Consider the following 103,184-nt stretch of genomic DNA (forward strand, 5'->3'; position numbering starts at 1 on the left):
TTTTATGTTTATATGCTGCGGACGTGTCATGCACATGTATGTACGCATTATGCAGGATTATCTTGAAATAAATTCCCGCAATATTTTACTTTTGTACCTAACCCTTTACATCGTTCTTTTTTTTTTTTTTTTTTTTTTTTTTTTTGTACATTTTAAACCACTGCGATCGATAGAAATACACTTTTGGGCGGAGCAAACTACACGCGTGATCCTCTCACTGATAACTAGAGTGACAGCTACGTCATTTACTACATGCGTTTGATGTAAACGCCCATTCGGCGACCTTTTCTGAAATTGGCAGTAACAACAGAAACATTCCTTTATACATCGTAATTACACAGAAAACAAAGTTGTATCGGCTTTACATCCGCCATGTTGGCACTGAGTTAGGGTCGCTGAACAGAGTTAAGATTATCCGGGTACATGGCGTCGATTTAGGATAGAAATCTCAGAGTGCTAACATCTGTCTGTTTTATTTTCCGGAGCTCAATTTTGATACTGACCACACTGCTTTCATATCTTGGTATCAGGAAATCAAAATTTGTCCAAATTTATAAGCAGTTAAGAAAGCTCAATTACAACAAAATACAGTTGTTTTTATTCTTTTCTCACCAAATTATGTCACCGTATGTTGTATGTGGATTCATGCGAATTCAAAACTCGCGCGAAAACAATCACGTAGTGCGAATCCTTGATATCAACATATAGCGGGATAAAAGCGACGCGCACCTACCTATTAAAGTATCATTTCATTACGTCCCGCGGATAACTGTGTCGCAAGTAGAATTCAATCACGTTATCCGACGTCATATGTATGACGTAAGAAGTCATGCAAACAAAATGGCGTCAAATAGCTCTGTCTAGTTTTATGTTCAATTCTGCTGAGATATGATTTACACAATTCACATGTTCATATTGGCACTATGTTCATTTGGTAAGAAGTTATTTATTCCCTGTAGTCACAGAGTAATGTGTATCGCGTGACTCATCTGGGGTGGACTGTTTGTTTATAGTCTCCAACGCTTGAACACATGGGCAGTTAAAATGTTATTAATTTCACATTTGAGGGTTTGGACGGTATGTAGCTGTAGAATACTGCAATTCCAGAAGTTTATTCGCTATTCGCTATTGTTTCAAGATAGATCTAGATAGATGTATCAATTATTCGTTATCCGCTATCGTTTCTTGAACAGTTGATTCTAGAACAGTTAATAATTATTCGTCATCTAAGTGTTGTCATTCAACAACAACAACAACAACAACATTTATTCAGCAATTAAGGTAGTTCTGCACGTTCGGACAGAATATTTTTCTATACAACGTAGAACTTGATTTAGATCTAGTCCAACACGTAACGTAATTATCACTTTCATTTCATTTCAGTCTTATATTACGTCCAACACAGTCACGTCTGAAATCAGGCGTAATCATTAGTGATTAATATACGTAGGGTAAAATGGGGTAACTGGGACAATGGGGAAACTGGGACACTTTACACTTTTCAGTAAATTGGGGTAAATATTGGTTACGTTCCCTAAATAAGATCATATGTTGAAAAAGGTCATTCAGTGTTAAAGCCTAATATGACAAAACTTTTCTGCCGATGGATTATAAAATATTTTAAAAATCGATTTTCTTAGACATATGTTGAGAGTATTACTAATTGAATAAAAATAAGAAAACATAAAATTACACGCTGTAAATAATTATGCCTATTTTTTCAGATGGTGCATTAAAATATTCTCGTTATGTTCCTGTCTAGTGAAACGCACAGTAGAAATAGTCGTCTGACTTTATAGATGTATTTGCTTATATGTGGTCGGTATATCAATAAGATCTTAAAGATATTTAATTTCGGTACCGTAACGGCTTGATCATAAATGTGACGTCAATTTTGACGCAAGAAGCTGGTTCACGTATACACAAAATATCGCATTTAACTTGTTTGAAATATTGAAGCGTATTATGTATCATTGCAAATCAAGGAAATGGCATTATTTTTTTAAATTCTATAAAAAAAGTATAATGATTTTGTTTTATTGACTTTCATTTTGAATAATAAAGTGGCCTGTCACGAACCGTTGCGTTGACGTCAGACAACGACGTTATAAAACAGGTGCTTGTTTGTGAAATATGGAATGTCCAAAATATTTATATTAGTATGTGTTGATACCTTCAGTTATGGGAAGAGTTGCAAAACTGTAGGTATCACATTACTATTTCATACAATGGGATTTGTTTTTGAGAAATTACAACACACTTTATTTTTGAACGTTCCTTTTCAAAAGTGTCCCACTTACCCTAATGTATTGGGGCAAGTTGGACACTGTCGTTAAGAACAAAGTTCTCCATGATTTTATTTTTGAACGAACTGGATGCTGGAAGAAAATGGGGATATGCTCCAATGGACAGTACATAAAATGTTGTACATAACTGGACATAACCACTATAAATTGTCAACTTTTAATCTTCTTCCACAAATGAAATGAAAATAGGAAAGAAAGTCTAGTAATGACGAAACTCTGATATTTTGTAAGTATACCACTAGTTCACAGGCGTGGTCATAATATATATTAGCTTAACTCTGGTGCAACTACTGAATTTTCTACCCGATACCAAGTTTACATGATCTAAGTCACTGTTTAGTCACATACGTTTATTTGAAGGGAGATCGTTCCGTGAACCTCTCCCACTCATTCCGCGTAAAATCTGGTGAGTTTAGAATTTTTGATAGTCTAATAGGCTAATATTGATATTTCTTTCATGTTTAAAGAAACTGTCGGCAAATCTTATATTAATAAGTAGTATTTATACTAGGTGAAGCGCAGGAACCAACTGACAGTCAAGCCAACATAGTAGTTCTTTTAGTTAATTACTCCTTTAAAAGATGACGTTGTGTCAAATATTCAGGCTAAAGCAAACACCAAATATTGGCCAGACAACACATTTTAGGTACAGTTGCCAATAGTTTCCGAGAGCGTATGCCCATGTGTCTGTCTAGATCTCCTTAACCCTGCCTTCATTCCCTTCACATTTCATCCCCTCCTCCCCGAGTCTTCCTGTATGCAAAAAGCTAGTTAATGTCCTTATTTCTTTGTGAAAAAAGACACACATTTTAATTGTCCCGTTAATGTTTGATAAAATCTATGTTTTAATACTGTTTAAAATTTTGATCAGTTTCAAGTGTAAAAATCACATATATAAGTACATAATGGATTATGTCAAGTTTATGTTTAATTCATACATAGTTATTTACACTTATAACATTTTTCTATTTTAAACGATTTATATAATAAGCATATATTGAAACAAATAATGACATAAGTTAGGCAAAACTTGGACATATTGATTTCTTTATGCGTCCTTGTTTTACAAAACAGTCATAAATTGTAATTAATACGGAGCTATATTTTCACTTTAGAATTCGTTTTTGATCTGTGGACATGAATGGTTTCATTTGTCATAAATGCGACTGTAATATACATAAATTCTAATAAAACTAAAATGTCCCAAGTTACCCCAACTGGGTGGGGTAACTTGGGACACTTGACCAATGTTTAATTAATTTATAGTTAATCACAGGTTATCAGGTATTTGTAAAAGTTTATATTCGTCATATATTATATAGGTTGCGCATACTAAATTATCAATACATCAAGTATATATTTTGTCTTTCTAAAATATTACTCAACAGTGATTCTTTAAGTGTCCCAGTTACCCCATTTTACCCTACATAGATTATAGTTAAGCTTCACTGTATGAATCAAAGCCTTGAGATGTCTGGTGGTTGCGGGTTTTGCTAGAGTTATTTTCATTTTAAATGCCAATCTATAAATATACAAGTATAAGAAACAAATACTAATGTGCCTCATATCTAAGATAAACTCTGCCTGTCCTTACATGAACAGCTGGAAGTCAGTGATGTAACCATGGGCTGGAATACCTAATCACTGACAGATCTTATATAATCTAAATGGCCAATGTGAATGGATAGAGGATGAATAAGAACTGCTTGATCATTGATAATTCATCCGCATTGTTCATGAATGGGACTACTTTGTGTGGCACGTGAACAAATTCCTTTGGATGTGATTTAGAATCAAATAAAGATGCTACATGATTGTCAGAAATACACTTAACTTTGGTAGCGGGATAAACCCGCAACCAAAAACGAAAGGAATATCTAAATTTGCTGTAGGTAATACATTTATCTCGTGAACAGAAACGTTATTTGACATGTTCTGCATAAAAAAACTACAGAAAAACCGCTATTAAATATGTGCAGGAACATAGATTCTACAGCATTTAGCACACTCGGACGATTGTTAACCAAACTTTATTCCGGGTGTTCATGAAGGACAAGCACATGAGAATCAATATGAATAGATCTCTCCCAAGATCTGTTTTGTTTAAAATTGTTGTAATTTAAGTTTAGATCGTAGTTTAAGTTTAGATCGTAGTAAATATACGTAATTGATATTGTGCTAATACACTTAGATTTAGCCTGAGACATCTTGCTCCCCATTTTCTTCAAACCGGTACCTGACGGTAAATGAAATGCGCCAATAGTGACGTAATAAAGCTACGATAACAAATCGATAATGTAGGCCAGTGGGTGACCTTCTTCAGGTACTGCGAAGTGCTCATGACATGACATGACACATGACAAGCACAAGAACAAATTTGCTATTCAGAAATATTTTCTTTTTCTTTTCGCCATTAAATCATCATTATACGGTGTTAATGTTACGCGCATATAGCCAATCTGCGCATTTGGTAAATCGCGCAGCGCAAATAACCAATTTGTTATCTGCGCAACGATTTGTAAATCGGGCAACCTTATATATTTCTTATATGCGCAGGGTAACTGTCTTGCGCGTTTGGTAAATGAGTCTGCGCTTTTAACATATGGATGATATCTCCCGATAAAATTGAATATCATTAGAGGGTTAGATTTGTAGGCCTATATAAAACTGTTTAATTTTAAAACTGACGGTGATCTGGCACGCGTAAAGATGTGAATTGACTGTGCTTTATTTGTAAAGAACAAGAAAAACTTTTTTTTAAGTAAATGAGCGTATTTATGCGGTAATTTCAATGAGATGCTCACGTCCCTGGTAGTTTATGGACTTAAAATTTCTGTTGACGACGGTATTAAGAGTCATTTGTCATAGGTGTTAAAAAAACTTTAAAATGATACAAAATATCCAAAGTATATTTAATAACACAAGTTTTTTTTATTTATTTTTTTAAACTTTTAAACGCCGTAGCCTGTGCGGGATGTCGATCCAGCGCTAATATCAAATCCTGAAATGACACCGATATTTCAAATATGTATTGATCATTACTTACAGATCGTATTGATATTTTTTAATGTTTTGTAGTACAAAAGAGTAATTTTCGCCAGAACGTGAACGGATTTTTGTTGCTGCGCAAGATGTGTCCTGCGCTAATAGAAAATCCGGAAATTACTCTGATAATATGAATAACTGCCATAAACCGTGCTAACTTTTACATTGTTTAACAATTACAGACTGATATTGCAAATCTTGGTTTTAAAAATGTGTCATAAATTTATTTCAACATCAGTAAATTCATGGAAGTCGGTCACCAGGTTTCACATGCGTGAAGGTGTGATTTCCTTCGGATAGCCACATCGTCCTCTCTATTCATTTCATAACCGATTCGATCACACGCAGTCATTTTATACCGGATATAGGACATAAAGAAGACTTACATAAAAGACTGAATTGCCACGCACTTACCACAATTCACTATATCGCTTTTTTTCATCATACCAACGCATATCTCTTGACATGGCCAATATTAAAAATAAAACAAAAATAAGCAGAATTAAAAGACGATTCTTACAGATCTTTTATACTTACATCATTTTTAATGTTTTATAGTGAGACAGATAGAATAACTAATAAGTTTCGTCAAAATGTGAACGAAATTTTGCATTTTGTAGGTACGCAAGATGTGTGTCCTGCGTTAATAGAACTCTGAAAATTACTCCAATAACTTGAATATCTTTTTTAAACCATTTTAACCTTTACTTCGTTTTTCGATTACAATCTAAAAATGTAGTTTTTGAAAATCTGAATATAATGTTTCATCGTAGCCTGCGCGGGATGTTGTTCCTGCGTTAATAGCAAATTCTGAACTGACGCCGATATTTCAAACATATTTCAATTCTAAAGGATGTTATTTATGTAACTTCATAAAAAATGTTTTCGGAGTAGAGAAAAATAGAGAGAATCCTGATTTCCGTCATAACGAGAACGAAATATTACATTTGTTATCTGCGCAAGATGTGTTTGCCCTGCGCTAGTAAAAAAAAATCTGGAAATAATCCTGATAACTTGGATATCTTTCATAAACCATGCTAACTTTATCATTGTTTTGTGATTACAAGCTGAAATTGTAGCTTTTGATAAATGAAAAGTTTGCTATTAGCGCAGGGCCGACCTCCCACGCAAGTTACAGGTGTAACATTATTGATCCATTTAGAAAAATTATAGTTCTAGTTTGTAATCGTAAATCAAAGTAAAAGTTAATATGATTTATAAAAGATGTTCAAGCTATTAGAGTAATGTCCAGATTTATTATTAGCGCAGACACACATCTTGCGCAGATAAAAAATGTAATATTTCGTTCTCGTTATGACAGAAATCACCCTTTTTCTAATCATTTTCTTGACAGTATTCATTTGAAAGTTACATAAATAGTATGTTTTATGAATGAAATATATTTGAAATATAGTGTAATTTCAAACTTTGCTATTAGCGCAGGACCGACCTCCCACGCAAGTTACAGGTGTAACATTACAGATCCACTTAGATTTGTAAAAAAAACTACAGTTTTAGTCTGTAATCGTAAATCAAAGTAAAAGTTAATATGATTTATAAAAGATATTCAAGTTATCAGAGTAATTTCTTGATTTATTATTAGCGCAGACACACATCTTGCGCAGATAAAAAATGTAATATTTCGTTCTCGTTATGACAAAAATCACTCTTTTTATATTCATTTTTTTACAGTATTCATTTGAAAGTTACATAAATAGTATGTTTTATGAATGAAATATATTTGAAATACAGTGTAATTTCAAACTTTGCTATTAGCGCAGGACCGACCTCCCACGCAAGTTACAAGTGCAACATTATAGATCCATTTAGATTTTTGAAAAAAAAACTATAGTTTTAGTCTGTAATCGTAAATCTAAGTAAAAGTTAATATGATTTATAAAAGATATTAAAGTTATCAGAGTAATTTCCAGATTTTCATTTAGCGCAGGGCACCGAACACATATCTTGTGCAGCTACAAAATATAAAATTTCGTTTACGTTTTGATGAAAATTAGGCCTACTCTTTATTCAATCGATTTTGTACTATAAAATAATAATACTAATACTACTACTACTACTAATAATATAGATAAGATCTGTAAGAAATTTCTTTTAATTCTGTGACTTTTTTATTTTTATCTTTTATCTTAGACATGTTGAGAGATATGCTCCCGTTGGTAAAAAGAATATTATTGTGAAGTAGAAAATGATAAAAATAGCCTAAAACATACCAGAGGACGACGTGTGCAAGCTGGAGGAAATCACACCTTCACGCATGTTTGGGTTTTATTGCATCTTGTATAAGATCGGAGGTATTGAAACCTGGTGACCGACTGTCGTGAATTTACTGATGTAGAAACAAATTTATGACACATAATTTAAGTACCAAGATATTCAGCATTTTTTGACATCTATATCTATTAATAAATTGACCAACTGCATGATTTATCAAACACGAAATGCAAATTTCTGATATATAAAGTTAAATTTGTTATTTGCGCTGCGCATTTGGTAAATCGCGCAGGGTAAATTCATCCTGCGCAACAATTGGTAAATCGTTGCGCATATAACCAACGTACAAAAATTTGTTATATGCGCTGCGCGTTTGGTAAATAGCGCAGATTGGTTATTTGCGCTCAACATCAATCCATAACGGATACCTCATAGCGCATTTTACCGTGCCCGCTACCTCGGAGCGTAGGCACCGGAGCCTCGCAACTAAAAAACAAGCGGGAACCACAGACGTAGTTAACAAAAGCTTGCTTTGTTTCACAATAAATGTTCGGGAGTGTGCCTTCACGGAACTTGCTATATATATTTCTTAAAAAACATGGCTAAAAATGAAACTTTAACAATTCAATTTCATAAAATAGTGAAAACAACTGACAGGTGTAAGCTGGAGTGGCCGAGAACACGCAGATTTCTCAACATTATTTCGATACATGTCACGTTTTTGTCAAGCTAATTGGTGCTGACACCTTCCCGGTATACATACTTGTATGTATTATCTAACTTATACATAAAACTCATTGAACAGTGTTTATTGTAAGGAATGTTCTTGTAATATCTTTTTAATTAACAGTTCTAGTAAACTTCTGTCTTTAAAACAAAACAAGTTTCTTTCATCTAAGCAATTTTTTTTATTAACTTCAAGAATTTTTAAGTCTAATGTTGAATTAAGTGCTTTAATGTAGCATGAAAATGATGTGAATTAATTGACAGTTTAAAAAGGAAAAATTACATAAGCTCCCCTAATGATTACATGTATATTCCTTTCTTTATTTATTTCATATCGTGTTTCAAACACATGCAGTTATAGTATACACCTCATGGTCTTGATGGCAAACAGTGGCATTCTCCATGCCGGGTAGTGAAGAATGGTGGAGAAATATCCATGGCAAATAGTGGCATTTAGAGAAAAACAGTGGCATATTTTACACTGATTGCCACAACAGTTAAGGTGGCAAATAGTGGAAAATTTAAGTGGCAAATGGTGAAATACGTTCCAATACTCCACTGATAGTGGCATTCAATGAAAAACAATGGCAGTTTTTACATCGATATGTGACAGTGGCAAACAGTGAAAAACTTTAATGGTAAATAGTGAAAAATGTTCCAATACTCCACTGATACTGGCATTTAATGTAAAATGGTGGAAAATTTTGACTGGCCTTTCCAACCTCTATTTTTTCAATGTTTTCCATCAGTTTCCACTCAAAGAGGCTTGTTCCAATACTCCACTGTTTTCCAATGATTTTTCAGTGGAAAATGGTGGCAAATTTACAGAAGGGTGCATATACTTGACTATCAGGTGGGGGAAGAAATTGACCGGTCAGTTCTTTCCCCCCTAGCCAGTACTTGACCTGTCGGGTCTTTCCCCACTTGCATATACTTGACCTATCAGGTGGGGGAAGAAATTGACTAGTCAGTTCTTTCCCCCCCTAGTATATACTTGACCTATCAGGTGGGGGAAAAAATTGACCTGTCAGTTTTTTCTCCCCTAGCATTTATACTTGAACTGTCAGGTGGGGGAAGAAATTGACTAGTCAGTTATTTCCCCCAAAGCCAGTACTTGACCTGTCGAATGGGGAGAAGAAATTAGCATTTCTAATATAGGAGGGGGAAGAAATTGACTAGTCAGTTCTTTCCCCCCCCCCCCCTTGCATATACTTGACCTATCAGGTGGGGGAAGAAATTGACCGGTCAGTTCTTTCCCCCCTAGCCAGTACTTGCTCTGTAAGGTGGGGGAAGAAATTGACCAGTCAGTTCTTGACCTGTCGGGTCTGGAAATGAAATTGACCAGTCAGTTCTTTTTCCCCTAGCCAGTACTTGACCTGTCAAGTGGTGAAATGAAATTGACCAGTCAGTTCTTTCCCCCCTAGCCAGTACTTGCTTTGTTAGGTGGGGGAAGAAATTGACCAGTCAGTTCTTTTCCCCCTAGCCATTACTTGCTCTGTTAGGTGGGGGAAGAAATCGACTTGTCAGTTCTTTCCCCCACCTAACAGAGCAAGTACTGGCTTAGGAGGGGAAAGAACTGACCAGTCAATTTCTTCCCCCACCTGACAGGTCAAGTACTGGCTGGAGGGAAAGAACTGAACAGTCAATTTCTTCCCCCACCTGACAGGTCAAGTTTTGGCTAGGGGGGAAAGAACTGACTGGTCAATTTCTTGCCCCCACCCGACAGGTCAAGAACTGGCTAGGGGGGAAGAACTGACTGGTCAATTTCTTCCCCCACCTGACAAAGCAAGAACTGGCTAGGGGGGAAAGAAATAACTGTTGAAATTCATTTCCCAGCCCGAAAGGTCAAGTACTGGCTAGGGGGGAAAGAACTGACTGGTTATTTCCCCCCCCCCCTGACAGGTCAAGTACTTGCTGGGGGGAAAGTACTGACTGGTCAATTTCTTGCCCCCACCCGACAGGTCAAGAACTGGCTAGGGGGGAAGAACTGACTGGTCAATTTCTTCCCCCACCTGACAAAGCAAGAACTGGCTAGGGGGGAAAGAAATAACTGTTCAAATTCATTTCCCAGCCCGAAAGGTCAAGTACTGGCTAGGGGGGAAAGAACTGACTGGTTATTTCCCCCCCCCCCTGACAGGTCAAGTACTTGCTGGGGGGAAAGTACTGACTGGTCAATTTCTTCCCCCACCTGACAAAGCAAGTACTGGCTAGCGGGGGAAGAACTGACCGGTCAAATTCTTCTTCCCACCTGAAAGGTCAAGTACTGGCTAGGGGGGAAAGAACTGACCAGACATTTTCTTCACCCACCTAACAGAGCAAGTACTGGCTAGAGGGGGGAAGAAATTGACCAGTCAGTTCTTTCTGGCAAGTCCTGCCTAGAGGGGAAAGAACTAGGGATGGGAACGAATATTCGGATATTCGAAAATCGGCCGAATATTCGAATATGAAAATCAAATTCGAATATTCTTAAATTAGTGTATATTAAGTATAGTTTATTTGGAATATTTCAGAATAAAACCGTTTGTTCTGTCGTGTTTGTTTATCGTATAACAAAAGATGTCCAATTAACAATAAAAAGGCTATGCATAATTGGCAGGGGCTACCGTTACGGATTAACAGTTTGCAACAGGTGTAAATGTGATACATTTCAAAAATGGTCCAATAAACAAGAAAATTGCAATGCATAATTGACAAAGAGGGGTCATTGATACGGATTAACAGTTTGCACCAGGCGTAAATGTGATATGTTTTTATCTTTTGTTCCTTTTATATTGGCGCCTGTTTTATTTAACAAATTTTAGATATTTTTTTTTTCAAAAACAATACCAAACTTGTAGATATGGCGATCTATTTGCAAAATTTTGTTTAACATTTCATACCGTCCATTGAAACGGTTTTCATCCACAATGCCCAGGCAATCGGCCGTATTTGAAATAAATTTTGAAGTAATTTATAATAAAATCAAGAAATAATATATGATCATGTTAAGTTTGTCGGCTTTTTACTCGCCGACTGAAAATTTTCAAAATGGCGGCGGTAATACAACAGCGCGTTACGTGCTTGAATTGGACGACCTGCTCTTTTTAGATAACGTTGCGACTGTCTAAATTTTAATCGATTTGAATGTTTCTTCTAAAAATCTGAATTACTTAAATATGTTTATGATTGTACTCACAGAGTCGTGAAATAAAACACTAGGATCGGCGGGTCTAACTAGGTATGGTCGGGTTACCCAAAACAAACATTTTTAGGCCTTATTACGTACGATGATTTACGTTTTAAACAGCGGAATATATTGTGTATATGCCAATCAATTAATAAAGATTTAAAAATTCCATTAAAACATGCCAAATATTCGAATATATTCGAATATGGCAAACCGAATATTCAAATATTGATTTCAGTATTCGTTCCCATCCCTAGAAAGAACTGACCAGTAAATTACTTCCCACACCTGACAGGTCGAGTATATGATAGGGGAGAAAGAACTGACCGGTCAATTTCTTCTTCCCACCTGAAAGGTCAAGTTCTGGCTAGGGGGGAAAGAACTGACCAGTCAATTTCTTCCCCCACCTGACAGGTCAAGTATATGACAGGGGGAAAGAACTGACTGGTCAGTTTCTTCTTCCCACCTGAAAGGTCAAGTTCTGGCTAGGGGGGAAAGAACTGACTGGCAAATTTCTTCCCCCACCTGACAGGTCAAGTACTGGCTAGGGGGGAAAGAAGTGACTAGTCAATTTCTTCCCCCACCTGAGAGGTCAAGCACTGGCTAGGGGGGAAAAAACTGACTGGTCAATTTCTTACCCCCACCCGACAGGTCAAGAACTGGCTAGGGGGGAAAGACCTGATTGGTCAATTTCTTTCCCCACCTGACAAAGCAAGTACTGGCTAGCATGGAAAGAACTGACTTGTCAATTTCTTCCCCCACCTGACAGGTCAAGTACTGACCAGGGGGAAAATAACTAACTTGTCTATTTTTTCTCCCTCCTGGCAGGTCAAGTACTGGCTAGGGGGGAAAGAACTGACTGGTCAAATTCATTTCCCCACCCAACAGGTCAAGTACTGGCTAGGGGTTGGGGGGGGGAAAGAACTGACTGGTTAATTTCTTCGCCCACCTAACAGAGCAAATACTGGCTAGAGGGGGAAGAAACGGTCAGTTCTTTGTAGCAAGTACTGGCTAGGGGGGAAAGAACTGACCAGTCAATTCCTTCCCCCACCTAACAGAGCAAGTACAGGCTAGAGGGGAAAGAACTGACCAGTCAATTTCTTCCCACTTAACAGAGCAAGTACTGGCTAGGGGGGAAAGAACTGACTGGTCAATTTCTTCCCCCACCTGACAAAGCAAGTACATGTACTGGCTAGGGGGGAAAGAACTGACTAATCAATTTCATTTTCTTACTCGACAGGTCAAGTATTGGCTAGGGGGGAAAGAACTGACCAGTCAATTTCTTCCCCCACCTAACAGAGCAAGTACAGGCTAGGGGGAAAAGAACTGACTAGTCAATTTACTTCCCCCACCTTACTGGTCAAGTACTGGCTATGTGGGAAAAGAACTGACCAGCAGTAATTTCCTTACCTTAGAAGAAATTGAAACAGGAAAAAGTCAAATAAAAAAATACAACAGAAATTAAAATAAGTTCATTTAAAAACATTTCTTTAATTTACACAAAATATGAAACATATTTCTTATTTTATATGCAATTTAAATGAAAACTGACTATCGGAAAAACAGGCTAGTTAAGAATAACCAAGAATAACCAGTTCCAATTCACTAACAGGGGAAATAATTGACTAGCCAGAAAAATTGATGAGGGGGAAAAAATTGACTAGTTAGTTTTTCCCCCCATTAGAATGATCAAGAGTAACCAGTTGCAATAGGGGGAAAGAATTGACCAGTCAGTTTCTTCCCCGGGGAAAAAACTGACTAATCAATTCTTTCCCTCGGGGAAGAAACTAACTAGACTGTTACTAAACTGACTGTTACACCGGCATATTTAATTGGCCCAAAAATTGGAGTTTTTTTGTATTCAATCATCGTTTCTATAGAAACAATATTCAAAGTACCTAAGGCAAAGTCAATACTTGTTCCAACATGTAATGACTGCATATACTTTACACAAAACCTATGTGATCATTCTAGCTTTAGAATGTCTGTTCAAGACATATATTATTCCAGAGTTCACATCCATACAAACTCTTGGGTATAAGAATTGCATTATATTGTTCTAGAAGAGAGGGGATTCAGCCCATGTGGGTGTACACCGCTATTGCATATACTTAAAAATGTTCCTCCGAGTTTATTACATGCATCTTCAATACATCTTTTTGCGGATAAAAAAGGGTCACATTTTATTCCTAGATGAACATAATTTTCTTCCACGTTCACATGATTGTCGCCAAGCATAAATTGTCTACTTCTTAAACTGGGTCTGCTTTTGTTAAAAACTATTACGGAACATTTGTTAGCATTATACTGGAAACGCCAACGGTTTGCGTAGGAATTGCACATATCCATCATAGACTTCAGACCAATCGGCGAGAAAGAGACTAAAACCATGTTGTCTGCTACAGTGGGCGAACCCAAATCAACATACAGAAACCGAATCCGCTGTTCTGTAACTCATTGATAAGTCCATTTATATACGCCAGATACAGTTATAGGACAAGGGGTAGCTGGAGAATCAATTTTGATTTGGAACTTTCAGGCTTGTTGCCTTGTCAGCATGATGTCCCATTAAGAATCAGATAATGTGAAGTAATGGCACTGACCAATAGCACACTCCCATGTTCTATAAATAGAACATACAGTAGTTATACCATAATGCAATGCGCGCATTGCGGACAAGGGAGCGTTTTCTATATATGACGAATCATTAACTATCTCAGTAAACTTCGAAGGGAATTAAAAAAGTAACATGCCACCTGTATAAAATTGTCGCACGTGTTAACAGAATAAATAAAAGAGATGAAAAAATAACTAATTAAAGAAATATATTGGAAATGTAAGGAATATACCTAATATACAGACATAAAATTTTAACAAGGCGATTCAAAACGGGCCGACTAAGCAAAAAAGAAGAGCACTGTTTAAAAGCATGTTGCATGCACATTACCCCCATATTCTGCAATAATACTATTAAAATTTTGCATCAGAAGAACGGTCTACAGTCTTAATAAAAATATAATATTTTCGAATGCGACACACCGAAGGGCACTTGTGGTTAAAACTTTTAATGCTAAATCATTTTGATTCATGACGTTCAAAGAATGTATCAGTACAATTAAAATCATAACTACAATAACTACATGTATTTCATTTTAAACAACTGATTCACGCAACACAAGACACAAACTTGATGATGATCCCGGATGTCAGCTGTGGTCAGTGTCCGTCAAACATTTCCTTATTAAAATACATATTTGCATAGTTTGGTAGAAAATAATGGGGTTGCATTAGATTAGCAACATGTTTTATTATATAACATTTAAATATTACTACCAAAAGTCAGATATCTACATGTCACACTAAGTGGTCATTTGTAATAAAACACATTACATATGATTATCACAGAGGTGTTAATTGTTTCAACGAATAACTAGATATGTGGCAGAAAATAACAATGTGTATGACAGTTTACTTTAAAATATACATGTTGTTCATCATATTTCGAAATTTCAATAAATTTAAATTATGCGATCATAAGATTTCCTTTTACATTCACAAGTGGATCTTTTAAATTTATAAACACTTATGAAAGGTTTTTTTTACAAAAATATAGATATATTATCTACTTTTAATGTATATGACGGTAACCAAGAAGAACAACTTTGATTTTTTCTGTTCTCTAAATACATTTTTGTTTTAGATATTAACGCTTTCTATTTGGCATTAATACATTTTTTCTCAAGTTGTTTTATTTTTTTCTAAATATCCTTTTTTAAAACTGAAAGTGTCACAGAATGAACAGAATAACATAATAACATCATCCATTCATTAACATCGTCCTTTCATACATTGAAGAAAAAGTGGTATGTTATTTCTAACATGAATATAAAAAAAATAGTTTCTCGGCTAGTTTATTGAAATTAAAAGTGGAAAAAATCATTTGTTTGCGATGTGTAGGCTAGAAACCTGATTAAAAATAACGAATAAAATGCAAAATCTATGATTTACTTATGCTATTGTACAATCAATGAATCACTGATTGTTTGTCCGCAAATTGAGTCCTGTGCTATTTTTAGATAGCAGACCTTATCGGTGACGTCACAGATCCTTACATACAGGAGTGTGCTATTTGATAAGCTTGGAATCTGTTCTAATGGTGGTTTGAGAATTTTAGAACATGTTTAGGCCAGAGTTTTTTTATCTTTCGTTTTACGGGAGATTTTTGAAAAATGAGCAGGGGGAGGAGGGAAAAAAAATAAAAATAAAAAGCTTGAAAGTGCGCATCTCGGAAAAAAATAAAAATAAAATAGAATTTTTTAAGATTTTTTTTATTTTGATGAACTTTCGATTCAAGTTTTGTTTACTTGTGTTTGTGTCCAGTATTTAATATTGTGATGTATTGTTACGTTTTAAGACTATAAAAGCCATTTATACAGGATGAACATTGAATAAAATTTTCATGCATGCTTGTGAATAAACTGCTTCAGGCACTGTAACTCACACTGGCAAGTCTTTAAAATTCAGAAAGCTTGTTTTACTCATTTAAGTGGAAGACAAAAATTATTTTATCTGTTACAACAGCTACAGTAGATTTCAGTGACAGCAAGTAGCGACTAAACACATCTGGTATAAAGTGGCTTAGTAGTGTAGTAGTTTTGGTGGTTTGGTTTGCTTGCATCTTCTGCTGTGTAACCTCTGCTTTTTATACATAATATTTACTTATTGTATCTTTCACCAATATCATCTTTAACAAGCTAACTTTACAGTTTATGCCAGCTCATAATATACTGGATTTTATCAGCAAAATAAAGTATTTAATAACTTTGAATAACAGTCACAGTGCAGAGGGCAAGATTTTTTTTTCAGTGATGAAAAACGAAAGATAATCTAGCAAAAAGTAATCTGAAAATTTACCTTATTTAACTCTGTAATTTGCACCTTTTTATAATACACTTAGTTCAAGTACTGAAGTTGCTTCTGTAATCTGCACCTTTTTATACTACACTAAGTCAAGTACTGAAGTTGCATCACTTTTTGTTAAAATATTGTCTCCAATAAAAAGTATTCTTTATTATTCTTTATACACTTATGAATTCTATTGAAGTTACAAAAGAAATGGACCATCTGTCTGAGATTTTGCCAACACTACCAGCTGCTTTATGCCAGACAGTCCCAAGCCTGTGTAAAGTGTGAGGGGTCACCATTGAAATAGAAATGTAAAAAAATCTGCTGTTACAAACATTTATTTGTTCTGCAAACAACTAATGTTTTGAATAAAATTTAATGTCAAAGCACCTTTGATATTGTATTACCTTTCTATGGCAAACTTGTAAGTTGAATCTATTGAAAACAAAATGTGAGTAAGACAATCTTTAGACAATTTAATACTTTTAATACTGTCACTTTTATGAAAGGAGTATTATGTACAATAGTATTATTTCCCGAAAAAATATATATTTTGAAAAGTGTCTAAAAAATTTGGACACAATCCTCGTCCATCCACCCGTGTAGAAAGAGAGAAAAAAAACGTTAAAGATTATCGGTTACCGTAACTATTCAGTGATAAACTAAATAATGTTGACCTTGTTTTCATGATCGATTTACACCCCCTCTAAGAGCTAAAAGAAGTGTGTCAGTATCTTGACATCTGAAGCGGAGATCAAAGCGGTATTTTTGCTCGAGATTGTCATGGCATTACGTCATGTTTTCGCGCCATGTGACATATCACTGTCTGATCGTACCGCATCGGTTCTTAAAATTGCTGAGAAATAGAAATCAATAAAAAAATTCTTCTTTAATTTGTTATCAAAAGCGAATGTGCTATATCCCGTATAAAAGGTAAATGTCTCAAACGATAGTTACTATAGTGGATATCCTACCTCTGTGACCTATTTGCCCTCAAGGAATTTACATTATTGTTTGACAAGAAAAACTTTTAAATTGTTGGTCAAAAAATACATGTACAAAGATTCATTTAAAACTTATTAAAAACCGCAGTGACATCACATTGCTTTATTTCAAAATCGCATTTCTACTTACGTTCACGAGGTCACGTAACCTATTCTGCCGCACTAACAGAAATCTGTTTGCCAAAAATCGTCTTACTCCATGTATTCTAATCGCAGCCGCTTTTTCATTATTTAAGATTTTTTTATTCTGTTTTTTGTACTTTCTGGTTAAAAGTCTGAATTTTAAGCCCATAGTATTCATCATTTATTTACTTTTAGAAAGAAATAAGTAACTAAGATCGCGCTGTTTGAATTTTTACAAATGATTATATGAAAATTCGACCGTTTTTATAGAATTTTGCCTACATTTCTGTCGATATCTTATTAAAATCATTATAGAATTCAAAAAGTATTATTTCTCAAGGGGTGTTGAAAACTTGATGCGAAAATATTAAAAAATGAATGCACTACGCACGGTTTTTGTGTACGTGTCGATGTAAATTAGATGTTACGATAGGTCACACGTGCTTGTGGAATGGAAAATTACCGGCATGACGTTTTGATATCTTTACGATTCGCGGGTAAATTCCAGTCAATCCAGGTAGCGACTGAACCATCTCAAAGTTTGTTGACGTTTTGTAGATGTAATTTCTGAATTTTGGTAAAGTAAGGACGTAAAAAAAACCACTCGCCCGATCGGCCGAGTACACAGCGAGGTCCACTCGTCCTACTCAGACTTAACTCGCCAATGCGAGCAGGCGAGTGGAATTTTACACCCTGTTAATGCCGATAAATGTACGGCAAAACACGATATTTTGCACGCGTTAAACTCCCTTCCTGTGAAATTACGTCCAGGTGAAAATACACTAATTTTATTTTCTTTGGGGCTGTAAACAACCGACCGGCGGAAAAAATAAAATAAAACTCGGGAAAATGAATTTTAATTTTATTCCACTTTTGCAATATTTAGGACCGGCGCTCCCGTAAAACGAAAAATAAAAAAACTCTGGCCTTAATGATTGTAAAACTTTAGTCAATGTTAAATTCTATGTCTCACAACAAGAATGAACCGTGATAACTCAATATATAGTTGTTTTATTTTGAGATGTGTTTTATTAAAAATCTTTATTGAAACTGTTTTACATAATGAAATTAAGAATAAACAATGTAATCATTTTATATTGTAACGTGTGATAAAATATAATCTACATTGTGAATGGCAATGTTTTATAATACTATAATATGAATGCAACTTTGAATCAAAAGACCTAAAGCTTGAAATTTATAATTCATGGGTGTAGTTAGGCTAAAATAGAATTGTAGGCCACTGTCCAAGGAGGGTATGGCATGCCTCCACAGAAAATGTTCACATCATAGATGCAGAATGTTGCTTTTTGGTTTATATCTGGACTTTTATGTTTTTCTTTTTTCAAAATGAAGTGTAGACCTGGGATAGCTATTGTACAATTAGAATGTACACCAGTGTCAAAGCTGTAGCTGGACCATAATGGAAGTATAAGTCACTGTTCTAAGGGTGATGGGGGGATGTTTCCCCAGACAAAAATACATTCTAGATAAAACATGATGCATTTTAGCGAAATTCATAATTCAGGGGCGTTGCTAGTCTAAAATGGAAGTATATGCCACTGTCCTGGGGGTTCTTGGGCATGCTCCCCCGTAAAAATTCCACAAATTAGATGCAAAATGGTGTATTTTAGCAAGGCCAAAATGGAAGTGTAGGCCACTGTCCTAGTGGGGTTGCGCAGCGGGGGGGGGGGGGGGGGGGGGGGGGGGGGGGGGGGGGGTCAGGAAAAATTACACATTATAGATGCAAATTGGTGCGTTTTTGGTGTATATCTGGACCTTTAAGCTTTTTCATAAAGTGTAGGCCCGGGGGAACTACTGTACCTTATAGAAAGTACACCAGTGTCAAGTCACCAGGGTAGCAGGGCCAAAATGGAAGTGTAAGCCACTGTTTTAGGGTGTTTAGTGGGGGAGGGGGCAGTCATGCTCCCCCGGAAAATTTTTACATTCTAAATGCAAAATATGGTGCTTTCTGGCAAAATTCATAATTCATAGGCGTAGCTAGGCCAAAATGGAAGTGTAAGCCACTGTACTAGGAGGGTTTGGGAGCATGCTCCCTGTAGAATTCTTACATTATAGATACAAAATTGTGCATGTTTTGGTGTATATCAGGACGTTAAAATTTTTTCTTATGAAGTGTAGGTTGTAGGTTGGTGGGGGGCGGGGGACAATTGTTTTAGGAGTTAGGGGCCATGCTCCCCTGGAAAATTTTTACATTCTTAGTTAATTTCTAAATGCAAAATGGTGCATTTTGGCGCATCTTGTAACCTTTCCGGTGTTTAATTTGTCGATGCTGCAAACTAAAACACTGGAAAGGAAAGGGAATGCATGGCCAGTGTATAATATTGATATATTTTTCGCACTGCCTCTTTTCAAAATTAAATACGCCAATGTTTATTTAGTACACATATATATTTCCCCTTTTTTCTATAAAACTGCTTGTACATTTAGTGAAGAAATATCATAAGTACTTTAATATTCAATTTATATTTTTAACATTATATACAATAAGTAAATATTTAAAGGTCTTTCGAATTTACTTACAGAATATTACTTTTTGTTAACTCTACCTGACAATAATTCATAATACCTATGCTCTTAAGTCAGTGATTACGATCTTAAGTCAAAATGCCTGAGAGACCTTCAGTCAGATTGTCTGACCTTTATTCAGAATAACTGGGACTAATAATTTCAGAATGCCTATGCCCTTAAGTTAAAATGACTGCGATCACAAGTCAGAATGACTGTGACCTTTATTCAGAATGTCTTTGAATCAAATTCAGAATGCCTATGCCCTTAAGTCAAAATGACTGCAATCACAAGTCAGAATAACTGTGACCTTTATTCAGAGTGACTTTGAATCAAGTTCGGAATGCCTATGCCCTTGAGTCAAAATGACTGCGATCACAAGTCAGAATAACTGTGACGTTTATTCAGAATGATTTTGAATCAAGTAACTACAATGATAGTGACATTAATTCAGAATTAATCCAGAATGACTAATGCAGTTTAATGCAGAAAGCCTACCATAACTCAGAATGACTTTCATGGATGACTGATAAAAATGAGACTAATTTTCAGTGCAAAGAATAACTCTTCTGTGAAGTTTGGTAAATAAAAGTCTGTCGACCATACAATGACAAAGTGTGTATCAGTTGTCCGTCTAATATTTTGCTTTCAGTGCAAAGAATAACTCTCAGCTAAGTGTAGTAAATGATATTTACCTCCACAAACATGTAAATTCAAAGGAATGATTCAGGAAATCAGACACTGAACTTGTTGAAAAAGAGCTGTGTGATTTTCATTAATTCATTCATTAATTTATAGTATCTAAAATATTTTCTCGACACCTGTTTAATACTATAGTTTCAAATAACTTCATCACAACAGAAGTCAGGGTTATGGCTCGGTAGTTATTAGGATTGTCTTTCCGTTAGTTGGAGCCTTTAATTCCCGATTGTAGAATGTTCAGGGATTTCCATGGAAAAGTACATGGAATTATTCCATGGAGTATTGGAACAGATTTCCATGGAATAAATCCAGAGTTCAATGGAAAATTTGTCGGTTAATGTTACTGGAAATATTCCCTAGTATCCCTGGAAATAGTCCCTAGTATCCCTGGAAATATTCCCTGGTACACCTGTAAATATTCCCTAGCATCCCTGGAAATATTCCATAGTATCACTGGAAATATTCCCTAGTATCCCTGGAAATATTCCATAGTATCCCTGGAAATATTCCCTAGTATCCCTGGAAATATTCCATAGTATCACTGGAAATATTCCCTGGTATCCCTGGAAATATTCTCTGATACACCCAAGTTTCTTACTGAAAAATTATGTTGTTAGTAGCTCAGTCAGAAAAAAAAAGATTTCTAATGATTAATTTCTTGGTTCAAACTCTGACATGTGCACAATTTTTATGGAGTCTCAGGTCTGTCTGTGATATCATTTCATCCTGTAGCATTGTCATTGAAGCAGTCAAATTTCTCTGACCACATAAATTCATATACATATGTGTTGAGGACTAGCCTGGGAATCCAGTCTGACAATTTCTAACCTTTTATTTACCAGCAAATTGACAATACAAGTTGATAATATCAGAAATCGATGAATGCCAATTAACACTAATTAGCGCAAATTAAGTAGCATCTTTAATGCATAAGTATTAGGTATGATTTCTTCTGACAAAGCACAAATATTATCAACGGCTTCCCAGGCTAGTTGAGGACATACTTCTTATAAAACTTTATATGTGCACTCTTTTTATCTGAAAGGTAAAATTATAACATTTAAAATGTAATTAAGTCGGTGGTTCAAAGTGATTTAAGTACTAATTACCTAAATTATGTACTGAAAATTGTCATCAAGTATTAAATTAACTGTTGCTAGAGAAGCATAATCATCTATCATTCACACATACCTCAACAAAAATTACCTGTAACCAGATGAAAGTTTATGCGACTGAGATGAATAAAGTTTTTCTAAGCTTTTTCTAGTCCTGTGACATATTATAGGTTTAAATTACATTTGAAATTAGAAAGTATAATGTTTTTACCTCAGGTGTCCCTCTAAAAGCATTTTAGAGTGTTAAGTTAAACAATATTTAGCCCCATTCCATGTGCCTCTAACAACATGAACAAAGCACTTCCTGTTTACATTCAAGTTTTTGGTATTCATTAGCAATTTTTTTCAGTACAATAAGTTACTGATGTGAATATCTAGAATGTTATGAAAATAAATACATATACAATACAAGAGTGAATTTGACCATCTTTTAGCTCACAGAATTTGCAAAGATCACAGGAAAACAAACAGAAAAATTGGAGCATATGTACTTCTATGGATAACGACTGAGGCGCCAGTAAAGGCCTGAGAAATTTAGGTGCTTGTCAACACTGAACGTAACAAAGAAATATAGGAAAACAAGACAGATACAGAACAGTCAAAGTGCTAATATTTTCCTTAATAAAAGAAATGAACGTATTCAATCTATCTGTAAAGTAGAATAAAATGTAATACATTCTCGCCAATCTGCACCAACTTCAACTAAATCTGCATGTAAGCGAAAATGAGGATGTATTGCTTCTGCAGAGTATTATAGGTGTAACATTATACCATTCTTGGGTTCTGTGAACAACAAGTTGTGTTGATCTTATGTTTCTGTCGGGCCTTCTCCAGCAAAATGTACACCCTCCCATGTTTTGAATTTCGTAAAATTCCGGCTAATTTGGTAACGATCATACACCGTGAAATTGTAGGATTTTGAAAAATGCTTCGAATTCCTATTTCATCTACTTGTTTTCATAAAAGACATATTTGACTCGAAATAATATTTTATACATATCTCAACAACACGAATCTGTTATACACCGCTTATATATTAATGGCGCAATATGGAACGCTAGGGCTGCCTTATTTATGCAGTTTGTGTAATGTTTTTACACAAAATCATTAAACAGTATGTTATAGTTATGTCATGATGAGTATCAATGCCTTTGATATATCTTTTGACACTTTCCCTATATGTTTTCAGAATTTAACTATGTTATAACATACAGTCAATATAAGTAGCCGTTATGTCAATATGTGTGATAATTATGCCTTCACTATATGATACGATACTTTCCTTATGCCTTTAACCCTTATCAGAATTTCATTATGTTAAATTATAGCAAAGGATCATTATATGTGATGGTAATGCCATGATTTAATAATACCTTCGACATATGAAATGATACTACCTTCCATCTTATTAGATTTTTATTATGTTACAGCATTCAATCATTATATGTGATGACTATGTCATGACACGTGATAATACCTTCGATATATTATATAATACTTCCCTTATATCTTATTAGAATTTCATTATGATATAGCAAACAATCATTATGTGTGACGGTTCTGTCATGTACATGTGATGATTCCTTCAATATATTACATGGTATTTCCCTCCTATTTTATCATGATTTAATTATGTTATAACACACAGGCAATATGTATAGCCATTATTTCATGATGTGTGATAATACCTTCTATATAATTTATGACATAACACTTTCCTTACGTTTTACAAAAATTTCATTATGTTATAGTAATCAAACATTATTAATTTTATTATGTGATGTTTATGTCGGGATATGTTATAATACATTCGATATATGATATAATTCTTCCCTTATATCTACTACGATTTCATTATGTTATAGTAAACAATCATTAAATGTGATGGTTATGTCATGACATGACGTCTTGTATTAATACCTTCTATATATCATATGATATTTCCAGTATATCTTATCAGAATCCATTTATGTTATAACATACAATCAATATATTAATTGTCGATGGTATTATAACACATCATGACATAATGATCGTTTGATATAATATAATGAAATTCTGATAAGACATAAGGAAAGTATCATATCATATAGTGAAGATATTATTACACATCTTGACAAAACAGCTACATATATTTACTGTATGTTATAACGTAAATAAATTCTTAAAAGATATAAAGAAAGTGTCAAAACATAATATTGATAGTACTGCCAAACGCCATGACATAAAAATAACATATAATGATTGTATGTAATAACGTTACACAAAATACGCAATTAAGGCAGCCCTGGCATTCCATTATACGCAAATAAGGCAGCCCTGGCATTCCATAGCGCTACATATAACCTTATCGTATTGTTTCGATAGTTCATTGCTAACATAACCATTTGTATAATGATTGATAATTATTCGTTATTCACACTATCGTTTCTAGCGCAGTTAAGTGTTTGTGACCTAAGTACAGCATCGCCTATACAGATATCCGATGCTGCTATCAATAAAACATTATCAAAAAAGCTTCTTTCTCGGAGACGAGGCTTAATACCAAAATCAAGAAGACGCGGTGATACTTATTCGCAACTGCTTCAGACAGCTAACTCAAAGAAACTTTGGAACCAAATTATACAAAAACATAAATTAGCTACTGAAAAACGATCGCTAGCTGATATACCAAGTACAAGAAGGACTTCAACAAGAAATAACAACCAGGACTCACAAAAGTTTCCCACACACGGTAGAAAAAATGACAGCTGGTCACAATCAAATGCTGGAGCAAAATCGAGTCTACGGCGACGTCGAAGGTGGGATTACGACGAGAATTACGACTGGGAAAATGGAGGAAAAGACTATGTTATTCCGGTAATTAAGTATTTATAGATATATAGATATCTACAATGGATAATTATCGAATTGTGAATGAGTGGCTGAGTAAGTGAGGGAGAGAGGGAGGGAGCGAGTGATTGTTTATTATAGTGACATGTGTAATTAGTTTTACAAAACTACGTCATTCAAATACATACAAAATACACCCGGCCCAATGGGCCTATTTTAAATTTACAATTATCATACAATTTACATGACATCACAAATGTATAGAAATATATATAATGTAGCATGAGCTCTGTCTTCAAAATTAAATATATAAAAGTGCTGTAATATGTTTCTTAAAACTTGAAATTGATATTTACGTAATAATATGGTTATCAATTTATGGGAGTCAATTTATCTAGATATAAACTTGGAAGCCTTATTGACAACGTACTTAGCAACTGTGCAAGGTTTGTTCTTATAAATCAAATTTATCACTTGTTTGATGTCGTGGGAGTGGATTAAAGAGAAAATTATATAAATTTAATAATACACTAGTGTAATAAAGCTTTGACGTTGACATCGTTTATTTATAGAAGACTTTGGTCTATAAAAGGTAAAGAAAGAAGAAATTTTGCGTGTGCAGACACTCTTCTGATTTTTTTGTCTCTGTATAATAGAAATATTGTCCTACCTGTCTGTTTTTATTATATTTTCTAACTCCAAAAAGGAGCCATAATTCATGCAAAAAGCAGGATTGAATTATGTTTCTTGCTGTACAGAGTCAACTTTTGATGGTGAACAAGTGTTGCAAGTTTTAAAGCAATAGCTTTGATAGTTTAGGAAAAAAGCTATCAAGCTGACCTAAACACAAAACTTAACCAAGAAATTTGATTTTCAAAGTTCAAAAGGGGCCATTATTCTTGCAAAAAGCAATGTAGAGTTATGGTACTTGCTGTGCAGATTCAGCTTTTAATGGCGAATAACTGCTCCAAGTGTTAAAGCAATAGTTTTGGCTGTTTAGGAGAAAAGTTGACCTAAATGCAAAACTTAACCAAGAAATCTCATATTTTCTAAGTCCTAAAGGGGCCATAATTCTTGCAAAAAGCAGGATGGAATTATGTTTTTTGCTGTACAGAGTCAGCTAATGATGCAATTACAAAAGCATCGCCTTGCGGGTGCAGACACTTCTGATTTTTTTTGTCTCTTTATAATAGAAATATTGTCCTACCCGTGTGTTTTTATGATATTTTCCAACTCCAAAAGGGGCCATAATTCTTGCAAAAAGCAGGATGGAATTAAAAAAAATTTCTGTACAGAGTCAGCTTTTAATGGTGAACAAGTGTTGCAAGTTTTAAAGCAATAGCTTTGATAGTTTAGGAAAAAAGCTGACCCAGCTAAACACAAAACTTAATCAAGAAATTTGATTTGCTAAGTCCAAAAGGGGCCATAATTCTTGCAAAAAGCAATGTAGAGTTACAGTACTTGATGTGCAGAGTCAGCTTTTAATTAGCGAATAACTGCTCCAAGTTTTAAAGCAATAGCTTTGGCCATTTCGGAGAAAAGTTGACCTAAACACAAAACTTAACCAAGAAATCTGATATTCTCTAAGTCCTATAGGGGCCATAATTCTTGCAAAAAGCAGGATGGAGTTATATTTCTTGCTATATAGAGTAAGCTTTTGATGGTTAACAAGTGTTGCAAGTTTTAAAGCAATAGCTTTGACCGTTAAGGAGAAAAATTGACCTAAACTCAAAACTTAACCACAAAATCTGATATTTTCTAAGTCCAAAAGGGGCCATAATTCTTGCAAAAAGTAAGATGAAGTTATGTATTTTTGCTGTACAGAGTCAGCTAATGATGGTAAACAAGAGTTGCAAGTTTTAAAGCAATAGCTTTGATAGTTTAGGAGAAAAGCTGACCTAAACATAAAACTTAACCAGACAATGCCAACGCCGACCCCGATCAATTTATGACAAGAACTCTTTTTTTCCCCAAAAATCAGATGGCCTAAAAGGAATATTACATTAATTTTGTGTCTTTCCACATTGAATTTATTAAACTCAATGAATAAAATTCATAAAATACTCTGCAGAGCCTCACATTTTATTGTTTTATTCAACTCATTTAATAAATTCGATATGGAAAGACACTCGTGTAACATCCTCTATGTAAGTATTATCATACCACTATTACAATTGGTTTAGAAGCTAAGTTCACGAGGGCAAAACCGAAAAAACTACTAACCACGTTTTCCCGAAATATTGGGACTTAAGGTAGTTCTGTGCGTTTGGATCAAAATTTTTTCTACAATGTAGAATTTGATGAAACTCTGATTTTACAAAACTTCAGAATATACTTAGAAAATTCAGCAAATAAAAAAGATAAAGTCGTGTGCTTGATTTTTTGCTACACTGATCTGAAAAATGTTGACCTCGTGCAATATTTCATAATGGGAGTCTATGGGAAAATCGTAACTTTCATAACATTTTTGAGAATAGAAATTTTTTCTACAATGTAGATTTTGATGAAACTTCTCACAGTTGTAAATAAACACATGACCTATAATATGGTGAAATAAAATTTATAGGTCCATATGCTTATTTTTGAGATATTTGACCACGATTAAAGTGTACTGGACATTTCACAGTGATTTTAAAACATTATTTTGAATTATTAACGTGTCAGACGTTTTAATACCATATTTTGACATAAGAAATATAGTAATAGTGCCATTGTAATAAATTTACTCAAGGGTTGCCATTTATTCATAAAATGAATTTCATTTCCATATGCCGAATCCAGGCTTTATTCTACTTTTTCCGGATAAATGACGTACATTACGCCATCACTTCCAGTTTATCAAACGTGCAGAACTACCTTAATATCATTCTTATACACAGACTCATCATGTCAGGTTACATTTGGTGGCTATGTGGTTAAACTTAGATCATACTTATAGATACTTACCCTCTCTTTACACTTGGGAAACAATCTGTTTATAGAGTGATGGTTTTAGCAGTTTATCACATAACAACAGAAGTTATTAGTAACGAACAACATCTTGACAAAAACAATGTTTTACCTAGGTATGTTAAGTTTAAACACTGGTACATTGTTGAAAAAGCATCAAAACAAAGACATATAACAGCTTTTTAAAAATGGTGAGTTTTTAAAGGTGCTGAACTGTCCAGAATTCAATAATATATGAGTAACCTGACAATGGTTTTGTAGAATAATATACATGTTTATATGTTGTTTAATTTTCAAGTAAAACAATGCTTTCCTTCTATGATTTGGTGATGTGCAAACTTTTTTCTCCGAAACATTTACTTAGGACCTAACTCTTAAAATATTGCGTGAACACCGTTTGTCAATCCTAATTTTGTCTATGTTATATCAGTGCAATAGAAAAGTAAGCTATCTGTGTTAATTCACAGTGTATAGACTCTCTGTACGCCCAACCGGAAGTCGCCAAAAACTAGGCGTTCAGAAATCAAAACACAAATTTTTGCTGTTGCGGATGGCTTGGATTTTCATTGTTTATTTCGTTAATATCGCATAAAGTAAGTGTACTTTTAATCTACGTATTGTTTAAGAGCTACTGTTTACGTAGATACCAAACACGCATATTAAAATTATTAATATACTTCATTTCAAGTCAAATCACGTGTGGGTATTTGTTCGATTTTGTAATGAAACTATCAATTCTTTGAAATACATGTATTTTGAGCTTTTGCAAAGAATTGAAACCTTTGCTACTTCGTAGATAAATATCTTACGCATCAATAAATACTAGCATGGCTCTATGGTAACGAATGCGCTATTAGGAAAATTTGTGAGACATAGTATGCCGATTACACTGTCCCACTAGTCGATACATTACTGGCCCACTAATCGCAATTTCTAAAATCCGGACTGAACGCTTAGTCGAAAAACTGTACGCCTAGTCAAAACTTCTTTTCATTCATATATTTCAATAATTTGACTTTGTTTTATGATAACCAACAGTTAAAAAGTAATAGTTATAATTTAGTTTCGATTTCGTAACAGTCACGGACCAGTTTATATGTTATTACTGCAGTTTCGAATCCACTTTTCGTAAAAGTTAGTGTTTATCAGTAAGTAATTATCAAATTAACTTAGTTAGCGCGGCATAGCCGTGCGACTAATTCAATTTGGTAAATGCGTACTAATAAACTCTAACCTGCATAGTGTTTGAAATTATTTTTTGTAATAATGACTAGATTCTTTACACATAAATCACTAACACATCATTCATATAATCGTTACGTGGTACAACTCAGTGTTTGATCCATTTCCAGCATCTCAGACTTGTTCGGACTTTACCTCGGGAACTTTATCATCATTCACAGAAGAAACAGCTGCCGTCTGCGCGGTTATTGGTAATTTCTGTTTATTTTAATATCCGGCTCCAAACCACCGCTGATATCAGTCAAAATCAAGCAGATTGAAGCTAATATCCTGTAATTTTTCTTTTGCATTAATTTAATAATTATTGCAGTAATCGCTACAGAACAAACTGAAAATGACCTGGCTCCTAATGTTTAAATCAGTTGTTCTACACGTATAACTAACCACCGTCTTGGAAGATAGATGAGCGGACTCGTTTTGGACACTTTGATTGTACAAAGTTTTCATGTAGACAGCGCATTTGTCTGTTGGCGGAGCTTAAATTCAAAAAATAATTTCAAGTACAACACCTTGAGTGACCTTCACCTTGGGTATAATGGGCAGTCCCTGCATAAAAAGGCTTTGTTTGTACAATGTTTATGTGAAGTTACAGTAAGGTATAAGCAAAAGTAAAAAAAAATTGTGACAGAAAAAAAGGTTGCCGAAAAACTTAACTTTAACCGAAGCCGGAGCGAGTAGAATAGCACCGCTATTCCCCGAATAGTCGAGCTAAAAATACAAAGAAAAAAACGAAACAAAGTGTCCTGTCTAGTTGAGCGGAATAAGTATATATTTTTCTCGTATCTTAACGGAAACTCGTATACAGATTCTATTTCTTGTTCAAGACAAGGACATCGTTGGTGAAACAGACCAATAAATACTGTTTCACTGTCGCAAGTAAAATACAATACAAAACTTATATTTATAAATTCAATAAGTACAGTATATAGAGCCTACAAGCCCAAACACGTCGTCATTTCTTTATTGGATAGGCGTACAGTGTTTTGGCGAATAGTGGAACAGTTTTATATAAAGTTTTGCGACTAGGCGGTCAGTGCATAATTCAGATGCATGTTGAATTAAACAATATTTAAACTATTCAGGATTGTAAATTCATATTTGTAGGTATAAACTCATTTGCATGGATTTAAAATTTAACATTCAGAAGCGGTTCTGACACGTATTTCACTCGCAGTTCCTAAATAATGGGCATTTTTAGCCTGAATGCATCGTTTTCTGCTTTGACCTGCTGGGTTTTGGGTGAAAATATGTTTTAATTTCATGTGTTAATGTCTATTTAACGGCAGTTTGTTGCAGAGACATTTATCATACATTGAAAAATATATACAACAAGAATATTTATTTCAAATAGCCAAAGAAAAACATAAAAATACTCACTACCGACAGCTTCCAAAAATTTGAAAAACGAAAGTGAACGCCTAGTTATTGGCGACTTCCGTTTGGGCGTACAGAGAGTCTATACACTGTGTAATTGCTATGCAGGATAATGCGGTCATGCATCTTAGTTCTGAAATTCATTTCTTTGATTTTCTAATATTTCTAGATATTTTCCCCATACTTTGACGCATACATACCGATAGCAGAGATTGTTCTCTTTCCAGCAGTAGCTTTTTCAACATAATTATTGTACCCTGTGAAATTCTGTGGATTTAGATTTTTGTTTTTTTAAATCGCATTTTTTGACAAATTTCACCAAAAAAAAATGTCACACTTTCCCCAGGGCATGAACTGATAGTTTTCTATTTAGACTGCTGAACGATGTAGTAATTATGCATTTTTTTTTCATGCCAACAGGTAAAAAGTGTATGGTTTGCATGAGGTACTAGGTCAATAGTCACTTAAAGGTGGATAATCAGATTTTGGCTAAGTAACGGATTTGTTTTAAACTTTAACATCTGATCATTTACACTCATTTATGTTCAGTTAGCGCTTAATACAAGTTAGGTTTTCACTGGAGATATTTTTAATAATTGGTTTTCCTATTGCAGCTGCCCAACCAAGATCGAGTTATCATAAGTATAAATGTGATAAACATACTTTACCTAAGAAAATGTGTACCTAACCAATATATTGTATTATATTCGTAAAATAATTGCATTAACAATTACATATATAGATTGAATTCATTAGAAATGCAAGTTTGAAAATTATTATTACCTCCCTTTGCCTATCTTGGTTGCGCAACCAAGATAGAATGGAAAAAAATGAAATTCAGAAGCTACATGCATTTTAAAACCCACCTTTTGATTCAGATTGTTAAATATTTGGTATATCTATCCAATGCGAATGTAAAACTCGGAATTACCGTATATGGAAATAAAAAGAAATACCAAGCATTTTAAATATTTTCATATTAAAGGGGAGTAATTACAAATATTTATGAAAATCAATAAAGTACACATTTCTAACAGGGATCTAACTCTAAGTAATGGGTATTTTTGTTTTTTAAATAAATCTCTAACAGAATATACAAAAAGTAAAAGATGTCACTAAATTTTGCTTAAATGTGATTGACCACCTTTAGCCAACAATAAAGTCTAAGTGGAGTTGTCTTCATTTTTTCCAAATATTTTACCTATTTTTCCAACTTGATTAATTCTTTTTCAGAAAATGATATTTTAATCATTTTTAGCTCACCTGAGCATGAAGTGCTCAAGGTGAGCTTTTGTGATCGCCCTGTGTCCGTCATCAATAGTTTGACTGTTAACACTCTAGAGGTCACAATTTTGGCCCAATCTTAATGAAACTTGGTCAGAATGTTACTCTCAATAAAATCTTGGAAGAATTTGATATTGGGTCATCTGGGGTCAAAAACTAGGTCATCAGGTCAAATCAAAGGAAAAGCTTGTTAACATTCTTGAGGCCACATTTTTGATAATATCTATATGAAACTTGGTCAGAATGTCAACCTTGATGATCTTTAGGTCAAGTTCGAATCTTGGTCATCTGGGGTAAAAAAACTAGGTCACCAGGCCAAATCAAAGGCAAAGCTAGTTAACATTCTCTAGAGAGGCCACATTTTTGACAATATCTATATGAAACTTGGTCAGAATGTTAATCTTGATGATCTTTAGGTCAAGTTCAAATCCGGGTCAGGTGGGGTCAAAAACAGGCCACCAGGTCAAATCAAAGGAAAAGCTTGTTAACACTCTAGAGGCCATATTTATGACTGTATCTTATGAAACTTGGTTTCTGAACAATTTATGAAACTTGGTCAGAATGTCAACCTTGATGATCTTTAGGTCAAGTTCGAATCTTGGTCATCTGGGGTAAAAAAACTAGGTCACCAGGCCAAATCAAAGGCAAAGCTAGTTAACATTCTCTAGAGAGGCCACATTTTTGACAATATCTCTATGAAACTTGGTCAGAATGTTAATCTTGATGATTTTTAGGTCAAGTTCAAATCTGGGTCAGGTGGGGTCAAAAACTAGGCCACCAGGTCAAATCAAAGGAATAGCGAGTTAACACTCTAACCATATCTTAATGAAACTTGGTCAGAATGTTGATCTTAATGATATTTAGGTCAAGTTTAAATCTGGGTCAAGTGGGGTCAGAAGCTAGGTCACCAGGTCAAATCAAAGGAAAAGCTTGTTTACACTCTAGAAGCCACGTTTATGACTGTATCTTCATGAAACTTGGTCAGAATGTTAACCTTGATGATCTTTAGGTCAAGTTTGAATCTAGGTCATGTGGAATGTGACCTACTGACCTACTTTTTTGTTTTTTAAGATACAGCCTTGAAATTTGGATGACATGTACAGTTTTGCACACCGATATTAAAACCGACTTTCAGTGACCATGAATGTGACCTACTGACCTACCTTCTTGGCTTTTTTTAGATACAGCCTTGAAATTTGGATGACATTGTACAGTTTAGCAAACCGATTTTAAAACTGAATTTCAGTGACCATGAATGTGACCCACAGACCTACTTTCTTGTTTTTTTAAGATTCAGACTTGAAATTTGGATGACATGTACAGTTTAGCACATCAATCTTAAAACTGACTTTCAGTGACCATGAATGTGACCTTCTTTCTTGTTTTTTTGGATACAGCCTGGAAATTTGGATGACATGTACAGTCTTGCATACTGATCTTAAAACTGACTTTCAGTGACCATAAATATGACCTACTGACCTACTTTCTTAATATTTTAGCATCAGTTTGACATTTGAAAACATGTAGCTCATATTACTCAGGTGAGCGATCCAGGGTGATCATGACCCTCTTGTTTTTCAGACTGTGTACTTTGATACAGTTAAGGTGGAATGCGCCTAATTTGAAGTTTTTTGGTTCCGTTTCGAAATTGTGTTTAATGTAAAATTCAGTATATTCCTCATATAATGCGTATTTTACATTTTTAGCTCACCTGTCTCATAGTGACAAGGAGAGCTTTGTGATCAGCCTTCGTCCGTCGTCAGTCCGTCCGTGCATCTCGTGCGTCAACAATTTCTTGTCTGCACGATAGTGGTTTCATTTATGATTTTATTTTAACCAAACTTGCACACAACTTGTATCACCATAAGAGCTCGGTTCCTTTCTTGAACTGGCCAGACCCCTTTACAGGTTCCAGAGTTATGGCCCCTGAAAGGGTCAAAATTAGCTATTTTGACCTTGTCTGCACAATAGCAGCTTTATTTATAATTTGATTTTTACCAAACTGGCACACAACTTGTATCACCATAAGATCTTGGTTCCTTTCTTGAACTGGTCAGATTCCATTATGGGTTCCAGAGTTATGGCCCCTGAAAGGGCCAGAATTAGCTATTTTGGCCTTGTTTGCACAATAGCAGCTTCATTTATGATTTAATTTAACCAAACTTGCACAAAACTTGTGTCACCATAAGATCTCGGTTCCTTTCTTGAACTGGCCAGATCCCATAATGGGTTCCAGAGTTATGGCCCCTGAAAGGGCCAAAATTAGCTATTTGACCTTGTCTGCACAATAGCAGCTTCATTTATGATTTGATTTTAACCAGACTTGCACAAAACTTGTATCACTACAAGATCTTGTTTACTTTCTTGAACTGGCCAGATTCTTGATGGGTTCCAGAGTTATGGCCCCTTAAAGGTCCAAAATTGGCTATTTTGACTTTTGCAGCCATATAGAGATTTCATTTATGGTTTTATTTGATACAAACTTCCAAAATATCTTCAACAACAATAAATCTTGGATTCCATGACAAATCAGATCCATTCGTAGGTTCCAGAGTTATTTTATATCTGATTACCTCCCCTGATTGTAATCAAAATGGATTTATATCAGTAAGTACTAATAGGACTTATTTGAAATTTCATTATTGTCATGAGTTGGACTGAGCCAATGAGGGTAGATAACTATGGACTGATTTTATGTCAAATTACCTCCCTTTATTTCAAATCAAAATGGGTATATCTCCGTAACTAATGAAGATACTGATCTGAAATTTCATTTATGTCAACAGATTTAATTGGCAGATTTTCTTAACTTACAATCATTTTTTTAAAAATTAATTCCCTTTTACCTTACTATAAATAGCTTGTTTTTAGTAACTTTTTTATTATTGGCCGTAGGGAAAAACCGAGACCACTTTTCTGTGATACAACATGGATGGTACCTCCAATTTTTAGGTGTATTTTGACATATCTGTACCGTGTAAGAATTTTTTTTTTTTTTGGTTTAATTTCTTCCCTTAGTTGTTCCTGTCCTTTGGACTTAGATATTTAATCTGAGGACCTTCTTGTCCTCAAGTGCAATGATAACAGGTGAGTGATATAGGGCCATCATGGCCCTCTTGTTGATATTTCTGTAACTTTTTTCTCTACAGACATTCAAACACGACCATTGACGTCCATTTTTGATGATTCATGATTTCACATCCGTCAGACTGTTTTCTTAAATCGTTCTTTTCAGTCAACAAGTATCGATTTGCTTGTTTTTCATCATAATTTCATTTAAAAATGTCTTTGAAATGGTGTATAATTTGTGGAGATCATTTTAACGTTGAAGTCGGTATTTATGTTAAAGTGACGTCAGAGCAACAAATATGACATTTAGTTTTGAATAAAAAGTTTGCGTTAATCTTGTCTCATGTAAAACCCAAACGATAGAATTTGACAAAAATCTAACATGATCATGAAAACTTTATTTTCTGTCGATTGAAGGAATAAAATTATGGGGTCACCGAATTCATTTTCGCGTAAAAGTACGTCACGCTACCCCTACCCCCCCAAACCACAAGATAGCACAATTGAGTAGTTTTCCATGTATCTCCTCCTTTTAGGGTAAACTCTACTATTTTATTTTTCCTAGTAAAATTAAATCAATATAACCTTTAAAACTTTGATACATTAGCGAAATAATTTCTGTGTAGAACTCAGATTTTAATGTTTAGAGTATATTTGATATAATATTAAGAGAATGCGACAAAATCAGCACCCTGTTACCCTTTGCGCTGAATTACATTACTCTACTCCTACCCCAGATAAAAAAATGCGTAATTCAATGGATTTTCTGATTCTCATGATCAAGACAAACTCATTTTTAACCTATTTAAGTAGAATTTGATTAAAAGAGGCCTTTACAACTATTAATGATTTCATTCAACATTACAAGTGAAATGATTTATCTGGCAAGTTAATAATAATACATGAAAACTCATGTATCAATGCACATTACATTGTTAACATTTACAAAAATAAATTTAAAAAAACCGGACAGAATATAGTGAAAATCCTTTATTTGAATTATCTCAACCTTTTAATTTTAACAAGCACCTGTATAGAATTCCATCACATGCCGCTATTTCCGTGACATATTATCTATGCGTAAAAAATTGTTACATAAAGAATTTTATACATCTAATAGAACTGGGGCAAACAAATATAGGCCTACATTATAAATATATGCCATAAATATCTTATTAGTTAATATAGGTGTCTTCTTAATGAAGCAGATTCGAACAACAACCAATCTTCAGAAAATAATATTAGGGTAAACAGAACCTGGCCAACCTTGGCACAGTATGAAAAGAGTAAAATGTAGGTGAAAATGAGAAATATTCATTTTAACATAACACATAACTCGGAAAAAAGTGCTTACACAACTTTTTAAAATTTAGAAAGCCTTTATGTAATTATAACATCATGTTTGAGTAAACATTACTTTATCTAACTTTATTTAAAATTTTACATTTTGGAAATATTTCGATTGTTTGGAGAGTAGTCGAGCACCCCGATTTCGAACAAAGTGCATCCTCCTGAATAACTGCAGGAAAACAGCATATTTGTTGTACGGAGGCTGTTGCTCTGAAAAGGTTAATTTATTTAGCAACTTGGCTAGATAGAAACACCATCCTTTGCAAAGAGGTTTTAGCTCTCCGGAGATGTGTGTACAAATGTTATCCTTGTATTCATAAACACATAATAGAAACATAATTATTCCATACATAATAGTGTTTCCTAATATTAGAAACAAGAAATACGAGTAAAGAAAACATTCCGTGACATAAAAAAGAAAATGTTTTTTTCTGTTTTTTTTTTTCTGGTTTAGTTCTGTTTTTCTACGTTACTGCGGGCAGTTAACCTAATCAGTGTTCCTGCATTCTGTATTCTCAACAAATAACTTCTATCTTCACCACATAAATCAGAGGTGGAGGACAAATGATTTCGGACACGTGCCTTCTATCAAATCGTCACGACCTACCCGGGGACCGAACTCGCGGTCCATAGATTTGCGCTCCTACTGAGCTAAGCGGATGGGGTAAAAAAAAGAAAGAAAGAAAACAGCGGTTATGACTGACACTCGCTGTAACTCAACGAAGCCTCTCTTATATCATGAATACTGAACTTGTAGAAGTTACGATTTATTTCAAAGAGCGTCTGTGGTATAAAATTTCAAAATAATGAAAAATTAACTCTGACCCGTAAAACCAAATTCCGCCATCAAATTACCTGAACGTATGCGTGGAGCGGGTAATTAACCGGGCAAACCCATGGCAACTTATCTTATTGTCAGATGTTACTAGGGTGCCCTTACAGAAGCAAGCCTCTGTGGCGTACATGCTGCGTATTTGCTGTGTATATGCCGCGAACACAGTAGTACGCCAGAGGAGTACATTTTACATACAGCGCATGCCGCGTACTATTTCGACGAGTACACAGCATGTATGCAGGAGGTCACTAGTACACTTCAAGTACGCAGCACAGACTCTGAAAATTTAAGGAGTACACTGCATGTACGCAGGAGGGACTTGTACAAGAAAATAGTACACTGCATGTATACCGCAGATACTTTGAAATTTGTGCAGTACACTTCATATATGCGGGAAAGACTTGTACAATTTCTTTTGGCATTTATACTTAGGTTTTTTTTTATAAGTTAAAGTCTGAAGTAAACTTCATATACGCGGGAGGGACTTGTTCATTTTCTTTTGGTGTTAATACTTTGAATTCTTTTAGGTAAAAGTCTGAAGTACACTTCATGCAGGAAAGATTTTTACATTTTTTTTTTTTTTTTTTGGAAGCAAGAACTTGATTTCCGAGTAACTTTTATCTTAATAGCATAGAATAGTTCAGATTACCGGTATTCTGAACAATGAAAATTTGCCAAACTATTTGCAATGTTCATTTTGTGAAGCTTACATCTTAGTGATTTCTGAGCTGCACCTTTGCATGCAGTGTAAAAATATATTCTTTTTCATTTTGAATTAATCCTGGAGCTTTCTAACTTGGATAATTGAAAAGCCTTATTTGAACTTTGTTGCATTACATTTTGTAATACATGAAATAATTACCAAGATAATGCCTCAACAGTGCCCGAATGAGAAGAATTAATAGCTCTCACTGTTATTTGAATACACTTAAGCAAAACACCATTCTATCATGTTTTATAAAGGCTTTAATGCTCGTTATGTTAACTCATTAAGGCCTCACCAAATTAAAAAGTTGTTCATCGGATTTGCTGCTCGTATATTTTCAGAACGTTTTTGGCTAATTGCGCTCACCCCATTGGAAAAAGTCAATCCAAAATATTTTGGTGCGCTACTTTTTACGGACGTAAAAGTGTATAAATGCTTATATAATTCCAGCCCTAGATTGTTCTCAGATGGATTTTAATCAAAATAAATACATACTATGCACACATCGTCTATAATAAATCATAACACTTATATTTAGTTGCATAAAAGTTGTTTCCCCTTGATGCAGTTATGCCATTTTCTTCAAATGTACCAAATTACATGCTACAAAAATTGATTTATTTCATTGAAAAGTGGATGAAGAAAGCATACTAATTTATTTGATAGCATCAATCTACATTATTTTGGTAAGGGTAAATACTTATTGATGCATGTCACTTATCTTTTTTCTGTTTTTTTTCTGTCCAAATGATCAGCATTTGCATTGATCAGGTCGGATATCCGGGCACTTCAGCGATTACGTTGCGTAGCAACAAGAGCGAGGTGAAAGTAGACGCCATTTTGTAAAGAGAAAGCATTGTGTGTATCATGGTTGTTCATTGTTTTTATTAATTTAAAGTGATTGAATGGAAAAATAAAAAGATACCAAAAATTTATAGCGTTGCAGGATGCATCAATAATCATTTCAGAGAGAAAAACCTTCCATTCTTGAAGTTTCCTGACGAGAAATTGAACAATAAATGGAGCCGTGCATGCGGCAGAAAAAATCCTAAAGTATCTGAATGGATACCAACTGCAAAGTGTGTTTAAATTTGCAGTCAGCACCTTGTGACTTAATCTTTTAGTTACAGGCTGTTTGTTATATTTATTTGCTTCTTATGTCTTTGTTAAATAGTCGGCAAATAGCTTATTACTAATGCTAATGTTATATTGTTAAAACATCCGACTCAAAATAAAGATTCTTGTATCTTGTATCTTGTATCCTTAGTTTTTATTACAGGCAAAAAAGTATAAAATGTATTTTTATAGCTCTTTGTTACAGGCCATAAAATTTAATTCATGCCGTAATAATCGCGAGAAATCCGATCCCCTTTCAGTTTCAGGGCGTGAAAATAAATTGTGCGAGTGGGTGTGTCTCCATTGCAGTCGTTCTGTAGATGGCCTCCAATAATAACACCTTAGTATTTTTTTTTTCGTAAACCTTTTTGCCTTAAATTTTTTAATAGATATTGTTATTGTTTATTAATATTATTTTTTTACTTTTACTTTCATTTTTGGCAAAATTACTTCTAAACATTCCCTGTAAACTCTGGCCTAATCTGGACTGGTGAAATGTGTTTCAAGATAATAATTGTAAATGGTTGATTCATCAACACCTTCAATATAGGATTTAATTAGCAGGTGTCATAACAAAACCTACAATCAACCTGAAAAATGTGTGATGAATAATGGAGAAAGGGTTATTTTAATAACTTCTCCAGCAACATTTCATATGATAAAACAATACAATTGTGTAGGTTAAATAAATTTTCTTTCTTATAAATTCTTTTTTTTTTCAATGTGACAATGTGCTTCCGAGGGATCTACTTTTCAGATAAGACATTCGCAGCATTACGTACATGTTGGAGCATGCTAGCCTATATTATAAAATAAATGCAGGTAAACTACATTTTTGTATCAGTGTTATATCATTCAGTTTACACATGCAGATCCAGTTATAATAAGGCGAATTCATATTTTAATTCATACAAAAATTACAATTTCTAATTCTCAGTGATCTTCATGTGAGAATAAAAACTCTCAGCATTTTACAACTTATTGTACTGGTCATTTCTTTTTAAATATTTGAAATTAATTTCATACTTGTTAGCTTAGAAAATAACGCGTTTTGTAGTTCATCACTTATTATTTATTTACTGTTATAAGTGTAGATCTTTTGCAATGCCATAAATTGCATTAAGTTGCAAAAATCATAAGTCACAGGGATCACTATGGAAACGAGCAGTTAGTATGTGGTAGGTTGTTAAAAGCCAGTTCTGACCAGATCTTGGATGCCCATCACTAATCAAAGAGACTGATTTCCTGTTCCTATCCCTTTGATGTACGTACACTATGCCTCCAGGGACTTATGTTAATTGGAAGAGTGGCAGGTGGATGCACTTTTTTGTTATTTGCATAACAGAGATTAATGACACCATAGTAATAAACCCACTATTTACATAAAACAGAATTTATGTAATCAATTCATTCTTTATGTAAAATAGAGTTCCAAAATATTTCATTCAAATGGAATCTAACTTTTTTTCAAGGGGCAATATTTTAGAATAGCGTTATATACAAAAATAAAATAAAAAAAATAAATAAATATGAATGTCAAATCCATTTCTATAATTTTCACACTATATGTACATGTATAGATATCACTTACATATTATTCAAATGGAATCTTGACATCCGTCGAAGGGCCGAACTTAGAGTTATTTTGTAAGAATGTAAGTTTGTAAGTGGCAAGATTTGAAAAAGATGAAATTTTATCTTAGATAATGGAAGTAGGGGATCATACAGGGAAGATCGGAGATTTTAAGCGATAAAAGGGGCTGAGTTCCCAGCCGTTTCCTACTTGAAATTATTTAGTAAGATTGTAATTTTGTAAGTGACGAAATTTATAAAGATGAAATTTTTATCATAGATCATAAAACAAGGGGTCTGCGATAGTGAGAGATGAAAGGGAGTAGGTGCCCTGCATTTCCTTAGTTAGACATATTTTGTAATAATGTAATTTTGTAAGTAGCGAAATTTGAAAGATATGAAATTTTATCTTGGATCATAGAAGTAGGGGAACATACAGTGAAGATCGGAGATAGTAAGAGATGAAAGGAGCTAAGTCCCCGGCTTCTTCGTACTTGGAATCATATTGTAAGAATGTAATTTTGTAAGTGGCGAAATTAAAAAAAATATGAAATTTTATCTTAGATCATAGAAGTAGCTGAACATAGGGGAAGGTCGGAGATAGTTATAGATGAAATGAGCTAAGTCCCTTGCCTTTTCGTACTTAGAATTATTTTGTAAGAATGTAATTTTCCGGCATTGTGGCACTCAGAATTGTTTTATAAGTATCGACCATTGCTCACACTAGGAGAAGATAAAAACAGGGAGATTCAATGTGGTTCGTGTCTCCATTTGTCTCCATCGTATGTATAGACAGACTTAAAATGCTATGCAGATTCAGACTCGTGACAGATGGGCTTTTACAACTAGCCATTATTATTTCTAATTTTAATGTCCATTGTAAGTAATTCTTACAACATGTGCGCTTCTGTCGAACTGGACAGAAAATGAGAGATATCTATCTATTTTATTGAAAAACAACATCGCTGAAGGGACGAAAAACTGACATATACACAACAGATGTCACTTCTATCATACTGGTATTGACACGCTAATAAATCAATAATTTCCAGTAAAACTAAAAAAACCTTTCTGGAATATATTATAAATGGACAAGGAATAATAAAAATTATGAAATAAAAAAGGATTATGATCTACTTTATTGGAAAACAACATCGCGACCCGTACCGCTAGTTTAATCGCTACGGGTTGCTACGTGATACTTTCACCTTGCTGTATCTTGGATTTATCGGTTGCTAGGAAGTGACGTCACGCCGACCTGATCAATACGAAAGTTGGTGGGGTAAGGAATTTACATTATCACAGCAGTTTCGCCACAAGAGTACACAGCATGTATGCAGCAGGAGTACACAGCATGTACGCCGCAGGACTCAGGCCAGGAGTACACAGCATGTACGCAGCAGGACTCTGGCCAGGAGTACACAGCATGTACGCCCCAGGAGTACACAGCATGTACGCCGCAGGGGTAGTACACCGCAGGCTCATTTGCATGTGAAAAGTGTATGTGCCGCGTACATGCTGCGTACTATTTCCCGCATACTAAATTCCTCCAGCGTACATCCTGTGTACTATGTAGTCCACAGCATGTACGCAGCAAGTAGTACGCGGCAGAGCTCATTTGCATGTCAAAAGTGTACTACAAACGTACTATTGGTGTATGTGCGGTGTATATTCTGCGTACTATTTAAAGCCCTTACACATCATGTACGCATCATATACGCTGTATGTATGCAGCAAGAGTACGCAGCAGGCCTTTTTCTTCTGTAAGGGTGGTGAAGTAAGAAATGAAATAGTAAAAATGTAAGAGCTTGGGATGTGTGTGCGTGCATGCGTGCGTGCGTGTGTGAGTACTTGGGAGGGTTAGGGGTAATATTAAGAAAAACAATATACAAACAACCTTTACTCCCTTGGAGGGGCGGTTGAGTCAAGGGTCATACGTCTAAAATCTCAAACTTTAGATATTTGAATCTATTCTGTATAATATTGATCGTTATTGATGATATTGTACAATAATGATGCTTTCTGTTTGTGTTTCAAGTGTGAAAACTTCAAACAGTAAGCACAATTGCATATTATGTAAATATTCTTCATGTTAGCAGTGTTTTACAACGGAAAACATGTTTATTGGTACTTTGAATAAGAAAAATATGAAAAAATAAGCTTTATCACATAGAAAGTATATTTAAAGCAACTTTAAAAAATAACATTATCAGTATTTTAAGCAAAGTTGTCGTATTGGCGTATGTTATGCATTCTGCATTAAAACCATTTCGCAATAAAGTCACCAGTTTTACAGTTATAAAGACCTCTTTTGAAAGGAAAGCTCTCTTTCTCAGGTTCCATGATTCGTTTCATGCCTGTAGTGAACAACTGATGAATGGGAATGTAAAATACTAAGATTTGAAAAGAGGTATATCAGAAAAACAGCCAAACTAAGCTATGTTGTTATTTGGGGGTAGGGGTAGCGTAACGTAATTTTACGCGAAAATGAATTCGGTGACCCCATAATTTTTTTCCTTCAATCGACAGAAAATAAAGTTTTTATGATCATGTTAGTTTTTTGTCAAATTCTATCGTTTGGGTTTTACATGAGACAAGATTAACGCAAACTTTTATTCAAAACTAAACGTCATATTTGCCGTTCTGACGTCACTTTAACGTTAATATCGACTTCAACGTTAAAATGATCTCCACAAATTATACACCATTTCAAAGACATGTTTAAATGAAAATATGATGAGAAACAAGCAAATCGATACTTGTTGACTGAACAGAACGATTTAAAAAAACAGTCTGACGGATGTGAAATCATGAATCATCAAAAATGGACGTAAATGGTTGTGTTTGAAGGTTCGTAGAGGAAAAAATTACAGAAATATCAAAAAAGTAAAATACGCATTCTATGAGGAATATGCTGAATTTTATATTAAACAACATTTTGAAACGGAACCTAACAACTTCAGATTAGGCGCATTCCACCTTAACTACACATTGTCTAAAATAGGTAATGCCAACTTGGTTTGAATTTTAGTTCCACTGCCTACTTGGTATTGGGGCATCAAGTAATTTTTAAAAATAACAAAACAACAAAATATAACAACATCATCTGTAACACAGATTTCCTTTCTGAAGCAACATCAATCAATGTATTCTTGAGCGAGATTAGATTAGATTTAAATTGTCATTGTATTCCTTGTGTACATTTAATGCCATTAGGTTATTCAAGCGATCTTGTGTCACTGTCGACCTCAAGTAGGTTTTGATTCTGTGGAGACTACTTTTTATACGCCCGTTCGAAAAACGGGACGTATTATGGGAACGCCCCTGGCGGGCGGGCGGCGTCCACAGACTTTGTCCGGAGCATATCTTCTACATGCATGAAGGGATTTTGATGAAACTTGGCACAGTTGTTCACCATCATGAGACGGAGTGTCATGCACAAAAACCAGGTCCCTAGGTCTAAGGTCAAGGTCACACTTAGAGGTCAAAGGTCAAATTCAAGGATGACTTTGTCCGGAGCATATCTTCTTCATGCATGGAGGGATTTTGATGAAAATTGGCACAATTGTTCATCATCATGAGACGGAGTGTCATGCGCAAGAACCAGGTCCCTAGCTCTAAGGTCAAGGTCACACTTAGAGGTCAAAGGATACAAGAAAGAAAACTTTGTCCGGAGCATATCTTCTTCATGCATGGAGGGATTTTGATATAACTTGGCACAAATATTCATCACCATGAGGCGGAGTGTCATGCGCAAGAACCAGGTCCCTGGGTCTAAGGTCAAGGTCACACTTAGAGGTCAAAGGATACAAGAATGAAAACCTTGTCCGGAGCATTTCTTCTTCATGCATAGAGGGATTTTGATATAACTTTGCACAAATGTTCCCCACCACGAGGTGGAGTGTCATGCGCAAGAACCAGGTCCCTAGGTCAAAGGTCAAGGTCACACTTAGAGGCCAAAGGTCAGATACAAGAATGACTTTGTCCGAAGCATTTCTTCTTCATGCATGGAGGGATTTTGATGTAACTTGGCACAATCATACACCATCATGAGACATAGTGTCATGCGCAATTCCCTTCTTTAGAATTACTTCCCTTTGTTGTTACTATAAATAGCTTATATTGTAACTTTTTCATTACTAGTCGTAGGGAAAAATCGAGACCACTTTTCTATAGTACAACATGCATACTACATCCAATTATGAGGTGTGTTTTGACTAATCTCTACCTGGTAAAGATTTTTGTGTGGACTTAAAATTTTTTTTGGGATTTTTTTTTTTTTTTTTTTTTTTTTTTTTTAAGATTATCTTCCCTTAGTTGTTACTATAAATAACTTATATTGTAACTTTTTAGCTCACCTGTCACAAAGTGACAAGGTGAGCTTTTGTGATCGCGCGGCGCCCATCCGTGCGTCCGTAAACTTTTGCTTGTGACCTCTCTAGAGGTCACATTTTTCATGGGATCTTTATGAAAATTGGTCAGAATGTTCACCTTGATGATATCTAGGTCAAGTTCGAAACTTGGTCACGTGCCTTCAAAAACTAGGTCAGTAGGTCTAAAAATAGAAAAACCTTGTGACCTCTCTAGAGGCCATATATTTCACAAGATCTTCATGAAAATTGGTCAGAATGTTCACCTTGATGATATCTAGGTCAAGTTCGAAACTGGGTCACGTGGGGTCAAAAACTAGGTCAGTAGGTCTAAAAATAGAAAAACCTTGTGACCTCTCTAGAGGCCATATTTTTCACGAGATCTTCATGAATATTGGTCAGAATGTTCACCTTGATGATATCTAGGTCAAGTTCGAAACTGGGTCACGTGGGGTCAAAAACTAGGTCAGTAGGTCTAAAAATAGAAAAACCTTGTGACCTCTCTAGAGGCCATATTTCTCTATGGATCTTCATGAAAATTGGTGAGACTGTTCAGCTTGATGATATCTAGGTCAGGTTCGTAACTGGGTCATGTGCCGTCAAAAACTATGTCAGTAGGTCGAAAAATAGAAAAACCTTGTGACCTCTCTAGAGGCCATATTTTTCATGAGATCTTCATGAAAATTGGTGAGAATGTTCACCTTGATGATATCTAGGTCAAGTTTAAAAGTGGGTCACGTGCCTTCGAAAACTAGGTCATTAGGTCAAATAATAGAAAAACCTTGTGACCTCTCTAGAGGCCATATTTTTCAATGGATCTTCATGAAAATTGGTCAGAATTTTTTATCTTGATGATATCTAGGTCACATGTGCTGAAAAACTAGGTCACTTTGTCAAATAATAGAAATAACGACGTCATACTCAGTTCAACACTGGGTCATGTGGGGATAGGTGAGCGATTCAGGACCATCATGGTCCTCTTGTTTATAATTGACCGTAGGGAAAAAACAAGACCACTTTTCTGTGGTACAACATGGATGTTACTTTCAAATTTTAGGTGTATTTTAAGGTATCTCTACCTGGTAAGGAGCTTTTTTGTGGACTTAGAAAAACAAATGACTTACAATGATTACTAAACAACCACAAAATTAAAATTCCATTTGCAAATACAGGTGCTAGAGTAAAGAAATTTGCTGTGATGGGCATATATTGTGACATTCTGGCACTCTTGTTTGTATCATTGGTAGCAGGCATAACCAATTTTTGGTCACATTGAGGCATCATCTTAAAGAAACTTGTAATACATCGTGCACCATTTTATCACTTTTAAAATTATTTTGGTTCAAGTTGTATCCATGTCAAACTCTGACTCAAAGTTCGGCTTTGTGACGCATTTCAACAGTAGCGATGCAGATTGTCATAGCGCTCAAAAGCTCTTTTTTCACAAAGTGGCGGTAATTTTTTTTTTCAACGGTAAATAAAATTTATGCAATAAATGTTTTTGAAGTTGGAAAACTAGAAGTTAGTCAAATAGTTAACATTCATTACTTACATGCAAACGTGACAAACAAACAGACGGACGGACAAACAAATAAACAAAAGGACAATCTGGACATTATATGTACCCGTACCATCCACCAGATGCCTGAATAAAATGAATTAAATATTAATTCACAGTATTTCATCTACGTCAATGTTAACATGTAAAAGCTGAATGCACCGATCATGTATTCAATACGGTCAGTCGCGGCATCGTTCTCGTTACTCATTTGGATAATACTTTAAACCAAGATGTTAAAAGGGACATGAAATTGCATTCAATAAATTGTCACAAATGCCACAAAGCCTTTTTATCATTAGGTGGTGGCTCTGTCTGAGCAATTTCTCACATCTTCATTTTAAGAAAAGTAAAACTTTAAAAATCTGACTAAATATTAAATGAATTTAATTGAAAATCATTGTTTTAGTATTGTCAACATTTATCATCAATAAAATAGCAATTTGTGATTTTTTTCCTTTCTCTATTCTCAGCAAGTTACTTCTGGCAAGACAGGTTTTTAACAGATGGAAACACAGAAACAAGTATCAGGTTAAGTGCATCTTCCATAAAAAATGTGCTGACATTTCATTTTCTTTCAATGTTTTTAATGGGACGTCATTCGTTGTATCATTCTTATCCTTTCCTTAACATCATGTTAATTTGTTGTTGTAAATGTACAAATAATTACGTAATGCCCTCTTTGGAATAGATATGTTTAAACTATAATTATAACATGATAACCGTTGGTTGCGCGACGCGAACAGACTATTTCGCAATCGTTGTGAGGTAAATGAACTCAGATTAGATTTAATTTGTGTGTGTCATTTTACAATCATAAAATAAAAGACAATGCACGTCTAAGTCTCAATGATGCAGAATAAAATAAACAATTTCTGTCGCCACGAGTCTTTCATGCTTTAAGATTTTTCTTGTGCCAGATTTCCGGGACTAGAATCTGAGACAGCTTGTTAACACTGAACTCAATTTCTTTACCAGAAGCAATTAAATGTAGCTTAAAAAACATACATCTTTGTGTCAAACATCGTGTGTGCGACATCCTTCAATCATTCCACCATTTTCAGGAGAAACAAAAACTTTGTGTCTCTATCATTTGGGAAATTATGAAATTATTATATAACGATATGCATGTACGGGGTTCAGATGGGTCATCATCTATTAATCGAATGAGTCTTAACAGCAGAAAACTTTGCCGGCCATGAAAAACAATAAACATATCATACATGCCATAGGTAATTAGCCGAAAACATATCTCCAAAGGTACCCGCTTGGTTAGAATTTTGTGTACAAATCTGTCGATGTGGACGAAAATAAATCAAAATGATGCATTTATTTACTATATATGTAGATTTATTTGGGCGTGCAGACGCCCAAATATTTGATATTGGGGCGTCCATGTGAGGGCTGGTCGTAAAGTAGTTACGCCCATGGTGCTTTAATTTATATTAAGTTACTGTACAATTAAACTTCAGATTTTATTTAGTGACTTTGCAGTTAAAAAACCAGGTAACATTTAGTTACTGTGCAGTTAAACTTCAGATTTTATTTAATGGCTGTGAAGTTAAAGTTCAAATTTTAATGGTAATTTAGTGGATGCATCATATGTAACACGATAGCCTAAATAAATCTGAATTTCGTCATGAAGAATTGGTCCTATTTGAACATGGAAGCATGTAATAAACAGAAAATTTGTTGATCTTCACAAATTTGCATAAAATAAAAAGAATTTTTGTTTGTTTGCAGTGTGATATCGAAATATCTCCTATGGGGACAATCAAAATCCCCTGTACTGAAAAAAGGCAGGGTGTTACAAAATCCCCTTCACACTTTTGAAGGGGTACATATCAAAATCCCTTCTGTGAAAGTAGCAGGGGTATCATAATCCCCTTCATGAAAATGTCAGGGCTATCAAAATCCCCTCTTTCAAATCAAAGTTGGGGGTAATATCCCTTGTTTCTAGACAGAGATAATTGAAATGGGCTATGATGCTTTTGTCTGATGTTAACAAATATTTGTAACAGTTTCACATGTTTGTAGACATGATTATTTTATCCCCTCCCCACCCCCGTTTTTGAGAAGAATTAGTAAAAGTTTAGAGACCCCTTGACTTTGAAGTTGTTTTGGGGTGTTTTTTTCATTTATAACTCTAAAATTGAAGTACATTGTAGTTGAATCATTCAAGTACCTAGGAGTTCATCTCTTCAAAAATGGCAACTGGAATCGAACACAAAAAAAAAAGAGTCCCACAATGCGCATCCTTTTCACTTCATAATTTATTCACAGTTTACAACCAGTAAATTTCCCTATAAGTCATAAGATAAAATTATTCGATTCACTGGTCGCTGCAGTCCTTAACTATGGGGCCGAGGTATGGGGATACAAAGAGGGCCAGGCTATCGGAATTATACACTCTAAATTTTGTAGAAACTATTATGTGTTAAAAGTTCCACTAACTTAGATGCACTCTATGGAGAATTTGGTAGAACCCCTATGTTTGTTAGAAGAAAATTATTGATGGTCAAATACTGGTTAAAATTAAATAGCCAGTCTTTCCTATTTAAAACATATAACATGCTTAAAATAGATGTAGATAACAACTCCATGATTGTATTGTATAATAAAAACAGTTGCGCATACCAGATAAAAATTATAATTGATGAATGTGGATTATCTTACTTATGGAAAAACCAGTATAATGTGTTAATAGATTATAAGCAATTAAAACAAAGAATTCTAGATATATATTACCAAAGCTGGTATTCATGTATCAGTAATTCAGGACGTTTGAGTACATAAGTACATATTGCCTATTTAAACACTGACCCGTTTTCTTTTGAAAAACACCTGGAATTCATTAAAGAGAATAACTTTAGAATAGCTTTGACGAAATTCAGAACTTCTTCACATGACTTATCTATAGAGCATGGAAAGTACCAAAATCAACCTCGAAATCAAAGAATATGTAACAATTATTGTATTCAGGTATGATTGAGTCTCAGTATCATTTTCTTCACATATGTCCAAAATGCAGCACTCTCAGAATCAAGTATTTAAAACGATATTATTATATGTGGCCAAATATTCAAAAATTCACAAATCTTATGTCGGAAAAATCCAGAATAATGATAAGAAATTTAACCAAATTTATCTATTTCGCCAATTTGTTAAGAATGTAAATTTAGTGTTAATTGGTGCTAATTGGCTGACATACCTTAATTGCAATTTAATGTCATCTTTAAATTATCAGTATAGATTAAATACATGAAAGAATTATTTACCTATAAATTAACAGTTTCATATTTTGATAATCATTATTATACCCCTACCAATTATATAGGGTATATAGGAGTCAGTTTTGTCGTGTCGCGTCACGTCCCGTCGCGTCCCGAAATCTATTATCTCAGTTATTACTAAATGGATTTGATTCAAACTTAAAATAGATGTTCTACCTTATCACCCACATCATGTGACACAAGGTGCATAACTCTGACACCAAGTTTTCGTGAATTATGTCCCCTTTTACTTAGAATTTAAGGTTAATTTTGTTGTATTTTCGCTATATCTCAGTTATTACTAAATGGATTTGATTCAAACTCAAAATAGTTGTTCAACCTCATCACCCACATCATGTGACATAAGGTGCTTAACTCTGACGTCAATTTTAAATGAATTATGTCCCCTTTTTACTTTAAATTTAAGGTTGATTTTGATGTATTTTCAATATATCTCAGTTATTACAAAATGAATTTGATTAAAACTTAAAGTAGATGTTCCACCTCATCACCCACATCATGTGACACAAGGTGCATAACTCTGACACCAATTTTTCATGAATTATGCCCCTTTTTACTTAGAATTTAAGGTTGATTTTGATGTATATTCACTTTATCTCAGTTACTACTAAATGGATTTGATTTAAACTTAAAATAGATGTTCCACCTCATCACCCACATCATGTGACACAAGGTGCATAACTCTGACACCAATTTTTCTTGAATTCTGTCCCCTTTTACTTAGAATTTAAGGTTAATTTTGATGTATTTTCACTATATCTCATTCTGATTGGCTTAGAGCCAGAGGGAAGTAACCTTTTCTTAACTTTTGTACTGACTTTCTTCCCCTTAAAGTCCAGGAATTAGTCTATTTTTAGAAATCCTATTTTTAGATTTTCAATATTATTGGTATTTTTCTAACTTTTTTATTATCAGTCCTATCCTATGTAAAAAGTAAATACATTTTTCTGTGGTAACATGGGTCGGTAAGACACTTTTTTGTATTCACTTTTAGTGTATCTCTAATATTAGAGATTTTTTATATTTACCTCATCCCTCATCCAGGGCACATAATTATACTAGTATTACTTATATGTGGAAGCCTAGGATGAAGTACTCCAAAGACGAGTAAACTTCTTTCTAAGTATTAAGCTTTTTTGACAATTTTATATTATTCTAAGTATCTTTAAGATTACTTATGGTTGCCATTCTTCTGTGACAAGACCGTATGGTGGCGGTATGAGTCACTCCTGTGACAGTTCTAGTTTACACAATTTGCCCTTTGATAATACTACAATCATGTAGAAGTGTTTAGTTGGTACTTATTTGTCAATAAATTTTGTTGTTTATTTAATTAATTTGGAAAACTCTGATAATAACTTTAATAAATAGTAAATAAATAGGTAAATAAGTAACGACTTTATTTAGCAAGGCTACACATTGGTTGTCCCCATCTACCAGGTGAGCCATATAAACATATACACATACATTTTATCATTTATATAACAGGAGTATAAATAAAATGGAAATATTAATTTGTTATACAAAGTTTTGTGAAAACACATAGATAAAATATTTATAATTAAAGACAGAATAAGAGAAAGGCATTATTTAGTTTGTTTTATATGTTTTTTCACTTCCACCATAACAGTTACTCTAAATTCCAATTTGTTGGATATAAAATAGTTGTGTTGTACTGCTTATCTTTAATATAATAGTTAGTCCATTGGTTATTATCTTGTATGAAAATAGGAACCACACAATTAAATATTAGCTTGAAAGTTATCCTTGTCAATATTTTCTGCAGTAGAGGGGATTTCAATCAAGAGGATTTTGATAGCCCTGAAACTTTCATGAAGGGGATTATGATACCCCTGCTATTTTCACAGAGGTGATTATGATACCCACTGCAAAAGAATGAAGGGGATTTTGTAACATCCTATCTTTTTTCAATGATGGGGATTATGATCAAGGGGATTTTGATATACACTCTCATATAAGATGTCTTTGATGTAACATACTTTAATACCCTTCAGTCATAAATGCCATAAAAAGAACGCACTCGGATTAATATATCATGTGGTGGGGCTGTTTTGTAAATCAAAAATAAACATTTCACGTGATATCTAATATTTTAAAATTGTTTGAATATACTTTAGAACTTTATGGACAATTTTCCTTTTAGAACAATGTAAATTTAGATATAAAAAATCTAAATTGGTAAGATCTGGATCAAATCAAGGACTTTAATTACATACGGAAGGAAAATACGTAATATAAATCTCTAATTTTTATCTCTTAATATTGTTTACATGCTGGATCATTTTCATATCACAAATGTATTGTGCCCAGAAGACATTATATAACCTTTAATTGATAGAAAAATTATGATAAACTTGAATTCCGCAAAAAATAGAACATCGTCTAACAACAGATAAAGGATGTAAGTGTAAAACACTCCTCCTCACTACCCATCCCCTCTCTATTAAATCTGACCACTGCATTCACCATCCCAACCACTTTGATATTGTTGAATAAAAACTTTAAAATTTAAAGAATCAATGAACAATCCAAGCAAGCAATTCCAGCAGCACAGAACCATATGTAAAGACGAACCAGGGATGTTCTCCGCAGACAATGAACAAATAATCACTGTAACGTATATTTACGGAATATTGAAAAACAATAACTAGATTTCTTTAAAGCTTTATTTCAAAGTTAGATGACATTCTGGCAACATTCCAATTTTTCACTATATTTAGTAATGGATGTTACTATATTTAGAAACAGTCGTCATACACGACGGCATACTAGTGTACCTTTATTAGTTATGAAATTTGTATATTTATTATCCTGATGAAGACTATTAATTAGTCAAAACTAGCAGATCATACATTAAAATTGTTAATATTTTATCCGTGTTTGACGTGTTGTCTCTCTTCCTGGTATTTATTATTATTTAAAAAAATTACAATTTTAAGACGATAATTATCTTATTGAATATGGAATGAATTGATCCCCATTTTGTTATTGATAACGGGATATGCTACAAAATCAAAGGCTGGACTTTGTCTGTGTTTGTTAAATCAAAGAGCTATAAATAAAATGTATTTTATACTTCTTCAGTTAAATTTAGAATGGGGGACTCTCTGTTTGTTAAATCAAAGAGCTATAAATAAAATGTATTTTATACTTCTTCAGTTAAATTTAGAATAGGGGACTTTATATTGTATGGTTAGGGGAAGGGTACATCAGTTGGAATTATTGAAAAAAAAAATGGAAATCCATACTTCAACTTCAACTTCTCTTAATTGAAAGTTTTATTTTCCATTTCGACTTTTAATCATATTATTAGTATCATGTAAGCTGATTGCGTCAGATAGTAAGTTATGTGAGATCATCGTTAGGAAATCAAACACAAGCTTTTTCAATTCATGGAAAATATCATTTCTTTCCATTTTTCTTAGCTTTAATTTGTCGAGATGAAAGATCAAAATTGCTGAAAAATAATTTATTGCTTGTTCATTATTGAGCAAGGCAGCTGTGGGTTTGCAAAGATCTACAATGTCATATATTTTCCTTTGTCTTGCAGTGGTAATTTACTATAAAACAGACTCATTATTGATTGAATAGATTGAAATGCAATATAACTTTAACGCAGTTTATAATGTGTGGTCATGTCTTTTTGCCTTACGTAGAGTACGCATGCGTGAACATTTACTCCCATTGTTAAGGAAATAGCTATCTGTAAAAACATCTATATTTCGATATCACACTGCAAACAAACAAATATCCTCTATAGATCAATGACTGTGCAGTTAAACTTCAGATTATATTTAGTGGCCTTGCAGTTAAAGTTCAAATTATATGTTAAACTTCAGATTGTATAAGTGGTTCATAGCCAATTTCGCCACATGATTCTCATATGAAATGATTACCATATGCAATTCATATGAATTTCTTATGATAATCATATCATTATATGATCATATGCTTTTCATATGTAATCTTTCATATGAAGGTTTTCATTTGTTTCTCATATGAAACAATTAACATATGAAAAGTATATAAATTATTGTTCATAATTATGAGGACCATGTGTTTTTCATATGAAAATCATATACATATTTATTGTATTATGAAAACAAAATGACAGAGGCTAGGATGGTCTGTGTAGCATACACCTTCGGGAACTGTTCATAACTACATGTGATTTTGTACATTTTCAGCCTATTTTAGATAAAATGGCCTAACATCAAAAGCATCGAAATGATTGTTAATCAATGTTTAAGAATATTATGCAGAGCGGATAATTTGCAGCAAGGGCAGATTTGGGACATCTCCATCATATTTAAACTTCAATCTAATGAGTTTAAGGTGTGATTTTTAGCCCCTTTGTAATGTTCCCTTTTCAATTAAGACTTTATATTTCAATAGTTAAATTCGGACAATCAATAAAATGTACAAACAGGCAATGTGGTTGGTGCGTAAGAATGATTTTGGCAATTGTCCAGCTAACTTAGATTATTTTAACGTTTTGGCTTGGACGTTTTGGCCAGGCAAATTTTCTGGATAGGATGTTTTGGCCAAAAACAAACTGTGATTCCATACATAACATGCAAAATATAGTCTATGGATTATTCTATTTTTATTTGTAAGATTATTTTTTTTTAAATGATCGAAAACAAACTATATATCAAATTCTTATATGATTTTCTCTGTTAAAACACTCTTACACTAGAATGACATCACGTTAACATGCGGTGACGTCAATGTTTTTGTTGTGACCAAGGAAGAGCGCTACTATATTTTATCTACTGTTTTAGATTAAGGGCATATTAGAATGGAAATAATTTATACCAAAACCATATTTTTACACTATTTATACACTCTGGTGGTAATACGCAGTACAAATAATTTCACTTGGGCTGTGCCCTCGTGAAATTATTACTGTATTACTCGTAAAATTTTTAAACAACTTTTACCATGCCGTATTTATAAATTTTGTATAAAGTAGAGACAAATTTCAAAGTGATGGCCACTATCCAAAACGTTTGCAGAGAATTCATTATACCATTAATTTTGATAAAAGAAACATCAAACTATTGGTAAACAATTATAAAACACAAAGTAAAACTGTCAATATCATTTTTTCTAGGGTGCCTCAAGTAAACGGATTTAATGAGACAGATTTCTAACTCCAACATTGAAAAATTAAGGTCGAATCCTGCGGGTCTGTTTTGAATTTTGCTCATTTCATTCAAAAATAACTCTGGGGCAGAAGTAAAACCTACATTTCTTCCACAATATGTAATCTAAAGAGTGAAGGCAAAATAGAGAACTTTTGCCACATGTAACTCAGTATTTTTAAAGATGTCTAAATCTACCCCTTCTGTTTCAGAGGTAAATTCACTTTGAACAGCAAGAAATCATTTATCAAATGAAAATTTTCCACTTTTGTACAATAAATCAATAATGAGTCTTGAAAGAAGTAAAAAAAAAAATTACTAGAAAATAAGGGAAAAAAAATTTGGTCCCAATGGGGCTTGAGCCTACGCATCCCTGAAAATTGCCTAAATAAGTTTCTGATTATTTTATTATTGTGTTTGATCAACAATATTTTTCTTTACATAGAAATGCCTGCGTTCTAGTCGTCCGGTTACTGGACGGCTAGCAAATCCTCAGGGGATTTTCTAGTCGTCCGGTAATTGATTTCTTAATGAATAAGTAATGATTTTATACAGTTTTAAATGTTATTTACTTAAAATATCAATACTTATCTGATTTTTCAGTCGATTAAATGCAAGAGATCGTGTTTGTTTACAAATCCGTTGATATTCTATTTTTAGAAATGATAAAACATTGATCGCCAACCGTCCATATGATATTTTGTAAAAAGTGATGTTTTTTCAAACAGCCTAAACTTTAATTTTTAAAACACAAACTTCTATATATTTTTTTGAAGAATGGAAAGCTTAAAAAAAGGCAATGCATTCATTAATTTTGACTATGATTATTTCAAATTAAAATGGATTAATTATGAACGCTTAACTACTGTTTTTCTAAAAGTTTTGAACATCACGCTAATAAGATGTCATTTAAAACAGTAATTCATTAAAAAATATTTGAATACTAAAATATGAAAATTGAAAGTTCTTCAAAACTGTTTTAATTTTGAGAATTCAGTGAAAAAGTTATTAAAATTTAAAAATTCCGATCCCATAAAAGCCTCAAGATAAACAGATTTTAATAAGTGACGTCACGTCAATTTCACCATTATTGAGGTCGGCAAACTTCCATTTTATCAGCTGAATAATGCAGTTATTTATCGTAACTGTTTATTGTATGTATTTACACAAACTTTTGTTTACAGATAAGTATCGATATCTCAAGTAAATAACATTAAAACTATATAAAATTGTGTCTTATTCATTAGGAAATCAATTACCGGACGACTAGAAAGTCCCCTGAGGATTTGCTAGCCGTCCGGTAACCGGACGACTAGAACGCAACCTTGGCGTCCGGTTACCGGACGGCTAAACACTTCCAAAAAAAAATCCTAGTAAAACTTTAATGTTATTAATTATTCATTAATTTAAAATAAATTAGTACATTGTTTCCCCTTCTCACTAATTGATACACTTGAAAGGTAAGATGACTCTCCAATAAACAATGACCCTTGTTTATTGGAACCATACTGTGATGGTCATTAGCCCCCAACTGTGCTGGTGAAGACAGAAATCTCTTGGCCCACTGCCAAAATCTATATTAGTGACTGTGCAATCAGACTTACGGTATATTATCATTTAGTGGCCTTGCAGTTAAACTTAAAATTATATTAGTGACTGTGCAGTTGAACTTCAAATTAAATAAGTGACTGTGCAGTTAAACTTCAGATTATATTAAGTTGCTGTGCAGTTAAAGTTAAAATTATATCAGTGACAGTGCAGTTAAAACTTCAAATTATATCAGTGGATGAAAAGTTACCACAGCCAAATGATGTAATGTAAGAACTGCCAAATGAAAACTGACCACACCTGAAAGACGGTAAATCTTTTAAAGGCCTAGATTCACTACTATATAAGTGTCCCCCCCCAAAATCCAATATACAACTCCCATCTTATCTGCTGCTTATCAGCGATTATGTAATAGCAACTGATTAGAGGGCAATTAGCACAGCAGGGACCCCAACTAGACCATGAAGATGTGTGCAGTGGAGTTGAAAGAAATTAGTTTTTCTTCAGTAAATGTGGAATGATAATAATAATAATTATTATTTTAATATTATGTAGATGATAATAACTATTATTTTAATGTTATTATGATAATGATAATAATAATAATAGAAATAATCATAATCATAATTATTATTATTTTATTATAATTATTATTATTATATTACCATTATTATTATTATATCATAATTATTAATATTATTATTATATTACATATAGGATGATAATAGATACAGTAATAATGAAAATAATGATAATAAAACACAAGTATAGTAAAACTTCCTGAGTTCTTTGTGCTGAAAAACAATATTTCTTATTTGGAAATTGATTTTCATGTATTCATGTAATCAACATTATCTGAATATAGAATTATTGTGTTCCATCTATACTCAATTTTCATTTTCAGTATGCCGCCAAAAGGGACATTTTTCATGATTTTCTTTGTAACTTTGAAATGCACATTCTGTTTTTAATTTAGACAAATGTTATTTACAGTATTCTGCAAGCTTTAGATGAGTGAAAGTCACATTTTTCAGAAATATCACAATTCTCCAGACAGGATTTGAAAAAATAAAAACTTGCATGTTTCTTTAAGTAAGTTTCTCATTATTTCAATATTGAGAAAATAAGTTTCTGATTTCTTATTAGTGTGTTTGATCAAGAAATATTTTTCTTTACATAGAAATGCCAAAGGAAAAACTAGTATAACTTTAAAAGTTATCAATTATTCTTTAATTCAAAATAAATTACATTGTTTCCCCTTCTCACTAATAGATACACTTGTAAGGTAGGCTGACTCTCCAATAAACAATTACCCTTGTTTATTGGAGCCATACTGTGATGGTCATTAACCCCCAACTGTGTTGGTGAAGACAAAAATCCCTTGGCCCACTGCCAAAATCTAGGCCTTTAAGTCCTGTTTAGCATTCCATAAGAAGGCCTACTTAAATTTGTTAATTTTTTCAATACAGAAAATAAGTATGTATTTCAATTTTAGGGTGATGAGCCAAGGAAGGAAACAAAGTTCGAAAAATTTGCCAAAAGTTGGCAGAAACATGCACTAAAAGTAATATTTCTGTTTTCATTCGTCTGCATGCTTTGCTGTTGTTGCCTGGCTATATGCAAGAAATTCTGCAGTAAGGTTTGTGAGACAGTCTGCTGGCATCTGAGAGATTATAGGGAAATGTGCTTGAACAGGGATCCATGTAAGTGAACTAGAGACAGTACACATTTACTGAATGGCTTACCCCGATCAATAGTTAAAACTAACTTGGCAGAGGTCCAAAAGCTAATGATTTTGAATACTGACTGGCAAGCCATTCATTAAGTGTTTAAATCAAATGACATACATAAATTTGAAACATTTGTTCATACTTTAAAAAGAGAAAATGTTCTCAACTGTAAAACTGGTCAATAACACAAGCTATTGACCGGCGATTTCTTTAAAAAGATATCACACTTATGGTCTAAGAAGTTGACTTAATGTCAGTTCCAAAGCAAGAATGTCGGTAAAACATTTAGTTTCCGATTAATAGTTAAAGAATGTTGGAGCATGAAGCTGTCATACTTCATACAATAAATGTGATCAGTTCATGACTCTTCTAACGGTTGAGTTAGGTTTAAAAGGCAAAAAATAACTTATGAGACGTCTAAGCATTCCTAAGTCAATTCACCAGATGTGTTACTTTCCATATCATGTGTTTAACACTGTTAAAACACAGCAACATATTGACCTCACATTAGAGTAACTGCCTGCCGTTACGTACCCTGTAACTGGTTATTTCTGTGGGTAGGTAATTTCTGCGATATTTTGCGGGTCTCTTCCAGCCACAAAAAATAAATTTGCAAATATTTTGTAGTTTCGTATATCAGATTGCCCTGTTTGTCACCTCTTTTTTACCTGTGTACTTTAAATTTCTTAATCAATACACGTATCCTGTTAGTAGTGTGTCTTCTTGGGGATGAACTGGACAATGAAGTACAAACCTAGGTTGAAATGCTTCGTCGACCAGGATCAGTCATAAACACTAGTATTTGTATTGGTATTGCTGAAGGAATTGTTATGGCAAATGCTAAATCTTTGTTGGAAAAGAATGGAGGACATATCACCTTAAAAAAGAGTTGGGCTCAGTCGTTAATGGGTCGTCTCAACCTGGTGGTGAAATACATTTGTATTCAAAATGAAGATCTTAAATGTGTTTTAGGGTATTGTGCAGTAACTGTTGAACTGAGTGCATGTACATTATCGTAATACATGTAATACATGGTATTTTAACATGTGTGTTTTTAGCCCACCATCATCAGATGGTGGGCTATTTAAATCACTGCGTCCATGGTCCGTCGTCCTTCCGTCCGGTAACAATTTCTCGTTATCGCATCTCAGAAACTACCAGGGGGATTTTGACCAAACTTTGTCAGAATGATGCATTGGTACCCTAGTTGTGTCCCCCTGAAAATCAGACAGGTTCAACAATTTTTTAGTGAGTTATGGCCCTTTGTTTATTTCTATAATTTACATAGATTTATATAGGGAAAAATTTTGAAAATCTTCTTGTCCAAAACCACAGAGCCTAGGGCTTTGATATTTGGTATGAAGCATCATCTAGTGGTCCTCTACCAAGATGATTCAAATTATTTCCCTGGGGTCAAATATGGCCCCGCCCCCGGGGTCATATGGTTTATATAGACTTATATAGGGAAAAACTTTGAAAAACCTCTTGTTCAAAACCACAGGGCCTAGGGCTTTGATATTTTGTATGTGACATCATCTAGTGGTCTTCTACTAAGATTGTTCAAATTATCCACCTAGGGTAAAGTATGGCCCGCCCCGGGGGTCACATGGTTTACATAGACATATAGGGAAAAACTTTGAAAATCTTCTTGTCCAAACCACAAAGCCTAGGGCTTTGGCATTTGTAATGTAGCATCATCTAGTGGTTCTCTACCAAGTTTGTTTAAACTGTCCCCCTAGGGTCAAATATGGCCCTGCCCTGGGGGTCACATGGTTCATATAGACTTATATAGGGAAAAGCTTTTAAAATCTTCTTGTCAATAACCTATAACATTCAAATTTGGACCACATGTATGGTTTTGAGTGGCAAGATGAACCTTGACATGAGTTGACCTTGATTTTGACCTAGTGACCTACTTTCACATTTCTGTAGCTACAGCCTTCAAATTTGGACCACATGCATAGTTTTGTGCACTGAAAAAAACTTTGACCTTGACATTGACCTAGTGACCTTCTTTCACATTTTTGAAGGTACAGGCTTCAAATTTGGACCACATGCATAGTTTCAAGTTCCGAAATGAAATTTGACCTTGATTTTGACCTAGTGACCTACTTTCACATTTCTGAAGCTACAGCCTTCAAATTTGGACCACATGCATAGTTTTGTATACCGAAACAAACTTTGACCTTTACATTGACCTAGTGACCTACTTTCACATTTTTGAAGGTACAGGCTTCAAATTTGGACAACATGCATAGTTCTGTGTTCTGAAATAAAATTTGACCTTGATTTTGACCTAGTAACCTACTTTCACATTTCTGAAGCTACAGCCTTCAAATTTGGACCACTTGCATAGTTTTGTGTACCGAAATGAACTTTGACCTTAAGATTGACCTAGTGACCTACTTTCACATTTCGGTAGCTACAGGCTTCAAATTTAAACCACATGCATAGGATTGTGTACCGAAACAAACTTTGACCTTGATATTGACCTAGTGACCTACTTTCACATTTTTGAAGGTACAGGCTTTAAATTTGGACAACATGCATAGATTTGTGTTCTGAAGTGGAATTTGACCTTGATTTTGACCTAGTGATCTACTTTCACATTTCTCAAGCTACAGCCTTCAAATTTGGACCACTTGCATAGTTTTATGTACCGAAATAAACTTTGACCTTAAGATTGACCTAGTGACCTACTTTCAAATTTCTCATACTTCAGCCTTCAAACTTGATGCACATGCATAGTTTTGTGTACAAAGAACTTTGTCCTTGAAATTGATCTAGTGACCTACTTTCACATCTTTCAAATTTGGACAACATGCACAGTGCTGTGTATGGAAATGAAATTTGACCTTGAGCTAGTCAGTAAGTCTTGAAATTTGGAACACTCAAAAATGGCACATTGGTGGGCGCCAAGATCACTCTGTGATCTCTTGTTAACTCTATTTTATGCATGAATAAATCTTAAACCTTGTAACTTGTATTCACTATACAGAGCCATGTCCCAAACATTAAAGCAACTCTCCATGGATAAACGCAGAAATTAAATTAACCTCTCTACAGAAATCCGCAGAAATTAAAATCGCGGAAATTAGTATACCCGTTTTCATGCCCAAAATGCAAATATTTGCACCCCCAGAAATAACCAGTTATACGGTAACTGAAATACTGTTGAAAAACGATATGAAACCAAAAACAAAATTCAAGACACTTAGTATATTGATACAGGACCACGATAAAATTATGTACATCCTTTTATTTTGTTGTTACAAACCCCGATGGTTTAAAGTGCCCCCATTAAACAAAAGTGGGAATGGACCTTATAATGATACCAAAGACCAGGTAGTTTGATGAAGATCCTTCTGGCGGTTCATGAGAAGAGTCTTTTAATGAATACTATTTCTTATTTTGGCTCTAGCAGCCCCTAAAAGGGGCCAAGTACCCCAATTTAAACAAAAATGGGAGAGGACCTTATAATAATATTATTATAAGGTCCTCTATATATGCTACAGAAAAAGTTTGATGAAGATCCTTCGAGCACTTCATGAGAAGAACTCATTTAAAAGTATTTCTAATTTTGGCTCAAGCGGCCCCTCAAAGGGGCAAAGTGCCCCCCCATTGGAACAAATTTGGGAGAGGACTTTATAAAAATCAATAGGTATTTTTATTTTATCCAATTTAGTATGCCTTTTTATCTGTCAGTCTGTCTGGCCATCAGTAAAAAGCATGGAACCTGTAATGACTAGACAACACTACACAATGTTTTATGAGCCTGATGTATACATTGAAGGCAATATTAATATACCCATTTGTTCGCCTCAGTCACAAGCATACCCTCCAAAGTACAAGAGATTCGATAACGAAACCTGCATGGCTTATAGACAACAGACAAATTGGCTAGTATGCAGGTTTTTGTACCCCCCTACAACAAAGTTGTAAGGGGGGGTATACTGGTTTCAGGTTGTCTGTCTGTCTGTCTGTCCGTCTGTCTGTCCGTAGACGCAATCTTGTGCGCACCATCTCTCCTTATCCCCTTGACAGAATTTAATGAAACTTCACACAAGTGATCAGTACCAACAGTAGTTGTGCATGGGGCATGTTAGGTTCTTTTAGAAAAAGAATTTGCAGAGTTATGGGACTTTGTTTTTTTGTTACTATACTATATACATAGACACAATCTTGTGCGCACCATCTCTCCTCATTCCCTGGACACAATTTAATGAAACTTCACACAAGTGATCAGTACCAACAGTAGTTGTGCATGGGGCATGTTAGGTTCTTTTAGAAAAAAAATTTGCAGAGTTATGGAACTTTGTTTTTTTGTTACTATAATATATACATAGACACAATCTTGTGCGCACCATCTCTCCTCATCCCCTTGACACAATTCAATGAAACTTCACACAAGTGATCAGTAACAACAGTAGTTGTGCATGGGGCATGTTAGGTTCTTTCAGAAAAAAAAATTCCAGAGTTATGGGACTTTGTTTTTTTGTTACTATACTATAGACATAGACACAATCTTGTGCACACCATCTCTCCTCATCCCCTTGACACAATTTAATGAAACTTCACACAACTGATCAGTAACAACAGTAGTTGTGCATGGGGCATGTTAGGTTCTTTCAGCGACAAAAATTGCAGAGTTATGGGACTTTATTTCTTGTTAACATACTATGTACATACAGTCTTCATATGCAATCTTGTGCGTGCCTAATCTACCAAACCCTTGCACACAATTTAATGAAACTTCACACAAGTGATCAGTACCAACCCTAGTTGTGCATGGGGCATGTTACATTCTTTTAGATAAATATTCTGCATAGTTATGGGACTTTGTTTTTTGTTACTATACTGTATACATACAGTCTATATACATACAGTCCACATAATTATGCAGTCAAATTGCAATGTACTGTGTCAGTGCATGCGGGGGGTACATTCATCACCTTTAGTGATAGCTCTAGTTTTACTTGGTAAAGTTTTTAATATATTGCTATACCATGTAATCTAAATTCTTGAATAAAAATTAAGTTGTCAAAATTTAATGTCCTGAATGACGTTCTCCACTTCTGACTCATCCAAACTCATGAACTCTGTTTTGATATTTCCAGCCTATCGTAAGGCCCGCAAGTTTGCTGACGACTATGGGATAGAGCTTGACTATGACATGTACACTAAAATAAAGAAAAATTATGAGGAGGGTTTTCAGCGTGGAGGTCATGACGAGTACAGAGACCTGTCTGGGAGATAAAACAATAATAACATGTATTGGAGTTTTCTTGATGGAGGAACTTTGGCATTCAACAACGATAACTGCTTTGTCAAAACAAAAATACAGAGAAAAAGTGACAATACCCTGTATAGCAGAAATCCAGTTTTGGTCTGGTTGTATGCAATTAAAACCGGTGTTTACAAATATTTCTGTGATAATTTATACCATTAAAACTTTTGTCAGTAATAATTTCAAATGTATGTCTAAAAGTATGAAGGCCAGCTGTAACTTAAATTACCGGTAGTAGTTCTATGTCCCATGATAACTTATGTTTACAAACATGACTATAAAATATATATATTAAAATGGAACATTATAAGGGAATTCAACATTTTTCTAACATGTTAAAATCTAAATATTTCTAGTTTTAGTCCCAATTAAGAATAAGCTCAGAGGTAAAGCATAACTGTCCATGTTAGACAGATCTTTTGCTATGTGGGTTCGAAACTCAGAATGAAAGTTATATTTTTATTTCATTTTTGCATAAAAATTTTAGATTTCTTCATGTGCTCTGTGACAACACAACAGAGAAATATCTAAAGCCGATCGATATGGCAGATGAGAAAGGTTTAGCATCATATCAAAGATGATATTAATTAAATGCATATGCACTTAAGGATGTACGAGCGTTTTTTCAGGATATCCGCCATTTTGAAAAATGTTTCTTCGAATTTTGCTTTTCTAACAAAAGTTTTGCCAAAAAATAATGATGTATAATTAAAATATGGCTAATAATGTACCATTTAACCAAACAGATTCTACTTTTTGCGAAAACAAATTTTTCGACCTTATTTTTGGCTGGCATTTGCCTAAAATTGACGTAAAATTTACAATGGGGTAGGGGTAGGTGATTTCAAATATCAACTAAAGTAGATCAGTTTTGGTTTTGATATTTTCCTGAATGATACATATAATAATAAGCTACAATTGAGATAAAAGTTTTAAAGATAGCACTTTATAGTATCTAGAAAATATAAATTAGAACCAAAAATATCAAAATTCACCAGTTTTTAACAGTTTTTTCTTAATAAATCTCTTAGATGCATGGTGACCCCAACTTTTTTTCTTTCCAATATGAAGCAATTTTGTGTGTCATTAAAGCTGCAAAACATTTTGAAAATCTTAGTAATAGCGTCAGAATTTTTTTTGTAGATACAAATACTTTTTCTTCCATTGAAAATAAAGTGGGTGGGGTAATTATGTCAACATGTAAAAATGAAAGAGATTTATTAGTGACATTAATTTTATGCTTACATAATACTGACATCACCTTGTTTTCATATTAACCTGTAAGACCCGAAATCCCTATAATATTAAGTGAGATATTATATGTTTTATAAAGTACCACCATTTTTTCAGTTTTACAAAATTTCAGAAATGCTTAAACAGTAGGTGAAGGAAATGCCCTATAAAATTAAAACGAGTTTGGTGACCTATGTTTTTTCTTCTCTTGTTTGTCTTGGAAACTAAAGTTCTTTAAGCTCACAGTGTATGAAACAATTCTTAACGTTAGAAAAAATTCTCTCCTACATCCTTAAAGGGAATTCCTATAGTTTTTTATGTGCATCTTTCTGCGCAGCCGATACTTTCTATGGAAAAAGTGAAGTGAACTTAACATTTGTTGAAACATGTGATAGACAATCTTAAATATGAGGAATCTTGTATAAATAAGTTTTATCAGTAATCAAATGTTGATACTGTTTTATGCTGTATTGACATGTATCATGCCTGACATATCATGCATCTTGCCATTAAATGATTAATATTTTGTGGCTGTGTTTTGACAAAGCATTTTAGTACAAAGACAGTATTGTTCATATAATGTTAGACAATCAACTTTGTATTGATAATTTAAGACAATATCTCCTTTCAAATCATTTAGTATTCAATTATAGAAAGGATTAAGAAGTTTTTTAACTTCTATAGCAGATATAATCAATTTGGTTGAAATAATGAAATTCAGGCCATTTTTTCGTCTCAACACTCACCGGGTGTTGTATTCAAGCGGTCTTAACATACAATTTAGCCTAATGACACATACCTTTTTGGCCATTTTTATGTTCACAATACAATTATCTATATATACAAAAGGAAAACAGAAAAAATAAAACATTTTTTTTTCAAAATTTAAAAAAATATTCTTTACTATATTTTTCATTGAAAAAAGTTCACAAAAGTGAAGATGAAACAGTTTTTTTTTATCCCCCGACGAAAGTCGGAGGGATATAGTTTTGGCGTTGTCCGTCCGTCCGTCTTTCCGTCCGTCCATCCGTCCTTCCATCCGTCCGTCCGGAGCCATATCTAGGAAATGGTTGGGAATATTTATTTAAAACTTCATATACGTGTTCACCACTATGAGTTCTTGTGGCCCGTCAAGTTTCAGTCAGATTGCCCAAGTAACACCAGAGTTATGGCCCTTAGAAGTTTCTAGTGTTAACTATATAGGGTACTATAAATATGGCAATTTCTGCATCATAACTTTTGATATATTTGACCTTGAACTATGAAACTTTAACAGAATTTAGAGCACTATAATGTGGTTGTGCACACACAATTTCGTATGGATTTCTTTTGTAACTGCAGCGTTATTGCCCTTTAATTGTCTAAAAATCCACATATTTGTACATAACAAACTTGCCATTTGGCAGAATTACATTAAATTTCTTTCATTCTTTTCTGTGAACATTTATTATAAACATGTGAAGTTGCGCACCCACACCTGGTCGCCCACTTGTCTTGGTCACCGAGGTGATCCCGGGGTCAAAATTGAACCCGCCCCAGGGGTCACTTGATTTTACATAGGAAAATCTTATAAAATCTTCTGTTCAAAAACCAGAAGCCCTAGAGCTTAGATATTTGACTTGTAGCATTGCCTAGTGGACCTCTACTAAAGTTGTTCAAATCATGACCCCGGGGTCAAAATTGACCCCGCCCCATGGGTCACTTGATTTTACATAGGAAAATCTTCAAAAAATGTCTAAAAATAAACCAAAATAAACCAGAAGGCCTAGAGCTTAGATATTTCACATGTAGCATTGCCTAGTAGACCTCTACAAAATTTGTTCAAATCATGACCCCCAGGGTCAAAATGACCCCGCCCCATGGGGTTACTTCATTGTACATAGAAAAATCTTCAAAATTTTCTAAAAATAAACCAGAAGGCCTAGAGCTTAGATATTTCACATGTAGCATTGCCTAGTGGACCTCTACAAAATTTATTCAAATCATGACCCCTGGGGTCAAAGTTGACCCCACTCCAGGGGTCACTTGATTTTACTTAGGAAAATCATTTAAAATTTTTTTAAAATAAACCAGAAGGCCTAGAGCTTAGATATTTCACATGTAGCATTGCCTAGTGGACCTCTACAAAATTTGTTCAAATCATGACCCCTGGGGTCAAAATTGACCCCACTCCAGGGGTCACTTAATTTTACTTAGGAAAATCATTAAAAATTTTCTTAAAATAAACCAGAAGGCCTAGAGCTTAGATATTTCACATGTAGCATTGCCTAGTGGACCTCTACAAAATTTGTTCAAATCATGACCCCTGGGGTCAAAATTGACCCCACTCCAGGGGTCACTTGATTTTACTTAGGAAAATCATTAAAAATTTTCTTAAAATAAACCAGAAGGCCTAGAGCTTAGATATTTCACATGTAGCATTGCCTAGTGGACCTCTACAAAATTTGTTCAAATCATGACCCCTGGGTCAAAATTGACCCCGCTCCAGGGGTCACTTGATTTTACATAGGAAAATCTTCAAAAAATCTCTAAAAATAAACTAGAAGGCCTAGATCTTAGATATTTGACATGTAGCATTGCCTAGTAGACTTCTACAAAATTTGTTCAAATCATGACCCCCGGGGTCAAATTGACCCCGCCCCATGGGGTTACTTGATTGTACATAGAAAAATCTTCAAAATTTTCTAAAAATAAACCAGAAGGCCTAGAGCTTAGATATTTGACTTGTAGCATTGCCTAGTGGACCTCTACAAAACTGGTTCAAATCTTGACCCAGCCCCAGGGGTTACTTGATTGTACATAGGGAAATCTTTATAAATTTGCTAAAAATAAAGCAGAAGGCCTAGATCTTAGATATTTGATATGTAACATTCCCTAGTAGACTTCTACAAACTTTGTTCAAATCATGACCCCCAGGGTAAAATTGGCCCCGCCCCAGGGGTTACTTGATTGTACATAGAAAAATCTTCAAAATTTTCTAAAAATAAACCAGAAGGCCTAGAGCTTAGATATTTGACATGTAGCATTGCCTAGTGGACCTCTACAAAATTGGTTCAAATCTTGACCCCCCAGGGTCAAATTGACCCAGCCCCAGGGGTTACTTGATTGTACATAGGGAAATCTTCATAAATTTGCTAAAAATAAACCAGAAGGCCTATTTCTTAGATATTTGATATGTAACATTTCCTAGTAGACTTCTACAAACTTTGTTCAAATCATGAACCCTGGGGTAAAATTGGCCCCGCCCCAGAGGTTACTTGATTGTACATCGGAAAATCTTCAAAATTTTCTAAAAATAACCCAGAAGGCCTAGAGCTTAGATATTTGACATGTAGCATTGCCTAGTGGACCTCTACAAAATTGGTTCAAATCTTGACCCCCCAGGGTCAAATTGACCCAGCCCCAGGGGTTACTTGATTGTACATAGGAAAATCTTCATAAATTTGCGAAAAATAAACCAGAAGGCCTAGATCTTAGATATTTGATATGTAACATTTCCTAGTAATCTTCTACAAACTTTGTTCAGATCATGACCCCCGGGGTAAAATTGGCCCCGCCCCAGGGGTTACTTGATTGTACATCGGAAAATCTTCCAAAAAATTTCTAAAAATCATCAGTTTGACATTAGAAACATGTAGCTTATATTACTCTGGTGAGCGATCCAGGGTCATCATGACCCTCTTGTTTTTCATTTTTAATTTTCCATCAATATTTATAATCAACATGTGAAATTTTGTTTCCTCTCCCGTTCCCCGTTCCCCCGCACCCCCACACCCTTAAAAAATAAATATATATACATATATATATATTTCCATTCCTTTTTATGCCCCCGAAGGGAGGCATATAGTTTTTGAACCGTCTGTCCGTCTGTCAGTCTGTCGGTCTGTCAGTCTGTCCGCAATTTTCGTGTCCGGTCCATATCTTTGTCATCAATGGATGGATTTTCAAATAACTTGGCATGAATGTGTACCACAGTAAGACAATGTGTCGCACGCAAGACCCAGGTCCGTAGCTCAAAGGTCAAGGTCACACTGACTTTAAAGGTCATTTTTCATATAGTGCATTCCTGTCCGGTCCATATCTTTGTCATCGATGGATGGATTTTCAAATAACTTGGCATGAATGTGTACCACAGTAAGACGACATGTCGCACGCAAGACCCAGTTTCGTAGCTCAAAGATCAAGGTCACACTTAGACGTTAAAGGTCATATTTCATGATAGTGCATTGATGGGCGTGTCCGGTCCATATCTTTGTCATTCATGCATGGATTTTAAAATCATTGGGCATGAATGTGTACCACAGTAAGACAACGTGTCGCGCGCAAGACCCAGGTCCGTAGCTCAAAGGTCCTAAACTCTAACATCGGCCATAACTATTCATTCAAAGTGCCATCGGGGGCATGTGTCATCCTATGGAGACAGCTCTTGTTTTTTTTTTTTTTTTAATGTTCAAACCTTCAACATGTTAAGTTGTGACTGCACAAGCCTTGCCCTCAGTCATGTTCAAGATATCTTACCAGTGTTCTCATAAGGACATCTGTTTTTTTAAGTTCAAATGTACATGTTAAACAACAACACCTGTTGCCAAACCACTCAAAGACAATATTCCGTTCCAATTAAACTTCAAGCTCATATTTCAATTAACTGCATTCAATTTTAAAAGCTAAGCTTGTTACAGTAAGCATATCCCATTCAAAATAAATTCTTTAGTCAGGATCAAAGTATCATACATTTATTATGTACTCTTTAATTAAACATTTGTTTTCTGTTAAATTGATTTTGACTAATGAAATTATTTGCTTCTTGTTAACATCCTTAACTTTTTGCCGGATATATTTTTTTGCCATTCCTCACCACAAACCCTTTCGGCGGGGGATACCAATTCATCGAATTTGCTTGTTTCATTTGTATCTATCATTGTATTGATATTGTATTTAAGAAATAATAAATCTGTTCCTATATTTTATCAGTTAATAAAATATGGGCAGGAGTTTGGATGCGTAATAATTAAATCACGAGTGCATAGCCAGGTGATTTAATTATTCGCATTCAAACGACTGCCCATGTTTTATTAATTGATAAAATTATTGGAACATATTTATTATTTCGATTCTAACAACGCAAATAATTCGCATTTTACAGTACTATATTTTCAGCGTAATACGTCATTCGGGTCATATGCTGTTACAATTTACCCCCTATGGTTAGAAAGAGTTGCATAGCCAATGGAACGTATAGATATTTGTTTTTTTGTATCAGAATTTTGAGAAGTATTTATGATTTAGTAATCTAACAGCTCGCAAACTAATTATGAAGAGAATCATCAAATTAGGCGAGTTGACCCTGTGTTACAAGTTACGAGCTTAACTTTATATGACGTCACATCATTATGACGTCATACTTTATGTCATACATTTATGACGTCACCGCTGAATCTTTATTAAGCTAATTGAATTCGCTTGTAGAGATCGAAACGTGTTTTACTGTCCTACACATAAGTCAGTATGACATTTTATCATATTTATGTTTTTGAGATGCTGTTTTCAACCGTTTGGCCCTGAAATAATTTGTATGTAATGGAACTGAAGTAGAATATCTTATGCCACAATCATAGGGGGTGAAATGTAACAGCCAACCATATTTTATCGTAGATTCATGTTTTGCTATATGTTTATATACCAATTGCTGCAGATCGTGTTAGAATACATAATATTATATGACTATGATATGAAATAAATATATAAACCTTAATTATTGTGTTGTCTTGTTCCATGTTTTCGTTGGTACCAGTATTTATATAAAAAAAAGCAGAAAATTATGAAAATGTTGAAAAATCGCTAGCAGTTTCAGCAACAGAGTGGCACCTTTGAACAATAATGGTATTATGAACAGTGACAGCAAAGTTAAAGCTGAAGTACTTAACAATCAGTTTACATCAGTTTTTACGTCGGAAGATACAAACAACATTCCAAGCATTGACAATCAGTTTTGTGAAATTCCATCTATTTCAGTAAATAGAAAAGGTATTAAACAACTGAAAGAAATTAACATTCATAAGGCTACAGGACCAGACAATGTCTCAGGAGTATTTTTGAAAAGTGTCTGTGAAGAAGTTGTAGACATTCTTGTGTTCATTTTTCAAATTTGGTTAGATACTGGTAAACTTCCAGAAGCATGGAAAGAAGCTTTTATTACGCCTCTTTTCAAAAAAGGTGATAGAAGCAAACCATCCAATTATCGTCCTGTGTCCCTGACATCTATAACTTATGTTGTAAATTGCTTGAACATGTAATACACAGTCATATAATTTCACACTTAGACAGTATTTTGAGTGAAGCACAGCATGGATTCCGCAAATGAAGATCATGCGAGTCACAACTCATTATCACGATACAGGATTTAGCAGATGCGTTAGATAATGGAGGTCAAGTTGATGCTGTATTACTAGACTTTAGCAAAGCATTCGACAAGGTGCCACACCAACGTCTACTGGCCAAACTACATAATTATGGTATGTATACATGGAAACTTGCATCAATGGAACGCTGATTTCCTCATGGGACGTTACCAGTCAGTCATACTTGAAGGGCAACATTCTTCCCGAAGTCCTGTTACATCAGGGGTTCCACAAGGCACAGTCCTTGGCCCTCTATTATTTCTTGTGTATATAAATGTTATGCCAGACTGTGTTTTTTCTATAGCACGCCTTTTGCACACGATTGTCTATTATATAGAGTAATAAGGTCAGCAGAAGATGCCACTATTCTACAGAAAGATCTTGATAATCTTCAAATAAGGGAAAATTAAATTTAATGGCTTATAGAATTTAACCCGGACAAGTGTGAGGTTATTCGAATTACTAAGAAAAGAAAACCATTAATCTCTACATACAACATCCATGGAAAAACCTTAGCTACAGTAGATACAGCAAAGTATTTGGGAGTTAACATCTCTTCTGATCTTTCCTGGAACAAACACATAGACATTACTACCAGAAAAGCTAACAACACCTTGGCATTCCTAAGAAGAAACACCTATAGTTGTCCTCCTGCAGTGAAAGAATGATGCTATAAATCATTAGTTAGACCAATAACGGAATACGCCTCCTCTGTATGGGATCCATATACACAGACTAACATCAACAAGGTCAAACAGGTGCAAAGAAGAGCAGCAGGATATGTTACAGGGGATTATAGACGTACCAGCAGTGTTACAGCCATGCTTGAATGTTTATCCTGGCCAAGTCTCAAAGAACGTCGCGAGACCAGTAAAACAATTATACTCTAAAAAGTAGTGTATCAACTTATTGCTGTTCCATCAGTTCCATATCTAATCAGGACAAATACCACGTCAACAAGAAGTCACAGCATGTGCTTCATTGTCCCGCATTCAAGACTTCTACTTCACAAGGGCTCCTTCTTCCAAAGTGCAATACGGCTATGGAACAGTCTTCCAGAGTCAGTAGTAGCAGCCAGTACCATCGAGGACTTTAGTCTGGGCTGCTATTATCATCACTAAATTAATCTTAGAACTGTTTTTACTTTTAATTGTAAAAAGGACATTTTAAATTCACTTGCTGCCCTTGGCAACACATGCATGTAGAGTCACAATTCCGAGAATACTCATCTTGAGGTTTGGAGTTCAACTGAAGAAGAACAACAACAACAATGGGTGTGTTTAAAACAATTTATCACAAAAACAAGCTTGGTGACCCATTTTTTTTATTTGTTCATTGTTTTCATAATCGGCACAAAATTTCCTATCAGATAAATTATGTGAATTTGAAAAAAAATCTATGAAATACTTTAAAAAACTATAGGAATTCTCTTTAAGGCATAAAAAAAAAAATGTTTGTTTCAGGTATTCCGGCCTACCCTAAATTTTTGCCCGACCCGAAATGTTTCTACGGCCTTGGAAAATATTTTTTTCAACTTTTTAACAAAAAATTGCAAAACTGCACTTTTTATGCTTTAAACATGGCCAGTGATGTTAGAAATCAACTTGCTGATGCTCTAAAGGCATAACCCCCTTATTGTATTCATTTTTTGACACAAAAATAATTTCCGAAAAGTCTCCCTTAATAAAAAAAAAAAAATCCTAAAAAAAAAAAAAAAAAGTTTCCAACCTACCTACCCTAATCTTTTTGAGCATGTTACCGGAAACAAAGAATTTTTTTTTTTGCCTAAGCGAATAATGAACATACTATTATGTTATATAAAGACATAATGCAAATACAAACCATCATAGAAAGGAACAAAAATGAAAATGAAAAGGGGAAAAACAAAAACAAAAATCTGAGAAAAAAATCTCATGAGGATTTGAACTCACAAAACGATTTGCTTATGGCATCGCCACAGTCACAACTCAGTATCAGTTCATATTTTCAGGCCGAGTATTTTTCTCTTGAAAATTGCACTAAAGCCTTAACAGCTGGTCAAATTATCATCAACATAAGAAGCATATGATGATTGATAGTACATATGCTGCTTGTAAAATGTTTGAGTCTCGTTTAGACCGAAAGTTTACCCCAAAATATTGAAATTTTATGTGCAGTCAAACTCCAATATCAAAAATATTACAAAGAAAAAATTTAGTTAATTTCATAGTACAATATGTATACTGCAAACTCTTGTGGATTTTTGTCGAAATTGTTCCTGGTTATTGCATTAGACACAAAAAGACAACCCCATGTAAATTTAATTTAAAATGTTGTTTGTACATGCATTACTGACCACAGGTAGCCAGGTAAACCTATACATAATCCTATAATATCACCTGTTTATATACATGTAAATTATGTGTGAACAGATAACACAAATTGGATAAATTGATGGTGTTGGGATTTTTGTGTATAATTCAGTAATCAGGTAAAATTTCAAAATAATTTCTGAAGACTTTATTCTTCACGGTCTGCTTTACAATTGGCTGTAATTATCTTTGAAATGTATAGAATATATATTGAGTTTGACTGCACGTAAAATAGCAAAATTTTGTCATAGAAAAAAATCGAATAAAGGCATAATACAGGTAGTGAAATGCACATCCTTCTACTTGCATATGTTCACATAGATATTTAAAACATAATTATGACAAACTTATTGACTTTATTGTTACCACTTAGTCATCTTTTATTTTTATGAAAATTTGCATGTAAAATTTTGAGTCAAATGGCCGCCACTGTAGGCGATGCCTTAAATCCAATTTATTGTTATCTGCATTTTACCCTACTGAGCTATGTTGCAGTATACTAACTGGATAGTTAAAATAAAATAAATTCTAATATTCAACTTGTCAAGTAATGTGCAAGCAGTATGAATTGTTATTTTATAAGTTATCATAAAATGGACTCGTCCTCCCGTTTCGGCGGGAATCACGTTATTATTGGGGATAAGTATATGGTTGTCTAAATGGTTTAATATTATATAAAATTAATGTTGTTCAAGTGACAGCAGTATGTCCAGCATCTGTCGACAGCTTGTTCAAGAAACTCATGTCCATTCAAGGAGAGTATCAGTCAAGACAAATATCTGAGAATTTACTTGGAGCCAAGAATTATTTTTTTTGCCTTCTATTAAAGTCAGAATTTTTTTTTTTCAGAACTTGAAAGCCAGAATATTTGTTTTCAGATTTAAAGGCACTCAGACCTTCAGATTTTGGCTAAAAATTATCTTTCTTTAAAATTGAAGTTTGGTCGTATTATGAACATTAGAATATGAGTTTTTGATTCTATTGAAGATCTTAAAAATGCCAAATAAAGAAAAACAGATGCCCACATTGGGAATCGAACCTGAGCCGTCGCGGCAAAAAGTTTTTTCCTGCTGTCTCTACCAATACCACTGCGGAGGATTGTGTGTTTCACAAGCATTAGATATAGACATTTATAATTAAGGCAGTTTACCTTGAGTAAAGCGTTACAAATGCTTTTCAACTTTCAGAGTAAAAATTAGTAAAAACAACTAATTCTCATGTGTTTATAACATATAGTCTGTCGGTAAATAAGTTTTAAAGGTTTCCTAAGAGATAGAGCATTAATTTCCTGATATCTAAACATTTTCTCTTTTTAGCTCACCTGAGCAATGCTCAGGTGAGTTATTGTGATCGCTGGATGTCCGGCGTCTGGCGTCTGTCTGTGGTCCGTCGTCCGTCAACATTTGGCTTGCGTATGCGATAGAGGCTGTATTTTTCAACTGATCTTCATGAATTTTGGTCAGAATGATTACCTTGATGAAATCTAGGCCAAGTTCGAAAATGGGTCATCTGTGGTCAAAAACTAGGTCACTAGGTCAAATCAAAGAAAAACCTTGTGTATGCAATAGAGGCTGTTTTTTTTTCACTTGATCTTCATGATATTTTGTCAGAATGATTACCTTGATGAAATCTAGGCCAACTTCGAAAATGTGTCATCTGGCGTCAAAAACTAGGTCACTAGGTCAAATCAAAGAAAAACTTTGTGTATGCAATAGAGGCTGTATTTTTCAATTGATCTTCATGAATTTTGGTCAGAATGATAACCTTGATCAAATCTAGGCCAAGTTCGAAAATTGGTTATCTGGGATCAAAAAGTAGGTCACTAGGTCAAATCAAAGAAAAACCTTGTGTATGCAGTAGAGGCTGTATTTGTCAACTGATCTTCATGAAATTTTGTCAGAATGATTATCTTGATGAAATCTAGGCCAAGTTCGAAAATGGGTCATCTGGGTTCAAAAACTAGGTCACTAGGTCAAATCAAAGAAAAACTTTGTGTATGCAATAGAGGCTGTATTTTTCAAACGATCTTCATGAATTTTAGTCAGAATGGTTACCTTGATGAAATCTAGGCCAAGTTCAAAAATGGGTCATCTGGGTCAAAAACTAGGTCACTAGGTCAAATCAAAGAAAAATCTTGTGTATGCGATAGAGGCTGTATTTTTCAACTGATCTTCATGAATTTTGGTCAGAATGATTACCTTGATGAAGTCTAGGTCAGGTTCGATTATGGGTCATCCGGGGTCAAAAACTTGGTCACTATGTTTAATCAAAGAAAAACCTTGTGTATGCGATAGGGGCTGCATTTTACATCAGATCTTCATGAAATTTAATCAGAATGTTTATCTATATGAAATATGGGTGGAGTTTGAATATGGGTCATCTAGGGTAAAAAAACTAGGTCACCCAGTCAAATTAAAGAAAAATCTTGGGTACGCAATAGGGGCTGCATTTTGCACTGGATATTCATAAAATTTAGTCAAAATGATTGCCTTGACAAAATCTAGGTCAAGCTAGAATATGGGTCATCTGTGGTCAAAAACTAGATCACTAGGTCAAATCAAAGAAAAACATTGTTTATGCAATAAAAACTGTATTTCTCAATTGATCTTCATGAAATTTGGCCAGAAGGATAGCCTTGATGAAATTAAGGTCAAATTTGAATATGGGTCATCTGGGGTCAAAAACTAGGTCGCTAGGACAAATCAAAGAAACATATTTTGTATGCGATAGAGGCTGTATTTTTCAGTTGATGTTGATGAAATTTAGTCAGAATGATCTGCCTTGTCAAATCTAGGTCAAATTCAAATGTAGGTCATCTTGGCTCAAAAACTACGTCACTAGGTCAAATTGAAGAAAATGCTTGTTTACACTTAAGAGACTACATTTTTGGTCCGATCTTAATGAAAATTGGTCAGAATATTTGTTTCCATGAAATCACTAGATCAAACATGTTTACATGCTGTTATGATGTGTTTCTCAGGTGAGCGACCTAGGGCCATCTTGGCCCTCTTGTTTTTAGCTAACCTGTCACATAGTGACAGGGTGAGCTTTTATGATCACCCTTCGTCCGTCGTCCGTCCGTCCGTCGTCCGTCCACAATTTTATGTCTGCACGATAGTGATTTCATTTATGATTTTATTTTAACCAAACTTGCACACAACTTGTATCATCAAAAGATCTTGGTTCCTTTCTTGAACTGGCCAGATCCCATTATGGGTTCCAGAGTTATGGCCCCTGAAAGGACCAAAATTAGCTATTTTGATCTTGTCTGCACAATAGCAGCTTTATTTATGATTTGATTTTTACTAAACTTGCACACAACTTGTATCACCATAAGATCTTGGTTCCTTTCTTGAACTGGCCAGATCCCATTATGGGTTCCAGAGTTATGGCTCCTGGAAGGGCCAAAATTAGCTATTTTGACCTTGTCTGCATAATAGCAGCTTCATTTATGATTTGATTTTAACCAAACTTGCACACAACTTGTATCACCACAAGGTCTTGGTTTCTTTCTTGAACTGGCCAGATTCCTTTATGGGTTCCAGAGTTAAGGCCCCTGCTAGGGCCAGAATTAGCTATTTTGACCTTGTCTGCACAATAGCAGCTTCATTTATAATTTGAATTTAATCAAACTTGCACAAAACTTGTGTCACCATAAGATCTTGGTTCCTTTCTTGAACTGGCCAGATCCCATAATGGGTTCCAGAGTTAGCTATTTTGACCTTGTCTGCACAATAGCAGCTTCATTTATGATTTGATTTTAACCAAACTTGCACACAACTTGTATCACCATAAGATCTCGATTCCTTTTTATACGCCCTAAGGGACGTATTATGTTATCGCCTCGGTGTCCATCTGTCTGTCTGTCTGTTGGTTAGCAATTTCCTTTCCGCTCTGTAACTCTTGAACCCCTTGAAGGATTTCAAAGAAACCTGACACAAATGTTCACCTTATCGAAGCGATGTGCAGAGCCCATGTTTCGGATGGCTCACTTCAAGGTCATACTTAGGGGTCAAAGGTCATATGACTTTGTTTTGTGTGTATATTGCTCTGCATTTGCATTGCATTGCAATGCTCTTGTTTTTATTAGGCAGATCCTTCTTTTGTTCACCGACAATAATTTTTTTTTAATTACTTCCCTTTTATGTTACTATAAATAGCTTATTTAGTAACGTTTTTATTATTGGCCGTAGGGAAAAACCGAGACCACTTTTCTGTGGTACAATATGGAATGTATAGGTGTATTTTGGCATATCTGTACCTTTAAGAAAATTTCAACTATATTTTCTCATGATTCTTTTGATTAATCTTGATTATGATTTTTGACCTTATTGTCCTTAAGTGCAATTATAACAGGTGAGCGATATAGGGCCATTATGGCCCTCTTGTTGTTGTAGTACGATCTGCAGCCAATTGTACAAACAATGGTTAAAATATACCATGGTAAAACTAGAACCACGGTATACACTTTCGTTAGGTAACCACTGATTATTTTCTCTTGTATAAACCAGTTTAACCGCACGGTAACCTAACCGCGTAAAATATCAATTTAACCACGGTAAATTCGGAAGGTCTTTTCACCCCAAGACACCCAAATACACCCTAAGACATCTAGAATATTAATTTATTTGTATCATTTATTAAAAATATATATCTTAAAGACATGCTAATACAGTTAAGATAACCTTCAGAGTAGATGTGTTCAAGGAAATGCACCTAAGAACATCAGATGAAACAAACTTCTTATTAATGTGAAAGTAAATTACATATTCATTTGTTTCCCTTGGATATCGTCATTCTGCAGATCCCGGACGCCCTTACAGTAAAATACTTTTATTTTTTACTCAAATTTACTAACATATTTTACAAACACAATAACTTCTGAATGGAAGGGAAATAACTGGATCTCCTTCGGGCTTTATCATAGTTAAGCTTTTTGGATTGTTCCCCTTGAATTATTATGTTCTAAAGTTTCCTTTTCTACGATTCAGAAAAAAAGAAAATTATCACCTAAAACATAAAAAAAATGCTATTATTTTGACATTTTAATACTAAACAATAGGATAATTATTGTTTTTTTAGGTGTCTTTGGGTGTTTTGGTTTGTCTTGGGGTGAAAAGACCCTCCCTGGTAAATTTCCCGATATTGCACTGCGCGCATGACAGGCCTTCCATGTCATTCCTTGAACAAGGTACTTTTCTGGTGTCATCAGTATAACTGTTGCCTGAAAATATTTGTTTATGATATTGCTCTGTTCTTCACCATTTAAATGTGTGTTAAACCTAGATGATTTTCTGCAGTTTTATCTAAAAGTTTGGAATACTAAATGTAACTTCGTTGTCGGCCTTTTTTTTTTAAAAAAAATATTGTTTTTTTAATTTAAATACATTGTATTTTTCACACATCAGTTTTAAGATTAAATTTATTAAACTAATTTTTGGAGTTTAAACAACAATTTCGTTTGAAACATTCCTTACGTTCAAGAAGAATGTTTGTTTCTGTATGTAGAAATCTGACATTATAAACAATAATTATAATTATGGCTCTACAAGATTAAGAAAAGTGTCAGCTTTCTGTTATTTTCCATTTTTATTTTATTCAAATCCAACAAAAATCGGTCCTTTGATAAAGGTTTGAAGTTACGTGGTAACATATTTCTTCAGGGAAGTGAGCTCGAGTTTATTCATAATAATTAGGCATATCACCACATGCAGTCGTATGCTGTTTTTGCTTCAGAATCCCTTTAGATCAATCTCTGATCATCTAATTATCACCACTTAACATGTGACTGGTAAACCCTTTGAACAATAAGTGTTATAGCTCCATGATTAACATGGGGTAATATGCTAATTACACGCTAATCGATAGTGGCGAAAACAAAATATCGATCGCTAACGACTGGTCGATATTTACAATACAATACAGGTATGGACGACAGCATAATACAGATAAATGTATTGATTTTTACGGAGTTTCTACTCCCCGTATTAGACCTTCCTGTAAATAACAAACAAAGAGAACATAGTTGCAAGTTTCAAGTTTATTGGCAAAATCGACAAATAATTGCCTTTGGCCATTTACAATCTAGCAAACAATATGGCAAAGACGTGGCATAAACAAATGACATATAAACAAATATTATACAAACAAATATAAGTCACATACACAATGCATAATCAGCCTGACTATGGCATAAGTTTCTACGAAACAGTTAAGTTATCGAGGGTATTTTTTCTAATAAACAATGCTTCTTTGATAAATTTTGCAACATTAATCACCAATTTTCTGTTTTCAGTTGACAAGAACCTATTAAATTTTTGCAGTGAAGGCCATGACATATGACCTAAATATTTAGTACGAATTTCTGTGTACCTACTACAACACATCAAGAAGTGGTATTCGCTTTCAACAACCTGTTGATTACAAAGTTTACATAATCGATTTTCTCTAGGAATATCACGATATCTACCAAATTCTATTTCTAATGGGTGAGAAGAAACTCTTAATGTTGTAAAATGTTTACGTAATACATCGTTAGTAATTATATCAATATATTTCTCATAACAAAATGAACGCTTGAAATTTCTATAATATTCTAGTTTAGACATATTATTCAAAGACTCATTCCATTGTTGGATAAACTGATCTCGGATTCTTCTTTGTAACATTGGCCAATAGTTAACATTACAATTGAAGTTATCATATATATCACTAAAACCAAGATGGTCAAGAATACTTTTCAACTTATTTGACCAACAGCTATTATGAACATTGTTATATTGATCTAAATACATAGTATACATAAGTGAGTCAGGGCGTTTCATGATCTTCAACCAAAACTTTAGTGATCTCTCTTTGGCAGTAACTGCTAATGGGTATCTACCCAGTTCGCCATATACGGCATTATTTGGAGTTTGAGCCCTGACTCCTACATCCTGACATACCTTTGTGGTCACAGGTTGCCTGGATTTTGATACTGTGTTGATGTTTTCTATTAACAAATGCGGCCTCATCTGAATAACCGGGTGAAATTATTTTAACATGTCCTGTCAATACAACCTATTACAGACGGGAACCCTCTAATGGCATAAAATCCACTCATGATTTGTGGTCAGTTAAGGTCCGTCACAGGAACATTGATAAAATGGTCTTTCAGTCCAAATAGTACGCCAGTCACTACCCCCTCTACTTGTGAGATGGTAGAAATGTCTACGCCAAAGGTGTCACCGATAACCTGCATAAAATTACCTGTAGCAACAAATCTCAATGTTATTACAAGAGGGTCATGATGCCCCTGGATCGCTCACCAGAGTAATATGAGCTACATGTTTCAAATGTCAAACTGATGATTTTTAGAATTTTTTTTGGAAGATTTTCCGATGTACAATCAAGTAACCCCTGGGGCGGGGCCAATTTTACCCCGGGGGTCATGATTTGAACAAAGTTTGTAGAAGTCTACTAGGCAATGTTACATATCAAATATCTAAGCCTTCTGGTTTATTTTTAGCAAATTTATGAAGATTTCCCTATGTACAATCAAATAACCCCTGGGGCTGGGTCAATTTGACCCTGGGGGTCAAGATTTGAACAAGTTTTGTAGAGGTCCACTAGGCAATGCTACATGTCAAATATCTAAGGTCTAGGCCTTCTGGTTTATTTTTAGAAAATTTTGAAGATTTTTCTATGTACAATCAAGTAACCCCTGGGGCGGGGTCATGATTTGAACAAAGTTTGTAGAGGTCCACTAGGCAATGCTACATGTGAAATATCTAAGCTCTAGGCCTTCTGGTTCATTTTTAGAAAATTTTGAAGATTTTACTATGTACAATCAAGTGACCCCATGGGGCGGGGTCAATTTGACCCCGGGGGTCATGATTTGAACAAATTCTGTAGAAGTCTACTAGGCAATGCTACATGTCAAATATCTAAGATCTAGGCCTTCTGGTTTATTTTTAGAAAATTTTTTTAAGATTTTCCTATGTAAAATAAAGTGACCCCTGGGGTGGGGTCAATTTTGACCCCAGGGTCATGATTTGAACAAATTTTGTAGAGGTCCACTAGGCAATGCTACATGTCAAATATCTAAGCTCTAGGCCTTCTGGTTTATTTTTAGATTTTTTTTGAAAATTTTCCTATGTAAAATCAAGTGACCTCTGGGGCCGGGTCAATTTTGACCCCAGGGTCATGATTTGAACAACTTTAGTAGAGGTCCACTAGGCAATGCTACATGTCAAATATCTAAGCTCTAGGCCTTCTGGTTTTTGAGAAGAAGATTTTTGAAGATTTTCCTATGTAAAATCAAGTGACCCCTGGGGCGGGGTCAGTTTTGACCCCGGGGTATTGATTTGAACAACTTTAGTAGAGGTCCACTAGGCCAAGCTTCACACCAAATATCTAAGCTCTAGCTAGGGCTTCTGGTTTTTGAGAAGAAGATTTTCAAAGTTTCTGGCCTTCTGGTTTATTTTTAGAATTTTTTTAAGATTTTCCTATGTAAAATTAAGTGACCTCTGGGGCGGGGTCAATTTTGACCCCAGGGTCATGATTTGAACAACTTTAGTAGAGGTCCACTAGGCCAAGCTTCACACCAAATATCTAAGCTCTAGGGCTTCTGGTTTTTGAGAAGAAGATTTTCAAAGTTTTTCCTTTTGGTTGCCATGGCAACCAGAATTCTTTATGGAATTCAAATCTTTGAAATTTTTTTAAAGAAGACCATCCAAGGAACATTCCTGTGAAGTTTCATCAAAATTGGCTTGTTGGTTTAGGAGGAGATGTTGTTTAAAGGAATGTGTGAACGGACGACGGACGGACGCCGGACAGTGAGCGATCACAATACCTCACCCTGAGCACTGTGTGCTCAGGTGAGCTAAAAATCTGTTGCCGTGGTGTCAGAGCTTAGTTCCGTGGATCCAAAAGGTCCAACAAGTCTGTCTAAATGGTCAGCTGAAAACCTGTACCTTTGGCTAATTCTTCATCCGTCAAGTCTGTCAATACACGAGGTTACCATGTTGGTTACTGGCACTAAGAGGCTACCGCGCAGTTCAAAGTTTTATACAACTGGCTGCTGGTGCAAAACTTCATAGGCAATAAAACAATCCTCTAATGTTTTATGACTCTAGGCCAAGTACATTTTGACAAACATGAGGCACAATTTTTTATTTTTAGCTCACCTGTCACAAAGTGACAAGGTGAGCTTTTGTGATCGCGTGGCGTCCGTCGTCCGTGCGTCCGTCCGTCCGTCCGTAAACTTTTGCTTGTGACCACTCTAGAGGTCACATTTTTCATGAGACCTTTATGAAAGTTGGTCAGAATGTTCATCTTGATGATATCTAGGTCAAGTTCGAAACTGGGTCACGTGGGGTTAAAAACTAGGTCAGTAGATCTAAAAATAGAAAAACCTTGTGACCTCTCTAGAGGCTATATTTTTCAAGAGATCTTCATGAATATTGGTCAGAATGTTCACCTTGATGATATCTAGGTCAAGTTCGAAACTGGGTCATGTGGGGTCAAAAACTAGGTCAGTAGGTCTAAAAATAGAAAAACCTTGTGACCTCTCTAGAGGCCATATTTCTCAATGGATCTTCATAAAAATTGGTCAGAATGTTCACCTTGATGATCTCTAGATAAAGTTTGAAACTGGGTCACGTGCGGTCAAAAACTAGGTCAGTAGGTCTGAAAATAGAAAAAAAAAATTGACCTCTCTAGAGGCCATAATTTTCATGGGATCTTTATGAAAATTGGCCAGAATGTTTACCTTGATGATATCAAGGTCAGGCTCGAAAGTGGGTCACGTGCCGTCAAAAACTAGGTCAGTAGGTCAAATAATAGAAAAACCTTGTGACCTCTCTAAAGGCCATATTTTTCATGGGATCTGTATGAAAGTTGTTCTGAATGTTCATCTTGATGATATCTAGGTCAAGTTCTAAACAGGGTCATGTGCGGTCAAAAACTAGGTCAGTAGGTCTAAAAGTAGAAAAACCTTGTGACCTCTTTAGAGGCCATATTTTTCAAGAGATCTTCATGAAAATTGGTCGGAATGTTCACCTTGATGATATCTATGTCAAATTCGAAACTGGGTCACGTGCGGTCAAAAGCTAGGTCAGTAGGTCTAAAAATAGAAAAACCTTGTGATGTCTCTAGAGGCCATATTTCTCAATGGATCTTCATGACAATTAATGAGAATGTTCAGCAAGATGATATCTAGGTCAGGTTCGTAACTGGGTCATGTGCGGTCAAAAACTAGGTCAGTAGGTCGAAAAATAGAAAAACCTTGTGACCTCTCTAGAGGCCATATTTTTCACGAGATCTTCATGAAAATTGGTGAAATTGTTCACCTTGATGATATCTAGGTCAAGTTTAAAAGTGGGTCACGTGCCTTCAAAAACTAGGTCATTAGGTCAAATAATAGAAAAACCTTGTGACCTCTCTAGAGGTCATATTTTTCAATGGATCTTCATGAAAATTGGTCAGAATTTTTTATCTTGATGATATCTAGGTCACATATGCTCAAAAACTAGGTCACTATGTCAAATAATAGAAATTAAGACGTCATACTCAGTTCAACACTGGGTCATGTGGGGATAGGTGAGCGATTCAGAACCATCATGGTCCTCTTGTTTGACTAAGTCAAGGACCATAACTGTTGTCTTGCATAGTGAAAAACAAGAGGGTCATGATGACCCTGGATCGCTCACCTGAGTAATATGAGCTACATGTTTCAAATGTCAAACTGATGCTAAAATATTAAGAAAGTAGGTCAGTAGGTTATATTTACTGAAAGTCAGTTTTAAGATCGGTGTGCAAAACTGTAAATGTCATCCAAATTTCGAGACTGTATCTTAAAAAAAAAGAAAGTAGGTCAGTAGGTCACATTCATGTTCACTGAAATTCAGTTTTAAGATCAGTCTGCAAAACTGTACATGTCATCCAAAGTTCAAGGCTGTATCTTAAACAAGAGGGCCCCAAAGGCCCTGTATCGCTCACCTGAAGGAAGTAGGTCAGTAGGTCACATTCATGGTCACTGAAGTCAGTTTTAAGATCAGTGTGCAAAACTGTACATGTCATCCAAATTTCAAGGCTGTATCTTAAAAAACAAAAATGTAGGTCAGTAGGTCACAATACACATGACCCAGATTCGAACCTGACTAAAGATCCTCACGGTTAACATTCTGACCAAGTTTCATGAAGATTCAGTCATAAATGTGGCCTCTAGAATGTTAACAAGCTTTTCCTTTGACTTAACCTGGTGACATAGTTTTTGACCCCACCTGACCCAGATTTGAACTTGACCTAAAGATCATCAGGATTAACATTCTGACTAAGTTTCATTACGGTATGGTCATAAGTATATGGCCTCTAAGAGTGTTAACTAGCTTTTCCTTTGATTTGACCTGGTGACCTAGTTTTTGACCCTATCTGACCCAGATTTAAAATTGCCCTAAAGATCATCAAGATTAACATTCTGACCAAGCTTCATGAAGATACAGTCATAAATGTGGCCTCAAGAGTGTCAACAAGCTTTACCTTTGATTTGACCTGGTGACCTAGTTTCTGAATCCACTTGACCTAGATTTAAACTTGACCTAAAGATCATCAAGATTAACATTCTGACCAAGTTTCACAGAGATATTTTCATAAATGTGGCCTCTTAGAGTGTTAACAAGCTTTACATTTGATTTGCCCTGGTGACCTAGTTTTTGAACCCACCTGACCCAGATTTAAAATTGACCTAAAGATAATCAAGCTTAACATTCTGACCAAGTTTCATTATGATACGGTCATAAATATGGCCTCTAGAGTGTTAACTAGCTTTTCCTTTGATTTGATCTGGTGACCTAGTTTTTGACCCCCACCTGACCCAGATTTGACCCTGAGCTTAATATCATCAAGGTTTACATTCTGACTAAGTTTCATTAAGATATATCATAAATGTGGCCTCTAGCCTTACCTTTGATTTGACCTGGTGACCTAGTTTCTGACTCCACTTGACCTAGATTTGAACTTGCCCTGAAGGTTATCACGATTAACATTCTGACCAAGTTTCATGAAAATACATTCATAAATGTGGCCTCTAGGGTGTAAACAAGATTTTCCTTTGATTTGACCTGGTGACCAATTTTTTGACCCCACCTGACCCAGATTCGAATTTGACCTAAAGATCATTAAGATTAACATTCTGACAAAGTTTCATGAATATACAGTCATAAATGTGGCCTCTAGAGTGTTAACAAGGTTTTCCTTTGATTTGACCTGGTGACCTAGTTTTTGACCCCAGATGACCCAATATCGAACTTGTCCAAGACTTTATTGAGAGTAACATTCTGACCAAGTTTAATTAAGATTGGGCCAAAATTGTGACCTCTAGTGTGTTAACAGTCAAATTGTTGACGACGATGGACGGCAGACACAGGGCGATCACAAAAGCTCTCCTTTGAGCACTTTGTGCTCAGGTGAGCTAAAAACAAGGAAGTAGATCAGTAGGTCAGATTTATGTTTACTGAAAGTCAGTTTTAAGACCAGTGTGCTAAACTGTACATGTCATCCAAATTTCAAGGCTGTATCATAAAACACAAGAAAGTAGGTCAGTAGGTCACATTCCACATGATCCAGATTCGAATTTGACCTAAAGATCAACAAGGTTAACATTCTGACCAAGTTACATGAAGATCTAGTCCTAAATGTTGCCTCTAGAGTGTTAACAAGCTTTTCCTTCGATTTGACCTGGTGACCTAGTTTTTTTATTTCACCTGACCCAGATTTTAACTTGACCTAAAGATCATCAAGATTAACATTCTGACTAAGTTTCATTATGGTATAGTCATTAATGTGGCCTCTAGAGTGTTAACTAGCTTTTCCTTTGATTTGATCTGGTGACATAGTTTTTGACCCCACGTGACCCAGGTTTGAACTTGACCTAAAGATCATCAAGGTTAACATTCTGACCAAGTTTCATTAAGATATAGTCATAAATGTGGCCTCTAGAATGTTAACTAGCTTCATCTTTGATTTGACCTGGTGACCTAGTTTCTGATTCCACTTGACCTACATTTGATCTTGACCTAAAGATCATCAAGATTAACATTCTGATCAAGTTTCATAGAGATATTATCATAAATGTGGCCTCTAGAATATTAACAAGCTTTACATTTGATTTGACCTGGTGACCTAGTTTTTGACACCACATGACCCATATTTAAACTTGACCTAAAGATCATCAAGATTAACAATCTGACAAAATTTCATTAAGATATGGCCATGAATGTGGCCTCTACATTGTTAACTAGCGTTTCCTTTGATTTGACCTGGTGACCTAGTTTTTAACCCACCTGAACCAGATTTAAACTTTGCCTTAAGATCATCAAGGTTTACATTCTGACCAAGTTTCATTACAATATGGCCATGAATGTGGCCTCTAGAGTGTTAACAAGCTTTTCCTTTGATTTGACCTGGTGACCTAGTTTTTGAACCCTCATGACCCAGATTCGAACTTGACCTAAAGATCATCAAGATTAACATTCAGACCAAGTTTCATGAAGATACATCATAAATGTGGCCTCTAGTGTGTTAACAAGCTTTTCCTTTGATCTGACCTGGAAACCTAGTTTTTGGCCCAAGATGACCCAATATCAAACTCATCCAAGATTTTATTGAGGGTAACACTCTGACGAAGTTTCATTAAGACTGGGCCAAAAATGTGAGTGTTAACAGTCAAATTGTTGACAACGACGGACGATGGACACAGGGCACAAAAATTCACCTTGAGCTAAAAATTCAGGTGGATAAAATTCCTAAATGGTGCAGGTGAAAATCTTTTTAAGATAATATATATGCAACACAAGCACTTTATGTGTATTTTTCAAGGACCATAACTCCAATCTGGCTAAGTGAAATCCCAATCAGAACACCAGGTGCGCAACTTCACATGCTATATAACAATCCCCTGATGTTTTAGGATTCTAAGTCAAATGCTTTTTCAGATACAAGTGACATAAATTTGTATCCCAATTATGCATATTTTTCACAATCTGGTCTGACTGATAAAAATCCGGAAAAAAATCTCAGGTGCACAACTTCACATGCTGAATAATATTCCTATATTTCATGACACTAGTCATATACTTTTTGAGATATGTGCGACACAACTTTTATGCCTTTTTATGCATATGTTTTTACTAAGTCAAGGGCCATAACTCTGGTCTGACTGAGATATATCTCTAACAAAACCCCAGATGCAACATCACATGCTTAATGATATTCCTGTAATGTTTCGTAATTTTATTATACTGGCTTAAATACTTTTTGAGATACATGCGACACAAACTTATGCCTTTTTTATGCATATTTTTAACTAAGTCAAGGACCATAACTCTGGGTTCACTGCGTGAGATCCAAATTAAAACTTTTGGTGCACATCTTCCCATGCTGATAACAATCCTGTGAGGTTTGATGACTCTGGGTCAAATACCTTTTGAGATACAAATGACACAAATTCAGAAGAAAGGATGGATGGACAAACAGACATTCCTATAAATGGGTATTTAGGTGGCTACTCTTTTGTTCTCTCAGTTGTTCTTTTGAAAAATAGCCACATAACAGCTTACGGAATGAATGACATCAAAGAACAAGAGCTCCGCCAAGCGGGGCAATACAAGCCCGAAGGGTTACATCAGAGGATGGGAGCAAAATTTAAAGAACTTGACTGTTGAAGCCCAAAGGACAGGAACAACAAAGGGAAGAAATTCCACAAAAAAATATTCTAAGTCCACAAAAAAAATCTTTACCAGGTACAGGTATGTCAAAATACACCTAAAAATTGGAGGTACCATCGCAGATCATTCACCGCAGACCTCATTTGCATGTGAAAAGTTAATGGTCCCAACTTCATTCACTTTCTATTAACCAAACATTCACCGCATCCATTTACCACAGACCATTTTTTTCTGTAAGGGAGCTGGCAGCCTTAAGATTAGTAAAGTGGAACCATTTGAATATATGTGAGGACCTTACTAGGATGCTACACACCAGGTTAGACTGGTTCACAAAAAGTTATTTAAAGCTTTTTTTCCTTTTTTAGCTCTGGTGGCCATTAAAATCACACAAATGGAACCACTTGAACAAAACTGAAAAAATCATACTGGGATGCTACAGTGTTTTATGATGATCCTTCAAGTGCTTCATGAGAAGGCTATTTAAAGGTCTGTCTATTTTAAACTTTAGTAGCAACAGATATCAATCATGTGAAACCATTTGAAACAAAAGGGCCATGATACTCTAGATTGCTCATCTGAGTTTTACAAATTGCTTCAACAATTTTGGCAGTGTTGCGCAAGGCAAATATCTGTGAAATTATTCAGTAACTGGGTTAGGTTTTCCTGCCAAGAAGATTTTTTAAACATATAGGAAACACATAAAAAATATAGGCATTGATGGTCCTCCCTTACAAAACTGGTTTCTGGCATGACAATGGCAACACACTGGCCGTAAGCTGGAAACAGACTAGCAATTGAATGGCCTCACTGGCAACAACATGGTATGATACTGGCATTATAATTTCCATTTCTGGCAATAAACTGGCACTAGTGCCAGTATATTATCAGCTTCTGGTTACAAAATGGCAACACACTGGATATAATTGACAAGATGTTTTTGAAAAATAGCATCTGACCACACAATGGTATGGATTTTGTGTCTGTCTGACAGTACATTGGATATAAATTTACACAGAGCAGATACTGACAATACACTAGTTATACACTGGCATATCCGTCTTAGCAATTTTACAACAAAAAAATATTACAAGACACCTAATAAAAATGGCTGAGTATTGATTTTATTCCCTCCAAAATTATTTTCAGCATTGATGGGCACAATGTAAAGGTACTTTTTCATTATTTTACAGTTATTTGTTTTCATTGTAACACTGAATCTGTCCTCAACAACTATTTGTGCTGAACAGATACAGAAAATTTAAAAGTCATGTATTTTCGCAACATGCTGATTTTACCATAATCTTGGGTCAAATATTTTGATGTTCTTTTGATTTCAATATTGTATTATTAATAATTGAACTATTGCAAATCTTCAAAGTTTCAGGCTGCACTGCACATTTATTTTTAAGATAAATATAAAAGAACCAATATACTGGCACTAAACTGGAAACAAACTTACCATACACTGACAATGCTATGACAATGACAGTACAATGGTAATGAAGAGAATTTTCCTATGGGAAATAAATAAGATTAACCTAATGAGCAAGTGATACTTTCTTGCCAGTGTGTTGCCATATTTGCCAGTTTAATGCCAGAAATTTTCTATCCAGTTGTTTTCTAGCCAGTGTGTTGCCAGATCTGACAGTAGTCTGGTTATACAATGACAAAAGTCTGGGAAATATGAAATCACACCTATTGTCAGCTTATTGGACGTTTGTTGTCAGATCTTTTTAGTGGCAGTGTGAAGTCATTTTGATGTCAGTTGTTTTACTGGAAACTGCACATGTTTCATCTCTTTCTTTGAATAAAAAGTCACTTCTGATGATGTCTGAGTATGATGCATTTTAATCACTGTCCAGTTTGTAGTTGGCTAATTTCCACTGCATTGCCAGATTATTACCACTCTATTGTCAGATATGGTATTAAGCTGGTAATGCACTGGTTTTAATTTACCAGAACCGATAACAGCATACCATTAAAGTGACAACAGACTGACATTAAACTGGTAACAAACTGATCATATCACACTGACAATGCAATGCTATTACATTGGCAATACTAAAAAATTTCATAAGGGCTAGTTCGCTCACCTGAGTTTCAGAGCTTAAACAGGCTAGACAGTGTGCATCTTTTGAAGAGGACTGTAATATACTCCCGGTGTCAAAAGTTCCAGAGGCAGAAATTTATTACAAAAACTAGTATTACAGATGACAAGCAATTAAATCACTATATGGTTCTTAGGTATTAGTTGGAAAAATACACACACACCATTGGAGCAGGTTGAGGGTGTTTTGGAAGGTCTCTTTTCAATGGTTAGGCCTAAAAAAAATTCTTTGTTTCCAGCAACATGCTAAAAAAAATTAGGGTAGGTGGGTCGGAAAAACTTTTTTTTGGATTTTTTTTTTTATTAAGGGAGACTTTTCAGAAATTATTTTTGTGTCAAAAAATGAACACAAATAGGAGGGTTATGCCTCTAGAGCAGCAGTAAGTTGATTTATAACATCACTGACCATGTTTAAAGCATAAAATCTGCAATTTTGCAACTTTTTGTCAAAAAGTTGAAAAAAATGTTCTCCAAGGCCATAAAAACATTTAGGGTCGGGCCAAAAATTTAGGGTAGGTCCGGATACCGGAAACAAACAATGTTTTTTTTTTACGCTTTATATGTATCCAGTGGTTCATGAGAAGAATATTTGAACAATCTTGATAGAGGACCACGCTAGGATGCTACTGACCAAATTCAAAGCATTTGTTTCAGAGGATATGTCATTTTAAGAAAAGTGTGGATAAATGGACAGACTGAAAACGGACCTCATGCTCAGGTGAGACTCTGGTGGCCAAGTTTTTTTCAAAGTTCAATTATCAAGTAGAAATGATAATCAAGTAGAAAACTGGCTTCTACAGTATTAACAAGGTTGACCTAGTGACCTAGTTTTTGACCCTAGATGACTCAGTAAATACTAAATGACAAAATTTTTATGTCCAGAGTGTTAACAGTCAGCAGTGTTGATGACACAGGATGGATGACACATGAAGTTGGATGACAGACACAGGGTGGATGACAGACACAGGATGGATGGCACAGGATGGATGACAGACACAGGGTGGATGGCAGACACTCAATGGATGAAACAGGATGGATGACACATGAAGTTGGATGACAGACACAGGATGGATGACACATGTAGTTGGATGACAGACACTGGATGGATGATAGACACAGGATGGATGACACATGAAGTTGGATGACAGACACGGGATGGAAGACAGACACAGGGTGGATGACAGACACAGGATGGATGACACATGAAGTTGGGTGACAGACACAGGATGGATGACACAGGGTGGATGACAGACACAGGTTGGAAGACAGACACGGGATGGATGACACATGAAGTTGGATGACAGACACAGGATGGATGACACATGGAGTTGGACGACATATGAAGTTGGATGACAGACACAGGATGGATGAAACAAGATGGATGCAGGCCTTCCAGCATGGCTTTGCAAAAATTAGAAGAAATGTATGAGGTCCCTATACAAAAAAGTAGGAAAAAACAGGAGGTTTGTGAACAAAAAAGTAGGAAAAGTAGGACTTTTTATAGATTTTACTACCTTAATAGCTGTTTATACTACACCTACACTGGCAACCAAATGATGACCCCAGATGTCTTGACTGGCAGTTTCTGTGCTTGAATTAGTGTGCCCGTATGGTTGGTAGGATTATAGGTACAGTTGAACTTCTATGGCTCGAACTCGGATCTTTCGAACACGCGGGATCGCTCGAACTCTTCGCCTGGTCCCGAATTTATTCATTCTTTTTATGCCCCCAAAGGGAGGCATATAGTTTTTGAACCGTCTGTCGGTCTGTCCGCAATTTTTGTGTCCGGTCCATATCTTTGTCATCCATGGATGGATTTTCAAATAACTTGGCATGAATGTGTACCACAGTAAGACGACGTGTCGCGCGCAAGACCCAGGTCCATAGCTCAAAGGTCAAGGTCACACAGACGTTAAAGGTCATTTTTCATGATAGTGCATTGATGGGCATGTCCAGTCCATATCTTTGTCATCCATGGACGGATTTTCAAATAACTTGGCATGAATGTGTACCACAGTCAGACAACGTGTTGTGCGCAAGACCCAGGTCTGTAGCTCAAAGGTCAAGGTCACACTTAGACGTTAAAGGTCATATTTCATGATAGTGCATTGATGGGCGTGTCTGGTCCATATCCTTGTCATTCATGCATGGATTTTAAAATTATTGGGCATGAATGTGTACCACAGTAAGACAACGTGTCGCGCCCAAGACCCAGGTCCGTAGCTCAAAAGTCAATGTCACACTTAGACTTTAAAGGTCATATTTCATGATAGTGCAATGATGGGCATGTCCGGTCCATATCTTTGTCATTCATGCATGGATTTTAAAGTAACTAAGCATGAATGTGTGGCACAGTAAGACGGCGTGTCGCACGCAAGACCCAGGTCCGTAGGTCAAAGGTCAAGGAGGCACTTGGACTATAAAGGTCATATTTCATGAAAGTGCATTGATGGGCCTGACCTGTCCATATGTTTGTCATTCATTCACAATCACTCTAACATCGGCCATAACTATTCATTCAAAGTGCCATCGGGGGCATGTGTCATCCTATGGAGACAGCTGTTGTTTCTATATAGTTCTATCTCGGATCGCTTGAACTTCGAAAATTCGAACTCTCGAACTCATTTGGTGGTCCCCTCAGCTTAATTACAGTGCTAATTTCACCTATTCAGTCAAACAGACAATTTGTCGCCGGAATGGCTTGTGTTTACAAAGTTTTTCACATCTCTGCCTGACATTCGCCAAGCTTCCCCTTTAACCGACACGTGCGTAATTTTCACATGCTTATGTAATAAGCATCAGTATACTACAAACAAATTAAACAAAGTGACTTTCGTTCACTGCAATGCTTTAATGGGCTTTGATTTATACGAATATAATTATTTAAAATAATTGAGCAATGTCTGTCTTTATTTTTTCTACATAAAAACGGGAGATCCGATGTCAAATTTCATACTGCTTTAGCATGGCTGAACTACTTAGTAAAGGACCCGGAAATGGGGGTGGGGGGGGGGGGGATAGCTAAGTCGGCTACTGGAAAGCAATATATTTGATAATATTTGTACTGGACTATGATTAATAAAGGTTTGCTATTCATGTCTTTCTATTTGATGCTGTCTTCACCAAATTCTTAGAATTATATTAGTGTTACATCTGTGTTTTTTTCATATCTATGTCATGTTTAAGGTTTCGATGGAGGCCTTGAGAAACAAAAATCAAACAACACCAAATCATAGAAAGAAAGAGTTGTTTGACATGAAAATTGAACAGCATGTAAAACATGTATATTACTTTACGAAACAAGTGTCAGTATACTGATATAAACATTGAACTCCGGAAAAGGGCTGCCTAAAGGGGCTCCACTTCCGGACAGTTAAACGCCTTTAAAAACTCACCATTTTCAAAGAACTGTTACACATGTTTGTTTTGATGCATTTGCAATAGCGTGCGAGTGGTGAAATTTCACGTAACAAGGTGGAACATAGTTTTCAGGAATTGTTTATCTTTTTTTCTTTACAAATGGCATTTATTTTCAAAGGGAGACAACTTTTTCTCAAAGATTATTTAAAATAATCGGAAAAAGTTGTTTCCCTTTGAAAATGAATGCCATTTGTACTTAAAATAATCGGGAACAGTTGTCTCCCTTTGAAAATGAATGCCATTTGTAAAGAAATAAGATAAATAATTGCTGAAAACTGTGTTCCACCTTGTTATGCGAAATTTCACCACTCGCACGCTATTGCAAATGCATCAAAACGAACATGTGTAACTGTTCTTTGAAAATGGTGAGTTTTTAAAGGCGTTTAACTGTCCGGAAGTGGAGCCCCTTTAGGCAGCCCTTTTCCGGAATTCAATGTTTATATCAGCATACTGACACTTGTTTCGTAAAGTAATATACATGTTTTACATGCTGTTCAATTTTCATGTCAAACAACTCTTTCTTTCTATGATTTGGTGTTGTTTGATTTTTGTTTCTCAAGGCCTCCATCGAAACCTTAAAAATAATGATAAAGCATATTTCAGCGTTCGTTTTTTATTTATCATCGTATCATACACACATTTAGGTACAGTATGACAATATATTACGATGTAAGGTTTGTAACACATCATGCCCTCGAATTCCCAAATTCAAAATGGCCACCATTTGGATGGCTCGAACAACGGAAAACTCGAACTTATTTCCACGGGACCCTCAAGTTCGAGCCATCGAAGTTCGAATGTACCTTGAAATGAGGCAATGTATTGCAGGAGACACCAAATGGCTCCAGAAACTGCCAGCAACACATCAAGAGTACATCATCTGCAAATATTACTACTTAAAAGGATGTTTAGTTTATTTTTATGTCAAGCAAAAAATTAGAAGTAGTGGGTTTTCATCAAATAGTAGGAAAAAGTAGGAGGCATTTAAAAAAAAGTAGGAAAATGTAGGAACAAGAGGGCCATGATGGCCCTTTATCGCTTACCTGAGTTAAGTTCCCTTACAGAAGCAAGCCTCTGTGGCGTACATGCTGCGTATTTGCTGTGTATATGCTGCGAACACAGTAGTACGCCAGAGGAGTACATTTTACATACAGCGCATGCCGCGTACATGCCGCGTACTATTTCGACGAGTACACAGCATGTACGCAGGAGGTCACTAGTACACTTCAAGTACGCAGCACAGACTCTGAAAATTTAAGGAGTACACTGCATGTACGCAGGAGGGACTTGTACAAGAAAATAGTACACTGCATGTATACCGCAGATACTTTGAAATTTGTGCAGTACACTTCATATACGCAGGAAAGACTTGTACAATTTCTTTTGGCATTTATACTTAGGTTTTTTTTTATAAGTTAAAGTCTGAAGTAAACTTCATATACGCGGGAGGGACTTGTTCATTTTCTTTTGGTGTTTATACTTTGAATTCTTTTAGGTAAAAGTCTGAAGTACACTTCATGCAGGAAGGATTTGTACATTTTTTTTTTTTTTTTTTTTTGGAAGCAAGAACTTGATTTCCGAGTAACTTTTATCTTAATAGCATAGAATAGTTCAGATTACCGGTATTCTGAACAATGAAAATTTGCCAAACTATTTGCAATGTTCATTTGTGAAGCTTACATCTTAGTGATTTCTGAGCTGCACCTTTGCATGCAGTGTAAAAATATATTCTTTTTCATTTTTAATTAATCCTGGAGCTTTCTAACTTGGATAATTGAAAAGCCTTATTTGAACTTTGTTGCATTACATTTTGTAATACATGAAATAATTACCAAGATAATGCCTCAACAGTGCCCGAATGAGAAGAATTAATAGCTCTCACTGTTATTTGAATACTCTTAAGCAAAACACCATTCTATCATGTTTTATAAAGGCTTTAATGCTCATTATGTTAACTCATTAAGGCCTCACCAAATTAAAAAGTTGTTCATCGGATTTGCCGCTCGTATATTTTCAGAACGTTTTTGGCTAATTGTGCTTGCCCCATTGGAAAAAATCAATCCAAAATATTTTGGTGCGCTACTTTTTACGGACATATAAGTGTATAAATGCTTATATAATTCCAGCCCTAGATTGTTCTCAGATGGATTTTAATCAAAATAAATACATACTATGCACACATCTTCTATAATAAATCATAACACTTATATTTAGTTGCATAAAAGTTGTTTCCCCTTGATGCAGTTACGCCATTTTCTTCAAATGTTTACCAAATTACATGCTACAAAAATTGATTTATTTCATTGAAAAGTGGATGAAGAAAGCATACTAATTTATTTGATAGCATCAATCTACATTATTTTGGTAAGGGTAAATACTTATTGATGCATGTCACTTATCTTTTTTCTGTTTTTTTTCTGTCCAAATGATCAGCATTTGCATACGAAAGTTGGTGGGGTAAGGAATTTACATTATCACAGCAGTTTCGCCACGAGTACACAGTATGTATGCAGCAGGAGTACACAGCATATACGCCGCAGGACTCAGGCCAGGAGTACACAGCATGTACGCCGCAGGACTCGGGCCAGGAGTACACAGCATGTACGCCGCAGGGGTAGTACACCGCAGGCTCATTTGCATGTGAAAAGTGTATGTGCCGCGTACATGCTGCGTACTATTTCCCGCATACTAAATTCCTCCAGCGTACATCCTGTGTACTATGTAGTCCACAGCATGTACGTAGCGAGTAGTACGCGGCAGAGCTCATTTGCATGTCAAAAGTGTACTACAAACGTATTATCGGTGTATGTGCGGTGTATATTCTGCGTACTATTTAAAGCCCTTGATTTCAGTACACATCATGTACGCATCATATACGCTGTATGTACGCAGCAAGAGTACGCAGCAGGCCTTTTTCTTCTGTAAGGGTTGCTTGCTTGAACAAATTTCTTTGCTAAAGCTTCAGAAACAAAAAAGTAGGTGAGTACGTCATGGCAAAGAATATTCAAGATAACTACTGTAATCTGTGAAAAAACTAAACAGGTGGTCTAAATCTCTTTGCTGTAGCTTCAAAAACAAGAAAATAGGTGGTTATAGGCCATGGTTAACAATATTAAAGACGAGTATTAAAATCAGTATCAAAAGTTATACATGTAGTCCAAATTTCTATGCTGTACCTTCAAAAACAAGAAAGTAGGTCAGCAGATCACGATTAAGACTATTCAAGATGAGTATTGAAATTTGTGTCAAAAATTACACAGGTGGTCCAAATTTCTATCCTGTAACTTCAAGAAGAATTTTTAAAAAGGTTTTTCCCTATACAAGTCTATTTAAACCATGTGCCCCCAGGGCAGGCCATATTTGACCCTAGGGGGATAATCTGAACAATCTTGGTAGAGGCCAACTTGATGATACTACATACCAAATATCAAAGCCCTAGGCCCTGTGGTTTTGGACAAGAAGATCTTCAAAGTTTTTCCCTATATAAGTCATAACAAACCATGAGACCCCCAGGACTGGGCCATACCAGGGGGATAATTTGAATAATCTTGATAGAGGCCCACTAGATGATGCTACATATCAAATATCAAAGCCCTAGGCCCTTTGGTTTTGGACAAGAAGATTTTGAAAGTTCTTCACTATACAAGTCTATATAAACCATGAGTAGATTTTCAAAGTTTTTCTATATAGTTTAGGGTAAACTGATTGCGAGTCGGACACATGATTGAGTCTTGACTCGTTCCTGTGATACCTGTTGAAGCCATGCTCCCGCGCATATTGCTGGTACCCTTTACAATATCTCCCAGGCGCTTTTCTGATGTTTTTCTATTGGTAAATCTGTTATTACTAACAGAAAAAGCGTCTAGAAGGCAATAGGTCAAATTCAATCATGAGTCGGACGAAAGTGATCTTGACCCGGACAGATGCTACAGACTTCAGAGCATTATATAATCTACTTTAAACAGTTCAAAAGCTAGCGATGACGCTAATTTAAGCTTACCCTTACTTGACATTGTTGATACATTGTGTTATATCATAAATTTCAATCCAACGCACTGAAACAATCTGGAAAAAGTTACTAATTCGCCTCCATCATCAAATGGTTAAGATCATGTTACTGTAAACCTAGAAACGTTCGTGACCACTATATTTTGCGTTTTTATGACGACAGATGATTTAGCGGCTAGGAAGATTCACGAAATACATCAGTTGCAAAATACGCTAATACTTAATAGCTTAAGCAAATAACAAACGATCACAAGTAAAATTACAGGTAAAGCTGCACATAAATTGTGCAAATACTAGTAATTGGTCACTTATCCTTAACACATTTTCAATCTACCTTAATTTGTAATCGTGAGTGAAATTCACGTTCCACAATATACTGTTTGTAATCACAAATCACTGTATAGTAGTACAAGAAAGACGACCAATATGTCTATACGGATTTTTTTGTGATCAATTTTGATCAAACAAACTGGACCGTTGCTGAGCAAGGTAACAGTGTTTTAACAGTAAAATTTAATGTCTGATACGGTAACATAGCCAAGGTGATTAAAACAACAGGCTCAAACAAATATTTTACTACTGTCAGTGTTTGACATAATTACCTATTTTTGCTAAAATAAGATGTTTGCATATTGTCCCATAGACGATGTATCTGTTTGTATCACATGTTTGTTTAAATTACTTGATCCATCATATAAGTATATAATATAAATAAACTATAATAAGAAATTTCTACATTATTAAAACAGTAAAATTTTTCAGGTGCCAAGCAGGTTTCTATAATCGGCTTAGAAGATAAACGATAAATCACAGCATTGTTGTCATGTACAAGGAAAACTACAAACTTTCGCGTTTTCATGGTAGCTGGTTAGTTTGCAGCTACAAAACTTTGCGGATACACATAAACCGTGAAAGTCGCTATATTAAATAGCGCGAAACCATTTCTAGGTTTACAGTATTTGTCTCAATAAAGGGTCATAACTTTATTAATATTAGGATCAAGGGTACCTAATAACCCAGGTGAACAACTTTTCATGCTGAGTAACAATCCTATACAGTTTCAAGACCTCAGGTTAAATAGTTTGTAAGCTACATGCAAGTATAGTTTCAGATGGGTGAACGGACACATGTATGGACGAACGGACAAAGGTAAATTAATCTAAATATCCATTTGGTGGGTTACAAAAAACAAAACAAACAACTAACATTGTTTTTGAAATTAAATCAAACAAACTCCATTGTCAAGAATTATTGATGCACAACGCCAAGGGCATGCCTAATTTCGGAGAGTTTTACTGGGTGTGCCCCCCACTGGTACATTTGTCACAAATAAGGGGCAATAATTCAAATGTTTGCAGTCTTAATGGGCTTCCAGTCCAATCCAGAATTTATGTATGTAAATAATTATTTAAAATGTACATATTGGGGAATGAAATAATAAATTATGTAATAGCTTAAAACGATCACGTGAAACAAATGAGGCACTGGCGGGACCAAGTCCAAAGTGACCTTGTAACGAATCGGAGAGTGATTGTACCTCACCTCAACATGTGGAAATTTCGAAGACGAAAGCGATAATGAAAGCGTGTCTAATTTCTTCCGCAAAAATGAAGGACAGTAAGGGTTTCAAGACGATTTCAACTTGGCCGATTTCTTTGAAGACGACATGGAAATTGGCGAACCAATCAGCGCCCAGCTTGCTTTGTTATGCAACAAAGCCCTTAGATGCAAGTCCAAAGAAGAAAAAGCAAAGGATCTGGCATCAAAACACAAACGGCCCAATATTGTTGAAAATTTACAAGTGCCCGCGGAGGAAGAGCAAATTTGGCGACAACTTCACCCAAACGTTAAATCGACAGACTTCCTATTACAAAAGTCACAGAAAAACTACTGTGCAGCACTCGTGCCGGTCCTGAAAGCTATGGACATATTACGCAATGAGCCTAACTCCCAACTCCGGGAGCTCATAGCAGACATATTTAAAATTCTATCGAATGCAGTGACGGTGACTACACAAGTCAGAATTGACAAAATCAAAAAGGAACTCTTACCCGCATATAAATCTATATGTAAGGCATATACGTCCGCGACACAATTGTTCGGTGACAAATCTGGTGAAGAACTGAGAAAACTAAAAGAAAATAAACAACAACTGACCGCAAGGAAGTCTTTTTTAGGGAAAAGGCTGAGCATGCCAGCCCAAGCAAACCACAGCAGAAGACAGCATGCGGTGCAGAATTTTGGACAGCGACGGGACAGATATGGCCCAGCGTCCAGGCAGAAAAGAAGACAATATCAGCCAACCAAAACGCAAAACAAATAAATCACGGTGTAAGTAGGGTTTACACTATTTTGCACAACACCCCTGAAAACTTTAGGGCGGGGAAAACAACAATGGCTGTGAATGAATGGAAAAAATTAACACATGATAAATGGATTATAGAAACAGTATGTGGATACAAAGTTCAAGTGTCAAAAAGTCCTAACCAATTAATCATACCGAAACCATTTAATTTTAAGGAAGAGGAAAAACAGGCGATAAAAAATGAAATAGATAGATTTTTAGATCAAGAAATAATAGAGATTGCAGACGATAACACCGGAAATGAATTTATTTCGAACATTTTTACTAGACCAAAACCCGATGGTCACGTTAGAATTATACTAAATCTCAAAACATTTAACTCTGACTATGTAGATAAAGTACATTTTAAAATGGAAACATTGCAATCAGTCATTACATCAATGAGGGAAAATTGTTATTTTGGGTCAGTTGATATTGCGGATGCTTTTTACAGTTCCAATACACCAGAGTGACAGGCGATATTTTAGATTTATTTTCGATGGGGTGAAGTATCAATTTACCGCATTAGTGAAGGGGTTTTCGAAAAGCCCTCTAGTTTTTACTAAGCTTTAAAAACCAATTTTCGCTAATTTGCATGCCAAAGGTCATATTAGTGCTGTGTATATCGATGATTCTTGCCTTCAGGGTTCATCGAAGGACGCTTGCCAGCAAAACATTATGGACACAGTCGAACTTTTAGATAGACTTGGGTTTACTATTTCTTTGAAGAAGTCTGTATTAGAGCCCACACAGAAAATTGTGTTCTTGGGTTTTGTTTTATGTTCTATGACAATGACAGTTAGATTAACAACCGGAAAATGTGACAGTCTTATAGAACTCTGCAAAAACATGCTTAGTTGTCGGCGAACTAGTATACTAGCTTTGGCTAAAATTATAGGCAAACTCGTGGCTGCCGAGCCAGGTGTAGCACATGCACCACTTTTTATCAGACCTTTAGAGAAAATAAAAGAAAAGTTATTGAAAAAGCACAAAGGCAATTTCAAAAGTTTCTTTAATGTTTCATCCGAAATTAAGGACAATTTACATTGGTGGATAAGTCACATCCATTTATGTTTCAAGAACGTAAATAAACCAGAGCCGGACGTTGTAATGTACACTGACTCTTCTACATTAATGTGGGGCGCTTTTGATCAAACAAACAATAGTCAGACAAACGGTTTCTGGTCTGCTACAGAACAAACTTTTCATATTAATGTTTTAGAGTTAAAAGCATGTCAACTAGGATTATTGGCATTATTTAAAGATAGAACAAATATTCATATAAAACTTTACATGGATAACACAACAAGCGTGTCATACATTAACAGATATGGGGCGAAAATTGAATCTTTAAATCAAATTGTCAGGTCGATATGGTTTTGGTGTATTGAAAGGAATATTCTGTTATCAGCACATCATATTAGCCGTACAATGAACTCGATCGCAGATAAATTAAGCAGAACGGGCAATGAAGATTTTGAATGGGGCTTATCAACAGACACGTTCACTTTGATTGCACAGATTTTCCCAGGATTACAAATTGATTTATTTGCCTCACGACTCAATGCTAAATTTCACACGTATGTGTCACGTGTGCCAGACCCTAATGCATATCAGATTGACGCTTTTTCATTCAATTGGCATGATAATAATTATTATGCCTTTCCTCCTTTCAGTGTAATTGCAAGAGTGTTACAGAAAGTGGAAAGGGATCAGACAGAACTACTTTGTTTAATCGCACCATTGTGGATTGCACAAACATGGTGGCCGATCTTAATTCGCCTTATTTTGGCACCATGCCTGCTGCTGCCCAGCGCCGAAAAGGTTCTACACCTGTGTCATCGACCAGAAAGAAAACACCCATTAAACAAGAGGACCATGATGGTCCTGAATCGCTCACCTCTTCCCACATGACCCAGTTTTGAGTATGACGTCGTTTTTTCTATTATTTGACATAGTGACCTAGTTTTTGAGCTCATGTGACCCACTTTTGAACTGGACCTAGATATTACCAAGATAAAAATTCTGACCAATTTTCAAGAAGATCCATTGAAAAATATGGTCTCTAGAGAGGTCACAAGGTTTTTCTATTATTTGACCTATTGACCTAGTTTTCAAAGGTGCGTGACCCTGTTTTGAACTTTACCTAGATATCATCAAGGTGAACATTCTCACTAATTTTCATGAAGATCCCATAAAAATTTGGCCTCTAGAGAGGTCACAAGGTTTTTCTATTTTTATACCTACTGGCCTAGTTTTTGACCACACATGACCCAGTTTCGAAATTGACCTAGATATCATCAAGGTGAACATTCAGATCAATTTTCATGAAGATCCATTGAAAAATATGGCCTCTAGAGAGGTCAAAAGATTCTAATAATTTTAGACCTACTGACCTAGTTTTTAACCGCAGTTGACCCAGTTTCAAACTTGGCCTAGATATCATCAAGATGAACATTCAGACCAACTTTCATACAGATCCCATGAAAATTATGGCCTCTAGAGAGGTCACAAAGTTTTTTTATTATTTGACCTACTGACCTAGTTTTTTAAGGCACGTGACCCAGTTTCAAACTTGACCTAGATATCATCAAGGTGAACATTCTGACCAATTTTTATGGAGATCCATTCAAAAGTATGGCCTCTAGAGAGGTCACAAGGTTTTTCTATTTTTAGACCTACTGACCTAGTTTTTGACCGCACATGACCCTGTTTCGAACTTAACCTAGATGTCATCAAGATGAACATTCAGACCAACTTTCATACAGATCCCATGAAAAATATGGCCTTTAGAGAGGTCACAAGGCTTTTCTATTATTTGATCTACTGACCTAGTTTTTGAGGGCACGTGACCCACTTTCAAACTTGACCTAGATATCATCAAGATGAACATTCAGACCAACTTTCATGCAGATCCCATGAAAAATATGGCCTCTAGAGAGGTCACAAGGTTTTTCTATTATTTGATCTACTGACCTAGTTTTTGATAGCACGTGACCCTTTTTCGAACTTGACCTAGATACCATCAAGGTGGACATTCTGACCAATTTTCATGAAGATCTCATGAAATATATGGCCTCTAGAGAGGTCACAAGGTTTTTCTATTTTTAGACCTACTGACCTAGTTTTTGACCGCACGTGACCCACTTTCGAACTTGACCTAGATATCATCAAGATGAACATTCAGACCAACTTTCATACAGATCCCATGAAAAATGTGGCCTTTAGAGAGGTCACAAGGTTTTTCTATTATTTGACCTACTGACCTAGTTTTTGATGGCATGTGACCTAGTTTCAAACCTGACCTAGATATCATCAAGATGAACGTTCTGACCAATTTTCATGAAGATCTTATGAAATATATGGCCTCTAGAGAGGTCACAAGGTTTTTCTACTTTTTAGACCTACTGACCTAGTTTTTGATGGCACGTGACCCAGTTTCGAACTTGACCTAGATATCATCAAGGTGAACATTCTGACCA

At 35.1% G+C, this 103,184-nt stretch overlaps 1 protein-coding gene across 2 annotated transcripts; it reads left to right on the top strand.

Annotated features, from left to right (window-relative positions):
• The first annotated feature begins 836 nt into the window (after positions 1-836).
• Positions 837-70,121, top strand: LOC123539317 (uncharacterized). 2 transcript variants are annotated; one of them, XR_008368390.1, is made up of 5 exons: positions 837-934; positions 24,288-24,712; positions 57,615-57,822; positions 62,967-67,465; positions 67,622-70,121. XR_008368390.1 is itself a non-coding variant. In XM_045323880.2 (4 exons), exons 1-4 carry the CDS (start codon positions 889-891, stop codon positions 63,104-63,106), a joined length of 819 nt encoding a protein of 272 aa, XP_045179815.1. In that variant the 5' UTR covers positions 837-888; the 3' UTR covers positions 63,107-70,121. The 2 variants fall into 2 exon arrangements, 1 of the variants encoding a protein (XP_045179815.1); XM_045323880.2 differs by having other exon boundaries at positions 62,967-70,121.
• Positions 70,122-103,184: the final 33,063 nt, after the last annotated feature.

Source organism: Mercenaria mercenaria, chromosome 18 (assembly GCF_021730395.1).
Source record: "Mercenaria mercenaria strain notata chromosome 18, MADL_Memer_1, whole genome shotgun sequence".
Lineage (NCBI taxonomy): Eukaryota > Metazoa > Mollusca > Bivalvia > Venerida > Veneridae > Mercenaria > Mercenaria mercenaria.

Excerpts from the sequence above, each read along its gene's own strand:
- LOC123539317 (XM_045323880.2), top strand. The coding sequence starts at position 889 with ATGATTTACACAATTCACATGTTCATATTGGCACTATGTTCATTTG. Across the intron at positions 935-24,287 it reads ATTGGCACTATGTTCATTTG|CGCAGTTAAGTGTTTGTGAC; the intron begins GTAAGAAGTTAT and ends TATCGTTTCTAG. Across the intron at positions 57,823-62,966 it reads GTGCTTGAACAGGGATCCAT|CCTATCGTAAGGCCCGCAAG; the intron begins GTAAGTGAACTA and ends TGATATTTCCAG.